At 38.7% G+C, this 121,896-nt stretch overlaps 4 protein-coding genes and 1 pseudogene across 8 annotated transcripts; 3 read left to right on the top strand and 2 right to left on the bottom strand.

The window, feature by feature from the left end:
- Nucleotides 1-6,521: 6,521 nt before the first annotated feature.
- Nucleotides 6,522-7,124, top strand: LOC109438811 (cyclin-dependent kinase inhibitor 3; annotated as a pseudogene).
- Nucleotides 7,125-16,249: 9,125 nt separating this feature from the next.
- CNTF (ciliary neurotrophic factor) lies at nt 16,250-29,164 on the bottom strand. Of its 4 annotated transcripts, none has more exons than XM_019718900.2 (4): nt 28,923-29,164; nt 27,466-27,950; nt 24,752-24,879; nt 16,250-16,509 (listed from the first exon to the last, which is right to left on the bottom strand). In XM_019718900.2, exons 1-4 carry the CDS (start codon nt 29,034-29,036, stop codon nt 16,400-16,402), a joined length of 837 nt encoding a protein of 278 aa, XP_019574459.2. In that variant the 5' UTR covers nt 29,037-29,164; the 3' UTR covers nt 16,250-16,399. The 4 variants fall into 4 exon arrangements, with proteins under 4 accessions (XP_019574459.2, XP_019574460.2, XP_019574461.1 ...); XM_019718901.2 differs by having other exon boundaries at nt 24,752-24,876; XM_019718902.2 differs by lacking the exon at nt 16,250-16,509 and adding an exon at nt 23,758-23,929.
- Nucleotides 29,165-30,861: 1,697 nt separating this feature from the next.
- ZFP91 (ZFP91 zinc finger protein, atypical E3 ubiquitin ligase) lies at nt 30,862-65,469 on the bottom strand. Of its 2 annotated transcripts, none has more exons than XM_019718895.2 (11): nt 64,979-65,469; nt 60,122-60,150; nt 43,043-43,255; nt 42,751-42,787; nt 41,839-41,943; nt 41,179-41,313; nt 39,486-39,536; nt 38,984-39,062; nt 37,922-38,036; nt 34,926-35,025; nt 30,862-34,589 (listed from the first exon to the last, which is right to left on the bottom strand). In XM_019718895.2, exons 1-11 carry the CDS (start codon nt 65,332-65,334, stop codon nt 34,079-34,081), a joined length of 1,731 nt encoding a protein of 576 aa, XP_019574454.1. In that variant the 5' UTR covers nt 65,335-65,469; the 3' UTR covers nt 30,862-34,078. The 2 variants fall into 2 exon arrangements, with proteins under 2 accessions (XP_019574454.1, XP_019574456.1); XM_019718897.2 differs by having other exon boundaries at nt 41,839-41,940; nt 64,979-65,468.
- A 3,448-nt stretch (nt 65,470-68,917) lies between these two features.
- On the top strand, nt 68,918-95,168 carry LPXN (leupaxin). Its single transcript, XM_019718898.2, has 9 exons — nt 68,918-69,067; nt 73,866-74,014; nt 78,843-78,889; nt 84,237-84,336; nt 87,408-87,575; nt 88,500-88,673; nt 88,790-88,871; nt 93,401-93,549; nt 93,878-95,168. Exons 1-9 carry the CDS (start codon nt 69,055-69,057, stop codon nt 94,145-94,147), a joined length of 1,152 nt encoding a protein of 383 aa, XP_019574457.2. The 5' UTR covers nt 68,918-69,054; the 3' UTR covers nt 94,148-95,168.
- Nucleotides 95,169-117,461: 22,293 nt separating this feature from the next.
- On the top strand, nt 117,462-118,003 carry LOC109438809 (olfactory receptor 5B21). Its single transcript, XM_019718892.2, is given in 2 exon segments — nt 117,462-117,792; nt 117,795-118,003. Coding segments are annotated over 2 exon segments (537 nt in total). The 5' UTR covers nt 117,462-117,464.
- The last annotated feature ends 3,893 nt before the right edge of the window (nt 118,004-121,896 follow it).

Below are 121,896 nucleotides of genomic sequence, written 5' to 3'. Positions count from 1 at the left end.
TGAAATCATATGGTTCCACTACAGTCTATTTTTGTGTGGCCTTGTGCCCATCACTTTCTCTGGAAATCAGTTCCTCTGTGGATAAAAGTGTACTGTTTTTATAAAAGAAAGCAGAATGGATCTCTGTGCCTGGGTGCACACATGGAAACGTGGCAAGGATATGCCCCTACCTGTTCACAGTGGCTGTCTCTGGGGAGTCGACCTGGGGGAAGGAGGTCTTTTCCACTTTATCTAATCTCTTTACTCTTTTAATTTTCCATAACAAGCATTTGTTGTAGTTTCTTATAGTTAACAGCTGAAAAAGTCCCATTTGTTCCTGTTGTGCAGGAACTCACACTTCTTAGCCGAGGTCACACGGGGCCTTGGCATCTCACTCAAGGCTGTCCTGCCTGTGTGTTCTTTACGCTGCCTCTGAACAATAGGGGGATGTGAGGCTGGGTATGATTTGACCCTCCTAATCCCCGGGCCTCAGCAAATTCTGCCTAGAACTGGTAACCAAACATCCTCACAGTTTTCCTTGCCCTCCTCCTGCTGGCCTCTGAGCCGTGTCAGCAAATGCTCAGCCACCGGTCAGTCAAAGCCCGTTTATCTTCTCTTGTATCCACGGCTTTAAAACGCCCACAAACCTGCCTCCGGTCCTGGGGACAACCTATCACCAAACATGAAGGATTTCCAGACTCCTTTGGATTTATAATGACATGAGGTGTTTGTTCCTAAGTCACAAGCCTTAGCAGGATATGGGAAAGCAGAATGATTACTTGTTCCTGTCCTAGGAATATACACCAAGGGTGGGGGGGGACTTTTTCCCAGAGAACAGTCTTTTCTCTACCAAACAATCCATCCCAGATTACCTGATGATAAATCAGTCACACTTTATAAACAAAAGAATGTAAAACTAGAGATTGGAAGGAACCACACGGTGGTAGAAAGAGCACTAAACTTTGGATTCAGACAAATCTGGGTGCAAATCCAGACCTCAAACAAGTCACTTTACCCACGTTACTGAATGAACAACACTGGCTCGAGGCCCAGTGTTGGGGCCATTGCTGGCCCTGTGTGGGCACCATAGTGGCTGTTGCTCTGGGGGGAAGCTATGGCTTCAGGTACTACAAGAAAAGAGGCTGCAGGAGACTCCAAGGGGCATCCTCAGAGAGGAACAGAGCGCCTGTGGGGCCACTGAAATCACGGCAGAGCCCAGCTCTGTCTGAATGCACAGGCAAGATAAGAGCCTCTTACTAATGAAAGCTTTAGCCCGTTCTGCTCCTTCTGCCACCTAGATAAAAAGTAAGATACCCAACCATAGAACTGGCTCCAATTTCTGAAGGTGCCAATGTAGAACTAAACTATGCTTCCGCAAACCCTTCACCAATTCGCCTAACATAAGCTCAAGCCCTGTGACAATCCCTTTCCCTAAAACCCTCTGCGGAGAAGCCCCACCATTCTCCAAGGTGAGTTCCCATGTTGGGTCACCTCCCTTGTTGCCAAGAGCCAATAAAAACAACTTCATTCCAATATAGGTGTATTCCAGGTGGTCTTCGGCAGTGGGGAATCAACAGGGAAGATAGAAAATATAGGACCTATAATACAGCTGTGAAGTTGTAATTCTTTTTGTAATTGTTATAAAATTTATTTTGTCAATCTATTTTCCCAGAATCATTGTCTTGGACCATCAAAATTCTCTCTTGGTCTTGATCTAAGTTAGAGATTTTTTTTCAAATAGGACCTGACTTACTTGTGGATCAGGAAATGAATTGGATGGTCATCAGCATTTTTTTAAAATTAAAGTTTATTGGGGTGACAATTGTTAGTAAAGTTATATAGGTTTCAGGTGTACACTTCTGTAATACATCATCTATATATCATATTGTGTGCTCACCACCCAGAGTCAATTCTCTTTCCATCACCATATATTTGATCCTTTTTACCCTCATCTACCACCTGCCTCCCCTCTTACCCTCTGGTAACCACTAAACTGTTGTCTGTATCTATGAGTTTTTGTTTCTTCATTTGTTTGTCTTGTTACTTTGTTGTTTTCAGTTTTATACACCACATATCAATGAAATCATGTGGTTCTCTACTCCTTTTGTCTGACTTATTTCGCTTAGCATAATAATCTCAGGATCCATCCATATTGTAACAAATGGCATTATTTAATCTTTTCTTATGGCAAAATAAAATTCCATTGTGTATATATACCATATCTTCTTTATCCGATCATAGGTACTAAACTTATGGACCTTGGGTTCAAAGAAGATTTTATGAATTTGACTTCAAAGGCAAGGGAAGTAAAAGCTAAAACAAAAGAATGGGACTATATCGAATATCAAACTAAAAAACTTCTGCACAGCAGAAGAAACCATTGACAAAATAAAGAAGCAACCAACTGAATGGGAGAAGATTTTTGCAAACAACGCCTCTGATAAGGGGCTAACATCCAAAATACATAAGGAACTCACACAACTCAACAACAACAAAAAAACAAACAGTCCAATTAAAAAATGGGCAGAAGACTTGAATAGACATTTCTCCAAAGAGGACATAAAGATGGCCAATAGACATACGAAAAAATGCTCAACATCACTAATCATCATAGAAATGATGAAATGAGAGAAATGCAAATAAAAAATACAATGAGTATGACCTCACACCAGTTAGAATGGTTATCTTCAACAAGACAAATAATAACAAGTGTTGGAGAGGATGTGGAGAAAAAGGAACCCTCATACACTGTTGGTGGGAATGCAGACTGGTGCAGCCGTTATGGAAGGCAGTGTGGAGGGTCCTCAAAAAATTACAAACAGAATTACCATATGACCCAGCAATCCCTCTCCTGGGTATCTACCCCAAAAAATCTGAAAACATTTATCCATAAAGATATATGTGTTCCTATGTTTATTGCAGCCTTATTTACAGTGGCCAAGACATGAAACGGAAACAATCAGCATTCTTTTTTAATGACATAGAAAATATAGTGCATTCCATAAAATAAATACAGAATTATTTTGTGAAATTTTATTTCAGTAATATATTTGAGTTGATCATATAAAATCGCCCATATCTAATCATTTTTTACTCACAAAAAAAAGGCAGTTTTCTATGGTACAAACTAATGTATATGTATCACTGGGTCATGAGGTAAAACATATTTTAAATTGTTATTAGTCAAAACATTTAAAAGCCATTGTTTTCTTTTTTTTTTTTTAATTTAAAACTTTTGTGCTTCAAAGGACAAAACCAAGATAGTGAAAAGACAACCCACAGAATGGGAGAAAACACCTGCAAATCATGTATCTGATAAGAGATATTAATCCAGAACACATAAGAACTCTTACAACTCACAAGTAAAAAAACATATAAATTGAAAAATGGGCAAAGGATCTGAATAGGCACTTCTCCAAAGAAGACACATAAATGGTCAATAGCACATTAAAAGAATCTCAGCATCATTAATCATCAGAGAAGTGCAAATCAAAACCAAAATCAGATACCATCTCACCTCACCAGAACAGACAAAATAAAAAAGACAGACAAAAAAGCCACTGTTTTCAATGGATGTTCCAGGAAGCTTAGCTTTGGAAAACTTATATGAGTCCCCACCCCTCTATTTCACCCCCACTAGGAATTCTGTGGAAGAGACTTCCTTTTGGATGTCCTGTTTTAGCTCAAGTTCAACACGGTAAGTTGCCCTTCTCTAACCAAAGACAGCAATTTCTTGGGGACAGGGTTCAGTTTTGTAACGTTCTTGGAACACAACTTAACCCCCGAGTGTGGGTCTCTGGTTGTCACAGGAAACTGAGGGTGTCCCTTTAAATCCTAACCTCAGAACCACAGGGCATGCAGGACCTAGTCTAAATGAGCCCCTTGTGGTGTGAATTTTTTGAGCCAGTTCTGAAGGCACACGGAGAGACCCTAGGTGGTGGTAGTCAAGAAGTACGGCCTCACTGGGTGGATAAGACCCCATCTCCCTGCCCTGGGGGACCTAAGTGAGTCATTTAACTTCTTGGGGTTTCAATTACTCTAGCTACAAATTGGAATTTATCAGGGCACTGATAAGAGTATTGGTGCAAACTCTGAGTTCTGACTAGAAGAGGCAACTGAAATCCAAATATGCTGGGACGTTGGAGATCACTGCTCCCACTGGTCTGACGTGGGTGCATTAGAGCCGATTGTCAGCTAAGGACTGGCTGACTGGTGGTGCTCCTCACCGTTCTCTGGACTTGTGGTCACTGCCGTTTCTAGAGACTTTATGTGAAAATACTTTCATCATAGCATCTCACTCCATCTTCACAAACCCTAAGGTAGGTAAGTAGTTCTCATGCTATGGATAAGGCTCAGAGAGGTTAAGTGATTTGCCCAAAGTCACATGACTCACATACTAAGAATAATAATGGATAACACCTACTGAGTATTTACAATTTGTCCTTCACAAAGATTATTTTACTTAAATCTTTGAAAAACCATGTTAGCTAGGAACTGGGAATACCGTTATTTTACCAGAGAGGAAACTGATGCTGAGAGAACTTAAGCAGCTTTTACAGGAAACTGCAGCTGAGCATAGCCGTAAAGCTATGGGCTTGACTTGGGTCAAATATTGGCCTCTGTTAATTCCTTGTGCTTCAGCTTGGTCCTCTATAAAATAGAGTTAACATGTTAAATTCTTAGGTTATCTGAGAAGATAAAATGATTTAATGGTACAAAGCACTTTGGAACAGCCGGGACTTTCTAAATTTGAAATCTATCACACTAACACTAGGGGTTTGACTTGCAGCTGCTTTAAGAGTAGGACTCCAGAATTAAATCAGACAGACCTGGGCTCCAGTCTCAGCACAGCTGCTTACTAGCTCTGCAACTATAGGAAAATTGTCTCACCTCTCTGAGAACTAGTCCCATCTATGAAATGAGAATTATCACATGACTAATGTCATAAATTGTTACAAGGATTAAACAAGATCGACACATTGCCACTGATCCTCCTCAAAACACTCCCCCTCACTTTGAACACACTTATCCCATCGTCCTTGCCACTTTCTCAAGCAGTTCTGGAAGTCCTCTTTCATGAGTGTCTTTGGTTGAGCTGTCATGGCTGCCTCAATGTCCTGAATCGATTCAAAATATTTACTTTTCATGGTCATTTTGACTTTGAGGAAGAGCCAGAAGTCGCACCGTGCCAGATCCAGTGAATAAGGTAGATGAGGACACACCGTAATGTTTGTATTTGACAGAAATTGCCGTACCAGAAGCGATGTGTGACACAGAGCCCTTCCGTTGTGATCACAAAATACGGTGAATGGTGCTGCTGAGTGTCATCCGATGGAAAAGCAGGGATCTTCAATACAGGAAGCTGCATGTTGGATCTTAGTAACAGTGTGGGACAAGTTTCAACTTGTTCCATGAAGTCAGTCGGGTGTGAGCTAAGGGTTGAGATAAGGCACGTTTTAAAGTGTGCGGTAAATCATCCTCCATCATGACAACGCTCCATGTCATGCATCGCTTCTGGTATATGACAATTTCTGACAAATAAAAACATTATGGTGTATCCTCATCCACATTATTCACCGGATCTGGCACCACACGACTTCTGGCTCTTCCCCAAAGTCAAAATGATTCAGGACATCGAGGCAGCCTCAACAGTGCAACTAAAAACACTCATGGAAGAGGACTTCCAGAACTGCTTCAGAAAGTGGCAAGAATGATGGGATGAGTGTGTTTGAAGTGAGGGGATGTAATTTGAGAGGGATTAATGGCAATACGTCTTTTACTGTAATAAATTATTTTTTTGTTTAAACATTCACCATATTGTTTAATCACACCTCATGTGTGATCAAATATGTACCAGGGATGCCAAAAAAAATGTATACAAGTGGACACTTGGGTCAACATTGCTCAAGCAGTAGTTGGCCATAATCAGAAGTGTCTGGACGCTGATGGTAACCACTTTGAGCACCTCTTGTAATTGCAGAAGTCAAACGTGACTTGTATTCATCTTTTGTTATCGGTATATATTGAGTAACACAATTTTAATACAGTTTTCCTTTCTTAAAATGTGTATACATTTTTTTTGGCACCCTCTGTGTGTGTGTGTGTATACATAGACATACATGGGTTTTTTTTTAAATAAAGGGAAATAGATACGCAGCTGAGCAATTGTGGCAGGAGACTTACAAGCAAGGGCCTGGTAAACGCCAAGCCCCATCTCCCAAGTCCACTTCTTATCTCAGTCATAATCTCATACTTCTAGGCTTAGGCTTGGTCCAAACCTATCCTGTCTAATGACTGTTCTCTGTAATTCATAGAGAGGAACTGTTGTAACCTAGATAGTCTCTGCTTATTTTGAGAATCTGACAATGAAAACTGATTTTAAATTTAATTGTTGGCTTATAAAAAGCAGGTTGGGGTATAAATGAAAGTGGGATGTGTATATGTTATACAAAGAATGTGTTACAGGGCTCGGCCCTGGGCCGCTGAAAAGCAGGTGCTACCCCAGGGGGGCAGTGGCTGGTTATGATGTGGGGAGACCAGTGATGAAGCCATCGAGTTCATTGCAAACAAGTGAGTTTGACTCCTCAGATGACGAGCCCGTTAAAGATGAACAGACTCCAATTCAGATATCATGGCTGTGATGAGTGAATTGTTCTCAGTTTCTTGGTTTATGTGCTCTTCCAGGTTGTAAATTTAAAGATATTAGAAGAAACAGTGAAAAAGATACAGAAGAACTAAGCAGCTGTGGTACACAAGACATATTTTTTTTCTGCACCAGAAGGGAACTGTCAAAATACAGAGTCCCAAACCTTTGGAACCTCTATCAGCAGTACAGAATTATTACTCACCATCATCCAATCCCAGGCAGAGGGACTCCTGCCATAGCCAGCTGCTATGAAATGATAGAGGAGCTTGCAATCTGCTTTGAAAACAATTGAAAAATCTTAACACACTGTTATGGAGGAGATGGGAGATCTTGCTTTGCAGCCATTCGTCTCCTACTATATCTGTCTGACATAGTGTCACCACAGCGAGCCCCAGACAGCCTAAGAGGCCTAAGAGAGTCTGGAGCAATACACCATAAAGTTCAGGACAAACTAGCTGCCCATCTGTCATCAAGAGACTCACTCTTGATCTGTACCTAGATTAAAAAAAAAAAAAGAATCTCAAACAGGATATATATATATATATATATATATATATATATATATATCTCAGAAATTTGAGAGCTCTCTGACATAATTTGTATTGAAGTGAAACTACTAGTGTTATCAACTTGAAGCAAATGTATATGTGCAGATAATCCTAAAGCTTTTATTGACAAAAAAAAAATGTGTTGCAGCATCAAAACGCTAGGAATCACTAAATTACAGGCAAACAAATCTGCAACATTGGGAGCTCAAAATTCAGACTGGGGTTCAAGGACTCTCTGTTGAGCTTCATGGGTTAGGAAGTCTGAGGTGGGGAGAATTGGAGGTAAGAAAGTGAAGGCATTTAAATCATTCATTCATTCATTCTCAAGGGGCTTCTAAGAAGGATGACCCTTTATGAAGTTTTGAAGATAAAAAACATTGAAGGACGAAATAGAGGAAAAAGTCTTTGTGACCTTGAGTTAGGCAAAGATTTTTAGATATAACACCAAAAGCAAAATCTATAAAAGAACACATTAATAAACTGGGCTTTGAAGGAAACCAGAATAAGTTATCCCAAAATATGCTCTTTGACATAAGAATTATTTTGAGCAAAATAAAATTAAGCAATTGAGCAAACACACATAAAAAAAAGCTCCCCCTTTCTTGCCTAAAGGCAGGCTATAAATCCCACTTTTATTGACGATAGATTCATATCTACCCAGAGCTGGCACCAGAGGAATCTGCAAACAAACCTCACTCCATTCATTTACCTTCCCATAATGAGCTGCCCTGGGAAGCCTAAGTATTTCTTTGTCCAGTCATTTCTCTAAAAATGTATTCTTTGTTGAAGATGCTAGAATATATAAACTGGAATTCTAAGCCACATTTTGGAGTTACTTTTGGTTTCGGTTTCTCCCACAAGTGTCCTTTCTCCTTTAATAAACTGTTTGTTTTTCTCTTGTTAATCTATTTTTTTTGTTAAGAGTCCCAGCTGAAAACCAAAGTGAGTAAGGGTAAAGTTCTGCCTTGCCTAAAACTTCAACAAAGTTTAAAACAGGACTAAACTTTTCAAAGTTTAAAAAAGCTCTGAAGCATAATATTCATATACATATGGGGTCAGCAAATATGACTTACAGGCTGGGTGCCTGTTTTTGTAAATAGATTTTATTGAACATAGCCACACTCATTTGCTTACATATTATCTGTGACTGCTTCCATGAATAGTTGCAACAGAGATGTTGTAGTGCACAAGCCTAAAATATTTACTATCTGGTCCATTAAGAAATAGTTTGTTAACTCTTCAGATAAAGCACAGACTGTAGCCAAGACTTAATTAATCCCTTTAACACTATGGAAACCAAGTGGGGACTGAGACTGCCAGACATACCATCCCTACCATGGCCCAGTTTCCCCCAGCCTAGAGCAGCATAGTCCTGGAATCCAGATCCCCTCCAGTTTACTCCAGTGTGTCATACAAACATTATCTTTTCTTGGAGAGATCCAAGATGGTGGAATACATAAACATTGTGCCTGCATCCTTCTGTGAACACATTAAAATTACAACTAAATTATATAACAGTCAACAGGAGAACCATCTGAAGTCTAGCCAAACAGAAATCCTATAACTAAAAATATAAAGAAGCCATGTCGAGACTGGTAGGAGGGGTACAGACACAGAATGGGCCCCAAACTTCCCTGTGGCAGTTGATAATCAGGAGGGATATCTCGGTTGCGGAGTTTCCCCCAAAGGAGTGAGGGATGCCTGCCTCCTACACCAGGCTAACAAGCCCAGAGTACTGGTACCGCGAAGAGGAGACCCCACAACATCTAGCTATGAAAAACAGTGGAGATTCCGACAGTTCGGGTGGGATGGTAAGTTGCAGGAAACCCAAACGTCCTTTTAAACAGCCCGCGCACAAATTTACTCATTTGCAGGCACTCACCTTGGGCTCCAGTGGAGGGAGGGTGACTTGGGGAATCTAGGAGACATACAGGGGCCAGAGAGAGGTGTGTGGCTTTAGGGAGAAGACTGGAGGACAGTTGACATGTTCCTGGTGAGGAATTCTTCTCCCGTGCAGCCTGCAGGCAGACACCATCTTTCCTATGTTGAGCCTGCCTCCACAGGCCAAATCTGAATCTAATCGGCTGGTGAGATTGCCTGCTCTGCCCTGCTGACTCAGCTGGGAACCCTCCCCACCAACTCATGCACAGCTGGAGGCACATTCTCCACGAGTAGCCAGCCTCTCCCAAATTGCACTCTTCCTTGGAAAACTACATGAGTCCATGGGCCCCAGGCAGGTGGTGACTGGCCTCGGTATGCTCTGAGACTTTTGCTGAGTTGAGTCACTCCAGGCTCAGCACTGGCACCAAACCAGAATCTACATTAACCTGGTGATCACAACTCTTCCCACTCTAGTGACTCCCTGAGACCCTGCCTCACCCAAATTGCATACCACACAGGCTTAATCAGTGGCTGAACCTTAAGGGAGTTGGCAGGTGGCAGCAGGATTCTGGGTGTCATGGCTTTTTGCAGAATTATCTCCAGCCTAGTGCTGGTGGCAGTCATCCTCGGTTTGAAGTGTGGCCTGTCCCACACTCCTCCAGTTTTAGCAGAGGCAGCACACAACTGTAAGTCACTTCATAGCTCCTACCAGGTGGCTCCCAGCCAGTCACATGCAGTGGCTGACTTGGGTCTGCATTGGAGCTCCTCCTAAGAAGCCCCAGAACCAACATACTTACTTGGAGGTTGGCTTCAGACCATAGCAGAGCACCTTCCAATTAGCCCCACAAGTGGCACACATAAAGGGTGGTCTCAACAGGCACCAGAGCCCACTGGGGCAAATCCCGTTCAGTGGGTAAGCCTCCCGCACAGCAGTCCATAAGCTGTAGGTGTGGCCAAATGCCACAGCTAATCAGCCTGAGGGTCAATGCTATCCACTGACCTGCCAATAGCAATCAAGGCTCAACTATAACAGGAGAACATACACAACCCACACAAGGGACACTCCTGGAGCACCCAGAGCAGGTGACCAGGGAGACTGTGCCAGGGCCCCACATTGCACCTATTACATAAAGCCACCTGGCCAAGACTGGGATGCAGAGCAGATCTGCCTAATGCATGGAAACAATCACAGAAAGGTAGCCAAAATGAAAAACAAAGAAATACATCCCCAGTGAAAGAACAGCAGAAAAATATAGAAAAAGAAATACACAAAATGGAGGCAAACAACCCACCAGAGACAGAGTTCAAAACAATGGTTACAAGGAACTCAAGGAATTTAGTGAGAACTTCAACAGAAAGACAACAAGCATGAAACAGGACACAGAAACCATAAAAAAGAACCAGTCAGAAGTGAAGAATACAGTAACTGAAATAAAGAATGCACTAAAAGGAATCACTAGCAGACTAGATGAAGCAGAGGATCGAATCAGTGGTTTGGAAGACAAGGTAGCAGAAAACAGCCAATTGCAACAGCAAAAAGAAAAAAGAATCCAAAAAAATGAGGATAGTTTAAGAGACCTCTGTGACAACAGCAAACGTAACAACATTCACATCATAGAGGTACCAGGAGAAGAAAGAAAGCAAGGGATTGAGAACCTAATGGAAGAAATAATGACTCAAAACTGTCCTAACCCAGTGAAGGAAATAGACATATAAGTCCAGGAAGCACAGAGAGTCCCAAACAGGATGAACCCAAACAGGCCCACACCTAGACACATTATAATTAAATTGGCAAAGCTTAAAGATAAAAAGAGAATACTAAAAGCAGCAAGAGAAAGGCAACCAGTAACTTATAAGAGAGCTCCCATAAGATTGTCAGCTGATTTCTCAACAGAAACTTTGCAGGCCAGGACGGATTGGCACAAAATATTCAATGTGATGAAAAGTAAAGACCTACAACCAAGATTACTCTACTCAGCAAGACTATGATCTAAAATTGAAGGATAAAGAGCTTTCCAGATAAGAAAAAGCTGAAGGAGTTCATCACCACCAAACCAGTATTGCAAGAAATGTTAGAGGGACTTCTTTAGGATGGGATAAAAATCAAAATTATAAGTAATAAAATGGCAATAGCTCCATATGTGTCAACAATTATTTGCAATGTAAAAGGATTAAATGCTCCAATCAAAAGACATAGGACAGCTGAATGGATAAGAAAACAAAATCCTTACATATGCTGCCTACAAGACACACACAAACAGAAAGTAAAGTGATGGAAAAAGATATTTCATGAAAATGAAAAAAGTGAAAAAATCTGGGGTAGCAATACTTATACCAGACAAAATAGACTTTAAAACAGAAGCTATGAGAAGAGACAATGAAGAACCCAGTAACTGCACTTCAGGGTATTTATCCAAAGTAACCCAAAACAATACTTCAAGGGGACATGTGCATCCATATGTTCACTGCAGCATTGTTTTCAATGGCCAAGGATGTGGATGCTACCTGGCTGTCCGTCGATGGAAGAATGGATAAAGAGTAGGTGGTACATATATATACAATGGAATATTGCTTAGCCATGGAAGGGCATGGGTTCTTTACATCTGCAGCAGCATGCATCCATGCTGGGGGGTGTTGCGCTGAGTGGAGTATGTCAGACAGAGAAAGACAGATGCAATGTGATTTTGCCTATATGTGGAATCTAAAGAACAAAATAAACAAACAAAACAGAAACAAATTCATACAGAAAACATTTTGATGGTTGCCAGATGAAGGGGTTTTGGGGGTGTGGGTGAAAGAAGGGGAAGGATTAAGAAGTACAAATTGGTTGTTACAAAGTAGTTATGGGGACATAGGTATAGCATAAGGAATATAATCAATAATATTGTAATATCTATGTGTGGTGTCAGATGGGTACTAAATTTGTTGGGGTGATAGATGGGAGGGGGCCGAGTGAAAAAGGTGAAGGGATTAAGAAGTACAAATTGGTAGTTACAAAATTGTCATAGGGATGTAAAGTAAAGCATAGGGAATATAGTCAATGATATGGCAATAATTATGTATAATGCTAGATGGGTACTAGACTAACCAGGGGATCACTTCTCAAATTATATAAATGTCCAACCACTATGCTGTACACCTGAAATTAATATAAAATAATATTGAATGTCAATTATAATTGATCAATTTAAAAAGGAGGGGAAAGGGGAAAGAGAATAAGAGGTCCAAATTTCCAGGTATAAAACAAGTAAATCATGGGATGTAATGTACAGTATAGGCAATATAGTCAATAATATTATGATAACAGTACAGTGTCAGATGGTTGCTGGATTTATCATGATCACTTCTTTAGGTCTATAAATGTTGAATAACTATGGTGTACCCCTGAAATTAATATAATATGGAATGTTAGCTATATTTTTAATAAAAATCTTTTTTTAAAAAGACATTATCATTTCTGTGAAAAAGGTTGGGAAGAATTTATCTAAAGCAATAATCATTCTTCCACAGCAAACCTTCCATTCCCTTTACCACTACCCTTTACCTGACTCCTTCTTCTCGTTCAGGTTACATTTGGGAAGCATCTACATTGTGTCAGGGAAGACACAAACCCCTGCCTTTAAGGAGCTCACATTTCAGCACGAGAGAGGCATTTACACAGTTACTATGCAGTATGCTAAGTCATGTGATAGTGGCGTAAAGAAAAATTATGGCTTGTACATCCATATACCTCAATTTGAATACCGGCTCTGCCAGTTGTCAGCTCTGCAACTTTGGGTCAGTCATTTAACTTTTCTGAGCTTCAGTTCTCTCATCTGTCAAGTGGAAATGAGAATAACGTCAAGTGCCACAGGGTGTTGTGAGGATTAAGTTCTGTATCAGAATTCAAAATTATTATTACTCTCAGAGGCAGTGGTAGTAATAGTCAGTAGTAGAAGCAATAGTGATAATAGATGACGTATAACCCACAAGTCACAGCAAAGAGGAGGGCCGTGACATAGGTGTTATTAATCAGGGATGTTCTCACAAAGAAAGTGACATGTCATTGGAATCTTGAAGCAAGAACAGGAGTTAGTCACGTGGAGAGGGAGGTGAGGGTACAGATGGAATAAAAGAAACCCTTCTTGGGAGATGCAAATTTGTCCAAGATGAGAGACAGAGAGTGGGGTTTTCTTATATGCCTTAGGTTTACTAAAACTCTGGTGACCATAAGAATGAGAGGGGGCTTTGCCCTTGGATTTGGACAAGGGGACCCTTTCAGTTCTCTTTAGGACTAAGACAGAAGAACTGACCTGGCTCCTGGTATTTTTATCTTTCCTTCTTCTCATGGATTCTTTCATGCTGACTTTAAGAGGGTCACTGATCTAAAATCTTGAATACTTTCTCATTGCCTATCGAATGAATCTAAAGTCCCTAGCATGGTGGGCAAGGCCCCAACCTTCCTATCCAGCTTCGTCGTTCCCTGTCACTCACCTCACCACTCTTTCCTCCAAGCTTCCCATGCTCCACATTCAACTCAACACATTTAAAACCAGACTTGCAATCTCCTATGCTACCCCCATATCAGTTCCCCCTTTTGTGTTCTTGCCTAAGTTTTTCACTGTCCTCCTGGCTGGGAGGGGGTGCTCTTTGGTTCCTTCCTCTTTCTAAAACTCACTATCCTTGTCCCCAACTTCCCATGCCAAGTCCTGTGTTATGCTTTTCAGAGCTGTCCTCTTTTCCCCCTCCCCCCGTCACTTTTAATCCAGGTTCTCCATCATCTGGAGTTTTTGCATCTGGTCTTACCTCTATAAACACATCTGTGCTTCGGTGCTCATTTTAAAGATGTGAATCTTATCGTGTCACCTGACTGCTTAAAAATTTCCAATGGTTTCTCCTTGCAGTGTTGATACCCTTTATCCAAAGACCCCCAGGCAACACCTGTAGTCAAAGTTCACTGCCTTGTTGCAATGAGGGAGACAGCACCTCAGGGGGCACGTTGGGGTAGCCCAATAAGGAAGTGTTAGCAGGGATCTGTTATCGGATTTGATCTTGTGGAGTTAGTTTTGGGGAGAATTCAATGAAGCACAGTTTTGCTCTGGGTTGGATGCTGTCAGGGATGGGACAGTTCTGTGACTGGGTATCTTGATCATGTTTATCTAGGAGGAGATGCTCTTTGTTGTCTGTATGGAGACACTAATCACACATTCACCTCTGTCACCATTGGTTGTAATCCTCTGCCTGTGTTCCGTCTCCACACATAATTTTAATATTAGTGAGAGAGAAGAGTGGTAACCCCCAATGTCCAGAGTTGGTCTGAGGTTCACAGCTGAACTGTGATATTATGACCAGCTGGTCTGAGGCTCACAGTCAGGTTGTTTAGCCTAAACAACCTAAACAATCTCATAGAAGAATCACCTCACACAAAGTTACTCCGAGACCATGATAAAGGAAACAAAACAAGGCCACTGTCTAATTGCAGACAAAAGTAAGGTGACTGTGCCGTGCACAGAAGAGTCATGGAATCCATGGCCCCCACCTTCTGACAGCATCCAGTCTAGAGCAAACCTCGGCTTCCTTAGGCGCTGCCCTAAATCACCCAACCCAAACTAAGTCCTATTATATGTTCTTTCTAACTGTCTTACTGAGATGCCCTGTGGCTTCCTATGATGTGTATGTATTATCCCTCATTGCAACAAGCAATAACCCCACCTGTTTAACTACTGGTGTGTTTCTCCTGGTCTTTGGCTGAGGGCCTTGGCCCTGGCCTTGATCCCCTGCTCAGCTGATTTCAGCCACATCTTTCAGTTAGTTCCCTGAAGACAGAAAGCTCCTTCCTGCCTCGGGGCTTGGTACTTAACAGTTCCCTCTGATTGAAACACCCCACCCTCAAGTCTACTTCTCATTCAGATTCCCTCTCATCATTTAGATCTCGGGGAAAATAACCACTTGAGAGAGGCCTTCCTGGCCCCTCCTCTCAATAATTCTATAATATTGCCTTTTAGGTTTCCTATATAAGCCGTATCACTCTAAATTACATTATTGTGTGTTACCTGTCTGCTCCCACCAGAATGCAAATTTTAAAAGATCAGCAATTATGTTGAACTTACCTCTGTATCCCAGTGCCTGTAAGGTTTCCATGAATCACTGAAAGGTCCTAACTTACCTTGAGCACAATAGCATCTTCTTGATGGCCCTCTCTACCTCCAGCTGCTTTCACCTCTAATACAGCTCTTACATAGCTGTCTGGATTATTTTTCTAAAACAGACGGTAGAAGCCAGCATCGTCCATTTTCAAAATTTTTTCATAGATTCTCTCTTGAAGGTGTCACCAACTCACTTCTCTAGTGTCATCTGAGCTTCAGAGTGAACAGTCTCAAACATGCCACATACATTTGTCCAACAAACTCAAAAGAGTCTGGAGGCTTTGGCTAGAAATAAATAATAAATTTTATTCAAGGATCTCAGAGTTTGCAAGTTGGAACACAGGTAGGCAAAAGCCAGGAAGTGTTCCAAAGAAAGAAAACTTAAGAGTTCTTATAGTAAAAAGTGCCTTCTTGAGAACAATCAGTCCGGCTTTCTTAGCCCTAGGATTGGTCCAGGACAGCTATCAGTCAGGTGTCAGGCAGTCTGGATGAAGGATGCCAAGTGGTCTAGAGGAGGGGCTCCAGGAAGTCTGGTCATGTCAGGTGGTCTGGATATGTGAGTCTTCCGGGGGCATTCAGAGGGTTATCTGGAGGTCTGGTGTACATCCAGATGCATATTTAGGCATTGACACAGGACTGAAAACTTCAAAACATAAGTTCCCAGGCTGGTCTGGTCAAGAACAGTCTTTCCTCTTGCCTCAACCTTCATAATGTTAATAATTTTGGCATCTTGGTGAAAGTGACTCCATTTTATATATTCCCCCTCTTCACTCTTTCCTTATTTTCCCCTTTAGATCCCAATTTTTCTATCAGACAACACCATAGATCAAACATAACATTCTAAAGTGCCTCATCGCCAGGATGGCAATGCCTTCCCTGGGTCCATCATGTCCCTCAGAGGGGCATATGGGCTAGACACATGCCTGCCATCCTACATCCAGCCCAATATTTGTGCCAATTTTTAGGTTGCAGCATTAGGAAAGGCCCAATTAAGACATTATTATGTGTCAGTTTCAGAAACCAGTCTTGGTCTGGGGAATAGTTCAGTTCAGTTGAACAGTGGTGTCTCATTTCAGGAGGCCGTGATACAGGTGGCACACATAGAGCTATGGTACAAGCAATCAGGTATTTGATTAGAGGTGTCTCTATGGAAACGAAAGAAAAAACAATGGCAATTGTAGAAGCCAGCTATAATCCCAGTTTCTGAGTTGTGAAGGCAGCTAGTTGAGAAGATTTCTAGATGTTTGGCTGGAAGCAAATTCTGATGGACAGGCAGTGATGATCTGATAGATTCTCCTGGTTTGCAGTTTGAGTGTCTCTGGTGATTTTTCTACAATAGGCACAAAGATTGTCAATATATGAGCTGTTGTGGTGATTTCTCTGAAGTTTACGTCAAGTTGTCCCACTTTAGTTTGTGTGGCTTTGGGAAAAGGGAAGCTTTAGTTCTCAATGATTCCAAGTCAGAAGGGTGGGAGAAAAATTGGAAACATCAGTTTGAAGAGTCATAGCCAGATACTGGAGAAAACTAGAATAATTCAGGATCTGGTCCAGTTTACGGGTAGGATCAAACCTCAAAAGATAGTGAATACCACTAGAATCTAATATCCACAAAGGTGTATTACTAAAACATAATTTCTATAAAATGATCGTCATTTTTACCAAAGGTAGACAAATTAAGACTAGTTTGTTTGCAGAATAAGTCTACTTTTAATAAACTTGGCCTGTTATTTACATAGGAACAGCAAGAATAGTAATTAACCATATAGGCTCTTTTAAAACTGCTTTCCTGGAATTTTTCATGAGGAATCTTCATATAGAACTTTAAAACCTCTACATGAGAAAAGCCAAGGCAAGGTCTTGCCATCAGACTTTACTGAAATACTTATAGATTTGGGGGAGTTCCTCTCTTCTCAAGGTCCCCAAAATATCTTGAGGTTCCTGCACCTGTCAAGAAGGGACCTTCATTACTCATCTGGTGAGGCTGCTGGAAATCCTGTAAGGAAGGTACCAGGATGATGTTTCCAAGAGTTTTATTGACTTCCATGAGTCAATCTTAATTCCTTAAAGCTGTCTGGTCATATCTGAGTCCATGCATGTTTTTCTCAAATATGAATTCCAGTCAAAGCCTCAGTAATATAACCAGTTTTCAATTTTGTCCTGTTACAAGAACAGATTCTTATTGAACTTATGCAAATAACAATATTGCCATGAAAATAAGAACACTCACAAGTTTCCAAACTCTGGAGGGATCAAGTGGGGAGAAAAATATAAATGTTTCAATTCTGCTTACAAGGATATAACTTACCAAATTGCTCTAGGTCATAGGTAGCTTAAGAGGAAAATGTTTCCTTATGTTTGGAAAACAAAAAATTAAAGAACCAGTCATATTTCAAATAAAAAGTCATAAAAATGGTAATTGTCCACATCAGTTCATGCAGTCTCATCTTATTGATTCTTGTTGGTCTTGATCCTTTTGTTAGCAGTTTTATGAATCCAATTTTTCCTGAGTTCTGTAAATCCTCAACCAGTTTAAAGGTATGACCTAAAAGCTTATCAGAAACCTGAATTTTCTAGTAAGTGTCAGAGTTCTCTCCAAGAATCTCTCTAAAGATGAAACATACTTTCAAAAAGTATCAGAGTAAAACAATGACTTGGCAAATGACAAACTTAAAATGAAATGGTTAAAGATCTGATTACAATGTTATTGACAAAGAAATTTGCTTTTTTTCTCTGTAACACACAACATTTGAAGATAACATTGTATCAGGACATTGTAGAGTCTTAGAAATTTTATATAATTTCTAGAACATTTATTTTAATAACATATGCATACAAACACAATTATTTCTTATTTGACAATGTTTTCCATGTAATTTTAGCATATCAAATAGGTTAAATTAGCTTAATTTCCCCTTTTTATAAAGAGAGAGCATTTCCTTTGAAATGTTTCAGGAATCCTTCTGAAAAATCTCAAAGTTATATTCGGGTTAAGGAAAAAGACTATTTAATTTTGAAATTTGGGAAGTTTGTCAAATATATCAAAAGTTTTAAAACATTTGGTCAAGTGGGATCATAGGTTGAAACAGTTATCTATTTAATCATGGTGACAAAAACTTCACAAGCAAATACAAAAAGTTAAATAGTTATAAGCAAATTTAACTCTTTTAATATTACGAAGACTTGGTTTACCTAAGCAATAAAAAACCTGGTGATATAGAACATAGGAAATAATTTTAATAAAATACAAAAGTCTTCGTTTTCCCTTTATGATCTCATTAAGAACATACCAATAGTATAGGAAAATTTTGTTCTTTTAACAGAGATAGAAAACCAAATTCTAATTTTGTATCGATGTACTTTTGATATTGAAATCAAGTTAACTTAAATCCATTCCAATCTTAGTTAGCTTGATCATATATAAATTTTTTTCTCAAGATTTTTGTTCCACAAACCTACAACTGTCCTCGTCCCTCTTAGTTTGTCTCTTTTAATACATTCAGAAATAACCAACTTATTAGGACAAACCACTTGAAAAACTTTCTCTCAAAAATGCATTTCTATACTTTATACCTTCTTTTACTGAAAACATGTATTATTTCCTTCCACATTAATTTGAATTATTAACCCTCAGAAACCCTAATTTCTAATGACAACTAAAATTAACCAATTAGCATTCCTTAGATTGGCAAATATATTAATATATTTCATAACCTCTAGAAACATGGGCTCTTTTACTGAAAATATATTTCATAATTTTTAGAAACATGTGCTTCTTCATGTTTCTAAGAACAAAACATATTCATTAACAGATCCAAATTTATCTTTTAGTTTCTCTGTTATAAAAAGTCAAAAGTAGATAAATTTAGAGTACTTTAACAATTAATTGTTTCAATATTTTATCTTATTTGGAAATGATCTAGATATTCAATGAATTTAACTTGACCCATCATTAACTTATCTTGGCAACACTCTGAGGTTTCAAGTTACAAAATGATTGGGAAACTAAGTAGACATGCAATAAAACATAAATATTGCTGAAAAGCTTCCCTAAAATCTTTTAATCCCATCTACATCTATTTATTTTACTTGTTCTCAATAATTATGTTTAGGTTACTTATGAAAATTTCATCACACCGAGTTATTTTTCTTGCTGACAAATTTTGCAATAGAGATAATATGAACTTATTGGACTAATAAACACAGGTAGAATAAAAGTATTATACTTAATTCTGATAACTCTAAAGACATTGTTATTTAACCAAACCAAACTCGAACCAGCTTTAACATCAAATATTCTCCCAGATTATGTGATCCAGAAAAGCATTTTGGGTTAACTTCTATTATATTTTTGAGAACTTTTTACGTAAGTACTTAATTCCCTTAAGCCAATTAAACAGAGCTCTTTTACAAATTAGCAATACCATCCAAAGATAGAAAATACAACACAACACACATGAACATACAGACAGACACAGAGACCTGATAGTTTTGTTTTTAATATTTTAGCCATGAGACAGATATAAGGCAAGAACCCACTAATTCGTTAACAGTTGGAGTTAGTTAAGTTTATTTTAAGGCGTTTTCTTATTACTATTTGTGGAGAAGACAATTAAGATTTGTTATTTGTTCTTGACAAGGAGCCTTGGAGCCAGAACTGTTGTTTGTGCTTTAAAAATGTTTTTTTCTCCTTCAGTCTGAGGAACTGAGGATGGGCTTTTAATTACCTCTCAGACGATCAAAGTTTCTTTTAGAATCTTTTTAGAGCTGTTTTTTGTTTGTTTGTTTGTTTGTTTGTTTGTTTGTTTAAGTTATTTTGTCTTCTAGAAGCTTCTGCAAATCAAAGAATGCATTCTATTGTGCCCTGAGAGGTTTGGTCTAAAAAGGGGCTATGGGGTGAACTGAAAACAAAGTTTTTCCTAAATGGCCATCAGTGTTTTAAATTATTTTAGCTAAGTTGGTCCATTTTATTGAACAGGCAGAAAAGGAGGGACCAAAATGTTTGTACATATAACCAGCTAGAGTTCTGGAGAAAGGAAATTTGGGGGACTTTCAGAGGGTGAAAATCTCACGTCAAAGATAAATTCTCCTGATAGCTGTTAACTACTGCTATACAAAAAAGCCAAAAGAGATGTCAATCAAAAGTCCCAGGTAGTCTGTTTCAATAGATGCCTGTCTAGTGAGATCTCAAGCCCAGTAGTTTATAGTAAAAAGTGCCTTCTTGAGAACAATCAGTCTGGCTTTCTTAGCCCTAGGATTGGTCCAGGACAGCTATCAGTCAGGTGTCAGGCAGTCTGGATGATGGATGCCAGGTGGTCTAGAGGAGGGGCTCCAGGAGGTCTGGTCATGTCAGGTGGTCTGGATATGTGAATCTTCCAGGGGTATTCAGAGGGTTATCTGAAGGTCTGGTGTACATCCAGATGCATATTTAGGCATTGCACAGGACTGAAAACTTCAAAACATAAGTTCCCAGCTGGTAAGCTCAAGAATAGAGTCTTACCTCTTGCCTCAGCCTTCATCACGTTAATAATTTTAGCCTCTTGGTGAAAGTGACTCCATTTTATATATATATATTTCCTATCTTTGCTCTTTCCTGGCCTTTCAGCAGCCACGCCTTGACAAATGCTGCTTCCTCTACCCAAAATGTTCTTCCACACCCCTCCCCTTTATTTTTTCCTGAGTGCAAAAATCCTAGTCATTTTCAAAGCCTAGCTCCCTCCCAAAGTGCTTCTTACGAGAAGCTCTCTCTAATCCTTCCTTCCTCTGGGCTCCCACAGCTCATTGTGGTACTTACGGTATTTCTAACCACATTTCTGTCACAGTTGGTTGTATACCTGTTGTCTTTCTCAGGAGACCGAGTGTTCGCTGGGCAGGGAACTATCAGCTCTCTGTGCCTGTTTCTTCAGTTGTAAAGTGAGGATCTCTACTGTCCTCCTAGGGTTCTTGTGAGGAACAAATGAATTAATGCCTGTAAAGAATGGCACTGATGCCTGGCAGAGTGTAAACACCACATAAACGTTCGCTATCATTAGTATGCACTTCTGTATCCTTAGTACTGGACCGGAGTAGACGTAATATTGTATTGCTATTGCATTTGGTTGGTGTGGGTCTGGAAATTTCCCAATGGCAAAGCCTTAGAGCTGAGAAGCAGGCTGGGGTTTCTTTTTTAGTGGCTTGCTAAGTTATTTATGTAACTCTCATCCCTCCCTCCACCCCAAGCTTTGGGGATAGAAGCCAGGGCCTGTTGAGTAAGAGAAGAAAAAGTAGTCCTAAATTTTCCCTAGTGGTGTGGCTGAAGGGTTGGTGTGATCTGAAGAAAAGACACCTGCCTCAGAAATTTGTTTTTAAAAAATCTTCCCTCAGTTCTTTGTTTAAATGACACTTATCATTTAAAGGAAGGAGTAATATACTTAACCATTACCTCAGAATGCGTCCCACTTTTCGCATAATATCAGGGGAGAGATGAGATATAGGACCACCAAATTATAGAAGAGATGAGGGGTGGGGTGACGAGAGAAGTCTGTTATGAGTGGCTGTTCCCAGAGCTTCCAAAGGCTCATTGGAGGTAAGGGTCCTAGAGAACACTGGATGCCAGTGTGAAAAGGACATACACCGAGATACCCTGTTTCCTGAGATGAGGTTGGTCGAATGGAGAAGCAGGCAGGTGCCGTGGGGAAGGTTCTGGACTAAGACCTAGTTCTCATTCCTCTACTTTCTAGCTGGGTCACTAGGGCCGATTACTCAATCTTTCTGGCTCCCTGTGTTGTGTTTAATGATGGGATCCAACTAAATGAAGTTTGAGTTCCTTCCTGTATTAAGAGGAGGGTGCTGGAGTATGGCAGAATGGCCCTAAGTCTAAATGCATGCATTAGCGCTTTGTGGGTGGAGCCTTCGTTTGCACGTTTCCTTGGCTCTCTAAGGAGCCTGCCAGGCTTCTCCAGAAGGTGTCTGAGCCGCCTACTGTGAAAGCCATCTTCTGGGTGCAGCAAACCAGCCAAGTCTCAACCCTCCGGAAAGGCGGACGGTCCTGGAGGCTGTGTGAGACTGGGTTAGCCTCTAGTGGCCAACGGCCCACAGACACAACAGGGTGAAGCCTCGGCTGTGACAGATGGATCCTGGGAAGCGACTGCTTTTTCTCTGAGACACTTATGGAGCTCTCTTCATTCAAAAGCCTTACATTGGTGCAAGCTGCTTGGGACATTAAATATACTTGACGTTTAAATAGACTACAAGCACTTTCAGATACTCAGTTTGTCTAAACCATTAACAACCCATGAAGTCAGTATGTTATTTCCATTCCCAAAATGAGGAAGCTCAGAAATAGTGACTTGTCCCAATGTTTGGAAACGTAATAGGTTTTGCCACAGAGCAAAGTTTGGTACAAGTGTATACTGGCTTTATCCAGGAAACGTGAATTAGAGAGGGAGAACGAATTTTGGTGTGAGATGACCTCAGTCGCTGGTGTCCCATGGCAGGGGTGGAGTGGAGTGAGTTTGGGAGCCAGAACTAAAACGCCAACCCAGTCATATACTAGTGGAGGGACCTTGGACAAGTTAATGTTCCTTCTCATTTCCCTCATTTGTGAGAGACCGTATCTCAGAGGATTAAATAACATAAAATAGTGTTGAGATGCCTGACATAATTAACAAAATGCAGTGTTCCGTTTCACACTACCTTGAATATGTGGACAAAAATACACGACCTCTTAGCAGTTTTTCATATTTTTCTCTATGTGATTTTCCACAACTTAGTTTCTACTTTCAAATTGACCACATACGGGCTAATCAGTGTTCTTCTGTCTTCCAAAGGCTTGACTGGGGTTCAGATACTTGATCTGAGACGTTACAAAAGAAAACTTTCCGCCTCTGCAGGCTGGCAGGTGTGCTCAGGGGCAATGTACCTTTGCGAGGCTGACTGGCTTTGGGAGTTTTTCCCAGGGGCCTGGCGTCGTGGAGATTTACCCAGCACTGCCTGACTGAGCCTGGCCTGGCTGGGAGGATTACGTTTCATTCAAGGTTGAAATCACTTGAAATTCCCCTGTTCATCCAAAGATACAGAAACAAAAGAAGCAACTCATGGCCTTGCTGAGGTGAAATCTGTATTGTTAGCCAATCTTCCATCTTTTATTTTCTATCTGCCCAAATTAGATCAATCCCAGTAATAGAAGAATCACATGCATATGAATTTTCTTACCTCACACCCCACACACATTTCACCAAAAGATCAAATTATATTTTTACTCTGTCTTTCTCGGTGGAACTTAGAGCTCTATAGACGCTTTGGAGTGGAGAGATGAAATTTTTGTCACTTTCACTTTGAACGTACTAACATTCAGAGGATTCATTCTTGGGTCTGATGCTTGCCGCTAAGGTGGGATGAGGCAGGAGGCCAAACCATTCTTTTTAAATACCCGGCCTAAACACTGTTGGTCACACATGGTCACACACACACACACACACACACACACACACACACACACCAACTGAGGTGATATCCAAATTCTTCAGTTCCTCCTTTCCCTCTTCACCAATCCTTTTCTTATCTTGATGGAAGCTCCCCTGCTTTCTGCATTTCTACTTTACTCCTCAGTAGAGGAAGAAGGTGTTCAGCTACTTCATGAGGAGGTGAAGATTCACCAACAAAAATCATCCTAAACAACTTTTCAGATACGTCTCCCTGAAGTATTTACTTGTTCTCTCCCTGTGTGACCAGCAACACAATGAGTCATCCGTTGGGCTTTAATCCACAGCAGCCTGAAATAACAGCAATACCAGGGCTATGACTTTACACTTTCCATTTTTATTAAAACTCTCACTCCCCTCAAACCCGATTATCTTAAAGCTAATTTTATTCCATGCTTGGCCTTTGAGTTTGTGCTAATCTGAAAATCTGCAATCACCCACTTAAATCAATGCAAGAAGAATTTATCAACTCTCATACATGCAATTCCTTGACAGATTCAGGAAAACTGACTCTCTTTACCCACAGAGAGGGCATTTCTGAAGACAGTGGGATAGAAGGAATCCTCTTTACAAAATAAGAGTTAGGGACAAAGAACTAAATTTATGCTTTTCAATTATACACACACATAATACGGTTATAATGTACATATGAACATATAATTTCTGTGTATGTAAAAATATGATTCCCCAGAGATCTTATCCATATACAGATCTAAGAAACAGAAGAACTAAAATCTAAAGATCAGATATCTCTCTTGGATTGTGGATGCTTAAAAAATATACGCGTATACTTTCACAACGTCACCCTTATCCCCATGGTATTATAAGGTACACAGCCACAGCACTGGCCTAACGTCAATCCCTGAGTCAATCTGTTTCATCCATTTCAGACAAGCACGATGCAATGTCGACACATTCAGAGCCATGCGTCCTTATGTCTTTATTACTAACGCTAGGTGCTGGTTTCCCCCTTCCTCGAGCTTTTTCTGAGGCGCTCCCCCACACTTCTTTGAAAGCAAATTCCAAGCTTGTTGAAGAAGAAACTGACGCACAGCTCAGCACAGTGCTTACACACCTTCTTATTTCCTCCCACTCAAGAGCTGGTACTTGTACCTTTTTCTGGACCCTCTGCCACTGCAAACACGCCTCTCGTAGGTAGACATTCCTTCACATGTGACTCGGAGCCTAAGCCATGCTCCAGATGTCTGAAACTTCTGCAGGTGTCTGTACTGCAACATCTGCTGAATAGAAAAACAAAACACTTGGAGAGGGGTCAATTCCTTTCAGATTTAGCAAGTTTGTAATCAATTATTGCCCATTAAGAAATTTTAGCCACATCTTTCTCCATGAAACAGAAAGAGCCTAAAATACTACCCAGATAGATTTAAAACTACTATCTGGATAAATTTAAAAGCTTTATGTTAATACACAGGTACTTTATCAATCAAAAATATGGCTCTTACACAAGAGAAACCATTTAAATAAGGAAAGCTTGAATGAAATATATCTCTATGCATTCATTGGGCATCTACCTATGCCAAAATTACAAATGAAATAAAACCAAACAAAACCTCTAGGGATAGCTGGACCCAATCATTTATAATTGCCTCACTTTTCTTCTGAACAGACAATTCTTTCCTGTTCCTCTTCTCCTGATTTCTCTTTATTTGGTACTCAGCCGACCACTGAAACACAGCTAGCACCACCCTCCTCCAGGAAGAAGACCCCTGGCCCTCGCTGAGCTCCTTCCCTTCACTCTGTACACTTCCCCCTGCGCCTTACAATTTCAACCTAGTACTGACTTCTCATATGCATGCAACCTTGTTTCCAAATTAGAGAGCAGGGGCTCGCTTCCCCTGGATTGCCATAAATTCATATCCCCGAGTCTTCTTGTAATACGCACTTCATGGAGTTTTGGACACGAACCTACGTGGGATAGGACACAAGCTAAGTCACCCATTCCACCTCATACAACCTGTGGAAGCCAGAGCCCTGAGACTCAAGGTTCATTTAAGGATACAGACGCTTCAAATAAGTAAACTAAATTGGTTTGGGCCCCCAAACCAAGGTCTCGAGTTTTAGTTAATGGGTAGGAGGGAAATGATACACCTGAGAACCTCTGGATTGATTCACAGTTGCACCACTAGCTCATAGGCCCGACTGCAAATGACCTTTTCCGTCCATGCCCTCGTTTATGGTTGGCACCTTTCATACTTTCTTTCTCCAGAACAGTGAACACAGAGCCCTGGCCCTTTGATGGGAAGCATGGAGGCTTTGCTGTATGTTGTCTCAGAATCACTGGCACTCCCAGTGGAGACAGAGTGGGCCTCACCCTCTCCTCATGACTGAGTCTAGAGAATGTGGTGAAGGAGTTCTGTGACTTTTTAACCTGAGTGGTAGTCCAGCCATTGTCCTCGGATGCTTGGGTTAGAGGCAGTGACATTGCACTGATTACGATACATGTGTGGTAACCTGGTATAAGCTGTGCCCAACTCCAAACTCACAAACATCAGCGGACACTTTACAGCAGATTCATTACCGCCCACCCCAGCTTCCTGTTTGCTGGGCCTCCTTTTATCCCCAAGCAGAATCTTAAGATTCCCACTGCTCTCTTCTTTGCCAAGTACAAACAAATACTGCCTTTGACACTAAAATTGTGCCATACAGTAGGGTAGTCCCCCGATTCACGGGGTACATTCCCAGGCCTCCAGAGGATGCCCGAACTGCGGACAGTACAGAACCTTCTGTTTTGTCTTAACAGTAAGAGATTAACAATAAAAAAAAAACTATAACAATATACTGAAACAGAAGTTATGTGAATTTGATCTCTCTCTCTCTGATAACTGAGATGGCTAAGTGACTAATGGGTGGGTATATTGTGGATACTTTAGACAAAGGAATGATTCATGTCCTGGGTGGGATGGAGGGGGACTTGGCGAGATTTCATGATGCTACTCAGAACGGCGCAGGATTTAAAACTTATAAATTGCTTACTTCTGGAATTTTCCATTTAATAATTTTGGACCGTGGTTGACCTCAGGTAACAAACCATGGAAAGTGAAACTGCAGATAAGCAGGACTACTGTATGGGGTTATTTTTCCAGTGCTAGGGATAGACTACATGGATGCATTTTCCAACCCTACGTGGCAGAGGTGCAGTGAGAGAGGTTCATAATCAGGCCTCTAACAGGAGGGCACATAGGAACTTGGGAAGAGAAAGATCTGAGTGCAAACTTATTGTGCCCTTTGCTAGGTGGGTAATTTTGAACAAGTTATACATTTCCGAGTCTGCTATCTCATGTGCCAAATGGGAATAACACTGCCGCCCTCAACAGGGTTGTTGTGAGAAATTTACATAAAGCCGCGGCACACTGCTTCCATATAGTAGATGATGCTCAATAAATTTATTATCCAAGAGTTTGAATTGGTTAGAGTCCATGATTTTTAGTTCACCGTTAACAGTCTTCTCAGAAGAGTCTAGGACTAGAGTTAACAATATACTTCTCCTGTGAGGCTGTTAAATGTCCGCAGAGGTTACTCAGTGGGTAGAAAAGGTAGAGCATGGGGTAGAAGAATGCTGCCTATGCCCCCGCTTCCTTCTGGCCCCAACGTCCCCCCACCTCTGCCGACTAAACCTAATGCCCACTTGTCCACGTGTCCAACCCTACTTCATGAAAATGCCTGTGGTCTTAAAGGTTTTCAAAAACTTAAGAATGGGAAAGTGAGGCCTCACAGGACTATGTATATTCCATTAGAAAAGAAAGGGGGAGAGAGGGGGGGAGGGCAAGAGAGAGAGAGAGAGAGAGAGAGAGGTAACTGCTAGCTACATTTTCTTGTCGTTAGCATTATAGTGGCCTCCACGTGTGGCGATCCCAGTCTGACGAGAAGAAATGACTCGAAGGTCACGAATGGACCTCACTGTCCACTGTGAAAGCTCCTGCAGCACCTTTAGTCCCCAAAGCTTCTTCTCAAAGAGACCACCATCTCCAACAATAGGGGGCATCCCATCAGCCTCACTGGGGGGGATCTTGTGTTCCAGGAGCACCATTAATTCCTCCAACTGATAAGCAAAGGCAGCAACCTGGAGCAGAAGGGTATGTATTGCTTGATGGAAGTCCCCTTCAGCTGGAGTGAAATGCACCCGCTGGTCTTCTAAGAGCCTGGTCAACATAACATGGAAGGCACGGTAAGCTTGGAGGTTCTCCTGGAGCCGCTCTGCCTCCGTCAGCTCACCCCACCGATCAGTGCTTGCCACCGGCACACCATCCACAGAATCCAGGTTGATGTTCTCGTTCAGGCCCTGATGCTTTACCTGGCGGAGGATAAAGAAAAACATCACATCTCCTGGAATCACCCCAACATCCTCACTTACCCACTGGTCCAGAATAACTTTTCCTTCCCACTTCAAACTCCTCCTAGACACTGGAATATTTTACTCATACTGGAGTTCTAAATATTTTAAACATACTTGAAAACACTGGCCACACCTAGGAAACCCCAGAATGTAGCCACTGTAGAATTTCTCTCACTGCCCTCTCCCAATGGTGAGGATAATCTTTAGAGAATTCAGTGGGAATTAGTTAAAAAAAAAAATTGGGACTTCAGAGTCTGATGTCTTACTGGTGGAGCTGTATGAAGCTTTCCACAGGGTCTGGAGTATTTCCACAGCAGGCCTTTCGTGGACTAATGAGGACCTCCCTCTATCAGAAAACCAACCTGAACTCATGGTTAACTCCTTAAGAATATAACACTTCCCAAGTCCTCCGTGAAACTTCTAGGGAACCCTTTGGATAGTGTAGGTGAGCCTTCTACTTAGACCCGTAACACTTTTGATATATGTAATTAAAAAGTAGGTGACCAAAACTTTTTAGGAGAAATTGGTTGGGTTTATACTGCTCTTCTCCCAATTCTATAAACCTTTCATTTACATAGCTCAGAAATTCAGAACAATGTATACAAAGAACCCAAACTTAGAGGGCTCATGGTTAATCTATTCTGGTAGAATTCAGATTGTAGGCAACCAAATAAGGAACATCCTCCAAGACGTAGAGCCAATCCTACCTAGAAGCCCATGTACAATTTCTTACTTAAGGAACTTGTCTCCTCAACAACCTAGAGAAAGAACATAAGGTCATATGAGTTTCCTTAAGGGAAGAAGGGGCCATGTCAAATGATACGTGCCCAATATAGGACTGATTGTATGATTAGGGCTTTCATAATTCGTAATGGGACTGGATCAGAAGAGATGAAGTGAAAACAGACAACAGAAAAATAGGCAACTTACATAAGATTCCGTAAGAGCAGTCAGGTCTGAACGAATCTTCCTTGCTAGCCAGATAGAGCGGCTACAGAGGTCCCGGCGGTGAGGGGTCAGCAGTGGATGCTCTGCGAAAGCCATCCCCTAACTCAACTGTCCCAGGAAACAAGCAAGCTAGGTTTGCTTGTGTCTACACTGGTCCAAATAAGAAATGTGACTCTCAGACTGAATCCACTGGGCATTCTCTCCTAATGGACTTGTGCACCCCACCCCCACCCCTGCCTGACTCAGAGGTGGCAACAAATTCCTGGCTATGGATTTTTGTGTCTGTGGAATCAAAGGCCCCTATTTAATCTTTTTTTCCTGCAGCGTCTGCCTCCATCTCTCTCCTCCACTGAGTGCATAGTGTACTTGTTTTTATGTCATTGTTTTGCTTTTGCTCTTAGCAACAAGGTCACTATCACACTAATCCTCACGACACCCCTGGCTAATGAAATCTATTTTATATACACATAACAGCAGTTCGTTTTATTATCACCTTCCTTGTGCTCCCCATGTCCTTTCTTTTTTTCTATTAGCCTCATATTCAATATTGTTACATAATTATTATTGATATAGCTGCCATTTATTAAGCACCTACCATGGGCAGACATTCTACTAAAGGCTTTAAAGCCTTTATTTGATCTTTAGAATTCTGAGATAAATATTATTTCTCCCATCTTACCTAAGAAATTGAGGCTAAAAGAAATTAAATAATATGCACAAACTCCAATTACTAGGCTCAAAATTGAAATACAGGTTCTTTGATTCTACAGCTGTTTTCCCCACAGACTTTCAAATTTTATTCTCCAGAGAGTTCACATTTTGTTTAAGAAACGAAGTTTATGTGAAACAAATCCTTTAAAAATATCGCTTCTTTTTTTACTCCCATCCTTTTGCTACGTATTTAAAGTTAGTTTAATTTACACTCTGATTAAAAATCAGCTAAGAAAGCATCCCTAATCTCAACCACGGTGCTTTCCTCGTAGCTACAGGATGAGGACGGTACTGTTTAGGCCTGTTCTTTTCCAAAGGAACAGGAAACACCCAACCCTGACTTGGTAACATTTCTAAGGCATTCTCACTCAAGTGACAACATGCTTTTCTTTTTCTTATCGCAGTCATACCACACGCTTAACTAAATTAGAGAATGAGCTGGGCTTTGGAATGAGGGCGTTAAGTTTAAAAGCACTTGGAGAGTGGCTGTTCTGTGGCATTTAACTCAGTAGATTAGAGGATGATGTTAATTAAGAGTTGCAAATTTCAACCTCCAATGAATCAATTAGCTTTCGCGATTTCAGATCATAGACATTGCTTCTAAATTGAAACACATGCCTTCTCTGAGGCCAATTTCCATAGGTAAACAACAAAAGGAGGGACAGAAGGAGAAAGAAATGAGGCCTGGGCAGCTGTCACAGTAGGCCTTTTAAGGTAGAAGGCTTCTATTATTTTCTTTTTTTAAAAATTAGTACTTGACATGGACAAGTGAGTTTTATGAAGAAGCACTGATATTAAATGCTACCCAGGTTTTGCCATTATCAGAGTGAAATTAACCTCACAGCAACCTTACCGTTCTTGCTACTAGATTAACATGGCCACCTTTCCTAGCAGAAGGCTGCTGAAAAACGGGTTTTCCAAATTTGCCAAATGTTCACAGGATCATACGGCATCTCAGCGTTAGAAATCAAGAACTAAATGGAGTGCAAAGTTTACCTGATTCTCAGCAAGAGCAAACAGTATCTGCCACATAAGACCTGCTTGAGGGCACTTGTTTCCTTATTTAGCAGCAGCAGTGTTTTCGCCCTAGGACAACTGTAACTCAGTACAACCAAGGAAGACCAGTTGCTTCCATGAAGACAACTTTTATTTTTCTTCTTTACATATTTATTTTGAATATGCCTTATTTAGAGTAAGAGAAAACAAGGACTTGAAAAGCAGAGTATCCCTTTTATTATAATTTCTTTGTACATAACCTTTTCAACCTAGATTCAGGTAACTAACTACCTGTCTCTCCCATCAAAGGAGAAGGGTCCTGCAAATTACAACAGGCAAAAGGCTTTTAGGAAATAAAGTATTTTAAATTGATCATTACAATTTTTCAATTTTTCTGAGTACATTGGAAAGTGGGAAAAAGACAGGAGAGAAAAATGGTATTTCAAATCACCAGACTGTAATAACCTCAGGTTTAATACACTCTTTATATTTTTTCTCCAAACAGGTACAAAGGAGGTTCAAGTGCTCTATGTGGATGCTTTTCCATACCTTAATATATATATTTTTCACTCCCAGTAATCCCGGCCAGTGTTAATCTAAACTCTCTGAAGCATATTAAGTCAATTATGCAAAATAACTCTGGGCAACCACAAAGGGGAAGCACAGAAATAATGCTTGTATGTCAACTACATTATCAGAATCTAGTAATGTCCAATTCAAGATGGAGAATATGCAGTGGGGAGAAAAGGTTACGGAATTTGAGTAAGAGTAGGAAACGCAGAATTTTAAGATTAAAAGAGCTCCTTGGAAGGACAATGAAGTAAACAGCATGAGGAGCAGAAAGGAAAAACGGAAGAGGGGCCAGTACAAGTTAGTTTACTTATACCAACTCTTTCCTATGCCAGCATCCTTTTCCCAAACAGAAAAAAGAAAAAGTCCACAAAAAACATTTTAAAATGTATTGCAAACTGCTATAATTTATTGAAGCAAATTATAGGCAAATTGTAGCTATGAAGAGGACAAAAAATAGAGGAGAAAGAACATAAAGTTTCTAATCATTAGCAATAACTAATTGTTTTTGGTGGGGAGAGGAGTGTGAGATAGGGAAAAACATATTTTCCTCTATCTCATTTATACATATATTTTTAATGCAGTTTGCTTTTGTGTATGTGGCTAAAATACCTGATGACTAACCAGTAAATGTAATTTATGGACACAAAGGATAAAATAAATGTGACAAAGGTAAATGTGGGGAATAGATGCTAACTAGTGAAATGGTACTAAATGGATTTATATGTATGGGGAACAACTTGCGTTGTTGACCCACCCAATCAATCTTACAATATTTTCAAATCTATCCAACATACCAAAGCCAACTCCAAATCCTTACTGTGGGCAGGAAACATATTCTACACCCCTCCTATCCTTAGTCGATTTTCTACCCCCACGTTGGAGAGATGGCAAATCTGCAACACTCTGAAAAGAAACAATAGTGCATTTAAGGCTGTTCACTGTAGGTGTTTCACTCCCTCTTCCCTGGCATCCCAAACACTGACACTAGTGGGTGTAAAGTAAGCCTCTTTCAGAGATGACATTTTGTTACCCTTCTTTTTGGGAAAAAAATAAATCAAAGAGAAAATTGATAAACTTTGTAGTTTTAGTGTTTTTGAAAAACAAGCTGTTCCTTATTCTGTTCTCAGCAAAACTTCATTCTTTCCAAAAGCCATCGCACATTTCTGACAAACAATGAATAGGGCAAGCCTTGAATTCCATCTTCTGAGGTACACAGAAGGATTAAAAATTGCCCTTTTAATTCCCTAAAAATGAGCCAAAATTGGTTTTTAATCTGGAGTTATGAACTTGCACAAAAACAATACCTGTCTCTCTCATGGACAGTAATAAGCAATCTACCCCACGAAAATTCCTTCTCAAAGGAAGCAGTAATTCCCAGAATTTTAGGGAAAGCCAAAGCTACCGATTAACTTTGTCAATTGAAGCCTTTCCTTTTCTGAAGCGTTATTAAAAGGGAAACAAAACAGAGCAATTTTCTTTGACTTAAAACTGTATGACTCAGCCTATTCCTTCACTAATGTCAATGTCCTTCACTAATTGGGAGCTGGAATGAACCAATGATAAAGCGCAGCAAAAACAAAACCCAGGCCAGGGGCCAGAGTTGGACCAATAGGGAGGTATGTGTAAAGAAATGATGGTGACAAAACAAAAACAAATTCGTAAGAGAAAATCTTTTATCTCTAATTCAGACCCTGGACGACCTTCCTCATCCCCTCAAAATTCCTAAATCTCAATGCTCTAAAACTCACAGAGCACTAATTACCACAAACCTAACAATCTTCCCTAACAAGGCTTCTGAAAAAGCACTAAACTACTGTAGTGATTTTATTAGTGCTGAGGACCAGCTTAAAGGCCACTGGAGAGCTATGATTTTAGAGGCTGGCTGTGCTTCTTCAACCCTATATCTTGCCTTCAAAAGTACCTCTTATGGAAAAGGACCCCATGTCAGAATAATCCACTCTCTCCTAGCCCCACACAAAATAGCAACAAAGACAAAAAAAAAAAAAAAAAAAAAAAATCACTTTCCGTTAATAAATAAGGAATCTCAGGTTCCACAACACAAAAACACACATGTTCAAAGTGCAAATTTCTGCCATTAGTCTGGGACTTTACTCACTGTCTCACTGACACGCAGCCCTGTCCTATGGTCAGAGACACCATGGGGAGGGCAGCCCCCTCCCTGTCGGGGGCCTGCTTCCAAGTAAGTGAGCACCACTAAGAACCACATGGAGGTGTCAGGAGGACTGAGGTGCTGGGGTCAAAGGGGAGGGAGGTGGTCCCCATGTACCCTTCCTTCCTGAAACCCAGTGGGGACTGGAGGAAAAGGGGGTGAGAGATGTGTGCTGTTTTAACAGCTCACCCTGCTAAGGGGCCCTAAAGTGCCAAGTCAAGCTGCCAGCCTCCAAAGATTAGAATTATATGATACTTTTCAGGTAAATGTCTGCAATGGGTAGAAGCCAGAACCACAGGGCAGCAGTAAAGGAGGAGTTTGGGTTTAGAGGACAGTAATATACTAGTTAAGAGTTAAAAGCTGACCCAGAGCACATCAGAGTTGCAAAGTGGAAAAGGGGATCTGCTGATGAGCAGGAAGTCTGCCCGGTTGGAACTGAGTGTAAGGAGAAGCCTCACTTTAAGAGCTTCTTTTTTGTCTGCCTTTCTGGTAAAGGCAACATTGATTTTATAAAGGGGACAGTAGAGGGAGAAGAGGGGATGGGTGTTATGTGTGTGCTGTGATCCAAAATGGAAATAGCAGGCCCTTCAGTTATTTTACTAGATTTTAAATGCTTTGAATTTTTTTTGTCCTTTTTATCTTTTAAGTACAAAGTCTGAGCTGTCCCAGTGTCCAGTCTTCCCTTCTCCTAAGGTCCAGTAGAGTCTGAATCTTCAATCAGAACCTCTGTGGTAGCACCGAGTATGTCCGAGTTCATGACCAGCCCTTCAGCACCCCCACTGCTGCCACTGCCCACAAAGATCTTCCCATCAGCCATCAGGCTCACCCGCTCTGTCCCACTGCAGTATGACTTTGACATCCCTTCCGCCTCTAGCAGGAGGCACTCTCCAGAGGTGGAGTTTCCCAAGGGCTCAGGAAGAAGAGGAAGACCCTGACCATCCGCAGGTTGTGTCAGGGACTCGGGGTTAGTGCCCAAGATATCAGTGCTGGTGATGAGGGCACCCGCGTTGGCGGCCAGAGCTTCAGCAATCAGCACCTCGGGGTGGCTTTTTGCTTTGTGCGCCACTACGCTGTCCTTCTTCTCAAATTTTTTGCCACAGATATTACAAGAGAACTGGTAGAAGGAGTCTGCATCATGCTTCTTCATGTGCCAATTAAGGGATGCCTTTTGCCGACAAGTGAATCCACAGATCTCGCATCTAAGGAGAGTGGAAGAGGAAATGGCTGGTCAGACAGAGAAATAAAGAGAACTCTTATTCAGTCAGGGTGAGAATTCAGAGGTCACATATACAAGCAAAAGTCAGTAACACATACTTCTTGTGAAATATTAGGAAAAGTTACTAGATGGAACACTAATCTGCTTTTTTTCTTGCTTGAAAGAACAGAAGAAAAAGGTCACTAAGTAGCTCCCCCCACAAAAATGCTCACTCTAATTTGGTAAAAGTAAAGAACAGTGGCAGGTGAAATGTTTGTAAAGGGGCTAACCCCCGGGGTATACATCCTTCTCACCCAGACATTCACCAGTAACTACTCACTGTAATGGCTTCTCTCCAGTATGAATCATCCGATGCACTGCCAGGTTGTGGGAACTCTTGAAGGCCCGAGCACAGTATTCACAGATATAATCTCTTTGATCTGAGAAAAAAGATAATGTGGTTAGTGTTCCATTTAGTAGAATCTCCATTTTTTTTCCTGGTTTACAATGAGTAAGCAGATGATTAGGCAGCTCAATTTAGAGTAAAAGCAATACTGTTTTCAATGTATAAAAACTTTGGATAAACAAAATTTTAAAAAGAAATACATAGTTCCATCTTTTTTTTTTTAGTCCATTTATTCAGTATCCTTATGGATGTTAAAAACAAAACAAAATAACAAAACAAAAAAAAACCTAGACAGAAATATGACAACTGAAATCCTAATCTCAATTTTACCAGTAATCCAGATCTTGGATGAATTGTTTTAACAAATAAACAGCTACCTTTTCCATGGATTTGATTCTTTAGAATATTTTCCACATTATCATGAAACCTAAATGCTTATGAATAAACAATCTGGCATTCAAGCAACAACTACAACAACAACAAAAGAATTTGGCATTTGCTAGAAGAAAAGTGATCTATATCTAAAGTAGTAATCTTATCTTCTGTTGCAGGTTTAAAAAATGTTTCCCAAGATAAACGATTTATAGTTCTCTCAAAAGATTCAAGGTGCTATCAAATATGTATAGCACAGGACTGTATTTACCCTTTTCTCCTACCTCACATCTTCTGTACCACTCAACTACCTCCCTCTGTCATTTCACAAGCTCCCCAAATTTCAGAGGATTTTTGATGAATTGGTAACAGGGTATGGAATCTCTGAGGCAAAAGAGTATCATACTTAATTATTTCTTATCACTTGGTTTACAAGACAGTGGACAAACAGATGCTCAGTATCATTTGTTGAATGAATGACCACTACAATTTCCATGCCTGTCACTTAAAATTACTACAAATAAAGTGAAAACACAAGGATAAGTTAAAAGGCAAACAATAACAAATTCAATCCTATACTTTATCCCAGTTTTAAAACTAAATGTGGGAGAAGCAAGTTTTTTTCAAGCTTGAACGTACTTAGGAATCACCTGGGGGTCTTACTAACTGCAGATGATGATTCAGTATGTCTGAGGCAGGGCTTGAGATTCTGTATCTAACAAGAGCTCAAGTGATGCCAATGCGTGTTGGTCTGTGGGCTACAGGATGGGTAGCACGGCCTAGAAAACTCAGTCATAACCCAGAGAGAATTTTTAGTATCTCTCAGGTCTTGTCTACTTTCCCAGCCCCGCAGGAGCATGGCAAATCAGTGAGGTATCCATTTGTTTACATAAATTATATTTTCTAAGGGCATCCATATATACTAATTTAGAAAAGGAAAACTCTCAACACTGATATCATACAATTGTATTAACCAAATAAAAATATTTGGAATGAACTGAATTCTAAAGCAGTTTGTCATAGCAGGCTTGCAATATTTAGCTAAAATAGTCTAAAAACTAGCTAAACTAGCTAAAATAGTCTAAAAACAGTTGTCAGAAAGTACTTTTCTATGAGCTAGAACAGTCTAACAGAAAGGAGCAGAGAAATGACAGCACCTAGCAAGAAATACAGCGCATACAGCATTTTCTCTAAAGAAACATAGCATAATGCAAAGACTGTAGACTTTGGAATTAGGGTTTCCAGGCGGGAATTCCCGCCCATTCTTGGGAAGTTTTTTTTCGCTTTCCTGTTCCTGAATCCCGAGAAAAGTTGGTCGGGAAATCAGGAATATCGGCTCCTTAAACCCAGGTGGTTGGTAGTATCGACCATCACTTTGTGGAAACGATTCATTGTGGAGAACAGAGAACAGTTTATATCTCGGGATTCCAGAACGGGAAAGCGAAAAAAATTCCTGAGAAGGGGAGGAATTCCCACCTGGAAACCCTATTTGGAATGATTTCAAATCCTGGTGTTTAGAAAGTCTACCATGTGCCAGGCCCCGTGCAATAAATAGCACTTTATATGTTATCTCATTTCATCTTTATAGTAACTCATGGTATTGGTGTCATTAAATCCTTATTTTACAGATGAGGAAAAGTGATGAGAAGAAATTAATTAACTTGCCTAAGTGACACATAAATGATGCAAAGGGTACATATCTCAGTATGACCTTGGGCAGGAGACATAGCATCTCTGTAACAGGAATTCCTAGCCTTACCCACTATGATTGTTGAGAAGGTAATATATAACAATCAAGTGTCTGGCACGTAGTTGATTACTGATTAGCTCTAATACCCAGCTCAAATTGTTCCCATTAGCTACACTGCACGGAGATTGTCGGTGATGAAAAATGAATGGAATCTGAATCCATTCCATAATGTGCGTTACTAAGACATTCAGTTTTTCTTTTTCATAGCGCCTGCGTGAGGTTACATGTGAACTCAATAGCTTTAGATTTCAATAGCAGCAGAAGTCCCAGGAGCTATTTAGTAGTTACCATAAACTATAAGCAAACCTCTTTACCATTTAGGTTTTCTCCTCAAACTCCTCCCTTTTAATCCGTAAGAGCTACTATAAGCATCTACCTGAAGCAGAATTGGAAAATCCTGGTTTTGCTAAAATGAGTTGTGTGAACATAAGTAAGTTATTGACTGTTGCTAGGCCTGTGGTTCATAGGCTGAAAACAAGGCCAAAACAAACAAACTTGGTGATGCTGAGTGGATGGATAAGCAGCAATATGTGTCAAGTATTTGGTCCACAGCTGACACGGAGTATGTGCTCAAGAAAAGATCATTATCCAGGTGATGAAAGCTCTTCACAAAGAAGTCAAAGGAAAAAAATTAAAAGCCCTAGCTTTTCATCCTTTGTAAAACTTGTTTTTATATTTCATTTTACCACCTATCTCTCACACTTCACTGTATACTCTTTTAAAATTTATGTTAGAAAAATATATCATTACCAATTTATGTTTAAAAGTACAGTGCCTTAGCTACTTGATAAAACACTTTTAAAAGTACCGGTATGATGTTTGGCGTGTCGCAGAAGTTGCTTCTGGAGCCGGAAGAGTCGTCCACAGGAGGGATGGGGACATACATATTTCTTCTTCAGTAAATGCTGATATTTAATGTGGTGCTAAAACAGCAAAAGAAAGGGAAGAGGGGTAAAAATCAAGGCTTCCTGAATGCTTGTTCCTTTGCTAAGTCCAAAGTCCTGAAGGAAAGTCAAACACTTTGTACACGGATGGGGAGGCAGTATAATCAAAGGGTTCAGAACATCGGCTATGGCAACAAACTTTCCAATCTGGGTCTGTCATTTACTAACAGCATCATTTTAGGAGATGTGTCCTGAAATATTGAAATATCCAGCTCCCATCTGTAAAATGGAGATCATAACTGTCCCTCAGTGTCGGTGTGGGGATCCAGAGCTCATATATTGTATGGTGCTTAGTGCAGCAAATGGCACATAGCAAAAGAATACTAGCTATCATTATTATAACAGAACCAGAGTCAGAAAGCAAGGCCTTACTCTCACTTTATACTTGCTGCTAAACTAAAGATCAAATAGGCATTTCTTAAGCTTTAGTAATTAGTATTTCACTTTCATGTTTTCTGCCAGACCTAAACATAAGCTGTATCTTTACTCATATTTTAAAAATTTATTCACTAAAAACAAACAAAACAAAAAACCTACAAACTAAAATTTAAAAATTTAAACAGTATTCAAGAAATCACTGGTTTGAGTTACTAATTTTGTTTTCATAAAGGTACATATTAAAATCTGTTCATCTGTGTCTTGGTATGTAGTTACAATCATTTCCTATATCAGAAGCATTTACACCACAATGGGAAACACAGGAATTTCCCAAGATTCCAAGGAAATCCTTCATTTGGGCTCAGGTTCTTATACACTTTTCTTTTTAACACAATGAAGTAATTTTATGTTTAAATAAAGATTTTTCTTGATATTGCATGTCAATGATAAAGCCTACACAAGTTTACAAATTATAAAGTCTCATGAGGTATGAGAACTAGTAATGGAACATAACCTGAAAGGCTGCCTTACGTAACAATGTCACTGACCTGCAAATAGCGAGGGTGAGCAAGAACGGTTCCACATCCTTCCATCTCACAACGGACATACTGGATTGGAGGCTTTTTTCTATTATCAATATGTCAGAGAAAAGTTAGCAACAGAAAAGAGGCAGTCTGTTGCCTTTAATTCAAACTGCACTATTAGGGAATAGCAATTTTACAGTATGAAGAATTAAAATCTCTTTACTGGTCTATAGCATGCTAGAATGTTAGAAGTAACCAGAAATTGCGAAATGTTTAATAACATTTATAAAAATTAATGCAAAACAAACTAGTAACCCCGCAAAAGGTAAAGAAGTATTAAGATTTTCAGAAACTTTCAGATCCTGCAGTGGAAGTAAAACCATAGTAACTCTGCATCAAGGACATTAACGAAGCTACTTTTGTGAAATTTTTAAGTAGCCATTCCTGCAGGATTATTATGGCTAAATATGTGACTAAAGTGCCTGCCACCAGAAACAAAGTACAACATAGAAGTATAAATTTTCACCTCCTTTTGGGTAATCGTGGACTTTTGTCATCTTTTCGTCTTCTTCCTCTCCTGTAATTAAAAAACAGAGTAAAATGTCCACATATTCTGGATTGAAGCTTACTGAGTGAAGGATGGCTGAAGACATACGAGGTGTGATAAAAAAAATTCAGTGTTTAAACTTAAAAAAAAATTTATTACAGTAAAAGACACATTGCCATTAATCCCCGTCAAAATACTCCCCTTGCTTCAAACACACTTATCCCATCGTCCTTGCCACTTTCTGAAGCAGTTCTGGAAGTCCTCTTTCGTGAGTGTCTTTAGTTGTGCTGTCATGGCTGCCTCGATGTCCTGAATCAATTCAAAATGTTTACCTTTCATGGTCATTTTGACTTTGGGGAAAAGCCAGAAGTCGCACAGTGCCAATCTGGTGAATAAGGTGGATGAGGACACACTGTAATGTTTTTATTTGACAGAAACTGTCATACCAGAAGTGATATGTGATCAACAAATACAGTGAATGCTGCTGCTAAGTGCCATCCAAATGGAAAGGCAGCGATCTTCAATATGGGGACGTGGTGCACAGAATCTTAGTTTAACAGTGTGTGACAAGTTTCAACTGTTCAATGCAGTTGGGTGTGAGCTACAGTTGAGAGAAGGTGTGTTTTAAAGTGTGCCGTAAATCATCCTCCATCATGACAATGCTCCGGGTCACACACTGCTTCTGGTATTCAGCAATAAAAATATTACAGTATGTCCTCATCCACCTTATTCACCAGATCTAGCACCATGCAACTTCTGGCTCTTCCCCAAAGTCAAAATGATTCAAGACATTGAGGCAGCCATGACAACAACTAAAGATACTTCCAGAGCTGCTTCATAAAGTGGCAAGAACGAGGAGATAAGTGTGTTTGAAGTGAGGGGGAGTATTCTGAAAGGGATTAATGGCAATGTGTCTTTTACTGTAATAAACTTTTTTTTATTTAAACATTCACTGTATTGTTTGATCACACCTCGTATATATTCAAGACCAAAGAGCAGATGGCAAAAACAAAAGATTACGCAGAATATATAGTCACAGACATATCTTGCAAACCAAAGATTTCACTCGGAAGTAATTTCACTTTCAAATAAGTCTGCATTACAAGTTACATACACCTTCAATAAACTATACAATACTATGGAAGAATTGGATAAACCTCAAGGTCACTACCTGAAAAGTTGTTTCAGTTAAAAGTCTATCACTTAATTTCATCAATTTAAAAAGTAGAGTAAGAGTCTATTATCTAAATATCCTAAAAATATAAACTGTACTCTCCTTGCAGTAGAACCAAAAAGTCTAAAACACTTTAAAAATCTTATTTCTGCAACAGGAATGATTGCTAGATAGAAAAATTTTCCCTGATCAAGGTTATTACATCATTGGCTTTATCTGCCCTTCTTTTGAAGACCAAAAGATTTGCCATATTTCTCTAGCTGTTCTATTCCCTCTGAAGCCCTACACCTACTGTCTTACCCACTCATTTGTATGTCTAAGTACTGCTTTGAATTAAACTTTTCAAGCTTTTGAGAAGAGTCTCTGCAATAAAACTGTCAGCTGCTTGAGGCCACGATATGTATATGTCAACATTCTTCCTCACTTTCCCCACCCTTTTTTCCACTAGTGGCTTCAAAATCTGTTAGGTTTCCATGTAAGGAGTAATTGCCCACTCACTTTCTAGGAGGTTCCTCATCCTCCCTAATTTCATTCTCTTCTTCTTTCACCTCTACCTCTACTTCCACTTTAATTTCTTTCTTCTCCTTCTCTTCTTTCACCTTCCCTGATTTTCTCCGTGGCTTTGGGGTTTCCCTGAAAACACAAATACATTTCAACATTGGTATCTAGCAAAGGATTTTGCCAAGGAAAACTGACAACAAGGTAAAGCCTGGGATTATCACTGATTTACTATAAAATTATGATCCTTAGCTCATGAAATGTGATTTCCAGACAACCATTCCTCATATGCAGAGTAATGATAACTACTTAAAACCTATGGGATGAATCCCCAGAGTAATGATGCCCTAGAATGAAATCTCACTATTCTTGTAAAGAGAAAATAAAAATGGAAAAGTCTAAGTAATCAGGCAATTCATGATCTCGTTATAATATGCAGACATCATAACAATATAGATAGGATCAAAATAAAGCTCTATAAATAGAAGAGAGGGCTGTATAAGAGAGTAGTAAGATGTTAGATTTGCAAAATAAATATACAATTATCCACTTAAAATAAGTCTATACCCATTAGTTTGGCAACAAAGCAAAATAAAAGAATGCAACAGTTATTTTCTAACTTATTTTTCATCGACAAGCCTGGAGTAAAGTGAGACATGCCTTTCTAAGTGGGGTTTGTAGGTCTCATCTCTTGGGTCATCTTTGAATGGTATTTCCTCTTCACTGATTAACATCTCTTCTTCCTCCTCCTCCTCCTCATCACTACTTCAAAGAAGCAAAAAAAGATTAGAAATTCTAGTTGTAAGGATTATATCTGAGTAGATTTTCTAATTTTAGTATATGTGCTGCTGAAGTGAACATTGGATTTTATTCAGGAATTTTTTTTAGAAGTAGCCAAAGATTCACAGTAAGTTATCTAGAATTTTTATCCTCATAATTTAATTGAACTGCAATCTATCTGTTTCATCCTGAAGAACTGGAACTAAAATTCCTAGATATGCTATATATACATATAAAGTATATGTGTGTATGTATGTGTGTGTATATATATATATATATATATATATATATATATTTCATTTATATATATATATATATATATATATATATACATATATACTTCATTAAATAAAGTTAATGACTGCTCAATGGCACTAAGAGTTTAAAAAAACAAGAATACACTTTATAATGCATGTCTAATAATCTGCTGTATCAAAAAACACCAATCAACACACACACACACACACACACACACACACACACAACCTTTATCACCAAAGATACTGATAAAATTTCAAAAGCCAGGTCTAAAACACACACATTTCATATTATTGCCTAGCACGGAATAAGACAGAACACAGAAGATACTCAAGACAATTTCTGAACTACATAACTAAAGATTATATGGCTAAAGCTCTAATCAAGAACCAAGTGGAATCTAAATTGAACATGAAACAAGTTAATTTCTCTTAGAGCTCAGAATTCTCTCAAGTAGAAAACAACTTTGACTCATTTAATGTGATTGTGCCCTACATCCCCAAGGGTTACATATGAAATATGAAAGTGTCTTACCTAATGCCACCTGGAGATTGATGCTCTTCTGTAACAACTGGAAAAATAAAGGCAAAACAAAACAGTTTTATGTCGAAAGAAGTATTTTCTCCCTCAAGCCAAGAGACTCAAACCAAATTATTCTCTGAAGTAATCACACGAAAGGAGATCTGCAAATTGTCCGAAAGGAACCCTTCCTGTATACCACTACACCCACCCCTGAAAGATACGCTGTTCTGGCAAATGTTCAGCAGTACAATGAAAATCAACAGACAACTGGTTCCTAAATAACCATGCTCTACTTGGACGGTACCATAGTCAAGCTGATCTGTATTTGGTTCCGACTTGCAGATGAGCTGCAATGAACCAGTCTTCGACCTAGAGCTTCGGGTGTTCTCCGTGTCACGATGCCGATGGATAGATGTCCTGCTGCTGCTGCGCCAGCCCCGGCTGGGTCTCGTTGCTGCAATTGAAACTTCCTGAGGGAGGGTAGAATCGTTTTCTTCCTCTTTCTCTTCCTTGGGATCTAGATGAAAACATATACCATTCTTACTAAGTTTACAGTTAACCAATAACCATCGCTGTATACCTACTATTGTAAATAGTCAATGAAAAGAAGAAAACTTTCCAGAAGAAAAAACCCTCAAATTTTTAAATGAAATAATAGGAACAAACAAAATGAGAGAAAAATCAGGTAAAACTTATCCTTACTGTCATCTCTCTGAAGAAAAAACTTCATGTTGCAAAGTAGCAATTTTATACTGCTTCATCTACTAAGACGTGGATTTCTAAGAGGAGTATGTAAAATATACCAAACAAAGTAATTCAATTCATGGAATTCTAACATTTAGATATAAAGAAAGTAAATTAAGTCAGTGGTCCCAGAAAGATGACTGGAACTACAAGAGGCCTGCAAAAGAACCCTATGTCTAGATGTTTTAACAACCAAACAATCCTGCAAGGAATCCGCTAAAGAGGAATCCCGTAACAGGAATGCCTTTCCTTGGCTACTTAAATAGTTTTACTTGAAGCTACAGCATGAATGTAAATTAACCTACAGGGCAAATCACGACCAAGTGCAGCTCCAGTGCAGCTCTGTTTCAGGTGTGTCATAAGCCACTGAGCACAGGCACACACACAATCTGCTACTGTTACCCTGTACTAACCATGCTTTAAAGGGAGAATAAGGTGAGGGAGGTCATCCCCTTCTGCGCCATCGATAATAAAAACTTAGCATTAGAAACTGGCTTTCAAACCTAGAGTAGCTTATTATTACTTGTATCTATGTAAGTTAGTATGTATTAGAAGTGAGCCTATTTTGACTATGGAAGATTCTTTAATAACCTTGGAATGGAAAGGGCCTAAGACCAGTACAAAATTTCACATCTTAAGACTGATACTCCTGACTACATAAACATAAAAGTTTTCTGCATGGCAAATTCCACTATAAACGAAGTCTAACAGCCCAATAGAAAAATAGCAGCTCGGTAAAAAATAATGGCTTTCAAATATACAAACAAATAACAAAAAAGCTCAATCCACTCATAACAGAGAAACTCAAATGAAAATGATAGCGTGATTCCATTGTTCCTCTATTATATTGGCGATAACCCAAATGCCTGACAACACACTGTATAGGTAAGGCTGTAGGAAACAGGCACTCTACTACAGATAATGGCATGCGTATCGGCAAAACCTCTATGAAGGACGATTTGGCAATATCTATCAAAATTATAAATGCACACATCTTTTCATGCTAATTTCAACTACTAGGAATTTATCCTACAAAACTACAATCATACTTATAAAATGACTTATGTATAGTCATTACAGCATTGTTTTTAGTAGTTAAAGAGTAGAAAACTATCAGAAGGGGACCAGTTACATGAATTTTGATACAGCTAGTCAATGGGCAACAGCATGGAATCAACCCCAAGACACTTTATTATGCAAAAAACCTATATCCATATAATACCCAAATATTATATATGTATCTGTTTTATATATACACATGTAATATATGTAATATATTATGTATATTATATATTATGTATATGATGTATTATGCATATGTAATATATATAAAGATGTTTCTTATGGATGATAACAATACTTCTGGAAGAATATACAAGAAACTGATAAACACTGGTCATCTTCTGGGAAGGTCCAAATATATACCCAGCAATTCTACCTCTAAGTATCTACCTCAGGAAAATAAACTGACACATGGAGGCTCACTATACCATGTTTATAACTAAAGAATGGAAACAACCTAATCCTCCATCAACAAAAAAGTATTTAAATAAACCATGCCCTATTACCAAGATGGAATATTATATAGAGGAATCTGTAAAAAATGACACAGAATTATGGCAAAAACAAGATATAGTACATAAAAAAACTTTTTTTTAAAGATCTGCAAAATACAGTTTCTTCTACTGTGGAACGAGGTGGTAACTTGGGGTTACTTCAGCTTGAACTATACTGTTTAAAAGTTTTATGAGAATATATTCAGGTAATAGAATAAAAAAGGTTTGAAATGTAGATGAATAGCAGTGGAACTTCTAAAAACTTGCCATAATTATTAAATCAGATGTGCATTTTGGTTCAGTTTTCCTTTCCAGTCATTATTGCCTTTGTCATCCTTCTATCTGAGCTACTGAAAGTATCAAAATAATAAAAGGCTAGAGTTGAAATTATCTTCAAGACATCCTAGTCTAACTACAATCAGCTTGTTCAAGATCACAAAGCTAGCTAAGCAGACCTAGACTTAAAAATCATGTCTTGAGACCATTTTACACATAGGTCATGGCCACTTTTAAGAGAATTTCTTCAAAGGGAGATACTCAACACCCTCCATAAAGTATTACAACATTAAATAATGGAGAGAAAATTCTCTTATTCAACCCAACTACACTAATATGGATTTTACACTCACTCCATAACCTTCCTGTACTCAGTACAGTTCTTTTCTTCTTCATGATGAAAGGCCTGTATGCCTAACCCTTGTCATACTGTGGATCTTACCCACTGGACAAATGATAGCAACCTGACGAGAACTGCTTCTTGTCATAAAGCATAACAGCCTATCTTATTGAATACCACACTCATCCCCCAAAAAGTCTAGTGATGGTGACATCAAGCAAAGATGTTTCTCGACAGACAGACACACACACACACACACACACACACACACACACACACACCTTACCGAATTAACTTTGTAAAAACTCTGGGAAAGTCAAAGGTTTATAGCAAACAAGTAAACACTGAATCAAGAAAAAGAATTAAGCAAGGTATTTAAGGAAATCTTTGTCAAATCATTTGTTGAACACAAGCTAAAGGAAACAGCCTTTAGAGACCACACAAGACAAAGAATATGGTCTTTAAAAAATATGCTCAGAGAGCCATAGGAAACCATCAATAAAGAACTAAAGAAAATCAGGAGAATAATGCTTTGACAAATAGAGAATGTCAATGAAGATAGTAATTATAAAAATGAACCAAACAAATTCTGGCGTTGAAAAGCGCAACAAATAAAAATTCACTGGAGGGTTTCACTCAACAGCCGATTTGAGAAAGTAGATGAATCAACAAAGTATAAGAGGTCAAATGTGAGTCTCTAGTCCAAAGAATAGAAAGGACAAAGAATGAAGAAAAATAAACAAAGCTGAAGAGACTTGTGGGACCATTACGCACACCAACATATATATCCCAAAGGGAGAGCAGAGAATGGAGCAAAAAAGAATATTTGGACAAATAAAGGTAAAAAATTCCCCCAATTAATAAAAAACATGAATCTACACAAACAAAAAGCTCAACGAACTCCAAACAGGATAAACGCAGAGTTCCACACTAAGACACATTATAATCAATCTGTCAAAAACCAAAAGACAAAGAGAGAATCTTGAAAACAGCAAGTGACTCATTAGTATAAGGGATGCTCAATAAAATTAACAGCCTGTTTTTCATCAGAAACCATGGAGACCAGAAGGCAGAGAGGGACTATTCTTTAAAAATGAAGGAGAAATTACAACATTCCCAGATAAACAAAGGCAGAGTGTGTTGCTAGTAGGCCTGCCCTACGAGAAATGCTATAGGGAGTCCTCCAGCTGAAAGGACACTAGACAGTAACTTAAAGCCATATGAAGAAATGAAAATAGTTGCAAAGGTAACTATATAGGCAAATATAAAATAGTATTATTGTATTTTTGATGCCTCAGAATTCTCCCACCCATTAGTCATTAACAAAAAACAATGTCCATACTTTTAGGTATTTTGTTACAGCAACACTCCACTTCTGGTACGAAAATCTGTATTAGTTCCCTAGGGTTGCCACAAGAAATGACCACAAAGACCTGTTTATCTATAAATATCCTATTTCCAAATAACGTCATTCACAGGTACTCAACATTTTTTTTGAGGAAATAATTCAACCCATTGCAAGTAGCTCTAATACAAGATGATACAGACCTCAAGTCAAAAAGTGGTGTGAGACAAATACACTGTACATTGATAATAAAGGTCCATCAAGCAAGAAGGTATAAGAATTAGAAACCTATATGTACATAATATATAAAGCAAAAATTGACAGAATTGAAAGGAGAAATAGGAAGTACTAAAATAAGCTGGATAGGTTAATACAACTTCAATGGATAGAGTAACAATCAGAAGTTCAATTAGGACATAACGAATTTGAGCAAATCTACAAAAAAATTATTCCAGACACATAGAAACAGCAGAATACATGCACACAGAAGATTCTCCAAGGTAGACCATATGTTAGGACACAAAACAAGTTACAAATTTTAAAAGATTGATATCATATAAAGAATGTCCTCTGATCACAATTGAATGGAACTAGAAATTGGTATAAGACGGAAACTGGAAAATTCACAAATGTGTGGAAATTAAACAACACTCTTAAAGCACCAATGGGTTAATGGAGAAATCACAAAGAAAATTAGAAAATACTTAAAGATGCAATAAAATAAAAACACAACATACCTAACTTATAGGATGCAGTGAAAGCAGTGCTCAGAGGAAAATTTTATATACATAAATGCCTACGTTAAAAAAAAACCACACAGATCTAATCAATAACCTAACTTTATACTTTAAAAGTGTGTGTGGGGCCCCGATGGGGGGGGGAGGTAGAAGCAGCAAACCAAACCCAAAACTGCAAGAAAGGAAACGAAGACAGAGATAAATGAAATTAAGAAAATAAAAACACAATAGAGAAAAATCAATGGAACCAAAAGTTGGTTCTTTGAAAACGATTTATGAAATTGACAAACTTTTAGCTAGACTAAGGAAAAAAAAGAGAAGATTCCAATTACTAAAATTTGAAATAGAAGTGGGGACATTATCACTGACCTTATAGAAATAAAAAGGATTTTAAGAGAACACAATGAAAAACTGTATGACAACAAATTAGATAATCTACATGAAATAAATTCCTAGACACACACGTACTAACTCAAGAAACAGAAAATCTACACACACTTATAACAAGTGAAGACATTGACTTAGTAATCAAAAACCTCCCAATGAAAAAGAGTCCAGGAACAGATAGTTTCACTGGTGAATTCTACTAAATATTTAAAGAGGAATTAACACCAATTCTTCTCAAACTCTTCCAAAACAATAAAAGGAGGAAACACTTCCTAACTCATTCTATAAGGCCAGCATCACTCTGATACCAAAGCAGGGCAAAGATACTATAAGAAAATTATAGACCAATATCCCTTGAAAACTGAATCCAGCAGCAGATTCAGACTATGCAGCATGTTAACACACTATGACCAAGTGGGGTGCATCCCAGGATTTTGAGGGTAGTACAACATACAAAAATCAATTGATATAATATACCACGCATTAACAGACTGAAGACAAAAAGTACATGACCATCTCAATTGATGGAGAAAAAGTATGACAAAATTACAGACTTTCATGGCAAGAATATACAACAAACTAGGGACAGAATGGACTTCCTCAACCTGACAAAGGGTATTTAACAAAACCCAAGAGCTAACATACTCAGTGGGAAAAGACTTTAAGCCTTCGCCCTAAAATCAGGAACAAGACCAGGATGCCCTCTTTCTCCACTTCTATTTAACACTGTATTAGAATTTTAGTGAGAGCAATTAGGCAAGGGGGTTGGGGGAGAAGGAAACACCCAACCTGGAAAAGAAGTAAACCTGTCTCTATAGAGAAAATGACCTTATTTCTAAAAAAAATTTAGAAGAATCAACAAAAAACTACTAAAGCTAACACAAATTTAGCAAAGCTGCATAATACAAAAATCAACATACAAAAATTAGTTGTCTTTAAATATACCGGCAATGAGCAATCCAAAAAGGGAATTAAGAAAATGATTCCATTTACAATAAAAAAGAATAAAATATTTAAATATTACTAAGATGGCAATACTCCCCAAATAGATCTACAGATTGAATATAATTGCTATCAAAATCCCAGCTTCCTTTTAGCAGAAATTGACAACCTGATCCTAAAATTCACATGAAAATGCAAGGGACCTACAGCGTGGTGCTAGTGTAAGGACAGACATGGAGACCAATGGAACTGAACTGAGAGTCCAGATGTAAACGCATACATCTATGGTCAACTGATTTTCAACAAGGTTACCAAGACCATTAATGGAGAAAAGAATAGTCTCTTCAACAAATGGTTTTGGGACAAGTGGATACCCACATGCAAAGAGTGAAGATGGACCCTTTATACCACATACAAAAATTAACTCGAAATGGGGCAACAAAGACCTCAATGTAAGACCTAATATTAGAAAACTCTTAAAAGTGAAGAAAACCTACAGAAGGGGAAAATATCTGCAGGTTATATGTCTATTATCAAGAATATATAAAGAACTCTCTCAGTTCAACAACAAAAAGACAAACCACCCAATTAAAAACCGGGCAAAGGACTTAAACACACATTTCTCCAAAGATATACAAATGGCCAGAAAGTACATGAAAAGATGCTCAATGTAAGTCGTTAATGAAATGCAAAACAAAACTACAATAAGATTACCACTTTACACTCACTAGACTGGCTATTAAGGAAAGGAAAGGAAAAAGGAAAGGAAAGGAAAAAAAAAAGGAAAGGAAAGGAAAGGAAAGAAGTTGGAGAAAGTGTGGAGAAATTGGAATTCTTGTACATTGCTGATGGGAATGTAAAATGGCATAGTCTCTGTTGAAAACCGTTGGCAGTTCCTCAAAAACATATACATAAACAATTACCATTACACCGCAGTTCCATTCCTACGTATACACTCCCCAAATTGAAAACAGGTATCCAAACAAAAACTTGTACACGAATGTTCACACCAGTAAAATTCACAATAGCCAAAATGTGTCCATCAACCATTGAACGGATAAACAAAATGAAATTACTCATAAAATGAAGTACTAATACATGCCATGAATGAATCTTGAAAATATTATACAACACAAGCCAGACATGAAAATTACATATTGTATGATTCCGTTTATATGAAATATTCAGAACAGATAAATTTAGATTAATGTCTTAAGGTAATTAAGGTAAAAGTAGACTGTTAGAGGCTGGGGAGGGGGAAATGGGGAATGACTGCTTTTAATCAGTAAGGGGTCTAGTTTGGTCAGGGTGGAAATGTCTGGGACTAGATAGAGGTAATGGATGCACAACATTGTATATGTCACTGAACTGTAAACTTTTAAATGGTTAAATTTTTGTTACATGAATTTCACCCCCACAAAAATTATATCTATCTATCTATCTATCTGGGGGGAAAAATAGCACTGTCAGGTTCCCAGAGTAGAAACTGACAACAGAAGGATAATTCCTACGTTAGGATAAACAATCATGACCAGATAGAAAAGAACCACATTTCTCCTGTGTGGTACTTCAAAGGCAACTTCTAGTTGCTTCTCATAATAGCTGTCGTCTGAGGAGACTCTTTGATAAAGAGAGAAAAGCCAGAGTGGCCTGAGTGAAGGAAGACATCAGGCAAGCCATTGCCTGAGCAAGATGCAAGCAGTGAATTCAACCCCGTCCTTGAAAGAGGAAGAAGGGACAGAGTGGTTGACAGTGTGCACTGAGATAAAAAGTTGCCAGTACTACTAGCAGGAATGTTTCTCCGCATTCTTCTAGGTAGCAAAAGATGAAATGTAAGAGTGATTTATCTCAATCCTACAGCAACAGGTAATTATTTCAAAACAAGCTAACTCATTTAATTCCAAAAGGGGATAGTCACTTCATTATGATAAAATACTTCAAGTTAGAAGGGTCATCCTAACGTGATCTGGTCCTCTTTCAGGGTGCCCCATTTTTCTCACACAAGCTTAGAGAAATCAAATTACTTGTTCAAGATTACAAGGCTAACATTGACTGTTGAGTGAAAACGGAGTGGTTGATTGATAGGTTGGGAAAAAGCTAAAGGTCTTTTCACTCCTATTTAAATATTTACATTTTCTCTGAGAAACTAATCCTTAAATACTGGTTAAGTGCCTGGCAGTATAATATTTTTTTCATCTTTCCAAATTTGGCCTGCATAACCCTGTCAAGTGTTGTTATTACTCTTGTCTTTATAGAGGAGGAAAGCAAGTAGCAAGTGACTTCCCAGGCTCACATACAAGCTGTAGAGCTGGAACTGGAACCCAGGTATAGCTAAATCCAAAGTCCATATTCTTTCTATAGACCATACCTAGCCACATAAGAGGAACGGGAAAACACCAGTCCAAGCGCTTCACTCAAATTTGGCTCATTTCCACCCAGCTCAAGTGCCAAGAGGTGGTCCCATGTATGTAATATACTGATCTAAAAGACAAGAATTACTCCCTAAAAGTGATTTTTTAAATCTAAAACTACATATAGTATTTTATGTTTCAAAACAGAGAACTGGAGGCATTTTTTATGATTAAAAACCAGCAAAAAAGCTGAGAGATCTTCAAAGTTTAATTAAGAAATTAAATGATCTGTACATTTCAATCTGGTTTACTCATTTTTAAATCAACAAGACTGAGTGTATGTATATGTGCTAATATTTAAATTTTATTTTTCTTTCTTGTTTTAGTTATTTCCTTCACTGTTTACTACATCTGTTTTTATTTTATTTCCAGCAGACACTAGCGACTGGTGTATTGAGAGAAAGGAAGTAAAGGATAAAATTATGGTATTAATGAGCATTTATGAAATTTCTAGATAAAAATCAGAATCACAAGCTAGTTGCATTTATTTCCAAAGTATAGATGTTAGGTGAATAAACTGTCTCTTAAAAACATTAAGACGGCTTAGACATAGGTTTGAGAAAGTGAAAAGATGCTTTTTCTTTGAAACTGCAGCTCTGAAAATTAGTGTTCATTAACTTCATTAAGTTTATAGCTAACAATTAGCCCAAAATTGAACATTTCAGCTTGAATAAATATGGCTGGACTCTGACGGTTGAGTAACTGCTAGCTAGGTGATACTATGAAGGAAGAGTGCATGGAAATGAGATGGGAAATGAAAGTAAGAAGACCAATGTGACTGGAGCAGAGCATGACAGAAACTGTCATCACTTATAATGTTGCTGAGGAGAAAGGAAAAATTCTAATAAAGAAGAAAGCCACAGAAAGCCAGGGAAGAGTTTAAATAGAAAGGCATGATCAGATTTGCAGTTTTAACGTTCACTCTGGTTGCAGGTGAGAGAACGGCCTAGGTGGGTAAGAGGAGATTCAAGGAGACAAGCTAAAAGTCTACTGCTAACAGGTAAGTCTATTCCAACAGACTAGGCAACAAATAATAGCCCAATAAAGAATAACAGCATTGGAGATGGAAAGAATTGGAAATAGGTGAAATACTTAGGAGACCGACAGACAGGACTAATAAAATGACTTAATTTTATTAGAGAGGTATCATACATTTAATTAGTTTCTAGATTTATGTCCTGAACAATTAGATGGATAGTAGGAGCATTCACAGAAAAAGGATCAGGTGTTTTTTTTGTTGTTTGGAGGACACAGTAGAGAGAATATGTATTCCATTTTGGACATATGTATTAAGTTTGAGATGTCTGCTGAATAAAACAACTGTGCACACAGACCTTCCAATCAGCATTTTAGTAGTTTACTCTAAAAGTCAAAAAAAGTTAGGGAACACCCGAAACTTGAGGAAAATCTCTAAAAAGAGAGCCTAAATAAACAAATGGGAAAAACAACTTGAAAGAAATAGGTAATTCAGGGAACAGAAAAAAAACGTATGTGTGTGCATGTGTGTAAAAATGAGAAGCAAGTACATCATTAGATAAAGAACAGTATACTGTTTAACAAAATACACTCAAAAAAGACCTTGGAAATTTAAAAAATATAGCAAAAATTAAAACCTTGAAGGTGTGAAGTCAGGCTGAGAAAATTTGAGAAAGTAGAACAAAAATAGAAAGAGTTAAGAATAGAAAGGGTTAAAGAATAATGGGATAAAAGATAAAACTAAAGGCTAAAAAAAGCAAAAGTGATAAAGTTAACAATGAAATAAGAACATAAAATCTGTCACAAATTAAGGATATACTGTAATGGTTAACGGTATGTCACCTTAGCTAGGCTATGCTGCCCAGCTGTTTGGTCCAATACCAGTCTACATGTTGCTGTGAATATATTTCTTAGATGTCATTAACATTTACATCAGTACACTTTGAGTAAATGACCCTCCATAATGTGGGTGGGCCTAAGAGCAAAGAAAGGGTTCAGGGAAAAGGAATGCGGCCTCACGAATGCAACATAAAACCCTGAGTTTCCAGTACTGCGGATTTTAGACTCAAGACAGCAACACCATCTCTTACCTGAATTTCCAATCTGCTGGTTTGCCCTGTGGATTCTGAACTTGACAGCATCATGTGAGCTAATTCCTTAAAATAAATCTCTCTAGGTACATATCCCATTGCTTCTGTTTCTCTGAAGTACCCTGAGTAATACAAACTCTGGTACTGAAAGTGATTCCAGAGAAAGAGAATCTTAAGGATGAGTTTTCTTTTTGTTTGTTTGCTTTTTAGTATTAGTTTTCTGAACTGGTTCTGTGGTTTCTGAAATTGGTTCTCTAATCTGATTAGATTTAATGGCACTAATGACTCTATTTCCAGTAAAAAGTGACCACTAAAAGTCCATGGCATGATGTGGCAACAGAAATAGGCAAAATATCACCAATGGATAGATACTCCTAATCAAATCCTTGTAAGAGTACCAGTTTCTGGTGATCATGTATTTGATACCTTAGAACATTTCAAAATAACAAGGATGGGATTGGCTGGTTGCTCCTAAATTGCACTGGATAAAGTGAGGAAATATAAGGACATGCTCAAGGATTCCAATTCTCAGCTCAAGCACCACATAAATAACCTGAAAGTTTTTATGCCTGCCCTGAAAGAAATCCTTGTCCCCTGTAGCTGTAGGGCTGAGACTGCTGAAAACTAAACCCCGAGTCTCACACCAAGACCAACCTGGCTGTAGGCATTGCTGAATGCCTACTCTGCTAGAGCAGAGACCAACAGAGTCCCTGATAATGGCACCATTCCCCAGGGTGATCGGTCAGCTACCTGGTGGCAGGTTCACTGCGTTGGACCACTTCCATCATGCAAGTGACAGTGTTTTGTTCTTATTGGAAGAGACACCCTGGATATGGATTTGCCTCCTCTGCACACAATGCTTCTGCCCAAACCACCATCCATGGACTTGTAGAATACCTTATTCAGTCATGGTAGCCCACACAGCATGGCTTCTGGTCAAGGAACTCACTTCACAGCACATGAAATGCAGCATTGGGCCCATGCTCATGGAATTCACTAGTCTTCCATGTTCCCCACCATCCTGAAGCAGCTGGCTTCACAGAACAGTGGAATGGCAATAACAAACATTGGTGAGCTTTTGAAGAAACAGAATCCATCATCTACTAACAGTGGAAACTTAAGTGTCACAGCCACCATGGAATACCGTTTTGTTAGTTTCTTAAAGATAAATGGATGTCAGACGCAGGCACGTTCAAGGTGGCTGTGGATAAATCAAATGGCATATTTCCATACAAAGGAATAAAAATATCGAAGTATGCTACATAGATGAACCTCAAAAATATGCTAAAAGAAACAAAACAAAAAACAGACTGTATGTACAATTCCATTTATAAAATGTTCAGAAAAGGCAAATCTATATACAGAACTGTATGCTTGAAATAGGTGAATTTTATGGTATAAAAATTTTGCCTCAATAAAGTTGTAATAAAACATGCATCACAGCACTAGTCATAAAGGCCTATAACTAAAAGCTACCCAAATGCCCATCAACAATAAAATGGATAAATTGTAATATATTCCCACAGTGGAACAATAGACAGCAATGAAAATAAACAATCTGCAACAAACACAAAGAAATATCACATAAATGGTGAGGAAAAAAAACTAATTTGTGCTATTCCAAGTCAAAAAGATGTTTACACTTGGGGATAGTCGATTCATGTTCTGTTTCTTGAGCTGGGTGAAGGTTCTATGGACTGGGCTCACCTTGTGAACACTTATGGAGCGGTACATTTATGATAAGTGCATTTTGTATATTTTTATATTGAGAGTTTCTATTTTAAAAATCACCTGTAATCCCAGAAAAAATACTGAAGCATCAAATGTTCTTCAATGAGGTATGGTTAAAAAAAATTATGGAATACACACATATTAGTAGCCATGCTTGGATGCCCACCAAGTATCTACTCACCTCTTCCTCTTTCCTTAAAGAATAGATCCCACCCTTAGAAACATGGTGGGATTCCTGATTAGTGTAAGCTAATGGTTTTCAAGGTGTAGTATGTATACTCCAAAGAGTCTCCAAGATCTTTAAAAGGCCAAAACTCTCCACAAAAAAACCTGCTGGGATTTTTATTTAGATTACACTGCATTCACAGATCAATATGGGGAGAAATGACTTTTTTTTTTTTTAATTAAAAATCTTTTTTTACTTAAGTATAGGTGGTAAACAATCTTACAGTCGTTATATTAGTTTCAGGTGTACAATATAGTGATTTGACATATTTATACCTTATAACATGATCACCCCATTAATTCAAGTAATCATCTCTACCATGTAAATTTATTACAATATTATTGACTACCTTCCCCTTCCCTTTTTATCCATCCTTCCATCCCCTCCCCTCTGGTAACCATCCTTTCGGTCTCTGTTTCTGAGTCTTTCCACATAAAAGACAATATGATATTTGTCTTTCTCTGCCTGGCTTATTTCACTTAGAATAATACCCTCTAGATCCATCCATGTTATCGCAAATGGCAAGATTTCATTCTTTTATTGCTGCGTAATATTCTACTGTATATAGATCACATCTTTACCCATTCATCTATCGATGGACACCTAGGTTGCTTCCTCATCTTGACTATTGTAAATAATACTGCAATGAACACAGGGGTGCTTATCTTTTTGAATTAGTGTTTTTGTTTGCCTTGGATAAATATCCAGAAATGACACTGCTGGGTCATATGGTATATCTATTTTTATTTGGAGTAATCTCCATACTTTTTTCCCATAGGGGCTGCACCAATTTGCAGTCCTACCAGCGTTCCCTTTTCTCCACATCTTTGACAACACGTGATATTTGTGAACTTTTTGATAGACTATGTGAGGTAGTACCTCACTGTGGTTTTGATTTGCATTTCCCTGATTAGTGATGTTGAGCATCTTTTCATGTCTGTTGGCTATCTGTACATCTTTTTTGGAGAAAGGTCTTTTCATGTTCTCTGCCCATTTTTCAATTGTATTGTTTTTATGTTCCTGAGTTATATGAGTTTTTTATATATGTTGGATATCAACCCCTTATTGGATATATCATTTGCGAATATATTCTCCCATTCAGTAGGTTGTCTTTTTGTTTTGCTGAAGATTTCCTTTGCTGTGTGGAAGCTTTTTAGTTTGATGAAATCCCATTTGTTTATTTTTGCTTTTGTTTCCCTTGCTCGAGGGCATGTTATCCAAAAAGATATTACTCAGACTAATGTCAATTTACTTATGTTTTCTTCTAGGAGTTTTACGGATTAAAGCCTTACATTTAAGGCTTTAACTCATTTTGAATTTGTTTTTGTGTATGGTGTAAGAAAGTGGTCCAGTTTCTTTTCTTTTTTTATTTTGCACGTATCTACTCAGTTTTCCCAATACCACTTAACAATATTGAGTTTTCAAACCCATAAGCAAAGTGCATGGCTATTGATTTAGGTCTTTAATTTCACTTAGCAATGTCTTATACTTTTCAATGTATAAGTCTTTCACATATTTGTCAGATTCATCCCTTAGTAGTACAGATTTTTTGATACTATTTAGTGGTTATTATTTAATTTTATAATTTCAATTTTTTTGTGTCAGAAATACAACTGATTTTTATGGTGATCTTGTATCACATGGGTTGGGGCTTCAAGAAGACTTGCAGCTTTTGCCTTCAGCCTTTGGAACACTGCCCTGGGACCATCATGACATGAAAATATCTGGATTAAAAGACCAATGAGGAAAGGAAACAACTCAACTGGAAAAGTTTTCATGTTTTAAATTTTTTTCTCTTTGCTTCTTCTGTGCGGAATGGTCTTCATCCAGGTATCTATCTGCACTGCATATTCTGGTCTGAACTCAAATGTCACCTTCTCAAGGAGGTCATCCCTTGCCATCGTATAGCAACTTAGCCTCCCCACCCCAACTTCATCAAATGTTGCATTACATTGCTTTAATTTCTTCATTGCACTTATTTGATTACTAACACAACCCAGTACCTAGAATGGTGCTGGACACATAGTAGATGCTCAATAACTATTTGCTGAATGAATAAACACTATTTTTTGCAGGCAACATTCCATTTGTTTTCTACATATATCCATCAGGGTTAAATAAACGCAGCAGGAACAGGGACTATTACTATTATGTTTCTTTACTATTATTGCAGTTTGAAAATGAACTTTGCAATTTGATAATTTAAAAACAGCAAGTTACTTTCTTTGTGTGTGCAATAGCATTTGTTTGATCCAATATATCAAAGGTTCTTATCTTCAACCTAAGGCAAGCATATAATTTCAAGCTGTTTGGAGTAAAGAAGACTAAAAACAATCCTGACAACATCTTTTCAATAATAGAACAGAGAGATAGTCTTACCTCTAGAAAATATCACTACCTATTCAAAGTTTTGAAAAAAACCTCAATGAATGTGGTTACTTCAGTTAAAATTCAGCAGACTGAACATGAAAACTATTCTGGAATAACAAAATATCTCTGAGACGTTAACTGACAAGAAAAAGAGAGGAACTGAAGTGAATTTTAAATATTAAACAGTGAAGGAAAAAGTGACTACTACATCCTCTATTTACTGATCTAGTTGTATAAATGTATGTGAGATACGGTTTTTATGTACTGTTCATAGAGCTGAAAGCTACAGTAATAGGTAAATTAATGAAGAGATGGAGATTTGGAGAATTGGAGAATATCTATTACTTCAAAATTTTACAAACTTTCATTGAGTGCTCACTGGATGCCAGATATTGGAATTATTTGCAATAAAAGAAGATAACTTGAATTCAAACCCTGAACTCTAGAGCATTTAATTGGTGGATTACAGAGAGATTGATTTCAAGACTGAATTACCCACAATGCAGTTTTAACCTCTCTACAGCCATACTACTGTTTAAGAAGTAGTTGCCAACTTCTGGTTTAAAACATCTACACAAAGAGCAATTAATTTCTCCCAACAGGGGTTCAAAATGTCAACCACATCTGCAAGTTCTCCTCAAGGCCATCCAAAATAATCTTTAGACATACTCTTTAGACACACAAAGTAATTTTAGCACTGATAAAGGCAGGCTGGGATTTTTGTTTTTGTTTTTTGTTTTAATAAGAACTGCTCTGGTACTTGATTGTCACCTGTCTCAACATTTCCCCCACACATCATAAAATTTCCAAAATGATGTCTGAATAAGGAACACAAACCCTTCCATTCTTGGCAGACACACCCTATTTTCCAAGCAAAAACACCAACAAAACCAAGAACTTGTTAGACAAAACAGTCACGCAAAACTTCCTACACAAAAATTTGCTTAGTACAAAATATTTCTGCTTGGTATAGTATGAAATACTAGCCTCAGATTCTAAAATTTAGAGGGGAAAAAAACAAACCGGAACACTGGTATCTAATTATTTACAGAACAGCCACCACTTCAAATCACTGGTTCCTAATCATACTTCTAAACAACATAAAACATAAGTTTTAAACTTGCCTTATACATATTCTCAAAGCATTCTTTGTGTGTATGTGTGTGTGGGGAGAGAGAGAGAGAGAGGGAGAAAGGGAAATGGAGAGAGGAAGAGAGGGGGAAAAGGGGAGAGGGGGAGAGAGGAAAAAGGGAGAGGTGGAGAGAATATGAATAAATGAATAAATTAACCAGTTACCCCTTAGTTATTAACTAGATTCCTGTCAAGACTGGGCCAAGATCAGACACAATAAATGAAATATGCTTAAAAGTATATTTGTTCCAGTTTTAAGAAGGATGCTATATATTTAAACTCAGAATCAAGGAACACAGCCAATAACTAGAAAAAATAATGAAATGAATGAACAACTGGCCCAACATGATAGTGTCAATTTTAATAACCCAATCTGCAAAGCTAGAATTAAGTCTTTTTTAAAAAATGTTTAAAAAGAAATAGTGAACAGTAGCTTCCCTTCATAATTCAGATAAACAGAAGACAACATACAATACACATATATGGTTTGCTAAAACCTGAAAGAGAAATAACCTAACGACCCCATTTTTCACCAGGCTAAAATCTTAGAACACTTTTCTTTCCACATTCTTCAAAATGCATTTATAATTTGAGTCTCTACCAGCATCAAGATTTTGTCTACACTTGATATATTGTGTATCATTCTTTGTTAATGAAAATAAATAGCTTTAAAAATTGCAATAAGCTGACATCAAATAATTTGCTTTCCATTAGGTTTCTAAATGATGCCAAAATGTTCCACTTGCCCAAAGCTGCTGTTATCTAAATAGGATCTATCTACTCCAATAATTCTTTACTAATTAAAAATCATTTTTAAATGGGAACAATTTGAATTATCAAGCTGAAGTTCATTCTATTTTCTATCAGATTATAAAATAATCAGTGTAGGAGGAGGAAGGATGTTAGAAGAGGGTAAAAGGGGTCAAACATATGGTGACAGAAGGAAAACTGACTCTGGGGGGGTGAACACATAATGCAATATACAGATGATGTATTATAGAATTGTACACTTGAAATCTATGCAGTTTTGTTGACCACTGTCACCCCAATACATTTTAATAAATAATAATAATGATCAGTGAGTGTAATGTACGTGAGATATAGGAATAACCAAGTCTTACCTTTGTCAGTTGTTACTTTTTCTACACATCTGAAAAAAATGAGAATCAAGTATTAAATGAACAATCTCGCACTTTCTTACAATACAAATATTTATCTCTTTCAGGCTCATCCATAGTGATGCAGAAAGCATTTAATGCAATGTTTTCCAATAGAATCTTCTGCAATGATGGAAATATTCTGAAGCTGCACTGTCCAATATGGTAGATGCACGTGGCTACTAAGTACTTGAAATTGCTAATATAATTGAGGAACTGAATTTTTTATTCTGATTAATGTAAACTTAAATAGCAATATGTAGCTATCATATCTCACAGCATACAGCTATAGTATCATTCAAAACAGTTGTTTCTAACTGTAAAAATATATTAAGAACAAGAAAATATTACTAATTTTGTTATACTAAGTGGTTATATAAGAAAATGTCCTTACTTTACACAAATGAAGTAACTAGAACTGAAATGAAATAATGTTTGAGATTTACTCTTAAAATACTTCTTGACAAAAGAAAAAGAAGGCTAAAAGGGATAGAGGTAGCAAGAATGGCAAAATCTCAGTAATTGTTAAATCTACCTGCTAAACAATAGGGTTTCATTATATTATTTTATCTATTTTATATTTGAAAATTTTCATACTAAAAATGTAACGAACCTAAAGAAAACTCTAATATTATCATTTGTGAAACCCAAAGTCAAAATCTATTTCAAAAAAGGCAACAAGATTAGACCTCAGAAATAAATGTCATTTGCACTTTACAAGTAAGACAGCCACAATAAAGAGTTTAATGTGTTATAAAGTACTAACTTAATTTGTTTTTAATTTGGGAAATTTCTATCATATGTAACTGTTGAGTACAGTATGATGAATCCCCCTTTATGCCCATTACCCAATCACATAAACACCCCTTAGATCTTTACCATAAAGATGTCATACAGGATCTCTGAGCAGTACAGTTTTCTGACAATAAATTTAATACAAATGACGACTCTTATTTTACAAAAGAATATCCAAGCAAATACAGAAGCCACAGCATAACACAAATTCTGTTCTCTTTAGAAAAAATAGCTTCCATTTTTTCATTTCAAATTTAAAAAATATGGAGTTATATTTTTATTGTAACTTTATTTTAAATTATATCACCAATGGCCTAATTAGCAATTAATAAAAGATAACTGCTAATCATCTTAATTCTAAATAAAAAGTACAGAAATAACTGCTAAAAACAGAATAAACTTTCTGAAAATCTTTGGAATTGTTTCAATGTTTCTACAACCCTATTGATCACCATATAAGAAAAACTCAGGATTTCGTCTTGTACAACTGAAGCCTTCTCCAAAGAGCTCTAAGTTTTTTCAATTCAGAATATTACTGCCTCTTCATTCTCACTATCCATGATCCTCACCTTTTCCTTACAAAACAACAAAGTGTCACCCAAAGGTTTATTATCATTTTATTTTTATGAAGAAAATAAACGAAAAATGGAATTTCATATACCAGAAAATAGAGCAGTATTTGTTTTCTTCATTTGTAACCCATCTGAACCTGAAGGAGTAGCTCTAAGAATAGTCGGTTTTAGTCAATATGGTTACTCAACAACTAAATTAGAAGTTTAAGAAAGTATTTAATGGGGTTTTAAATTCTGATAAACCAGGACTTATTGGTAGAATTAAAAGCCTTTTTGCATTTTAACCTAGTTTAACAATTACACTGTTCCCATATTAGTAGAAAGTATGGATGTTTTATTTTATGAGTAACAAACAATTTGTGGAATATTTTTTTAAAAAATATAAACGACTATATAAATATCTGAATTTGAAATATAAGAATCTTAACTCTAGGATTTATTGGCTAAAAGACAGCAAATGATGAGCCTAGAGAGTACTGATACATAACTTTTCTTCAAATTTGGTTTCTTTTTCCTATTAGCCTCTAAGTTTAAATTTATAATGACTAGCATTTAACTTTATGCCTTTCTCTTAAGTACATTCACTGAAAAAATTTTAATTTCCCATAACAAAGATATCCTACTGTTCTCATTAACATCTGAACATTTCAACGCAAATGGAAGTTGTTATAAGTTTAAGAAAGTTTATAAAAACTGGAACCTAATTATCATCTAACTATAAAGCGCATTTCACAAATTATAAATTATCAGTTATAGAAGAAGCAGATTTAAAGAGGTTTAGTGACTTGCCCAAGGTTACTTACTGAGTAGTAGAAACTGGGACCTGAAACTGTCTGCCTTAAGTCCAACGCTTTTTCTACTATATTATTTTGCCTTCTAATAGGAAAAGAGGTTTCAATTAATCCAAACCTCTATATTTATTGACCTTTCAAGCTACTGTACACTTTGCTGTTTCTTCAATCATGAGAAACAAATGTAGGTTAAATAGTTGATTATTGGTCATTTTTAGGGGACAGTGTTGGGATATGAAAAAAAAAATCAACTGAATGGAACAAGTAATTAACACAGAGATTAAATCTCTTCCTTTTTAAAAAATCGTCATAATGTTATTTGGAAAACAGACATGTCAAGGTCAGAAGGCACTTGACCAGGGTTCAGTAAACTGATACTCAAAACCTCCTGAAATGTCTTAAAGGATTAAATTATACTTCCTACTTAATTAGTTTTCAAATTTATTTTTATCACTCTGAAAATCTGTAAACCAGGCACACATTTGATAAACCTCTACTAATCAATGTCTCTCCCCGTTATACTGCAAGGTCCTTAAAGATGAGGTCCGTGTCTCATGTATCTTTATAAACCTAGCTCAGCACAATACCAGGCCCAGTAACTGCTCAATCAAGGTTTAGCAAGCTGAAATGCTTTAAGACTCCTCTGATTTCCAGAGCATACAGTAAATTGAAAATGTGTAACAAAAAATTACTACCATAAGACCTAGCTGGACCATCAGCTCTAATGCGTCTTTTGGAGCAAAAATTAATATGACCCGCTCTTAAATTTTAATATAAGACCGGGTATAATATAATGTAATACCAGGTCTTATATTAATTTTTGCTCCAAAAGATGCATTAGAGTTGATTGTCTGGCTAGGCCTTATTTTCGGGGAAACATGGTATGAAAATTTTAACAATCCGGTCCAAATTACCTAATCTAAAATACATAATCAAGAGATAGTTCTGAGTCTGAAGGAAGGTAAAAGAACACTAATACAGTACTACCTCGGTTTTCGAACGGTCCAGAAGACTGTTCAAGTCTGAAACGTTTGAAAACCATTTCTTTTATGATATCGGATGAAGAAAGGATACTAAGACTATATTTCTCCCCACAGTAATATTAAGGAGAAAAAAACTGAAACAATTTAACTAAGTCATCTTTATCCAAGTTCAACTGTTGTAACATTTATATTATGGAAGTAAAAAGACTCAGTAATTTTTGGCCAAGAGTTACAGAAAAAAAACAAACCATGACAGTGGGTAAAATTACTACTCTACGTATAATTATCTTGAGATCGTTCTATAAGCAAAGCTGGTGGACCGGTGGAAGGGAAATATGTCAAGGTATATTTAACTCTCAAATGGGTAGGTGAGAATGGAAGGGAACTTAAAAAATACATTAAGTTATTAACCTTCCTATGTATGGTAATAAGAAAAAACAGGACAAAAATCCAATTTGGCAGAATTTACATGAAAACACACCACTTATACCTCTATCACGTCACTAACACTCAAACCAATAGCTTTGTGTTAAGTGCTTCATATGCTGTATCTAATTCTCACAAACAGATCTTAGAGGGATTAACATTATGTCCTATAGATGAGGAAACTGGGGTACAGACTGTTTAAGAAATTTGTCCAAAGGATTTGTATCCAAATAAGCCTAATGATGTGTTTCAAATTTTAACTAATGTGTTTCAAATTTCAAATCTACTGGGTCTGATATAAGCCAAATCTTGCCACATTCTGTTGGTGGGGTTACTTTAAACTCAGATTCCCTCCACCTTCAGTTTTCCCTGCTTTTACTAATTTTTTTCACTTGACAAATGATGTTTTCAGTAACAAATTAAATGGCTAATGTGATTAATTTCTAGAATTTACAAATACGTGTGCTTCAGCGTTTTCAATATAGGGAACACTGTTTTAGTAAATAATTTTACATATTTATGTTTCTGGTTCCTCTACTATCTCTAGGAAATAAAGGAATTCCTTTCAGATTAGTCTAATTTTAAGGACGTTTCTACATAAAAATATATACAAAAACATATGCTACTAGGTATAAACAAAAAAACTAGTACCTCTCTAAATTTGTTATATGAAAAACTACACTTAACAAAATTGAGAGAGCCACGCACGTTTTTACCCTACCAGTAAGCACCAGACTTCTAAAACGAGTGAAAAGTGATGTGAAAATTTAGTGAAGTGAAAAAAAGCTACATAAAGATACTAGTACAACGGGCTCTTGAACTAATTAAAGGGAGGAAGGGACGGACACACTTCTGAAGGCTAAGACTGCGCTGTCGATTTCTTAATGGGGATGTGATGTAATACTGGAGAACTGCCGTAAGAGGGAAAGGGACAAGCTGACAAAGGGAGTGCAGGTGCCAGAGTGCGGGACAAGCGTGCGGCGGCTGGGAACGGATGAGTCACTAGGGAGCAGAAGAGGTGTATCCTACAAAGAACGAGTTCACAGAGTGGGGAAGTGGCTCGACCGAGGACACGGGGAGAGGGCCAGAGAGTGATAAGACAGCTACCAGGGAAGCAGTGTCACATCTGGCGTGCGAGCCGGCAGGGGGCAGAACAGGCACGATGTCACGTGGAGTGGGCGCTACGGGAGCCGAGAGGGTGGCATGAGGACCGAGGGGGGTCTTTCCCACCGCCTGAAAGACTGCGTTACTCACAGGAGTCGCGGACTCTTCTTGCCCTGAGCTGGAGACGGGGGCTTCGCGGCCTGAGACTGCTGCCCTGGGGCGTCCGGAGGCCTGGCGCTGGGGCTGCTCCTCCGCCGGCGGGGATACTCGGCCTTCCTCCGGCGGGACACAGCGGCAGCGGCGGCGGCGGCAGCCGCCGCAGCGGCCCGGCCCCGGTCCCGACCTCCCCTCAACACGCGGCTGCTAGTGGTCCCCGCGGGCGCCGCCGCCGCCGCCTCAGGGGGCTGCTGTTGGGGCTCCTCTGGAGCCGCCTTGGCCACCGCCGCCTCTCCCCCTTCCTGGTCCTGCTGCTCCGGGGGTCTCGGCTCTTCCGTCTCCCCCGGCATCGGGGCTCGTCCGTCCCCCACCCCCTCGTCCCAGGAGGCGGAGGCGGAGGCGGAGGCGGCGGCGGCCGCGGCGCTGCTCCCCCCGCCCCCCTGCCTCCCGGAGCGTCCTCCTTACTCTCCCTCTGCGCTCCTCTCCCCCCTCCCCTCCGCCTGGCTCCGAGGGCGCCCCCCCCACCCCCCGCCACTCAAGAGCCGCTACTGCTGGCGGAGCGCGCGCGCCCCCCCGACACAGACGCGCAGCAGGCCAATCGGAGAGGAGGAATGGTTTCCTTGTCCCGCCCCCCGCAGTCTCTCACGCAACGACGTACCGGATTTTCCCTTCAACCAATCAGGAAAGGCCTCCAACGGAGCGCGCGAGGTTTCCTTCCCCGCACACCCGTTCTCACCGTTAAACGGCTGCGTCTCGCGACAATCCTAAAGTGACCTTTTTCCACCCTCCGGAGCTCCACGCGCGTTAGGGGCAGTAGGAGGGGTAGGTCTCCCGAGGAGGTTGGTGGGAAGAAAACGCACCTCTTTCCCCGCCTCGCGCGCACCCTGGAGTGGCTGCGCGCGCACCTGCCTCCCTAAGGAGCCGCTAATGACACAAGGGCTCTAGTCTTCTTCCTTAAGCCAGGGAAGTAGCCTCGGCGTTCTTCTGCCCCACCCTGATCCCACTTTCCTGTAGGTGGTCTTTCTGACCCCAGCGCAACCAAGGCTTGCAGGCAGAAAGGGGAAATTTTTTGAGCTGTCGCTTTTCCTTTAAGAAAAAAAGCCCCGTCCGCTGCCGGATGAAAGTCTCTAAAAAAATGGCGGCAGTAGAACAGAGGCGGGGTCGTGAGGGCAAGGAGGACCCGCCTCTTCGGCGCATGCGCATGGTTAACTTGGCCAAAGGCATCTTGGGAGATGAAGTCCTACTTATCCTATGCTTTAGAAAAAAAGATAGGAAACCAGAGGAAAAGAGGATGCTGGGGAGTTTCTGACTGGTGCACGGTGGGGAAAGTAGTTTAGTGTTTCCACTGGGTTTACTTTTCCATGGAGGGTGTGTTTCCGGGTTAGGGCGCGACGCCTGCGCAGACCCTTCCGCAAATGTTGAGCCCGTTGCTGATCCGGTTTTCCTGGGAAGATTTTCCCTACTTTTTTATTTGTCGTTGGCGAAGCATGTATGGAGTGGTCATGTAACAGCCCTTACCTTGGTTTTGGTTTCATGGCACCTCCTCTGGGGCTAGCATTCATGTCAGCAATATTCGTCTCGTCATCCTGTGTCTGACCTACTAACCTGTAAGCCCCTGGAGGTCAGGGACAAAATGGTTCCGTCGAGTCCTCGGGGCCCTAGCAAAATTCCCACCACATTTGACTCTTAATAAAAGTTTGCGGAAAGAATTGTGGAGTTGCGTTTTACCAGACATTGTCGAGACCACGGAGCTGGCGTTGGCTGCTTAAGTTGGCCGTGGTCCCTGGGCTGAAGGGAAGTTGTTAGTATGACCAGAGTCACCAACCCGGAGAAAACAAGGCCTCCCGCACCTTCCCTCCCTCACCTTCCCTCCCTCACGCTCCCAGCTCGAAAGCCACCGGGTTCTGCGGTTTTTAAATGTTTCTGCTGCACAGGAAGCACGGCCAGATTAGCAGCTTTGTCAGAATTTCTCTTACGTCCACTAGCGTGTGCAACTAAATCGTCCTAAAGCGTTAAACGGGAGTTTCCATTTGCTTATTTATAAGTTGGCATTTGGTGATGGCACAGTAGGCCTCTCACATTCTTTCCTTTCTTCCTTTCATCCATTATAATCAAGGAGTGATTCGCGGAACCAGTTTCTTACCCCTGGAAAATAAAGTATCCGGGGGTAAAATGCCTTAAAGCGGATGGAAACAAGATCTGGGGATCCAATTCTAAATTTCATATTAATCATTCAGTTAAACTGCAGACACAGTCCAATATTTGCAAGCCAAGTACTGAAGTGCATTTTTCCTTCCAGTATCTTGGCTAAGTTACCACTTCAGATTAGGCAAATGTTTTCTATTTTCTATTGAGTGTTTTTGCACTTTCATGGGGCTAATGGCATTTCAGTTGTAAAAACTGGCGCAGTGTGGATAGGAATTTTTTCAAACTCATGTTTGCAGTGAGCAGACTTTTGGAACAGTACTGACATCCAATGGCTGCTGAAAGTAATGCAGAGTGGGAATCTCCATTAAAGTCTTTTTTTATTTATTTATTGGGGTGACAATGGTTAGTAAAGTTACATTGGTTTCAAGTGTAGGTTTGTATAGTACATCCTTTATATATTACATTGTGTGTTCACCACCCCAAATCAGTTCTCCTTCCATCACCATATATTTGACCCCCTTTACCTTCTGGTAACCACTGAACTGTTGTCTGTGTCTATGAATTTTTGTTTCTTTGTTTGTTTGTTCCTTTGTTGCTTTCAGTTTTATGTACCAAATATGAGTGAAGTCATATGGTTCTTGATTTTTTCTGTCTGACTTATTTCGCTTAGCATAATCTCAAGATCCATCTATGTTGTGGCAAATGGCAGTATTTCATCTTATGGCAGAATAGTATTCCATTGTGTATATGTACCACATCTTCTTTATCCAATCATTTATTGAAGGACACTTTGTTTTTTTCCATGTCTCGACCACAGTAAATAATATCTGAAGAGTCACTAGGGAATAGAGAATGAGTGGATTCCTTTAGATCACCTAAAAAGAGAAAGACGATTGTGTTGTAGAGGAAAGTTCACAGGCTTTGAAGTTAAATGTGGATTTAGTAGTAGCAAAGCTACCTATTAATTCTATTTAGCAAGTTACTGTTCCTTGAATCTATTTCACCACTGGTAAAAATGGGGATATCTATTTCATGGGGCCATAATTATAGTTCATTACATACTGCCTTCCCATAGTAGGCCTTTGAAAATGTTTTATTTCATTCAAGGTGAGTAAAAATAAGTGGTTTAAAAAAAGGTGAAAGTTAACCTCAGCAACATTTTCAGAAAACTGCTATGAAGCAATGTAGCTAGGCAGGAATTATGCTTAATTGGGATGTCAGCAGCTTAGCACCTGGTGTCCTAAATCTTCCAGTTTCATTCTTTATGACCCCTATAGTTCTTTCCATTTTGGACCACTGAAATAAACCAGGCCTGGAGAACTCAAACGTGAATGTGCCTCTGCCACATTTAATGGATTTACAATCTATTCAAGAAATCAGGTAAACATAATTTCTGAATAATTAAGTAAAATAAAGACAGCGAAATGAATTGGGTGCTAGTTAACTCTGATGGAAATCTTATGAAGGAGACTATGCTTCATGATCCCCCAGCTTCACAGAAGAAAAAAAAAGCAGATTCCCCGATGTACAGTCACAGTGGGATACCCACAGTAGGAAAAAACACAAGTGTAAGTCTGCCATTTTCATGAATTCAAGATAAATTCTGGCATATAGTCAGTGCTCAAATTTTTCAAAATTAATTTTGAATCTTCATCACCCGGGCCAGTGCACCACCAGAACTCCAATTTTAGTACCCGTCTTTCTATGTCAGTCTCATTTTTAAAACTTTGACCTACAAAAAAGAAAAAAAAAAATCTCACCAAATCAAAAGAGAGGAAGTGCTAAGCAAATACAGGAACCAAAAATGGTTATAGAGGCTGCTTCATGCTGTCTCGTTCAGTTCCTTTGCGGTCCTCTTCTTCAGCACATGCCAAAGCAGTTCCTCACAACCTGTGGGACCAGAGCATCTTTGGTGTGTGACAATGGAAGAGTTGGGTGAGTGAGGAGCTTCTTGGAGGAGAAACTCTGAGAGAATAAAGACTTACTTGGCTGCCATCTCCATGTGTGGTGGGGTGTGCTAATAGCTAGACGGAGGGTAGTGCTGGAAGATTTCATTTTCACTTCTCTCCTGACCTCAGCCCAAACAAGAATGAAGCATAAGGAACTACTATTGTTTGGGGGAAATACGGGTTCACTGTTTTCAGTGGCACAAAAGGCGGAGAGTTTGGTGGTAACCACAGAGTAAACTCCGTACAAATACTTTTGGATTGAATTGTAATTGAAGTTGTCATTTTGTTATGAACATTTGCCCCTTGGGGGCTAGTGGAGATTGTAGGGTGATCACACAGTTGGCAACTGCAGAGATGATTTGAGGAGAAAAAGAAAGAAAAGGGTGTTATGAGGAGAAGAAATAGTACAAGAATGAGGGATTCACAAAGGTTGAAGGAAGGCCAGGGTGGTTTCATTTGCTCCAAGATCTAGTATTAAATCAAGAAAACAGCACTATAACTCCAGTGATTTTGTTGCTAGGCTATTTATTCAGAGGAACTCTGAAAGAACAGATTACTATGGCCTGCAAATATGATACCACTTTCCATTCCAAAGCAGTTAAAACCAGCAGTGAAACTATTGGCCACATTGCTCGAGAGAGATCCCTGATTTCAAAATTTGGAGTAATGAAAGGTTTGTCATTCTTGGGACTTGTTCTATATCTTTTGCCAACTTTTGTTGCTGGCTACCATGCTAACACTGAGTCACTAACCCAATTTCCAAGCTGTATTAATTCCACAGTGTCCTCGGTTTTGGTATATTTGAGGTATATCAAAAGTGTAAATAACAATGACAAAAAAGCGTATCTAGCATATTGTCCTTTTAAAAAATTGTTTCGAGTATAATTTGAGAGCTGGAGGAATACCGGAAGGAAGGCAAATTACAAGAGGAAAGAAGAAAAGGTGGTGTTTGATAAATACGTATTGAACTGTTTTGGAGGTAAAGTCTGTTTTGATACTTGGGGTAGAATATATTTTGGACTCTGGGGAGAATCCAAATTCTTATCCTGTGTGAGGGCCGGGGAATTACACATTCCTACCTGAGATCCACTAGAGTCCAGCTCTGCTTTTTTGTTTTAGGGATTCCTAATGGTTTTCATGTAGGTAATTCAAAAAGGAACTAATACTTATTCAGTGACTTAAGCTAAAATTAGACATTTTTACATATGTTAATCAAGTTAGTGTCTGACGCAATCCTCTAAAATGGGTATGATCCACTTTTTTTTTTTTCTCAAATGAGAAAACTAAGGAAAGCAAAATAACTAGTTAAACGTCACTCTCAGGACCACCTGACACAACGGAGTAAGCTACAAGGTATTTTCATTTTAGAAGTGTGTTGGCTCAGGTGCTCCGGATGACAGAATAAGATGATAGATAGATAGATAGATAGATAGATAGATAGATAGATAGATAGATAGATAGATAGATAGATGATAGATAGATAGATAGATAGATGATAGATAGATAGATAGATAGATAGATAGATAGATAGATAGATAGATAGATATTTACACAGTTTCGCATTTCCTGAGCAGGATGAATGGTAGAGAAATCTGGTCCAGAAATGTAGAAAGTACCAAGCAGCCTGGAAGGTCACACATTTCCATAGATGATTTGGGTGACTAAACCTCAACTACTTTTTCAAATTGTCATCAGCCCACTTAGGGTGAGTCTCTCTTCCTGCTGTGAAGAAACAGGGTGGAGGACAGGCCGATATTTCTTCTCTGCTTCATTACAAGGGCATGCTAGATAAGGGGAAACCAGGAGCAGACTCTGCTCTAAATGGGATCATTACAATCCACTGAAACCCCCAAGAGACCTCACCTTACTCCTTTCACATTAATACTGATAATTATTTGATCTCCACAGATGAAGGGCTGTAGAGAAGGATTGTAGACATTTCAGGCTAGTATCCCCCCCAACCAGTCACCCTATTATTTGTCATACTGAAATTAGTCATTTTCAAATTACGGAATCTGGCAAAAGGCAAGATAATGTTGGGGTGTTGAGGATATGTGTACTCAAGAAACAGGAAGAGAAAGGCCTGTTAACTCATGACCCAGATGGGAGAGTTCCAGTATCTTCGACTAGCAGGTGCTTCTAAGGGCAACCTTCTACTCTTAGCAGTAAGCTTTGTTTCTCTTGCAGAGGGTCTCCCCTCTCTCCTGATCTTTATTATAAATCCCTTTTTATTTTGAATCCAAGAGGATCAATGACTTCGGGTTGGAGCAAAATTTAGAAAATAGAAAAGAAAGGGGATACATCTTAACAGAAAGATATAGACTAAAAATTTTGAAGTCAGAATTTTGGCATTCAGTCTGGCTAGAAAAGTTGTGAGGAAAGAAGTTTTACTTTCTACCTTATTTTTTCTTTTAAAAACCTTTTATTATAGAAAATTTAAAAATATAAAAAAGTAAAGAAAATAATTTAATGAAATCTGATGTACTCATCATCAACAAGCTTAAACAATCGAATCTTGGCAATCTTATTTCATTTATACACCCACCCATTCCTTTAATTCCTATATTATTTTAAAGCAATTTCAGACATTATATAATTTCATCTGTAAATATTTCAGCATAATCTCTAAAATAAATATATATACTTACACAAATAATTATAATACCATCATCACACCCACAAAATCCTTAATAGTAATTCCTCAATATCATGAAATATAATTATCACACCTAAAATATTAACAGAAACTACTTAATATTAGGTTGCTGCAAAATTAATTGCGGTTTTTGCAGTCATTTTTAACTTTTTAAACCACAATTACTTTTCCACCAATCTAATATTATCAAATATCCTTATCACATGTAAAATGAATTAATAGTATTTACTTAATATTATTGAATATCCAGTCAGTGTTTAATATTCCTGGTTGTTTCTTTTTTTTTGTTTGCTTGTTTAGTTGAGGTTTAGTTATAAGTCTCTAACATCTTCTTTAATCTATTGGTTCTCCTCCCCCATCTCTTTTTTCCATTACAACGTATTTGTCGAAGGGTAATTTGTCTTGAAGAATTTAGCTCAGTTTGCTTATCTCTAAAATGGTGCATAAAATTCAATATTTTTTGTGAGATGGATGATTTAGAAAGATCTGTAGAAGATTTTATTTGTAAGAAATGATTAGACCTTTTCTTATGCCATTAAGAAATATCTGTCTCTCCGATATCTGAAATAAATGAAAATCTGTGTTTTTCATGACGTGTAAAGTTCATTTTCCTCATTTGAGGACTTCAGAGTTAGGCAGATCCTTAGAAATAATATAATCCAGTGCTTTGCAAACTTTTAAAAACTACAACCTGTGGTAAGAAATCCCCTAATGGGTTTTAACCCACAATTTGAAAAATACTGCTGTAATATAATTGCTTCATTACGTAGATGAGGAAACAGCTTCAGAGAAGAACATGTCATGCCCAGAGGACCCAGAGAATCCACGTGAGAATGGGGACTGGAATTTCTGACTTGAAGTTAGTGCAGGGCCTGGGAGCCAGATAGCCAGTTTCTGCATTCAACAGCCGTATGACCTCAAACAATTTATTTGGCCCTTTCTCGATCTACAGAATAAGAATAATAATATCACCTGCCTCAAAGACTTAGGATGAGCAAATTAAACATATAAATTCCTGACCATAGTGCCTGATGTGTTAATTTTATTAGTTATTATTAATTTCACCATAACAGAAAGGTAATAATGTAATACTTGTAAAGTCCATTGGTCTTTCCCAAGAAAATACAGGAGAAGCAATCTCAACAATTTGGATTGCAACATCTTGCTTAATTTTGTAACATCTGTTTTTTCCCCATCTCCTTTTCTCCCCACACCCTAAAAGACAGACCACTCATCTTTGCTTTGATAATTTTGTTATGTGCTTGGAATACAAGAAAAAAAATCATCAGGCTTAAGAATAAATGTTACTGTCCTGGTATATTTTGAAAAGCTGTAATATAATTGCCTATATTTTTCTGAAAGAAAAAATATGTAATATTTATTTTTTTCCTCATTGGGGATTTTTATGGGTAATCCACCCCCAAATGAATGATAAAAATTAATATCTTTTGTTGTTTTCAGTTTATATACCACATATCATTGAAATCCTATGGTTCTCTACTTTTTCTGTCTGACTTATTTCACTTAGCGTTATAATCTCAAGATCCATCCATGTTGTCACAAATGGTCCTATTTCATCTTTTCTTACCGCCGAATAGTATTCCATTGTGTATATATACCACAACTTCTTTATCCATTCATCTATCAAAGGACATTTTGGTTGTACAAAAACTCATAGGCACAGACAATACTTTAGTGGTTACCAGAAGGTAAGAGGGGAGGGGAGTGGTAAATGAGGGTAAAGGGGATCAAACATATGGTGATGGAAGGAGAATTGACTCTGGGTGGTGAACACACAATAGGATTTATAGATGATGTAATACAGAATTGTACACCTGAAATCTATGTAACTTTACTAACAATTGTCACCCCAATAAACTTTAATTAAAAAAATTAATATCTTGCAATAAAAGAAGTCAAATTATCAAGTGAGCATATGAAACAGAATGCAACCTTAGAAAATAAGGAACAGGTCACAGTGTTTGAGTAAGGGGAAGATGTTTGAAAATAGCCTTTCTGCAAGAGAAGAGGGAGATGAATGGAGGCACAGTGGGGCTATTTAAGGGGAAAATTATTCCAGAAGACTTACACATTCTATATCATGATTCTTTTGTGTCTTGTGATATAGATGCTTTATTGGAGGAACTGGAATGCTCCACCCTCCAGGACAGCAGTGAATACTCCAGCCCAGCTCCTCTCCCCGTGGGTCAGTGTTCCAGAAAGGAGAGCAACTGTGCTGAGACCCTTTCCATTCAGGATGACACAAGCCCTTTGCCGGTAACTTTTGATCTACTGAAGTGCTTTTAACATAGATGTTTGCATGCATTTATGACAATGAATTGTAGCTCACAAAAAATGATGTGAAAGGACAATCATATAGCCAAGAAAGAAGCACAACAAAAATCCCGCAGTGATCACTTAAAGGTGGTTGTTTTGGAAAGGGGAGGAGACTTAAGAAAATCATCTTAGAAAAATAAGCCTTTGAGAACTATTTTTTTTTTTCTAATGAGGGCATAGTAATAGAGTATTCCCTAATTCACTTGGGATATTCTGATCTCACTGCCAATAAGGCCAGAGATCACCTGGGCAAGGCCAGGTGGCAGCTCAGACAAGTCTTTTTGGGGTAACATGTTAGGGTCACCACTTTCCAAGTCTTCTTTGCTGCCTAATGTATTAAGAAATTCAATTATTAGTATACCCAGCGATGAGGAAGCTCTAGGAAACCAACACAAACAAACTAAACTCAGAAAAGAGGATGTATGAAAACACCAGAAATCCAACGTATTAATTTCTGGTTAGAGTTAAAATCACCAAGTAGAACAGATGCTAGTTATTTGCTGACATATGTATCCCATTTCTATGGATAAGTCTACTTTATAATTAGAAGGTTGCTTGCTAAGAATGAAATTAGTATAAGAGGAATGCTCTTCATATCTGGTGTTTTTGAACTATGAGATTCTGAGTCTTCCTTATACACTAGTACATGAAATCACCAGCGATACAGACCTGAAATTTGAACCCAGGGGCAGATTCCCCCTTTAATGTTCTTCTCTTCAACTACACAGAGTTTTAAGGAGGCACATTTATCTCTCTACTTAGCAAGCCATTGTCTTGGTTCTCGCTGCTGGATTGTAGCCATAAGCCCCTAACTGGTCTGCTACCCATGCTCCCCTTTAATTTATTCTCAAAATAGCAGACAGGGTGATCCTGTAAAACTTAGATCATATCATTTTTCTAGTCAGAAATCCACAATGAGTTCCCATCTCATTTAGAGTAAAAATCACAGTCTTTACACTGACCTTAGTAGGGTGTCCATTTGTCTTGGTTCATTTGAAACTAAGAACCCTTGGTTTATGCTGGTTTTCTTGATATCCATTTATTGGCTTTGCCTTTTACCCCAGATTTTCCATCTTTTTACAAAGTTTTCTTATTAGCATTTATATTAAAGTAAACCAGCGTGGGTTAATAGACTTCTATGAGGTTCTTCTGTCTTCTTTCATGGTCTCATCTAGTAGTGTATAAAACACACATACGGTGAACAGAGTTCTTACTTTATTATGATTAAATCCAAAAGATGATTAATGATAACTCATCTCTCTTGTCCTGATCTTGTTCAGACAAAAACCTAAGTGACAGCACCCTTTCAAGAATAATATGTAAGGTGCTGAGTGTTAAAGCTAAGAGCTCAAGCACAGCCATCAGGGCTAGCAAATTCCTCTGGTCTTAGGTGGTGGCAGGAAAACTTTTACCCCTGCTGGCCACTTGGTATACCACCACTCATGCCCTGCTACGTTCCCTGTGGTGACCTTTGAGATGCCCGGATCCTCCTCAAGGTCAGAAAGAAAAATGGTAAACTGTGGCTTAATGTCACACAAATTCTGTTTGGGAAACCGAGACTAAGCAGTCTTGACACACAGTGTGGTGTAACCTAAATGTTTACGTTGAAGCAGTTTTGTCATTAATAGTATATGTAAAGTTATAACTATTTGTTTTATTATTTGGCGATGCTTTTTAAATTTTGCAGTAAATGCTTTTAGCAGCATTTGGCTCAAAACCAAAACCAAAACTACACATTTAATTGTCTCAAGAAAGTTGACGATGAATGTGTAATTTGCACAAAATATTTGTCGATATTTACTGTCCACTATGGAGGCAAGTAGAGATATCACTGTGACTTTGAAAAGCAGAAGACACAGACATGGTAAAGAGACATCATCATCTACTTCAAATGTTAATACTAAATTTAAGAAGAATGTGTCTGGAGATGATGACTAAACATGTGTTTTTTCGGGAGGTGCGTTTACAGGTCCTTGTGAAGCATACCTTTCCATTCTGGTCAAATGACTTCTAAATTAATTTTGCTCATTTTCAATTCCTGCTTTTCTTGTGCTTGGAAGTAAAGTGAACTGGTGATGATTAATGAGTTGATTCCCTTTGCAAACCATCAAATAAGGTCAGATTTATATCACTGACCTTTTATGTCCTCAGAGGCCTCAGTTAGAGAATGTGTTAATTCCAAAATGGTTTCGTTTTTTCACCCAGTTCAAAGGAATAAAAAGAAAGTATTTAGAAGTTCATTCTTCTGTCAAAAATGAAACATCTGATGTTATTAATGCCATTGTAAATTTAGTTGAAAAGTTCAACAATGAAGATGAAATGTTTTTGGGGTGACTGATAATAGGAATACAGCTTTTGATGGAGCACAGCATTGTGGTAAAAACAATGTTCTTACATGCTGAAAAATCTGTGCAACAGAAATGTGGTTGGAATTCGTGACGTACACAAAATTCATGAGTTCATTCAAACAAGTTGCAGTATTCTACCAGTCAAAATAGAAAATGCAATTGTCCAAAATTATAAATATTATATATATATAATATTTAAAATATATAAAATCAAAGTATATATATATACATATATATATATTTTAGTATAAACACACACACACGTATGTGTGTGTATATATACTCATCTATAAAACTTTTTATGACAGAAGCTGATGTTGAATCCCAAAACATTTCAGCATGGTTGTATGTATTTTCTCTCTGTAATGCCTGTCATCAATTGGATTTTAGAAATGCCTGAGGCTTTGAGAAACCTCTTTGTAAAGCAACCTAAATTTAGTTCACATTCTGTGCAAAAATCAGTTGGAAATATTTAATCAAATTATTCAATGAATGTAGCATGAAATTTCAGCTTTTGAAGCTTTTAACAAGTTGCAATTACGTAAAACAAAGCTTGCAAAAAGGCAGAAGTTCAAGTTTGTGGCCTACAAAAGCCAGGGAGGAATTGAACAGACCAAAAGATGAGAGCTCAAATGGTTTAATTACCTAATCTGAAAATCGTGCTTTGGAAAAATCCTGACTTTGACAGAGCTTCTAATTTTAATTGGATAAATTTATATCCTCCACCAGAATGGGATGAAACTGTGAAGGCCTGTGATTTTGCAGTACCTACATGTGATGAAATGTTAAAAAGGATCACACGTAGAGACAACTTAAGAGCTCTGTCTTGTAAAAGCATTCTTGAAGAAAGGGGCTTTGAATGTAGGTAGATATACAGCACCTGTGAAAGTACTAGGGCTGACATATTTACACATTTTAATATAAAAAATAGAACTGAGAATATCCTTTATTTAGCAGAATTGTCTCTGAACTAATAGGCTCATCAGCATCTAGTGAGGGAGTACTTTCTCAATTAAAAATATGATGGCATACAGAGAAGCATCAATTTAAAGTCTCAGCAATTTCAAATACATTAATCATGAAATGCAGCTTTGCAGAAAATCGCCATTTTATAAAAATATGAAAATAAAAAGGATCATATTAACAAAAGACATTTTCAGAAAAATTTCTACATCACAACGTTAGAGACAACAATGGCTAAGTAACCAATTAAGGTATGTGAACCTATATCAAGAATAATTTACTTGTGCTACTTTAAAATGCTCAAGTAATCAATATAAAACAATTTTTAAAAATCTTCGCTTTAATGTTCATAGCTATGTGTCATTTAAAAATATTCTAGAAAATCTTATTTTGAAATTAAGTTTTCGATAGAATTATTTTGTAGTTCCACCAACACAATAACACCAAATTTTTGGTTAATAAATACACATTTTTGAAAGTACATAATATTAATTATGTCTAGTAGCCTCTTTCATTCTCAAAAGTATTCCCAGTTTGAACAAAAAATTATATGATCTCCCTACTTGTATGATCTGGCCCCTTTTACTTTTTGCCCCCGTATCACAAGTTCCCTCTGCTCAGGTCACACCGGCCTCCTTTCTGTCCACAGATGCTCCAGTTTGTTCTCCCTGCTGTTCCTTCTACCTGGGCCAGGCCAGGTTACCCCTGATATCTACAAACTTTTCTCACCTCCTATCAGTCTTTGCTCAAACTTTTCTCACCTCCTATCAGTCTTTGCTCAAGAGTCCCCTTCTCAGTGAGTCTTTCTCCCATCAATATATATATATAATTGCCATCTCCCCTATTTCCTATCTCCTACCCCTTGATTAATTTTACATATCAATTATTTTTTTTACATATTAATTTGTATGTTTGATCCAGGGTGGACCATTTTTGTTCATTTGTTTTGATTTGTTTTCTTTTTTGACTGGTACATCTCCAGCCCTGGCACATGACAGGTACTCAATAAATATTTGTTCAAAGTATAAATGAGTTGCTGGTCAACTACCCTTTAGAGTCACACATTATTTCTTTTAGTATGTTAAGTTTAATCATGTTACAGTCTTCCCCTTGACAACATCCTGTCTAGTTAAAGGGGCTCTGACTCATTTTATGTGTTTGACTCATTTTATGTGTTTTATGGTTTCTATCTGAGTACTTCTCTAGTGGAGTGCTTTGAGGACAGGGACAGGGCACTGTCATTGGTGCACATAAAAACCACTCTGCTTGGAATTTGGCCTTTCTCTGTGGGATGGCTGGTATTCCTCAGCCTTGTGAAAGGAGATCTCAGAGATATGCTAGTTATCAGTGCCCTGATAGAGAAAGCTGAAAACATCCACTAATTCTGGATGTAGATAAGCGCCAACATTCTCCTAACAGAAATTCATTCTTTGCTCTTCTCTGTCACGCTGTCTTAGGTGCAGCTCATGTATACGACCAACATCCAGGAGCCAAATGTCTACAGGTACATTTTTAAATTAAATACTTTAAAAATTAAAATTATTAGATGACTGTTATCAATCTGTGTTTGGACAATAATTTGCTTACATCTCCTACTACCCTCCTCCTCTTTCCATAGTCTTTGAGCCGAGGTGGAATTCTGCCAAGCTGACATGGCAATTTTCCAAGGTGCCTGGTTTCTAGATGGGTGTCCAGGCTGATGGGCTCTGCTATTTACTTCACCACCTGAAAAAATGTAAATAGTTCGAATCATCACAGATGTTTTGGCCTGGCTATTCCCAGTCACGAAAGAGAACACCGAAAGAAATTTCAGCAAGAGGTTAACAAAATCAGAGCTAGGATCAGGGTTGAACTAAGACAATGGGTCTCCAGGGCAGACTAATGAACGTATACTTCTTCTTTCCATATTTGCTAAAAATTTATTTAGAGGGTGGAAGGATTTCCTTTTAACAAAAGTTACCTATTGAAACAGATCCATTTACTAAACCATTTCTACTGGCTAAAGCATAATTGACAGTCTGAAAAAATAAAAAAGCCACTTTCCTTGTTCTCTCTTCAGTTGTAGCTTGCAATTTAAAAAATCAGACAACTTTCTGGGAAACAAAGGGCTTAAAATGTGGATAGTAAATGCTCGTGCTTGGTAAAGAGTGCTACAGCACACCTCATTTGGTTTCCGAATTGCAGCCAATAGTGCTCACACGACACCAAAATAAGGGAAGGACCTGTGCTATCGAGAAGTCTTTTTATAACTTCTCACTTGAGGACACGTTCTACTTTGATGGGAGCGATGCCAATTTATTAATATGCTTGCTAGTTAATTCCAGTCCCAGGAAGTGGCCTGGTGGGCATGCCCCCTAGACCTCCCTGTCTACCCCCTTGTAAAAAAGCAAAACAACAACAGCAAAACAGTGCCTGGTACACAATAGGCTCACAGTAAATATTTGGCTTTTTACATCCAGGAAACCAAGACTTTAATAGAAACACTAATGAACATATGAACATATAAGATGAAAACCAGCCCAACCAATAGCCATTTTCCTGTGTATCTGTCATTTGATCAATTGATGGTACAACGATGCTAACTTATTGATACCTTCCTCCATAGTAAGAGTCTTTGATCTATTTACTATCAGACCCATTTCTCCCTCTTCTCTTGCTCTGCCCTGTATTCCCGGGGGCCTGGCTGGCCCCTGTAGGTGGCGTTTTCCAGCCTCCAGAGGCAATTGTCTTCTCACTGGCTTCAGCCCACGGGAAGCATGGTGGAGAGACTGGAGGGTGAAAGGCAGGGAAATTTAAGGCATCTTCTCCCCAAACCCCACTCTCTCCACAGTGTCTCTGTTAGCAGTTGTATTTCCTTTATGGCTTCAGTTGGAGCAAAACAGGTCCTGCTGTGGTGGCAGCTTATGCCTGTTGACCTGGGACCCTGGACTCTGGTAACTTTGTCCCTTGGCTTTGTCCCTTTGCCCTAATGGCTTCCCGCTGTCGCTAATCTTTGGGTTCCCTCAGTGTCTTCTGTTTGCTTTTTAGCTTTTTGCTGTTTGCTCCCATTTCCTGTGTAATCAAATTTTTGGATTAAATTCCTTCTGTTCACTCCCAGTATTTGTATATTTTCCTGAGTGGACTTTGACTGATACACTTCCCATTGCTGAATGATGCTTGGGGTGTAGACCTTTGTGGGAGAGTGATACAAAATACAGGTGATCTAGTAAATATGTAATAGACCAATACAAATCCCCAAGGCTGGTATAATTCAGAGCAGACAAGTCTGGCACATACAGATAGAGCATGAGACTCCGAAACGAGACTCCTGCATTCTGTGTTCACCATTTTCTCCGGTTTGCTTAATGAAGCAAACATTGCTTTGGACCTTGAAAGTATATTCAATACCAATTGTGAATATAACAACGTAATAATATTTCTAGTGTTGTCATGTATTAGTAGTAGTATGACCAATAATTTAGGAATGTACTTTTTACAAGCACAACAATTAATTTTAGTAAGAATAGAGAGAAGCAATAAAAAATATCGCAAAAGAATGAATGGGAGAAAAAAATCCAGCACAATGAAGCCCTCTCACTTGCGAAGTCTGAGTTCTTTTAAACACATCTCTTGTGATTTGTATTATTAAAATCTCTGAGTAATGACATTGTTGCTGGTGGCATAGCAGACCCACCTTTACCACGTTCAAGAAGTGACAGGACAAATCACAGGAGCTCTGACTTGAGGTTCCTTTCTTCAGGAAATTTCCTATGGTGATGTAATCATCAACTCTTCAAGAGCTCTCATTTCTTAGTTAGAATGTTATGTTGTTGACTCAAATACTATTAGGGTATCATGACAATGATTTTCTTCCCTTTATATAGTGCACTAGGAGTCTAGTTAAAAAACAGTGAGAATTCTCTGAGTAAACACAGTACGTCCCAACTGTGAGCTGGACAGGCTTTCAGAATTATACAAACCCACATGAAAAACTCATCCTACGCTGGGGCACCGGGCACAAGAATGTGCTCACAGTCCAGCTGCCTTTTGTGCGTCCAAAACACAGGCCTGTGGCAGCAATCACTAAGGATTCTGACTGAAGAGAGTTGTGAGGGGGCGCTCCTCTACACTTCCCTGGGAACCTCCCAGGACTGAGGCAATCACTTGTCTACCTGCCATTGTTCCCAGATTAAAAAAATAAAATATTTTACATCTGGCAAGAGGCCATGTTGTACCTAAAAGACAAAGTCTTTTATCCCAAGAGGGGAAGAGTTCCACTTTCCTCCTCCATTTTCCTTGTTGTTAGATAAGCAAACATAAGTAAGTCAGTAGTGGGACATGTTGTACTCAAGAGAAAGTCCTTTTTTTCTTCAGAGAGGAGATAGCCATTTTTCTTCTACTTGTTTCCTGGTTGGTAATTACATAAAAATAAGTAGTAAATTTATGCTTTCACTTTTGAAAATATATTTAGTGAAAGACTCAGAATATTTGGTTTTATTTATGGCAGAAAGAGAGAGAGAGAGAGAGAGAGAGAGAGAGAGAGAAATTGGTGGGTTGTTAGCTGAGCTCTCAGGGTTAATGTTGATCACAAACATTACTTGAGTTAGTTGCCTGTATGATCCAGTTTTTCCACTTCTCAAAATTTACTCTATGGAAATAATCAAATGTGGGTGCAAATGTTTATTTAGCAGTGTTGATGATAACAGCAAAAATCAGAAACAACGTAGTTGTCTAATAGTAAATGATTGGTTTAATAAACCATGGTACATTATATATTTGAAAACTAGCCTTTAAGCACCATTTTGGAAGACAGTTTAGCATGGTGACAGAGAACATAAACTTTGCAGTCTGCACACCTAAACTCTGTTATTTACCAGCTTTATTATGTAGAGTAAAGTTTTTAACCTTCTCTAAATTGCAGTTTTTTCTTCTGGGAGTGACAACAGTTCGATTTTAAGGTTGTTATGAGGATTTTAAGAGGACATGTAAAACCCTTCACAGAGGGCCTAGCTCAGTGTAGACACGCAAAAAACGTTAGCTGTTAGGGTTGCAAAGGACAGATCAGGATGTGCATAAGGATATGGGGAAATGTTCACTTTAAAACATGAAAAAATATCATCCTAATTTTCTAAAATTATAAACAATCATAGACGATTGTACAGCTATATGTCAACAGGCCTAGAGTAATTAATTGCCTCTCAAAAGGAAGATTATGTGTGGTTCAAATGTTTTCTTGATATTCCTCGGCAGTTTTAAATTTTTCTACACCTATCAATTTTGTGTTTAAGAAGCATTTGTATGTAGGAATCACAGCACTGTGACCATATTAATGTAGTTTACTGAAGGTTGTTGATAGAATCATGTGACTATGATTGTGTGTATATTCATATTGACTCGTGAATGTGAATATATTCATATTGACATGTGTGTGTAACTTAAATACACATGAGAATGGCAAGACTGATGCTCCATCTGCCACCCCCGCTACCTCATCTGTTGGCCATGTATGTTAGCTCTTTTCTAATATAGATGACCTTTGTTTTGAAAATATAACTTAACATACACAATTATTTTATAAATTCATGTATATAAAAAGTCAAAGAAGTACCTTCTGCTCAATATTGCTGTGAACCTAAAACTGCTCTAAAAGTAATCTTAGAAAAGGCAAAGAATTCGGAAATATGCAGGGTAAAAAGCGAGGCCACTTCCCTTGGAGTCTTGCTTCCACCACCTAATTGCCAGTTGCATAGCTAACTACTTTCAGGTATGTCTCCTCACACACCTTTGTGTATGCATATTCACACTGACGTATATGTGCTTAAAATTACAGAAGTGGAAGGATTTTTCATATTGTCCTGGGCTTTGCTTTTTTAAGTTAACAATGTATCTTAGAAGTCTCTCTTAGTTCATTTAAATCTATGTTTGCATTCTTTTGAGCAGCTGCATGGTATTCTGTAGCATGGATGAACCACACTTTATTTGACTATATCTCCATTTAGTTTAGTTTTAATTTGCTCATAAAAACTGTACTATTTTGTGTTTTAAGGAACGTCATTGTAATTACACGTCCAATTTTCTACAGGATAGAGCCTTGGAAGTGAAATTGGTATAAGGCTCACAAATTTCTTATAGACATATTTTATCAGTTATGGAGTTTTTCTTCTTTTCTTTGATCTTCAACAACAGGAATGGTGGTTGAATTTGTTTTCCATTGCTTTTCAGCACCCATCAACATGTTTATAAAGTTTTCTCTTACTTGTTACTATAATGCATTATATTAATCCTTTTCATAATGCTAACCCATCCTTGGCTGACTGGTATAAACTCTATCTAACTACGGTATTTTTAACACATTTCTGCTGTTTTTATTTAAGTCTCTCTCCCAGCTGTGAGTTTTCCAACTCTGTAGGAAAATAGCTGGCCCATGGACCTTGCTTTGTCAATGACTGTTCTATACTCTTATTTATTTTTTGTCTTTCACCTGACAATAACTGAGAGAAGATATGATATTTTATAATTTAAAAAGAATGCTATTAAAATAAAAAAATACATATTGGGCTATGGTCTTAAAGTTCTTTTCAGAGGCTACTTTGCACCTGGCTGTTGGGGGAGAATGGCTTGCCAGCTACATGTCCAGTGCTTTTCTTCATGCACTTGAGAACAGTTTTTGAGATGGCCAGAGGGAGAGAGAGCGATATATACCTTTAGTCTTGTACATATATTGTAAAATACTGTCTGTCTCTAGTTTTACTCACATTTAAGCGGTTAAGAGTTAAATCTGAATTTTCTGGTATTCTATTTATTTGAGTTTTGATGTTTTACCATGTGTATGTTTTGTTTTGTTTTGTTTTGTTTTGTTTTTCTCTCTGTAGTGAGGTTCAAGAGCCGAAGGAATCACCACCACCTCCTAAAACCTCAGTAGCCGCTCAGTTGGATGAGCTCATGGCCCACCTGTGTGAAATGCAGGCCAAGGTGAGCATGGTCCCTGTGATGAAGCCTGCAGGGTTTATCTGTTTGGGACCCAGCTCCACATCGCCCCTTTAGCAACACTTCTAAGCTGTCATTCATTTTCCTAGACTACATTTAATTCAACGGATGAACCCAACTTGGTGTGATGCATTATCTGGACACAAAAGATAATGTGACCCAGGCTCTGATCTCCAGGAGCTTGGAGTACTTGGTAAATTAAGGCATAAGCCTCTGTAATGTTTATAGAGTAAAAGACAGGTGGGCTTATCAAAATATGTGGAGCAAACATAGGAATGTAGAGAGGTCAAGGAGATTTTGTCAGAGGTGGGCCTGGGGTGTGGGATGGACTCTGAAGGATGGAAATGGTTTGGACGCAAAGAGATGAGAGAGGAGGTCCTTTAGTTGGGGTGAGCCCTGAAGGTATTGAAGGTATCAGCATCTAAGGTGAAGTGTGGCAGGACTGTCAAGGAGACCTACCTGAGCAGGGTAGAATAGAGTTGGGCCCAAGCTGGGGCAGAGTAAGGGAGATCAAAGTGTGGCTTTGACAGTAGGAAGGATGAGGAGTCTTAAACCCCATATTGAAATGAAATCCAGCTCCTTGTGGCCTCCAGAGTGTGAGTGGCAAGTTCACATAGCAGCAGGAAATGGAAATCAGATAAAGGGGCTTAAGAATTTGTCAAGGGAACTATCATCCAGAATTCTTAAAGTAGGGAATCCAACCCAATTGATTGGAAGCTATGATATGAACACGTGAAGTGACTATGAAATCATTTCAAAGCAGTATATAAAAAATGTGTGTGGGGAGGGTAAGGACCTTATCTTTGTGTCTCATCTTTGGACACCCAATGCCCAGCACAATTCCTAACACATTGTGAATAATATGTACTTATTAGGAGGACAAATGAATAAACATCAGAAACAAGTTTTTTTTTTAATGTCTGCCATTAAGTGCATTCCTCATTCTCTCTATATCTGGAAATGCTAGAAAAAAATCTACATTAGGAGTTTTAATAGTGTGGTGCTTTCTAATTGATTTAGCATGTGGCTTGGCTTATTTACATTTTAAAAATATCTGTCTACTTTTTGAATATGCCATACATTCATACTGTACAAAACTCCAAAAGAATCATTTCCTTATCAGCTCTGTCTCCAGTCATCCAGTTCTGCCCCCTAGAGGTAGTCAAGTATTTCCTCTTTCTTACATATCTATTCAGAAGTGCTCTGGAATATACTAATACAAGCAAATAGGTAACAGCTGTAAATGTAGATGTAGCTACAGATATATTATTGTGTTTTTATTAGTTACTTGTATTTTTTATTAGTTATTTCTTGTACTTATTATTGGTCACCCCCCACCCCAGGCCTTTTGGACATTAACTTTTTGAACACTAATGTTTTTCAACATTAATTAAAATTATATAATAGACGAGGAAGGAAATCTGTCAGATGATAAAAGTTTCTTGAAGGGAAATGAGCATTTGAATTAATGAGATAAGGTGAGGTTATTCCTGGCTGTAAAGTAGGATAAATAGAGGCCTGAAGTCAGACTGTAACAGATCCCATTCGGGAGACTGCATGGAGCCTGACCAGCCTTAAACAATGGAAGATTTTACTGAGTGATAAAAGATGAGATTGAGAAGGTACAGTGAGGGCAGTGGATGGGAGACTTTGAACGTCTGTAAGATATGTGCAAATTTGATGCCGGAAGCAACGGACAGCCATTGTAGTTTTCTGATCAGGAAGTATTAGATAGAGGGTAGCAGTAGCCCAGTTGGAAAGGAGTTGAGAGAGACGGAATCAGGACATTAGCTGATGACGGATAAGTTGGGCATCCTTTTTTGTAATTTGAGATTTTTCCTTTGAATGTTTTATAATAACTATTTTGGAATTTTGCTTAAATAACTCAATCCATCAGCTTGTCTTTTTTCTTGCCAGACATTGTTTTATTGAATCTAAGATGACAATAGAAACCCAATTTCTCTGCTGACATTTTCTATCTGTCATTCTCTTTGCTGAGCTTTTTCTTAGCCATCAGCAAGTCTTATCTGGCATCTTCTCACTACCTTCTCCACTAACACTGGTCCAATTCATTATTTTTGGTTTGAGCTGTTAATAATAGTCTCCCACCTAACTAGTGCCTCTAATTCCATTCTATAGTTAATTCTTCATTTAGCTACCACAGGGATCTTATAAATCAAACTCTTTTACTCTCATGCCTGAAACCCTCCGATGGTTCTATCACCCTTGGAATAAAAACCCAGGCTTTTACCATGAGATTAAAAATATGATCGTTGTGATCTTTGCTTCGCTCCATTATCTTCTCCAGCCACAGTCATTCTCACTCCCTCTGCTCTAGCCTCACTGACCTTTCCTTCCTCTGGGCTTCCCTTTCCTCTGGAATGCTTTCCCGCAAATATCAATATTTCTGTGTCCCTAAGTACATCACTCAAATATCACATCCTTGCAGCTCTTTCTCTGATCACATTCATCTAAATCAGTTCTTCCTCACCATCCCACCTTCTGTCTTGATATATAATTTATATTCTATTTCTACTTGGCATTACATCATATATTTATTTGTTTAATTGTTTATTGTCTATCACCCAGAGAATGTAAACTTCATGTGCCTAGAGCAGTGATTGGCACAAACGAGGTGCTCAATAAACATTACAGAATAAATGCATAAAAAGATTGTTGACCTGTGGTCATCATAAGGGGCATCTTTATTCATTCAATTTCCTATGGTCAGAAAAGATTTACAAATGAAGAAAGATTAGTCTGATTTCATTCAGCCTGGGGATCTTAAAATGAAAAAGAGATTAAAGCATTTTTATTGGTATTACAATTTTGGATTCTCCATGCTTTGGAGGAAAGTTCAGGAAAGACGAAAGGGTCAGTCATCAAAGGCCTCCCTTTCCTCTGGAATGCTTTCCCACAGATATCAATATTTCTGTGTCCCTAAGTACATCACTCAAATATCTGCTTACATGAGCTTATAGGATCGTACAGAAGATGCCAATGAGGATAAATGTTCATGAGGTTGACTCTCTTCATGGTTCCGTCCTTGGTACCAGGTCACAGTGAAAGCAGATGCCAGCAAGAAGCACGTGCCAGACAAGCAGGATGACAAAGCCTCCCTGGACTCAATGCTGGGGGGTTTGGAGCAGGAACTGCAGGACCTTGGAATTGCCACAGTGCCCAAGGGCCATTGTGCTTCTTGCCAGAAACCGATTGCTGGAAAGGTGGGACGGACCAGGATGTTGGTCCTACAACCATCTATGTCTGTGTCTGCATCTCTCACGGTGCCACCAAGATTGCTTGCTCTCCTTATATTCTAAGATGTTTTCCTAATAGTTAATAACTACTGATCACTTACGGTGCTCCAGACACTGAGCCAAGTGCTTTACAAGTATTCCTTCATTTAATGGTCACCTTACTCCTTTGAGGGAGACTCTATGATTGTCCCCATTGTAAAGATGAAGAAACTGAGGGCTCAGGGGACATTAGCTGAGAGACCCAAGGTCTAGGAAAAGGCAGAGCTAAGATTTGAACCCAGGAGAGTCTGACTCTCAATTGTGAGAGCTTAACCATTTTTCGGTACTGCCTTTCCTGAGAGAAACTTTCTCACTGTTCGCTCTGTTCAAACATTTCCAGTATGAATTGATTTAATACAGTTTTCAGCTGTGCTCAGCTCCAAATCCTGGCCACAGACTCCTGCTCTGCGTCATCCTTCTCTAAAGCCATAAAAAAGGCTATGAGACCTGACTGTGTGGGAGGTGAGGTGAGATGTTCAGACCAGAGGAATAAAGACTGTCATGTGGCCTTTTCCTCCTCCAGGGAGCCCTTCCATGCCAAGGCTGTAGTTATGTCTTGTCTGTTTCTACCGTGCTCTATTTTGTTTCTGCCACCCTCTGGGGCAGTAAGGTGGTAACAAACACTTACAGGCTTTTATCAACATGAGCAGTCAGAAAAGTGGCACCTTGTCCTATCCATAGGGCAGACAACAGACGGCACAGGCAGAACCTAGGTGTCGGCCTGTGTTGTGTGACTCCAAAGGGTGTCATTTACGTGGAGTGCTATGTGGACAGTGCCCTCCAGAGCTGTGCAACCTGGAGGCCCTAGAGCCCCTACAGGGCTCCCATGCCAGGCCTTGTTTCATCCTCCAGGTGATCCATGCACTAGGGCAGGCATGGCATCCAGAGCACTTCGTCTGCAGTCACTGCAAAGAAGAGATTGGCTCCAGGCCCTTCTTTGAGCGGAGTGGCTTGGCCTACTGCCCCAAGGACTACCACCATCTTTTTTCTCCACGCTGCGCTTACTGCGCTGCTCCCATCCTGGACGTAAGTAAATCCCCCTCCCCCTGCTTTCCTGTAGCTTGTACTCATTCATTTAGAACCAGGGTCATGTTTCACTGCTCTGCAGCATTCTAATATCTCTGTGTGTGTTCTTTTTCCAGAAAGTGCTTACGGCAATGAACCAAACCTGGCACCCAGAGCACTTCTTCTGCTCTCACTGTGGAGAGGTGTTTGGTGAAGAAGGTATGACTGGGGGGAACCTCCATCTGCCTTTCTGGATCTGCCGTGGTGGTCCAGGTTCCTGCCACTGCCATCCAAATGCCTGTTTCAGTACTGGATGCCATCCCTCCCTATCTTTTCCCAACATTTATAAATTTTGTTTAAATTGAATTTTTTAACCAAAGAAATATGAATGCATAATTTTAAAACTGAAACATTACTTCAAGGGTAATATTGAAAAAAGTCGGTCCCCTACTTCTCCTTTCTCCACCCCAAATCTACTTCTCCTCTCCTAATTTTTTGAGCTTTCTCTTCTGTTATTTACTTGTGTTTTAAATAATATATTACTACAGATTTATTTTTCCCCTAATTTTAATCGTTATGTATTTACTTTCTACCAGGGAAGATAAGGATTTAGAAATGTTATTACTATCCCACTTTACCCCCAATATTTTTCCCCTTCCCCATTCTCTCAATATATAATTATATTTCTAACTGTTATTTACTTAATCCCCACTACAACTTTGTGAGAGTAATTTTATTCCACATTTTACCTAGTTACAGATGAAAACACTGAACCTCAGGGAAGTAAAGTGATTTTCTTAACGTCATACAACTGGAAAGTCAAAGAGTTGGAATTTAAATTCCAGTTTTGTTTCTGCAAGTTCTATGTTTATTTTCCTACAACATCATAACTGCCCCTTGATGGAGTCTCAATTCCTCTTCTGTTGTTGGATCTTTTTACTTTCTTGGCACCAACATAATACACTGTATTTGAAGACAGAGCCAGATCCAGTAGCACTGACATAGTCCACTAGCAAAGTGCTTTGTAGTAATTTGCTTGTTCACTGAAGCTTGTTCAATGCTTTTCACAAATCATTAGGTCTTTCATTTCCCGATTACACTTTAGTTAAACAGCATTTTTCATTGAGATTTAATCTAAAGCATATTGAAATGTGTCATGGTAAATTTATATTGTATTGGTAGTCATAAAGTCTGAGAGTTAGTTGTGTAGAACAACCAGCAAGCGAACACTGCCCAGGGTTGATTAGGACCTGGAAGTTGCCTGAGAACAGAGCAACAGAATACAGGCATATTTCAAGACACATAAGTTAGATACAAGAGAAAAAGATCCTACCCATAGGGTGACCAGGAAGCACCATGAAGGTAGCTAGTTCTCACTGTTCTTGACTTGGGCCCTTTCTAAACACCCAAGGCTGATTGGGTGACTTATGACTTTACATAAATATGATGCCACACCTAAGAGATATTTCTTTAGACAACTGGTAAAAAGGCTATTTATTAATCAGAAGCTCCTCCTGGGTAGTATTTTTGTTTATATCCTCTGCTTTGTGTAAATGGGTCTCCTACCATATGGTTAGTCCATTCATCAGGTGGTATCCTGCCTGACCCACCCACACCTCACATAGCCACACACAGAGTTTCTATAATGACAGCTTAACCAGTAAGCCTCCTGGGAAATTAAATTCATCTGCATTTTTGTTTCAGTTCAGGGAATTCCTCTTTAAGGTTCAAGTTTCTAAGCACACAGGCCTTAGTATCAGGTCCTCAGTGCCTACGTCTCTCTTTTTAATTGTTCATTATGGAGCCCATGCCGGTGTTCCCTCATTTCCCCTGTGGCTAAGAGCCTCAGCAGAGTATCAACTCCCTCCCTCTCGCTGTGGCAATTTTAATTGTTAGTGTTTCTCATCCATCCTCCAGAGGTAATTGGCCCCAGAGAGAGCCTCTAGGAAAGTAAGTTCTGAAACTTTCTCAATTTATTGGGTACTGAATGCAGGGGTATCACAGAAAGTTTGGCTGACTGCTTTTGATTCCTCTCCTGAGACTCACCTGAGTTCAAACAGAGGCTGTTATTTCTCTGCTGTTTCATTCTTGGGACTGGCTACCTTGCAAGTGCCTGGATGAGGGTCATTCCTAGGTCAGTTGGCATGTCTTACAGTTTTCCCAGGTAACACCCACTTATAGGCAAGCTCAGTTTTAGGTCATTTGCATCACTTGAGGACTTGTCAGAAATGCAAATTCTCAGGCTCCATCCCAGACCTCCTGAATCAGAAACTGTGGGGGTGGGGTCCAGCCTGCGGTCTGCATATTGACAAGTTTTCCAGGTGACAGACACATACAAATGTTAGAGAAATAAATACTGTGTCACACAAAAGCAAGAAAGATTGTTGTGTGTATTGGTTTTTCTTAAACAGTAGGCCTTTCTGCGGTCAGTTGCATTTGGTTAGACTCTAGACATTCTTTGATAAAGTGAAAAAAGTGAGCCCTTCTGTATCTCAGGGGTTTGGAAGAACACAGGGCAGCTTATAAAAATTATTAGTGTAGATTCTTAAATCTATAGGCCTCAGAAGTCAGTTAAACTGTCTACTTTTCCAAGACAGCATAGTTGAAAAAGGCAAGGCATATCCAATAGTGACCAGAGATCATGGAAAAACTACAGCTACCTGATTTGGGTCCCAACTCCCTGGCTGCTCCTATTACCGTTTTTTTGTTGTTGGTGTTGTTGTTTTGTTTTTAATCTGGCTGCCACTATCAAAGTGGATGTCTAGAAATAATGTTCTTGGGTGAGCTGCTTTCCAATGCACTGTGCATGCTTTGTTTACATGCTATTTTAGTGAGGCACAGGTATTTACAAAGCTATTGAGTTATGATATTTGGGCTCAGCTGATAACTACCAGATCCCACAGAGAGGTCAGGTCAGGATGCATTTAAATTAGGGATGTAACATCCAAGTTAGGTTGTGACTTTAGGCCTAGATTTGAATCTCAGCTCTTCCACTGACTGGTTGGTTAGATGTAATTTTTCTGAGCTTTCCTTTTCTCACTTGTAAAATGGGAGGGTTGTTGTGAAGAATCTAATTTCAGTTTGTACATGTTCTAGCTAATCTTTGAGTGAGACTCTAGACGACCTATTTTTGGAGCTGATGGTCCGTTTTTGCTATTGTAATATTGTTCATATGACTACTCATCACTAAATATTTCTTGAGCAACTACTATCTATGTGTCAGGTACTATTTTAGGTACTAGGGAGACAGTGACAAAAAAACAAAGTTCCTGCCCTCATGGAGCATGTGTTCTAGTGTGAGAGACAGACAAAAATTAAACTAGCCAACTAACTAACTAACTAAAGAGAGAGAGAGAGACAGAGGGAGAGAAAGAGAGAGAATTATAGGGTGCTATTTGAGACAGTTTTTTCAGTGGACAAAGTGTAGAGTCCTTTTTTGTTTTAAAGAAAAATAAATCATAAGTTCATACTGATATTTCAAATTTAAGTGTAAGATTACATGTTTTTTCTTTACTTGTTTTATTTTGTACTTGTGTCTTTTTTTGCACTCAAAATCTTGCTTACCAAAGACATTACTATCATTAATTATTTTATTATAAATCTACCTATAATACTTTCAAAAAAAGCAATATAAACCTTGCAAATAACAAGATTATTGAAAACAGTTTAAGATTTCTTTGTAGTTCTTTTTGTGTTTAGATTATATCCAGTAAGACTGTACAGTTAAAATGCTATCTGTTAAAGGTACTGGAATGAATTATTGCCTTTCTTTGGTAAGATTACGAATTTGATATACAGTTAATTTGTTTCAACTTAATTTAATTTTTTAGGAATTAAATTTTTTCTGGTTTTTTTTTTCTTTCTAATTTTAAAAACCAATAATTGAAACAGTATATTTATTTAGGGGCTCTTTGTATTCACTATTTTTCTTGAAATATAATTGGCAAATGTTTTCCTCAGTTTGTCCTTTCTCTTGGCTTTACTTGTGGTGGTTTTTGGTCATGCATAAGTCATTCACATCTATTTTTAATGCAGCTAAATTTATTAACCTTTAACTTGCTTTTGAAATTTGAGCCATTTTATGACATTTTTTTTTCATTCCCTAATAAAGAGGAATCCATTTTTAATTCAAGTTATTTGTATAGTTTAAATTATTGTATTTGTATCTTGTATCCATTTGGAAATTATTATTTAATAGTGCTTTATTTTTCAATATTAGGCACTTTTCTCCAGGTGCTGTGTTAGATACTGGAGATATAATGTGACAAGACCAACTATATCTAGTTTCTCTCAGAGCTAATGTTCCAGTGAGGGAAGACAGAACACAGAGATGTTTTCAGATAATGGTAAATACTATAAAACAATTAAAAAGATGAAGTGATAGATAGGGCTGAAGAGATGCCTCTCTGATAAGAAGATTTTTGAGCTGATTTCTGAACTACAAGATGAGGCTAGCCATATCAAGGCTTGGGGCAGAACTGTACAGGCCAACAGAATACTTTGTGCTAAGGCGTGGAGGAGGAATAGACCTTGACACTGTTAAATGCTCGCTATGAACAATATGAAAACACTTTACCTGCTTTATCCATGTATTTCTTATAACAAACCTTTGAGGTATCTATTACTAATCCATTTTGAATATGAAGACCCTGAGTTTGAGAGAGTTTAAACCATTGTGCTCTTTGCAGCCTCCACCTTGACTTAAGATCTCAAATGGCAACAGTGAACTCTTGATTTTCTCTCTCCAGGCTTTCACGAGAAGGACAAGAAGCCATATTGCCGAAAGGATTTCTTAGCCATGTTTTCACCCAAGTGTGGTGGCTGTAACCGCCCGGTGTTGGAAAACTACCTTTCAGCCATGGACACTGTCTGGCACCCAGAGTGCTTTGTCTGTGGGGTCTGTATACTCACATATCTTTCGGACTTAGGGAAAACAAGGGGTCCTCCTGTGGGAGTGGCAGAACTGCAACTGCTAAAAGGGTTCACAGCTCGGGATGAGGAATTGATGTGGGCTTCTAGGGGAGACATCAACCACAGCATCCAGTGCAGGCATTTTCTTGTCTGTTTTGCAAGTGGGCGATATTCTAGCCTCCATTTGGCAAGGACCTGAGTGAATTCCTGCAACTGGCAGGTAACTGGCGGGAGTTCCAAAGCTGAGAGTTTTACCTTGCTAATGTTTTACTTCCTGACGTCTGCATTCCTTTTCTTTCTCTCACCACCCCCAGGACTGCTTCAGCAGCTTCTCTACTGGCTCCTTCTTTGAACTGGATGGACGTCCATTTTGTGAGCTCCATTACCATCAACGCCAAGGCAATTTATGCCACGGATGCGGGCAGCCCATCACCGGCCGCTGCATCAGTGCCATGGGCCACAAGTTCCATCCTGAGCACTTCGTATGTGCTTTCTGCCTGACACAGTTGTCAAAGGGAATCTTCAGGGAACAGAATGACAAGACCTATTGTCAACCCTGCTTCAATAAGCTCTTCCTACAGTAATCTCAGCTGAACCTACAGCCTCTTCAGATTCCCAATAAATTTTAAACCAAGAGAGGAAAGAGTACATTTGTTGTTACTGACCTTCTGCTTAATAGGCTTATAGAGAAAGTAAAGTTGAAGAACAAATAGGGGACCTTCCAGATGTTGTGTGCCTAGGCTTGTCTTAAGTTTTAGAGTTTTCATCTTATTTTTTTAAATGGGTACTTGGATTTAGATCTAGGTCCTGCTTTCTAGTGCCTCTGCAGATGTATTTTGCACATGCACGCATTTATTTCACAACTGGTTTTCTCAGATTTCTTCATTTTCACCCCTCTGATGGCCCTGCTCACATCTTCTTTCCTTTCCCATCATAACTGGGCCTTTTCAAGCTTCCCATACTTCCCTGTGACTCGCTTTCCCCCAAGCACTGCTGGGACTTTATCCTTGCTGTCGAGAATCACGGCACCACTCTTAAGCTCCTGGCATCTCCCTTTACAGTATTTCTCTCTTTCAAGAGGAAGTAGATTTTAACTGGACAACTTTGAGTACTGACATATTGATAAAAAAGTGACTTGTGTTTTAATGGCTCAATGTCATATTAGTTTGGTAGATAAACTTTGTACTTTTCATGTCAATATACTAGGCACTACGTGCAATTAAATTTTTACCAATCACGTTTACTTCCATTACAATAAGCACTTTTTTTAATCAAAAAAAAATTAGAAGGAGGGATTCTTATTCACTAACTTTTCTATTAATTTGAGAAGTTATTCACTTACTCATAATATTCAAAAGTTATTCATAATATTCATTTTATTTTATTTTGCATTTAGATAAATGAATTATCTTGAAAGATGGCAAAGCTTCCTAAAATTGTTTTCATCACTTTGTTTACCTAAGGAGAAAAACTAGATCTCCGCTAGGCACTTGAAAATTCATATTAACATATGTATGCTTATCTCTGAACTCACAAAATTGTATGTATTAAATATGTCCAGTCTTCTTGTATATCAATTATATTTCAATAAAGCTGTTTTAAAAATGAAAACACATCTTCCTCAACTTCACACTTGTCTCATGAAAACAAACAAGTTGGCTATTCTTAGAGCATCTCTGAGGAAAAATACTATAAAAGATCATTTGACCATTCTCTAGTTTGGACTAGGAAATCCAAGCTCCAAATAAAAATATCCAGTTAATTATTTGTTCCTCTGCAAAATATTAAAGTTGTAGAGAAGCTAGTCAGGTTATTAAAGAATCTGACTTTCTCATGCCCTATCTTACGTAAGCTTTAGAAGGAGTCATCCTTCCTCAAAAGAGATAGTAAAATCTGTACTGTATTGTTCTTACCATGGTCTTAAAGATACTGTATGATTATTTGTTTAAAAAAACAGATTAAATTACTGAGGAAATCTCCTTCACTGAAGGTATTTTTTTAAAAATAGAACTGAATTTGGTGTCTTTAGGTTGGTATTGGCATAGAACTTGGAGAACTGATGGATTAAATAATTCTTGCCAAGCTTATTATAGCTATCTCCTTTGTTGGAATGGATGATAAGGGGTTTTGAGTGTTAAAAGGAAGTGCTAACAGTTAATGCTATGAAATAGGAACTTCAAATGCGCCCAAGCTCTGTGGGAGGCTGCACAGTTAGGCAGCCATCTGGCCTCACGTCCTGCTTGGTCGCTGAGAGTACCGGACTAAGCAAAATTTACGTTCAACTTCTAAGCATCCTCTTTACTGCATTTGACTCTATGACGTCATATACAGGTGTTAATATGCTAGTGTTCATGGGTGCGTTGGCAATTTGACAAAGTAAACTTGGGGTTTTAGCCCATAAGAAAGAAATGTTCAGGTGTTGAAATTTTTAAGGATTAGCTATTTTGAGATTGCAGTAGAATCTTAATATGTTTAAAATGTCAGAGAAAAGCCAGAGTCCCCTAAGGTACAATTACAAAGTAGAGGCGTTTTCTTCTCACAATGAATTTTACTTGTTCAAAAAGAGATGCTGCCTTCAGGGCCAGTGTGTTAGCCACAAGAAAGCCACTCACAAGTAAAAAGTTCTTTAAAAAAAACAACAACCAGAAATAGTATCACTCAAACTGACCATTTACCTGTTTACTCTTGCTTCTAAGGAACTCCTAGCTTTTAAAAAATACAACATATCCTCAAAGAACAGGGCTTTCCACAGTGAAAATATATACGAGGTCGGACAATTAAATTTGTGAACTCATCCTAGAAAAAGTGCTACACACCTCATTGCTGAATATCACTACGGTCACCTTTGAAGTACTCCCCTTGGGAAGCTATGCACTGACACCAGCGCCTAGTCCACCCTTCATAGCAATTTTGGAACTGTTTTTCTGGAATGGCCATTAGTGCTGTCATCATATTACCCTTGATGTCCTGAATGTCGTCAAAATGTCTTCCTTTCAATATTTTCTTTATCTTCGGGTAAAGAAAGAGTTCCTTGGTGGCCAGACCAAGTGAATGGTGAGGGGGCGGGTTCCAATACAGTTATTTGTTTACTGGCTAAAAACTCCCTCACAGACAGTGCTGTGTGAGCTGGTGCATTGTCATGATGCAAGAGCCATGAATTGTTGGTGAAAAGCATTTTTGTTTTTTTCGCGCAGCCTTTTCAGCTCTTCCAAATAGTAAACTTGGTTAACTGTTTGTCTAGTTGGTAGAAATTCATAATGAATAATCCCTCTGATATCAAAAAATGTTAACAACATCGTTGCAACAAGTTTGTGAACTTAATTTTCAGACCTCGTGTGTATATACACACAAACACACACGCACACACACATTGTGAATATGCTGTAGACTGGGAACTCTAGTCTCAAAGAGGAATGTCTCAATTAGTTTGGCCAATTATTTTTTTGGAATAAGTATATAATCCTCCAAGGTGACACTTTGGTAAAAACAATTATTTTTGCATACGAGTTCTGCCGTGTACTTCTCTTACGGTTATAGGATGGCTGTCAGCCACACGCTTCCCTTTTCATGACCAGTAGAGGGAGAAAGAATGCTTTTTTTCTAGCTTTGCAAGAAAAGTCTGAGATTCATCCTGACTGGACTAGTGTAGGTCACACACACACACACACACACACACACACACACACACACACTCAGACCCAGTGATTTTTGCTGGGGGAATGGACTATGCAGTTTGGCTTAAACCAAACTGGACCATCCCCAGAGTTAGGGGCAGAACTAAGTTCCTGAAATCACAAGGGTTCTGTGGAGGAGATGTGAATGCTTAGAAAATCTGGGTAGTCGTGAAAAGGGGATAATGAGTCTCAAATTCCTATGAGTATATCTTTGAAACCAAAAGTATTAAAAAGTTTCTGAGTTTCAAGTTAATATAGAAAGCAAGCAAGTAGACGTTTCCAGTGCCCTCAGGGAACGTGTCTGAGAACTTTACAGAGTTCAAAAAGCAGAGGAGAGCCAGGGATAATGGAGTTATAAATCACAGGAGGCAGAGGTACTGGTCTTCCTTAGGCCCCTAGGGGCACAACAGTAGGAAGCATCAAAAGCAGCTTCAGCCTGGAAATCTGGACATCTTCCAGCTGAAATAAAGGTGAGAAAGAATGCTTTTTTTCTAGCTTTGCAAGAAAAGTCTGAGATTCATCCTGACTGGACTAGCATAGATCACCCCCCACCCCCCCCCAGTGATTTTTGCTGGGGGAATGGACTATGCAGTTTGGCTTAAACCAAACTGGACCATCCCATGACAACTTTCTTTAGGGGCAAGTGTCTTAGGCATGAGCAGGTCCTTAATAAGGAAGGGGTGGCAGCCACTTAAATGTAGGACTGAAAAAACAACTGCCTGTCCCCCTCTCCCCCCATACTGTGGAGGCTGTGTTACTAGATAAAATTCACCATCAGGGCAGCATGGAAGTGCTGAGTACACTGAGCTCAAAGGAGAAATGGAAAGTTACTGGAGATCCAGTGGATAAGAAAGAAAGAAATCTCAGATAAGAGCTGGTGCTTGAGTTGTGCTTATTGCAAATGTACAACTTTACCAGGTGGCAGCAACTTCTCAAATCATTTCTGCATGAAAGGAGAGACGTTTATGTAGAAGGTTCCTCCTCCCCAGTTTTGGTGCCTAAATTAATTCCTGTGGGAAGATAACCCCTGTGTTTCGAGTAACAGACCATGGATTTGGACAATTGCAGAGACTTCCTGGCATCCTGGTGAAAACAATCCATCTTCCCTTTCTATTTTGATTATCACCAAATACTAGTGAATACTGTATTCTAGGAATAACTTATTTTGCCTAGGATAAGTAGCCCAATTCCCGTGAAAGATATTTTAGATCATAGGTGCTACTGAAACAACTATAGCCGAGAATGGGCAAACTAAGAAATCAGAGTTTCTTAAAGTTTATTTCCTGTAAACTTTAATTCAGAGGAGATGAGACCATTTGATTTTGGATTTTACTGCCTTGGGACTTTGATATGATATGATCACTAAGGACTGGACATAATCAAGGATGTGACATAGAAGGGGAGAACACGTCTCAGCATTATGTTTTTTCAGCCTAGTTTCTCCACAAGTTACCACATTACTCCCATATTTGGTCCATGTGGTTAGGGGGGCTCACTTTACATTTAGCTCCTGGAATGAACACAAGCCTCAGGCCTAACTATACTCTGTTCTTCTGAACCAAGGTGATTGGATCAGGGGCAGACATGTGATCCTAGCAAAGCCCATCAGATTGCGCCCCAGGACTTCTGCTGGGTATATTGGAAAAGAGGTACTCTACACTCATTTTTGGGGATTCTAGCTGTAGAATAATAAAAACCCATTGCTGCTGAGAATTATTTTTATTATCACTTAGAAGGAACTTGCTTGACAAAGAAGCTAACACAGATGAAAGTAGAGCTGAGTAATGGTGGGGTAATGTTTTCTTTTTTTGAACCACTCAATCCTACCACATCAGCATCTTAACCCCAGACTGGGAAGTTATGTGAGCAAATAACTTCTCTTTTTTGTTTAAATAATTTGAATTGGAATTCTGTCACCAATTAATTGAGTAAGCAGAACAGACATACTTGGTCTAAAACTTAAAGTATTGTGAAAGAATGAATAAATGAACAAATAAACTCAATAGCGGCACACAATGTGCATTGCATATAACCATGAAAAACAAATAGACTAGATGATGTCATAGGAATGACAGCAGTGAGGTGGTCTTCTTGAGTTCTCCTCCGGAACTTAACACAAATTGAACGTCTATAACCCATCAAAGGACTCTCTGCTCATCACACAGCTAAGAGACTCATGCAAGGATTACTTGAAGGTGGGCCAATTGGGCAAGCAGGGGAAGAGGGAAAGGAGCAGAGTGGAGATGCAGCCCGAATACGAGGCTGCAGAGACGCAGGGGGTCCCAGGACAGAACAGAGACCACAAGAGCCAGGAGGTGGGCTCTTTCCCTGGTCCCACAGCTGATCTCTCCTTCCGAGAGACCAGTATACCCAGCATTTGAGGCAGTAAGCTCAGCTGAGAACTCCAGCTGGGCCCTAGGTTGGACAAAGGAAATAAACACCATATCTGGACCCCTCTCCCCACTCTCCCACAGCAATCCTACCCCTACCCTTCTAGAGACTCAAGCTGGCCCCTGAACTGAGGAGTAGCATCAGATTACAGAGGAGAAGTGGAGCTCAGGATCTGGGAGGACCCGGTTTGCAGCTGTGACCCATGGAAGAGGCTGGGAGGAGTGTGACACTGCTGGGCTGGGAGAGAGAAGATTCTTCCATGCCCAGCTCCTACCTTTTCTGGCCTGCCTAGGGCAGGACAATTACAACTGCGGAGACACACCCAGGGGTCAGCAGCAGGTGACAGAAGCAGCTCTGGGCTTTCAGCAGCTCAGAAATCTCACACCCTATACACACACACACACACACACACACACACACACACACACACAGAAGAAGTGCCCTAAGACTCAGGAGACATGGGTACAGGGCTAGCTAGGTTACTCTCAGTGAGTATATGTGCAGGCAAGAGCAGAAACTGCACTGACTTTGTAAAAACTACCATCCAGGCCCCATAGCCCCACTCATCTAGAACTGCAGTGCCAGGTTCACTCTGGGCACCAGGTGGCTGGCTCTGGCTCTGCCTGCACAAGACACAGAGGACTCTTTGGTACAGCAGAGGATAACCTGGAGATTACTTGATGGGCTTAAGCCAAGACTGGTGCTGCTTTTTTGTTTTGTTCTGTTTTGTTTCTGTATTTTTGATATTTTGCCTGTGTTGAGTGTGGGTTATTGGTTATCTTTACATGTGAATGCATTTGGTTTTTTCTTTCTTGTTGTTGTTGTTGCACTTGGTGATTTGCTTTGTTCTGAAATTTCCCTACACCAGGGCCTAGCCCAAGAGGTACAAGATTCAACACACCCAGAGGCCAACTCCAGACCAAACCAGAGTATCACCGGGTTTGACCTTCAACTGACACACCCAGAGGAAATTCTCTACAGTCACAAGAGCCCATAGGGGCCAAGCCTCATTTAAGCAGTCAACCCTCATGCAGCAGATCACCCACTGTGTGTAGAGCCAAGTCTCGCAACTAGTCAGCCTAGGAGTCAATCCCACCTACTGACAAGCCAAAAGCAATTAAAGCTCAACTTTAACAGGACAATATACACAACACAAGGGTCACCTTTGGTGCACATGCACAGGAGAATAGGGAAGTGGTGCAAGTCAAATATAAAGGACACATACTACATAAAATCACCCAGAAAAAAACCAAGACCCAATGTATTAGGAACCCTACCTAATACATTGAACACAGAGAGTCAGCCAGAATGGGGAAACAAAGAAACATGTCCCAAATACAAGAACAGAAGAAACTTCCAGAATTGGAACAAAAAGAAATAGAGGTAACCAACCTATCAGAGACAGAGTTGAGAACACTGATGATAAGAATGTTTAAGGAGCTTAGTGACGACATAAAGGATAGAAAAATCATAATGAACAACCAATTAAAGAATACTAAAGAATACAATAACTGAAATAAAGAACACACTTGAAGGAATTACCAGCAGGTTAGATGAAGCAGAGGATTGAATCAGTGACTTAGAAGAAGTTAGCAGAGATCACCCAAGAGGAACAACAAAAAGGAAAAACAATATAAAACAATGAGAATGGTTTAAGAGACCTCTGAGATAACATCAAGCGGAACAACATGTGCATGATAGGAATATCAGAAGGTGAAGAGAGAGAGTAAGGGATCAAAAACATATTTGAAGTAATAATGACCGAAAACCCCCTAACCTGGTGAAAGAAACCAACAAGCAAGCCCAGGAAGTGCAGAGAGTTCCAACCAGGATGAACCCAAACAGGTCCACACCAAGACACATTATAGTTAAAATGGCAAAGGTTAAAGACAAAGAGAGAATCCTAGAAGCAGCAAGAGAAAGACAGCGTGTTACATACAAGGGAACTCCTATAAGACTATCAAATGACTTTTCTACAGAAACTTTGCAGGCCAAGAGGGAGTGGCAGGAGGAATTCAAAGGCCTACAACCTAGATTGCTTTATCCAGCAAGGCTATCATTTGAAATTGAAGGAGAGATGAAGAGCTTCCCAGAAAAGAATAAGCTAAAGGAATTTATTACCACCAAACTAGCATTGCAGGAAATATTAAAAGGGCTTCTGTAAGCAGAAGAAAGATGAAAACAATCTAACAACATAAAAAACATGGCAATAACTATGTACCTATCAATAATCACTTTAAATGCAAATGGATTAAATGCTCCAATCAAAAGACATAGGGTGGCTGAGTGGATAAGAAAACAAGACCCTCGCATATGCTGTATATAAGAGACTCACCTCAGATCAAAAGACACACACAGGCTGAAAGTGAAGGGTTGGAATAAGATATTTCATGCAAATGGAAATGAGAAAAAAGCTGGAGTTGCAATACTTATATCTGACAAAATAGACTTTAAAATGAAGAACATATTAAAAGACAAAGATGGGCACTATATAATAATACAGGGATCGATCCAACAGGAGGACATAACCCTAGTGAACATCTATGCATCCAACATAGGAGCACCTAAATATATAAAACAGATATTTACTGACATAAAGACAGAGATCAACAGTAACACTATCATAGTAGGGGACTTCAACACACCTCTGACAACAAGGGACAGGTCTTCGAGACATAAAATCAATATGGAAACAACGGCCTTAAATGACACATTGGACCAGTTGGATTTAATCGATATTTTCAGAGCATTTCACCCCAAAGCTGCAGAATACACGTTCTTCTCAAGCACACATGGAACATTTTCCAAGACAGACCACATGTTAGGCCACAAAACAAGTCTTGATAAATTTGAGAAAATTGAAATCATACCAATTGTCTTCTCTGACCACAGTGCTATGAAATTAGAAATCAACTACAGGGAAAAAAACTGGAAGACACACAAATACATGGAGGCTGAATAACATGTTACTAAATAATGAATGGGTCAACAATGAGATCAAGGAAGAAATCAAAAGATATCGTGAGACAAATGAAAATGAAAACATGACAACCCAAAATCTATGGGATGCAGCAAAAGCAGTCTTAAGAGGGAAATTCATAGTAATGCAGGCCTACCTAAAGAAACAAGAAAAATCACAAACCAACAGTTTATCCTTATACTTAAGGGATCTGGAAAAAGAACAACAAAATAAGCTCAAAGGGAATACAAAGAAGAAGATAATAAAGATCAGAGCAGAAATAAATGAAATAGACACACACACACACAAAATACAAAAGTTCAATGAATTCAAAACTGGTTTTTAGAGATGATAAACAAAATCGACAAACCTTTAGCCAGACTCATCAAAAAAAAGAGAGAAGGACCCAAATTAATAAAATCAGAAATGAAACAGGACAAGTGACAACAGACACCACAGAAATACAAAAATTTTAAGAAATTACTATGAGCAACTATATGCCAGCAAATTAGACAATCTGGAAGAAATGGACAATTTTCTATAACCTTCCAAGGCTAACTCAAGAAGAAACAGAAAACCAGAATAGACTGATTATACTAGGGAAATTGAATCAGTAATCAACCAGCTCCCAACAAACTAAAGCCCTGGACCAGATGGTTTTACAGGTGAATTTTACAAAACATTCAAAAGAGAATTATTACATATTCTCCTCAAACTATTCCAAAAAATCCAGAAGGAGGGAAGGCCCCCAAATACTTTTTATGAGGCTACTATCACCCTGATCCCCCCAAAAAGAAAACTACAGGCCAATATCCCTAATGAACATAGATGCAAAAATCCTGCAAAAAATATTAGCAAACAGAATTCAGCAATACATTAAAAAGATCATACACCATGATCAAGTGGGATTCATTCCTGGTATTCAAGGGTGGTTCAACATCCACAAATCAACTAATGTGATAAACCACACTAACAAAATGAAAAATAAAAATCATATGGTCATATCAATAGATGCAGAAAAGGCATTTGACAAAATCCAGCAGCCATTTATGATAAAAACTCTTAAGAAAGTGGGAATAGAGGGAACATATATCAACATAATAAAGGTCATATATGATAAACCCACAGCTAACATCATACTCAATGGGGAAAAGCTAAAACCATTCCCCTTAAGATCAGGAACAAGGCAAGGTTGCCCACTTTCTCCACTTCTATTCATCACAGTTCTGGAAGTTCTAGCCACTGCAATCAGACAAGAAAAAGAAATAAAAGACATCCAAATTGGTAAGGAGGAAGTAAAATAGTCATTATATGCAGATGACATGATACTATATAGAGAACCCTAAAGACTCCACCAAAAGAACTATTAGAACTGATAAATGAATTTAGTAAAGTAGCAGGATACAAATTAATATTCAGAAATCAGTTGCATTTGTATATATCAATAATAATATATTGAAAGGAGAAATTCAGAAAATAATCCCATTTACAATTGCTTCAAAGACTATAAAATACCTAGGAATAAATTTAACGAAAGAAGTAAAAGATCTGTGCTCAGAAAATTATAAGGCACTGAAGAGAGAAATTAAAGAGGATACAAATAGATGGAAACACATACCACGCTTATGGACAGGAAGAATTAATATCGTTAAAATGTCCGTACTGCCTAAGGCAATATACAGATTCAATGAAATTCCTATCAAACTACCAAGGACATTTTTCACAGAAATAGAACATATAATCCTAAAATTTATATGGAACCATTAAAGACCCCAGATAGCCTTGGCAATCTTGAGAAATAAGAACAAAGTGGGATGTATCACGATACCTGACATCAAATTATACTACAAGGCTACAGTAATCAAAACAGCATGGTACTGGAATAAAACCAGGCACACAGATTAATGGAACAGAATAGAGAGCCCAGAAATAAATCTATGCCTATATGGTCACTTAATCTACAACAATGGAAGCAAGAATTTACAGTGGGGTAAAGATAGTCTATTCAATAAGTGGTGCAGGGAAACCTGGACAGACATACGTAAAAAAAAAAAAAAACAACCTGGACCACCTCCTTACACCATATACAAGAATAAATTCAAAATGGATTGAAAACTTAAATGTAAGACCTGAAACCATAAAACTCCTAGAAGAAAATATAGGAAGAAAGTTTACATACATTACTTGGAGTAAGATTTTTGCTGATATATCCCCTCGGGCGAGGGAAGTAAGAGAAAAAATAAACATGTGGGATTATGTCAAACTAAAAATTTTTTCACAGCAAAGGAAACCGTCAATAAAACAAAAAGGATCCTACTGAATGGTAGAAGATATTTGCCAATGATATAGCTGATAAGGGGTTAATATCTAAAATGTATTTAAAAAAACTCACTCAACTCCAAAAAAAGAAGCAACCCAATTAAAAAATGGGAAGAGTACATGAAGAGACATTTTTCTAAAGAGGACATACAGATGGTAAACAGACATATGAAAAAATGCTCAACCTTACTAATCATCAGAGAAATGCAAATAAAAACCACAATGAGATACCACCTCACCACAGTCAAAATGGTTATCATCAATACATCAACAAACAACAAGTGCCGGTGAAGATGTGGAGAAAAGGGAATCCTTGTGCACTGTTCGTGAGATTGCAGATTGGTGCAGCCACTATGGAAAATAGCATGGAGGTATCTCAAAAAACTGAAAATGGAACTACCTTATGACCCAACAATTCCACTCCTAGGTATCTATCTGGAGAAATCCAAAACTCTAATTGAAAAAAATTTATGCACCCCTGTGTTTATTGCAGCACTCTACACAATAGCCAAGACATGGAAACAACCGAATGCCCATCGGTAGACGACTGGATTAAGAAACTGTGGTACATTTATACAGTGGAATATTACGCAGCCATAAAAAGCGTGAAATCTTACCATTTGCAACAATATGGATGGACCTAGAAAACATTATGCTAAGTGAAATATGTCAGACAGAGAAAGATAGATACCATATGATCTCACTTATGTGTGGAATCTAAAGAAAAGAATAAATGAACGAACTAATCAGAAACAGCCTCAGAGTTATATAGGAAAAACTGAGGGTTGCTAGATGGGGCAGGGCGTGGGGATAAGGGAGAAGGTGAGGGGATTAGAAAGCACAATCAGTAACAACAGGATTGTCAGGGGGATACGAAAGTCAATTTGGGGAATGTAATCAATAATCTTGTAAGGATTTTGTAGGGTATCTGATGGACACTTGTCTTATTAGGGAGACCACTTCAGGCATAGTGTAGATGCCTGATCACTTCACTGTACACCTGAAGCTGAAGCTGAACAATAATGAATGTCAACTATAATTTTATATATATATATATATATATATATATATATATATATATATATATATATATGGCTACAAGAAGTGGAGTACAGCATTAGGAATAGAGACAGTGGAAATGTAACGGCTGTATGTGATGTCAGAGGGTAGTAGTTTGGGGGAGGGGGGTTGTCACTTTGTGAGGGATATAAATGATAAATATCTAACTAGTACATTGTTTTGTACACCTGAAATTAATAAAAATAATAAGAATAATATCTGATCATTTCCTGGTGTTCGTAACATGAGAGCACAGTGAAACACTGTGTATTTTAAATCTGACGCATCATATATTTAGAGTACACATTTCTTGTTTGGTAGTAAAATTGAATATGTATCAATATCACTAAAGGGAAAAAAAGGAGAGGAGGGTGCTATCACCCTATAAGATGCAAAAATGTGTTGTAAATCATGTGATGTATGCTGCTTTGTCTAATGCTCATCCATAGAAAACTATTAAATCTTACAGTACTGTGTATTGGAGTGAAAAATCGTTTTAAAATATCTTGATGTCTTACTTGCCAATAAAAAAAAGAAGAAAAATTTTAAATCCTAAGAGAATTGGATTTACATTTACTCTGAAAGTTGGTACTTGAAGAAAATTGAGTTTGCAAGAAGTCGAAGAAGAGAAAGAAGACACTTGTGATGGTTCTGAGAAGAGATCTTAAGGATATTCTTTAGGGATATGGAGGTTGAGGGTGATGGTTTTCATTATGTCCAATAACACTTGGAAATATGACTTTCTCACTCCAGTGCTCTTGCATTTTCAGACATGAGTTAAATAGTGGAGGCTTAAAAATAAAGTGAGAAGCTTAGAGGGAGAGAGATTTTTCTAAGATAACCTGAAAAATTTGAAAGACAGGAAATCAGGAGGGGAGAAAGTTATAAGACATATATTTAAAAACAACAACAACAAAATTGTGAGTTGGGCAAGGTGAGATTTCCAGAGCTTCAAGCAAAGAAACAAGAAGGATGACATGTAACACTGTCTCTGTGAGGAAAAGAAGGCAATGGTGGGGAAGAGGAGGCATGTGTCTGTCACTCAGCTAATTCCTTTACACAAACTGCCTGGGGAAGCTATCACTTACCCTGAAGTATCTCTTAGTTTGGGTTTTCTTAGAAGTGCATCCTGAGACTAAGACTTGTGTGCAATGGTCTATTTATGACGGGAATGCTGGGTATACAGGTAGGAGAGTGGGAAATGAGATAGCAAAGGGAAGAAGGTTAATTCAGTATGTATTAATGAGCAGGTTACTGCTGTAGGAAGTTGGAGCTCAATATCCTTGAGGACCTCTGGGATTTATTGTAGGACACATGGGATGTCAACCAATATCACCACCCCCCACTCCAGCTCTGCTTCCTTTGGCCTGCCCTGTATGCAAGTTGGACATGTTTCTCTGACCAAAGAAAGCTCTTAGTCTAAGTCACAGGTGCCTGAAAGCATCAGCCTTCACCTGGCAGTGAGTGCCAACAGAGATGGGTGGGGAACTTACAGCATCTGTTGGGGAAACTTATGAAGGGGTAAGCATATAAGAAAAAAGTCCATTGGAAAGCTCTTCAAATCATGAATAATCTCAATACTTTGAATGTGTGGTAACACACTTATTTGCAAAGTTTTAATGTCAACTGCAGGGATCTTGATGCATTTTCCCCAGTGTAGTAATGGTGGAGAGCATTGAGAAGGGGAGTGGACAAGGATTATTACATCTATTTTACCTATGGAAAAAATGATCAATTACATGAATAGGCCAAGATCACTCAATTTTAGTGATAACACTAGAACCAGACCAAAGTTTGCTTAGTCCTTGCCTGGGGCAGTTTGTTAAGGCTCTACATTAACAATATAAAGCACATCTCAGAAATATAACCCATGATGTGAATTTTCAAAGTACAAGTGAGTGCACTAGGGCAGGACTCCTGGTGATCCACTGCTACAGTTTATGTTGTTTTTCGGTAGAGTGACAAGAACAGTAGGCTTGGCATCAGACAAACCCAAGTACAAATGTTGATTCTATCACTTACAAACTGTAAACCTTAGTTAAGTCATTTATCTTCTCCAAACTTCAGTTCCATAATATGTGAAACGTGGGTAATTACACCTCTCACTGTGGGTTTCCTGTCAGAATTAACCAAGATAACAAGTGAGAAAGGGCTATGCAAACCACCAACAACCATACATAAAAGGCATTCACAAGATAGTCCAAGAGATAAGTGAAGCAGTCCACATAACTTCCATCTCAGGCATTTCCATGGAGACCGTGAAATTGTAGCAGGCTTGTTTTGGGATTATTTTAGAAATCTTTTTTAAGGCTCAGGATGAAAGCTGATGGAACTGAAAATGCTGAGAGATTAGGAGAAGAGCTTGAGTTTGAGCTCATAATCTTCCTTTACAGCAACATATTGACAAAGTAATGCTCAAGAGTGAATGATTTCCATGGCACAGAAAATCCATCCAGTTAGCCATTTCCCATAGGTAGAAAACAGCTAACTTCAGTTAAGAAAAAAACTCAGGAACCTTCCAATGTCACGATTTTCACACCAGTCAATGGTCTAACAATAATTCAATGGAAATTCCCAGGAAAATTCTTATCATCGTTACTTGTATTAGTTTGCTATGGCTGCCATAACAAGAACACAAGACTGGGTGGCTTAAACAACAGAAATTTATTTTCTCACAGTTCTGGAGGCTGAAAGTCCAAGATCAAGGTTTTGTAGGTTTGGTATTTGCCTGCAGTCTCTTTCTTTGGCTTACAAATGGTCGTTTTTCTTACTATGTCCTCACTTGGCCTTTTCTCTGTATGCCTCTCTAGTATCTCTTCCTCTTCTGAATAAGGACACCAGTCCTGTTGGGTTAGGGCCCCACCCTATGACCTCATTTAACCTTAATTATCTCTTTAAAGGCCCAATCTTCAAATACAGACACATTTGGGATTAGGGCTTCAACGTATGAATTTTGTGGGGACACGATTCTGTCCAAAACATTATTTAAAAGCATACAGTGGCAAAGATACAATGCCACATCTGATCACCAGCTAGGTGGTGTCACTGTTTACCAATCTCAAACTCCCCAACAGGCAAATTTGGGTCTTTTTTCTTTCTTAATAGTCACTTTATTATATCCATCAGAGATAAAAATCCCAGAGCGATTGTTAGGCACGTAAATACACACCCTACTAGATATTTAATGCTATCAAGCTTGTCCAACTTGAGCATGTTTTGAGGCCAGCAACCTGAGTGTCTATCTTCCTGTCTGTCTAGATGAGGCAGGGCCTGATCTTGCGGGGCTTTCAGTGCCACCAATTCTGTCCTCATTTCCAGCAGCTTCTTTCATTCAGTGAATATAATTCTTTTACTCTGCTCTTTTCTAAATTGACGTCTGATTGGACATCTGTCTAGACTTTGATCACTTCACCCGTTACTTATCATTTTCACTGATGTAATTCAAGTTTTATTTTCTCATTTTCTGCTCTGAGGGATGAAAATTCATTCTTCTCCAAAACAACAATTTCCTTTTTCACATTAGCAATCTGAGACATTATTTGCTGAGGAGTGATCTCTGGCTGTGTCTTGGTGACCATATCTTTGTAGAAGATATTCATGTTGGCTTCTATGATCTTGACCAATGCAGATATGCTTGCTGAGTAGTCAACCCATTTTCTTTAAGTTTTGGGGAATGAGATGGGTAACTTTATCATGTTTGTGGATAAACAGGGTAAGAGCAAGTAAGGGAGGATATAAAGGACAGGAACGAATTGCTATAGCAAGATCTCACAAAAGAATGTAGAGATAGGACCAACAGTATAGATGGAGGGGGCAGGAAAAGAAGAGGGGTGATTTTGAGACAGGAAGGCAGAAGGAGACTAGATGGATTTAAATGTATGAGAAGCTAAGGTGAAGTTAACATTGGACAGCCCCAATCTTAGTAAAGGAGAGAAAAATGTCACCCACGTGGAGTGCAGATACCTGAGTGTGAGGCTGAGGACTCAACAGAAGCTCACAAAATTCTGGAAAAATTGATAGAAATAAATCAGGAGTCTTAGAGCCACAGGTTTCATTGTGCCGCTAATCATCTATGTGGCTTTGAGCAGCTCACTCCACCTCTATGAATTTCAGTTTATTCCTTCATCAAAATAGATATTTACACAACACATTTATACAGTGCTCAGCATTATATGTACTTTTTTACATCTATTAACTTAATTAATTCTCACAACATCCCCACAACAAGACAGACAGGAATGGAGAGGTTAAGTGACTTGTAATGAGCCTTCCAGGCACTCGGGGTAGAACTGGGACCTGAATCCATGCGTCTGGCCCTAGGAACTGTACTTGTCACCTCTGGGCTGCGTTGTCTTGTGCACCTTAACACCCAGTGAGCTCTTAGGTCTTAAAAGGTGCTGACATCCAATGTGTCCATGAACTTAACATTTTTAGGCTAGTAGCTTCTTGATTTTTCTTCTAAGTCCAAAGCATTTTTCCTCTGTGACCTTACTGTGACCTCTTCTTCAGTGCTTCAGAAGAACAGCTCTCCTGTTCCCAGCCAGCACCACTGGAAATGGCTCATCACATGAAAGGCTCAAAATGGCCACAAGGTGGAAGCATTAACTCATAGATGGATGGACAGACACTGAGCTCTGGCCTTGAACTAACCCAAAAGTCAAAACTGGCCCCTTGCTTTGTTTTTCTAAAACCCCAATGTATACATATTTGAAGGTAAAGTTACTATTTGATTTTGTAAGAAGACCAACAGTGAAGGAGCCAGAGAAGTCAAAGCAGAAGTATTCTCCCAGGAATGAAGAGCCTCTGGGAGGAAAATGAAAGAAGAGAAATTCAGTGTCACAAGGAGCTGATGAGGCTTGAAAAGATTAATGACTGATCTAAGTTATCCATTCAATAAGCAGCAGATTCACTCTTCAAAATCCAGGACCATTCCTCGTTACCATGCTAATAGTCTTTATTTTAGGCTGCGTAATTTTTTAGAATATTAAACACAGTTAAAGGAGAATACTAAATTATTTTTAGAGCTAGATGTTTTTGCTGTATTGTCTCAGTTGTTAGGGGGTTGAAACTACAGGTAAAGGTTAATCCTTCTCTTGCTTCTCCTTTTCTTGATCGTCTTCTCTATTCTTCTTTTTCTTTTTTATTCTCGCTCCTTCTTCCGCTCTCTGTTTTTCCTTGGTTGTTGTATTGATCAAGAGCAATAGTGAGGATGAAATCTAGTCTTTGGGGTCAGGACATTCGATGTTACAAAATTCCAAGAGTGGTGCAAAAACATCCTCGGCTGCATACAAGTACTACCTGGCTTGCTCCTTCTTATTTCTTCTTTTATCCAAAAAATTAATTCATTATAACAGGAAATTCTTTCATGAATATTGTTTCATGAAAGAAAAAAAAATAGGTAAATAAAAGCTTCACTTTTGTAGCTGACTTTACTGGAACACACATTTGTGAGTCCCCATGGGAAACAGGACACTTTTCTGGATTCTGACAGTGTCCCTGCTCGTCTATATTGATTGGCTACAGTAGGAGCAGTAGAACACAGTGTGAAGGTGCATAGACTTTGAATCAGACAGACTTGAGCATCTCCTTGCTTTTGGGGGGATGCTCCAGCGTTGTCTGGTATATTTCCAGCTCTAGTCCTTGAAGCAGGCATTTTTCCAATCCAAGGAGCCCTGGTTCCTTTTATTGAAAAAATATTATTAGAAACCAAGATCTGGGTCCTAGGTGGACACTAAAGTTTTCACATCTATAAAATTGGAAAGATAATACATTCCTTGTAGAGTTGTGTGAACATTAAGCAAACTAACAGATACATAGAACTTAATAAGGTTTCCAAACATAGAAGGCATCCAATATGTGATAATTCAGTAGGGGCTGACATAGAATCTTTTGCTTTCTATAAGCTCCATATTAAAACTCATTTGAAACCAAGCTGATGGGGATAAAATGTTCTGAAAGGATTTTGATCCACAAAGCTCCTTGGAACTTGGGGTCCTTTAGTTAGATCTTGGTCTAGGCAAAAGGGAGATTCTAATGTTTATCATCTATATTTTGCATTTAACATTTTCTCCCCATTTGGTTTTAGAGAAAGAACCAAACCCCAATACTCACAGGAAGTCTTTTTGTGCTGAGTGGGGATGGTTGGACCCTCCAGCTCCTTTGAAGGCATTTTTGATGGAACTTGATCCTCAATAATTTTAGCTTGTGCTTGAAGAATGGGGGGCTCCCCCTGGGACTCTTTGAGTCTCTTCCATAGAATCACAATAACATTTCAGTCCCTCAGGAAAATAGTGTTTTGAAAGTAGTGCTTGTCTGATTGTCACTGAGCCTTGAGTTGCACTGGGGTTGAGACCTTAGGGATCTTCCCTCCAGAGGCTCCCAAATCTACATAGATGCCAGTTTCCAGTGGACCCTGGTCCTCTCACACAGTTTGGTACCACTCACTCAAGCTCTGAAACCAACTGCAACCACAGCCGAAGTGCCTTCACATTTTTACCACTCAGTCTCAGGAAATCTTTTACTATTTGAAATCTGACCTCCTCAGAGACTAGACACCTTCTTTTCTTTTTCAGACTTCAAAAAGTTCGGGAGTGGAAGGCAGCTCTAAATTGAGATGTCATAATCCCCAAGAAACCAGATATGTTTTTCCCTGACCTTTTTTAAAGCAGTACTCTTCACACTGTGGGTAGAAATAATGGGTTTGTCTAGGAGAAAGGGACTCAGAAGTAGGTATAAAAATGATTCAGTTTCATTTTCCCGACTCTGCCACATTTCACAAAAAATTGAGACAGAGTGAGGCTCCCATAGGTCATAATTTTGGGTCACAATTTCTTAAACAGAAACTGACATAGTCATTGCTAGATAGAATGTTGCTACCAACTGACGTTAACAAAAATCCAAGAACCAAGTTGATACGATCAACCATCAGTTTAATAATAAAATAAATAAATTTGTTTGTAGTGAACACCCACCATAGACCACACAGTAACTGGATTTTTCTTGTATTTTGTCATACTTAATCTTCTTTTGATAGAGGGATATTGACCTCCTTACAGCCCACATCTAGCAAGCATTAAAACCATTATTTTAACTCAACTGTTGGACTTCTAGTTCATTCATTGACTTAGCAAATATTTAAAAATCTACTATGTGCCAGGCACATACTAGGCCACGAATAATGATTCACAAAACAATGACAGACCTTGTCTCTTTCTACTTGGAATTTAGTCCAATAGTTTTACATTGAGAGTCTCCTTTGTAACTCCCCAAATGGGATGTGATGGCTGATGGTGATTCATCAAGCCCCTTTAGAAACAATTTTGATAAAATTTTTAGTTCCAGACTATCTATCTTGGTGGTTTAGACTTCTACAATCCCTTAAGTTTTAATGATTTTCAGTTTTCAACACACTTTCTCATTTGTTGTTTATTAAATAAAGCGGTTTAACCTGTACTATCTTTAAATGTATTTTAAATGTCTTTTTCAAGTCTCCTTCTGGTATTTATTTTTAACCTGTACAGAAAAGCTTGGCCTTTGCTGGATTTGAGTGGGAGGAAATACACCAGCAGCAGCAATGGGATTTGAGTTGGGCCTTGCAACCCTTCGGGGATGGTGCTAAGTAAAAGAAACCATTCCTCTCTCTGCATGATTCCAGATTTCTCTTTGCTGCTCTGGATCCAGACACATTTATTAACAGTGACTGCAATGCATAATGGAAAGGCTTTTCCACCCAGGGAACAAAATGCCTTGAATATTAATTGCTAATGTATGAAGATGGCAGTGTGGGGCGGTTCAATGTAGGGCGTGTGTGATAACTGTTAGAAATCAGACCTATAGATTAGGTGAATACAATCGAGGGGCCAATATTAACCAAGGAAATTGATTGAATAAATGTTTAAGAATAGAATTCAGAATCCATGCCAAGTCAGCTGCCTTTCATTCTTGGAGTTTTTCCAGGTCGGTTATCCTACCTTGTGTTGGGGAAGAGGTTGGTTTATGAGCGGAGGATGAATATGATTTTAGGTGAAGGATCTCAGTACTTAGACTCCCCCACCAACGAGCAGCAATATTTGGCTGGCACGCTAGACCTTGAACTAGCCACTTTATCTCAGATAAATATAAAATATATGTGTATGCTGTAAAATACGTCATCTAAAATATGTAACGTATGGAATTGTTGTGATTAGATGACAAAATGAACACCGAGTTTTATAAACTGTAGAACAGTGGTTCTCAACCAGAGACAAACCACCACCCCAGGGGACATTTGGTAGTTTCTATGAACATTGTTGGTTGTCACAACTGGGGAAGGAGGTGTGTTACTGGCATCTAGTGGGTAGAGGCCAGGGATATGCTACACATCCTACGGTGCACAGGACAGCCTCTGCCAGCCCCCCGGCCCCACCTCCAACCAAAGGTTGAGAAATTCTATTCTGAGGTATTGTACAGATATTGCAACTAAGTAATAGTGTAACCTTAAGGGGCACTACATACCTCAGTTTCCTAATATGTAAGATCAGGAAACTGCTTGTCACCGATTATAGGATATTATGTCTGCTAAATTAGAGACTACACACACATGCCAACAGTCAAAAGGAAAAAAAAAATCGAATGGACTGGATAAGTATAATGGAAAGTGTTGCTGGTTGAAAAGTTAACTGATATATTACTGGATGGAAATACATCAATAAGCAAAAAGCAGATGAAAAATATAAAATTCTAGGAAGTTATCCCAAGGAAAAAGAGGTGTGAGAAGACATGGACAAGCAAGGGTATTTATTCACTGGAGCATTGTTCATAAAGGTGAAAAATTGAAAAGGAAGGAGTGTAATATCATCATGGTTCCTGTTCAGTAGTGTTTCACAAGCTGGCTGAGCCAGTTCTTACAATCCCAGCCACAACACTTGTGTGTGTAACTGTCATCCAAGCAGGACAGGCTGGGCAGCCCCATTCTTTTTGTGGCATAAGAAAGTTTCCTTGCAAACCTGATCAATGCAGTTGCTTGCCAAAGTAAGCCAAAGTCGAGTGGAGCTGAAACATTTGTCTCTTTCTAGTCCCTTGTTTCTGCCATTCTTTTCTTCTCCACACATTTTCTCTCTTCCCTTGTCTCAGCCTGTTTCCATCCACCCTACTACCAGGGACAGGAAAAGCCTGTAAACCACCTCAGGCTGAGGAAAAACAGTAGGAGAGAGACTTGTGCCCTAGAATTAGGACACAAGTCTCTCTCCAGGCCTGTCCATCCCCAATCTCACTTTACTTCTGAATATTTTTCATACCACAAGTCTCAGCTAATATTTTGGCAGAAAACATGGATCCAGCTGGACAAGAGAACAAGAAACTGTTTGTTGTAGAATTAGCATGAAAACAATGTTTAAACACTTAGATGTTTGATGCAATTCACCAAATACTTGTTTACATGTGCAAGAGGCCACAGTGGACTGGGTGGCCAGAGGGGATAAAGACTGTCTCTGTCCCAAGGGGCTCAGCACCAGGTGAGGAGCCCGGTGATTGCCCGCTATTTTTGTGACAAGCAACCAAGACTCAAGTGCTTTGAAAAATCAGAGAAGGGAGGACTTCATTGTAACGAGCATCAATAACAAAGACTTCTGACAGGAGATAGAGATCTACGATCTCCCTGTAACCATATGAATATAAATTTCAATTAAATCACTGTTGAAGGGTAAACTCATAAAGACACTGAAAGTTACAGTTAAGAGCCCTGGATTTAACATCAGACAGACCAAGGTTTTAATTCTACTTCCAGTGGAATTAAAGGTTTTAACACTTACCAGTTATGTGACTTTGGGAAATAGTTATTTTATTATTATTATTATTATTATTATTATTATTATTTTATAATGCTAGCTCTCCAGTCCCCATCTAAAACCTACTAGATTTTAGGATGAGATAGTAGCTAGAAAAAGGAGACTAAGTGTAACATATATTTTCAACTGAAAATAATCCAAGTAAGAAAGCAAAATGCTCTGTTTGCGTGTTTTATATTATGGAGTATTATTTATAAAGGTGACAAATCTGAAACAAGGGAGTACTTGTGTAAAATGAAGAAAATAATAGAATCCACCCGAAAGAGTCGGTGTGAGAATTAAATGAGTTAACCACAAGTAAGGCCCTTGGAACAGTGTCTGGGATGTAGTGAGCTGTTATTATGATTAATGCCATGTAATTACATGTGCATAGAGAATGTCAGGAAATTGCCACGAGGCTATATTCGTGGGAGTGAAATACACAGGCAAGAAATGAGGGATTTATCCTTTTTCACTTATACTGTTTTCTTTTATTTTTAAAAATTGAATAAATAAAATCTTGGAAACAATGCTACCAGACACATCACAATTTGTTTTATACGATGCAAATAGGTAGAATAATCCAAGCTGTGAGTGTGTGGACTTTGGGTTCCAAAACACAAAGGTGTGAACTCTGATTCTGACCTCGACTAATTAGGTTATTTTGGTCCATATTAAGCTCCCCAAGCCTTAACTTTCTCATCTATCAAATGGGCAGAATAGCACTAATCTCACAGGATTAAACGCTATTATATAATGGAAGGGTCTAGCGTGTGCCTTACACATAGTAGTACACTCTTAATATACAGAGGATGCCAATAAAATGTATACACATTTTAAGAAAGGAAAACTGTATTAAAATTGTAATACTCAACATATACTGATAACAAAAGATAAGTATAAGTCACGTTTGACGTCTGCAATTACAAGAGGTGGTCAGAGTAGTTACCATCAGCATCCAGACACTTTTGATTATGGCGAACTACTGCTTGAGCAACATTAACCAAAGTGTCCATTTGTATACATTTTTGGCACCCCTGGTGTATTAGTTGTCTGTATGTATATTGTCAGGCCCAGCACAGGCTGCCCCAAGTTATCCCACAATAGCAAATTGATGATTTCAAATTAAAATGACTTAAGAAGTAGCAGGAGCAGGAGGGACTCTCTGACTCCTCGGTCTCTCTAAATGCAGGAAATAAATCTCCATGTGACAGGTGCCCTCCCTTCCCTTAAGGGCTCAGAGACAACCTGATCACAGAGTTAAAAAATCTAGAGTCGAAAAAGCGTGTATAAACAAACCTTGTAGCCTTGACTAATTTATTGCCTAACCCCAAACCTTGCTTGGATTCCTTTCTAATGAGCACTAACTTTCTTTGTCCTGTCAACTTCTCACAAATTCCATGTCTCTTTGTCTGAGAAGTATGAAAAGGTGCCTAGTTTGATCATTTCTTTGCGCCTCATTTTATGACCTGAGCATCATATTCTCCCGTGCGCACGTATTAAATGGGTGTTTCTCCTGTTAATCTAATTGTGTGCATTTTTATTGTTGTATTATTAATCCAGCTGCAAAAACAAGGATAAAGGGGGAAATTCTCCTCTTCCCCAACACTGCCATCCCATCATTCCTCTTATACTTTCATCGGCTTTGCTTTGGCTTCTATTCTTTAATCACCAGGCTAAATTGAAGTTGACTCCAATGGAGAATAGCACAGAAGCGACAGAGTTCATCCTCTTGGGATTAACTGATGACCCCAATCTTCAGCTTCCCCTCTTCCTGCTGCTTTTGTTCATCTACCTCATCACTCTGGCTGGAAATGGGGGAATGTTGGCAATCATCCACTCAGATTCCCGTCTTCACAGTCTGATGTACTTCTTCCTCAGCAACCTCTCCTTTGTAGACCTGGGTGATTCATCAGCCATAGCTCCTAAGATGGTGGCTGCATTGCAGTCAGGGAACAAAGCCATCTCCTACAATGGATGTGCTGCCCAGTTCTTCTTTGTGGGTTTTGCCACGGTCGAGTTCTACCTCTGGCCTTCATGGTCTCTGACCACCATGCAGCTGTCTGTAGACCTCTGCATTACACCATCACCATGACAGCAACTGTGTGTGCCCTGCTGGCTATTGGCTCCTATGTCTGTTGCTTCCTCAATGCTTCCATCCACACAACAGACACCTTTAGATTCTCCTTCTGTGGTTCTAATGCGATTAACAGTTCCAGTAGATACACTGTTTGAACTTTAACCTGAATAAACGTACCTTTCTTCAGAGAGACTGCACTCTGTTCTATGTTTTTGGCCTTTGTCTTACATAATTACCAAAACTTGCAGAAAGTTTGGAGAAAGAAGAATTTTCACCCCCCAAGGGCTATGAAAGAGGATATTTGTCTTTTGAATTAAATGCTTACATTTCTCACCTTAAGTTTGGTGAATCTATTGTGAATAGACATTAGCTTTCTATGCCCTTTTTGCTTCTATTTTTCAATAATTCAACTCACTTCTGGAGCCCTGTTGCTTTCTGATGTTCTGTAATTAGGTGCTGCAAAAATAAAAAAGCCTGAGGAAATTCACTTACGATAAGAACAGAACAATGACACACGGCAGAAGTCCACCTTCAGTCTTGTTTCACGTGCTCGATGGTGTGAGTGAATGTGTGTGTGGGGGTGTGGTGATTAATTATATTTCTCACATATCTACTGCTTGATGGCGTTTATAGTTACAATTAGTCTAAGTCATCATGTATTTCATGATTTCAAGATCACACACAAAAATAACTATTTATTTTAAATGTGAAAACCAGAAATCTTAGTGGGATAAATCAAGGAAATTAGTTTTGGGATTATCACATGCCATTCTGCACAGGTAGCCTCTGCCTGGGAAGGGGGGATCATGAGTCTTGTGGAAAGAGGAAGAGAGAGGAAATTTTGGAACACGAGGCTGACCTATATAAAAAGCTTTCTCTGGCACATGGCTGCCATCTCCTAAAGAGATGAGGAGCTTCTTCTGGATCTTAGACCTTGAAAACCTAGACCTGCCTCATCCATCCTCCTGCCTCCCTCCTCCCTTTAGCAGTGGGACCTACCCAACAACACACATGTAAGAACAGTCTTTAAAGGGCAGGATCCACATCACGTAAGAATCCTTCTCAGCGACTTACAGAAGTTACAGAGCTCAACGGTACCTACATTCAGAGATTTGAGAACCAGCATTGAGCACATTCCAGTCTTACCTCTTTCTTTTCCTACTTGGTTGATATAATTGACTTCTTTTTCTTCCTCCTCCTCTTCTGCTTCCTCGTTTTCTTTCTCCTCCTCCTCCTCCTCCCCTTTCTCTTCATTTTCTCCTCAACTTCCTTCTATCTTCAGCCCAAGCAAGAACTTCCCTCACCACTAAGCTATTAAGTCCCTATAAAAAATTAAAGTCTACAGTTTGTATATCATAATTGTGACAGTACATAGTAAGGTGTATTTCTGGGTGTGTTTATTTCTGCCTCTTTCAGTTTAGGCAAAAAATGGATGTGGATCTACTAAGAGATGAAGGCCTAATGTCTACTATTTCTATTTTCTGTGGAAGTTATCTCACACTTGTGTTATAATTGACTGCAAATGGGTATAAAGGAGTACTAGCTCTGGTATCGAGTTGAATGAAAATCCTTACTCTTCTTGTCAGTTGTGTGACCTCAAGAAAGTCATTTAATTTCTTTGAACCCAACATACATAATAAACTGTGAAGACAACATGAAACAAAGTCTGTGAACATGCCCATCATAATGAATGCATATTTGATATAGCTGAGATTTCTGTAATATCTGTTCTTATACTTCCCACTTTCGACCCCTCAGCTCCCTCCTCTTTCCACCCCATCCAAGTCCAAGCCTTTATTTCCACCCATTGTTTGACTTCCATTCCTTCAACCTCCAAGTTCTACAGCAGACACATTTCAAGCTGACATTACACAAGTATTCACTTACAGAAGCTACTCAGAAGGAGGCGTCTTGTCGCCAGCAAGACATCAATTTACAGAATACACGTTACTGTGGGGAGCTTTTTCACTTCCACATAGGAAATCTGTCAAATAGAGACTAACTGCCCATTTGGCTATCAACAACACGCTCTCCCTGCAGGAATGGTCTAATGAATGAAAGACACTGTAAGGTCTGTAGATCAAAATAGTACAATAAAAGCACAGGACGACCTCCTTCCTGAAATGTCCAAGAACAGAACGTGAAAACACATAAATCAGGACAATTATTTATATCAGGATAGATAATCCTTTTGAAAAAGGATTCATGATTGAATTATTCTAAGTGGGAGGCTCCCTTTGTGCATTACGTGATTTACTTAGCTTTATGTATAGGAACAGGAAAATTAAAATGTTAATTCTTGACAATTGAAGCTGGCATTACAGTGTCAGAACTCTTAAGCCCTCAAAGAGATTTCAAAAATAATCTAAATTAACCCTCTCATTTTACAATAGAAAACACTGATTCCCACTTAACTTGCTTAAACACAGAGAACCAAATCTTATTTGACTCTTACTCATGCTTTAAATTCTAGAAAGTTTTTGATGTGTCAAAAGACATTTGTACTTTCATTTGTTCACCACGAGGTATACTATTTTGCTTTACTTTTGCAGTTCAGGAAACCAAAGCTTTGAGAAGTTCACTTGCCTGTACTGTTAACAAGAGGAGCCAAGATCGAACGTAAGTCTTGCTTTCCTTGCCCAAGTCTCTGAGAAAAGAAAAGTAGCCTTATGTTTTAGTAAACTTCAATAGAAGACTTATTTGATGTATAAATCATTTACAGACACTCTTTTATGATAAGTTCCTGCTACGTGGAAAGGTGCTCTGGAGAATACAAACATAAGACTGTAAGACGTAATTCTTACTTCAACAAAGCAAATCCTCCTGCATGTATGATGACTGATGAAATGCACTTGGAGATTAATGACTCAGTGTTCAATAACTTTGTCGGCAGGAATTTTTCCTATACTCTGTGGAACATGAATGGGCTAGGGCTCATTTGTTTTTAGTCTTGGTAGTTGGCATTGGCTCTTTAAATGGGGCACACCCAGTGATGGGATTCTGGTCAGGCCATTCCAGACAGGAGATGGTCTCTTTGCTTCTGACTTCCTCCTCTCTCTGATAATGCCCTTGGTTCCTGTCCTGTGCCCAGTTTCCCTTTGATTCTGTGAACCTCTTGATATCCTTTCAATTACCTCCTGTTTCTTTTTTCCTTTATGTTAGCCTGAGTTCGTTTTTGGAATAAAACATAACTGGTATATCTAGCACGTGACTGTATAGTAAATAAGAGACAAGTTCCTATCCTCCAGAAATTGAAAAATACAGTAGAAATGTAAATGCTAAAACAATAGGATTAAAAAACTCTCAGTAATATAAGAGATGTCTATACACATTTCAGCTAGCAAATCAGTAGGAAAATGAAAAATATAGAGTAAGCATAACCACAAAATTTATCTTCTACCAGAAGGAGTGAAGTAATTACAAGTCATCTATTTTTTAATCATTTTTTTCTTGCTAACAGTACTGATAAAGATCTAGAATTATTGGTAAAGAGATATGAAAGAAATCTTAGGGCTATTTTAGTTCGGCTGTTGCTTGTTACAGACAAGGAAGCTGAGGCCTGGGGAAGGGAAGTGGCTTCGGAGAGTCTCGTGTCCAGGAAGTGGCTGAGCCCTATTTCGTGCCGTTTCCCACCCTTGCACCCACTGCACACACCACAGCCGCCCTGGCTGGTGGCCACAGCCCACTTCATGCTTGCTTCTCCCTGGATGTTTCTGACAGAGTCATCCTTTTTTTCTTATAAACACGTTAACTGGTTCTCTCCTCAGATAACGGTCACTTTCTACCTCAGTGATATGTTGGCCTGGCTACAGTTGAAGAGCAAGACATATCCAAGAGCCAATGTGTTGCTTTTCAAGTTAATAGTAGCAACCTCTTCACTGCAGTTCTCTAGTTAGCTACTCTTTACATTTCCCCTCTTCAATTCCAAACATCTCTTGTGTCAGTAATAACGTATCCCGTAGTGCATGCCACAGGTGAGCTGCCTGGACCTCACAGATGAATTCCCTCCAGGCATTGCTTTCAGCTAAAGGGAGCCACCTCACGCCCG

The sequence above is a fragment of the Rhinolophus sinicus genome, linkage group LG06 (genome assembly GCF_036562045.2).
Source record: "Rhinolophus sinicus isolate RSC01 linkage group LG06, ASM3656204v1, whole genome shotgun sequence".
NCBI lineage: Eukaryota > Metazoa > Chordata > Mammalia > Chiroptera > Rhinolophidae > Rhinolophus > Rhinolophus sinicus.
The sequence above is the reverse complement of the archived record's forward strand: the minus strand, read 5'-3'. Positions and strand labels throughout refer to the sequence as shown.

What these genes read in the sequence shown, in the direction of transcription:
- CNTF (XM_019718900.2), bottom strand. Translation starts at nt 29,036, where the DNA reads ATGGCTTTCGCAGAGCATCCACTGCTGACCCCTCACCGCCGGGACCTC. An exon ending in CTGCTCTTACGGAATCTTAT is followed by an intron (nt 27,951 to 28,922) that starts GTAAGTTGCCTA and finishes ATCCTCCGCCAG; the next exon opens with GTAAAGCATCAGGGCCTGAA. An exon ending in GGCAGAGGGTCCAGAAAAAG is followed by an intron (nt 16,510 to 24,751) that starts GTACAAGTACCA and finishes TGCCTATTGTAG; the next exon opens with AAAAATCACCAGAGACACTC.
- ZFP91 (XM_019718895.2), bottom strand. Translation starts at nt 65,334, where the DNA reads ATGCCGGGGGAGACGGAAGAGCCGAGACCCCCGGAGCAGCAGGACCAG. An exon ending in AAGAAGAGTCCGCGACTCCT is followed by an intron (nt 60,151 to 64,978) that starts GTGAGTAACGCA and finishes CATTTTTTTCAG; the next exon opens with ATGTGTAGAAAAAGTAACAA. An exon ending in CCACGATTACCCAAAAGGAG is followed by an intron (nt 39,063 to 39,485) that starts GTGAAAATTTAT and finishes TATTGATAATAG; the next exon opens with AAAAAAGCCTCCAATCCAGT.
- LPXN (XM_019718898.2), top strand. An exon ending in ATGACACAAGCCCTTTGCCG is followed by an intron (nt 74,015 to 78,842) that starts GTAACTTTTGAT and finishes ACGCTGTCTTAG; the next exon opens with GTGCAGCTCATGTATACGAC. An exon ending in AGAGGTGTTTGGTGAAGAAG is followed by an intron (nt 88,872 to 93,400) that starts GTATGACTGGGG and finishes TTCTCTCTCCAG; the next exon opens with GCTTTCACGAGAAGGACAAG.